At 42.5% G+C, this 133,033-nt stretch overlaps 3 protein-coding genes across 5 annotated transcripts; 2 read left to right on the forward strand and 1 right to left on the reverse strand.

The window, feature by feature from the left end:
- The first annotated feature begins 1,659 nt into the window (after nucleotides 1-1,659).
- F11r (F11 receptor) lies at nucleotides 1,660-20,210 on the forward strand. 2 transcript variants are annotated; one of them, XM_020174325.2, is made up of 11 exons: nucleotides 1,660-1,939; nucleotides 16,879-16,947; nucleotides 17,124-17,231; nucleotides 17,455-17,601; nucleotides 17,882-18,084; nucleotides 18,246-18,348; nucleotides 18,483-18,590; nucleotides 18,823-18,835; nucleotides 19,120-19,171; nucleotides 19,288-19,359; nucleotides 19,821-20,210. In XM_020174325.2, the coding sequence occupies exons 1-10, from the start codon at nucleotides 1,675-1,677 to the stop codon at nucleotides 19,321-19,323; spliced, it is 1,104 nt and encodes a 367-aa protein (XP_020029914.2). In that variant the 5' UTR covers nucleotides 1,660-1,674; the 3' UTR covers nucleotides 19,324-19,359; nucleotides 19,821-20,210. The 2 variants fall into 2 exon arrangements, with proteins under 2 accessions (XP_020029914.2, XP_020029913.2); XM_020174324.2 differs by having other exon boundaries at nucleotides 19,288-20,210.
- Nucleotides 20,211-47,082: 26,872 nt separating this feature from the next.
- On the forward strand, nucleotides 47,083-108,820 carry Itln1 (intelectin 1). Of its 2 annotated transcripts, none has more exons than XM_074048956.1 (8): nucleotides 47,083-47,236; nucleotides 56,777-56,888; nucleotides 67,441-67,638; nucleotides 102,718-102,965; nucleotides 103,487-103,645; nucleotides 104,059-104,179; nucleotides 105,027-105,130; nucleotides 108,545-108,820. In XM_074048956.1, the coding sequence occupies exons 3-8, from the start codon at nucleotides 67,536-67,538 to the stop codon at nucleotides 108,695-108,697; spliced, it is 888 nt and encodes a 295-aa protein (XP_073905057.1). In that variant the 5' UTR covers nucleotides 47,083-47,236; nucleotides 56,777-56,888; nucleotides 67,441-67,535; the 3' UTR covers nucleotides 108,698-108,820. The 2 variants fall into 2 exon arrangements, with proteins under 2 accessions (XP_073905057.1, XP_020029969.2); XM_020174380.2 differs by lacking the exons at nucleotides 47,083-47,236; nucleotides 56,777-56,888; nucleotides 67,441-67,638 and adding exons at nucleotides 91,428-91,524; nucleotides 91,699-91,762; nucleotides 93,054-93,152.
- Nucleotides 94,633-102,552, reverse strand: LOC141414019 (uncharacterized). The gene is made up of 3 exons (XM_074048897.1): nucleotides 102,508-102,552; nucleotides 96,908-97,426; nucleotides 94,633-95,776 (listed from the first exon to the last, which is right to left on the reverse strand). Exons 1-3 carry the CDS (start codon nucleotides 102,550-102,552, stop codon nucleotides 95,531-95,533), a joined length of 810 nt encoding a protein of 269 aa, XP_073904998.1. The 3' UTR covers nucleotides 94,633-95,530.
- Nucleotides 108,821-133,033: the final 24,213 nt, after the last annotated feature.

Genomic DNA, 133,033 nt, shown 5'->3' on the forward strand with positions numbered 1-133,033 from the left:
TTGAGCCACACCCCTAACCTTTTTTTGTTTTTGTTTTATTTTTCAGATAAAGTTTTTTTGCCCAGGGTAGGCTTTGTGCTGATGATCCTTATACTTACTGCCTCCCACATGGCTGGGATCACAGGCAGGAGCTTCCAGACTTAGTGACCTCTACCTCCCAAGTAGCTGGGATAACAAGCCTCAGTCACCCCAATAGTCCCTAGAGTTTCTTTAAGCCCCTCCGCAGGGTTTTACATCTTGAAGTTTTTGTTGACAACCACATCCTTTTCCAAGCTCTTCTCTTCCCTACTCTTTATCTAGCTTCTGTATGTGTTCCTCTCCCCAACACTTTAAATTCATTTGAAGGTAAAGAACAGACCTTTGTACTTGGCAGGCATCCAAATGTTTGTTTCAATTTAGTAATACAAAGTTTCTCTTTGTGTTATATATTGTTTTGTTTCCTGTATTCCTCTGGAAAGTAGGTTGTAAACTTTTCAGTAAGGGATTGTAGTTTGTATTTCTTTGTATTTCCCTATAGCACCCAGTAGGTGCTTGAAGAACATTGCTTTAAATTGGGTGAGACCAGAAGTGGAGACTTTTGGCTCCTGAGACATAGACAAAGGAATGATGTATGTAATCTAACGAAGGTAAGAGGCAAAATGTCAAAAACCAAAACGAAAAACAAACCATGCTTTTGTCTAACGTGTGGGCTTTTCACCTCAATAGGAAGTTTATTTCACAAGGCAACTTGGGTATACTTAGCATTGTTAAAGATTAAATCATTGTAAAATAAAGAACTACAAATAGTAAAGATGATGAACAGGGATTTCAATTTAAAATGATCTAACAATATAAATAGTAACAGAAAGAATGGGTGCCAACAATTTATAGAAAAAAGAGGCTTAGTTAGCAGCCAACCATTAGTCACAGTGAGAAGAAAAATAATTTTGTTATGTACGGCCCTGGCTCTGCTGACAGATCAAATATGTGTAAAGGGCATAGCCACACTCACCCAGAGATGTTTGTAGAGCAGGTGTACGTCAGTTTCTATTATCTGGGTGTGTTTTGTGTATGTCTATTTAAAGTTCTTAAGATAATGCAATTCTGCTTTTCCCCACTTGAACTTGAGCGCTGCCTTCTCTTTTGTTTCCTCTTTCCTTCTCTCCCGCAGCTCTATCAAAGTCTGTGAATGTTGTTAGTGAGATGAACATTGGAACCCGGTTTGGGATGGTGTCAAAGGCATCTTTCCACTTCTCTCCCAGGCTTCTCCCTCCATCTTCCCATATTAGTATGTATTTTTCACTTGTCGGAGATGGGACCAGAGTTTCTGCAGCATAAAGCAACTTACACTCAAACAAAACAATGAGAAAACCCCCAAACCAAGTCAGTCTATGTTGGGTCTCACAGTCCGACTACCCTTCCTTACCTTCTCGGAGGTAACGTTCTAGTTTCCAGCTTCAATTTAGAACCCAACCAGTCAGAATGTCCCTACTTCAGGAACACCACCCACTCAATTAAGGGGCCTTTACCTGCCGAAGGTGAGGAATTCCTTTCCTTACGCGACAGTCTCCTGGGCCAATCAGAGGTTCCTGGAGCAAGGAAAGGCGCCAATCCGACCCCGTGGAGTAACGGGCGGGGCTGCACCTGGCCACGGTGAATCTCTCGGATGAATGGCGGCCGTCTTCACCAATCAGAATGTGCAGGACTGGGGCGCCGGCCAATCGGACGTGGAAGGAGGAGTCGGGCGGGGCCCACCCTTCCAGCCTTCCACCCTTCCATCCTTTGACTGTTCCACCCTCCCACCCTGGCCGCTGGAGTTTAGTCTGGGCGCTGCGGGTCGCGAGGCTATCTGTTCTCGGGGCTTTTGGCCGTGGTTGTCCTGTCGGGATCCTAATCGTTATGGGGACACAGGAGAAAGGCGGGAGGAAACTGTTGTTTCTCTACACATCGGTGATCCTATGTAAGTTCCCAGAGTTTCTGGAGAAGTAAGTGGGTCGGGTCCGAGGTTGGAGGTAGGCGCTCTCACTCTCCTCGCTCGCGGGAGGGGAGGAGTTCGGAAACCTACTGGCCTCACCCTCCTAGTCCTCTTTCACCCCAGCGCTGGTTCGTCCCTCTGCTTTCTCCTCCCCCCAACTTTGGAGAGTGGCTGTTTCCCCTCCCCCACACAGGTGACTTGTGACTCTTCCCTTTACACTGGGAGCTTTCTTTACACTTACACTTAGTCCAAAAATAGCTGGGATGGCTGGTTCCACTCTTCCCAGTCCTCAACAACTGGTGAGAGCGAGGGCGCGAGGACTCTTCCCATATACATCTTCCCAACCATCCCCCTCTATAATGCACCTGGGAGAGGCCATTCTGCACCCTCGGACATCCGAGATCAAGAGAAGCTAGCCGGGACCTCTTGCCCCTTGACACTCTTGGCTCCTAAGGGCCCTTGGGGGAAACCTAATGGAGGGGTGAAAGTCTTCTTCTCCGGCTTTTGCAGGAGGGGTCTGAATCTTTGGGTTGCCAAGGTTTCTCTGGGAAAAGTGACTAAGTGCAAAGTCTGAAGAGGAATGAAACTGAAATCTGAAATTTCTTGGAACACAGCATTCAAAATTCCTTTCTCAATAACTACCTAGGAGTCCTTAATAAATGTTGTTGACTGAGTGGCTATTCCCTGGGGGAGGATGTGTCTGTTGGTTGGCTGGATTCTCCTGCCAGCCAAAGCTGTGCCCTCACCCTGGCCGGGCATGAGAGTTTTTGTTTCCTTTGTGAACTCCCTTTCCTGAGGAACAATGAGGCTTACTTGCTGGGGCTTGCCTGTGTCTCTAGGTGTGTTTATGTGAGACTGCGTGTGTAAGTTGGTTGGTTTATGCCTTTGTCAACCTGTGTCAGCACCTGTATATTTGTCTGTCTGATTTTTTTTCCTTTTAATTTTTTAAATTTGTGGTACTGCACATGCTATGTCTGATTCTTAAGTGTTCATGCACATACTTCTGTGGGTAGTTGTGTCAAAATGTGTTCTGTGTAAATCTCTGATTCCCTTACAGGTTTGTGTTTAGGAAGTGTAAAAGAAACAAACCATTACAATCAATATTGCTGTCTTACAAATGCAATTCATTTTGCTCAGATTTTGAAAGGTGGAAATATATTTTGTATCCTGGGTGTGTAGACCACTCCTTTGACTCTTAACACAAAAACACAAAACCCCTGGGGTGGACTGGACCACAGACAGTTCTAATTCTATTTTACAGATAAGGAAACAGGTCTAAAGAAGGGGGATGACTTTTCCAGACCGACAATAGGGTGGAATCTGGGAACCCAACCAAAATCTCCTGACTCACTTCTTTTTTCTATGTCTGAATCAGCTTCTCAGGCACCCCTCAGCAGAAGAGCTATTTGCTTCAGAATCTACTGTCTAAACTTTCCAACTGGGTTTTTTTTTTTTTTTCAATCTCACTTCTCCCTTTCATTCTACTTATCCATTTCCCTTTTTCTTCAGTTCCCGTCCTTTCCTACCCCGCACCTATTTCCCTTCTGCTTGGATCTTAGAAAATACTACTGACATCCACACTCATGTTTTCACTCTGTGTGGTACCCAGTACTAAAGACTGCCAGTTCTTGTACAGTTTCTGCTAAGTCTAGTGACAGTAATTGTCAGGCTTATAAGCTTCCTAGAGCTGCTTCCTTGCATCCCCTTCCCGCCTTTCTTTCTTTTCTCTCTCCCCTAGTTTCCTGTATTATTTGTGATAATACTACAATAAGCACATACTAGTTCTGAAAGAATTATGGGCGATAGCACTATTTTGAGCTTGAGGGTGTTTTAGGGAACCAAGTGACCATGATTTAGGGGGAGCCTGAGGTAATTTTGGATTAGCTTAGCAGGACAGTGGGTCTTGGGAAGCAACATATCTGGAGTATAGAAGGCTTCGCAACTTTTAAATCAAGATAGACTTGGGGGTTAGTAGGTAGACTTGATTTGGTTAGTGCAAATGAGGATAGAAAGGGAGCCAGGCCACCCCACCTGGGTTCTAGCTTTGCTCCCTTCTCTGCCTTGTGACTGTAGGCTAGTAGCTGCGTTTTCTAATCTATAAAACAGGAGTAATAATACTTGTCCTGAGGCTCAATGAGGGTAACAGCTACATTACTATCTGGAAGGTGTTATCCCCTTTGGATTTTGTGAGGATGAAAGAATGTTGTCCCCAGTAGAGTAGGTCAAAGGAAGCAGAGAGATTCCAAATAACAAGAGTCCAAAGTAGGGGCCTAACCAGGCTCATGTCTTTAGTCCCAGCTACTTGGGGATGAAGAGATCAGGAAGATTGCTGTTTGAAGCCAGCCTGGACAAATAGTTTTAGAGACCCTATCTTAAAAATACCCAACACAAAACAGAGCTGGTGGAGTGGTTCAAGTGGTAGAGCGCCTAACTAGCAAGCATGAGGCCCTGGGTTCAAACCTCAGTACAACCAAAAAAAAAAAAAAAAAAAAGTAGGGGCTCTTTCTTGGGTACCTAGTCTGAAGCATATATAGTTTGCCCATGTGCTCCTCTCCCTCCGGGGTTGTTCTTCCCAGTGGACTCTGCCTTCAGGAAGGAAGAATAAAGAGCAAGGTAGCATGGACAACAAAGCAAAGGGCTAACACCAGCCTGAGGAACGTAGTGGAGGGGGGGAGACAAACTGGGAAAACTGGGCTTGGGAAGAGTAAAACTGGTGACTCATAGTGAACCGAAACTTAGAACCTGCACTTGGGGGAAGTTCACCTGTCTCCCAGGCAGAAGAGGAATTTGTGCTTCTCACAGAGGCAGTGGCCAGTGGATGGAGTGTCTTTGGTGTAACCATAGAGGAGGAAGTGTAGCCCTGGTTAGAATGCTGTCTTCTTCTCTGCTCCTCTTTACTTGAGTTACTGGAACTCCTCAGTTCCAAAAGCCTCTGGGTCAGTCTTTGCCATGTTTCCTGCTGATGTTTCTGACTCAAGCCCATTTAGATACTTCTAACTTATTAATCAAGGGCTGACCACCTCAAAACTGTGGCTAGGTGAGTCACTAATAGCGAGTGGCAACAGCTGGGAAGGAGGAAATGAGTGGCAATGGGATTCTAGCAGGTTCCTCTGGGCTCTGGAATGCTTTCACCTCCCAACGTTTCTCTTTAGCTCCTTTGTGGTTAGGGTTTGCCTAGTTCTGGTTTGGGCTACAGCTGCTGTGATTTTTAAAATTGTTTATTTAGAATGGGATAGTTGACTGGATTTGAAATTCAAAATTGTATGAAAGAGGTGGAGCGGGAACAAAACAGGTCCCTGTTCTGGTCCCCGCCCCATAACCCTAAGTTGATTTGTCTTTCCAATGTTTTCTTATAGAGATACATGTGTATATAAATATATATTGCTTTTTTCTTACACAAAAAGAGGCACACCGTGCCTCTTGTTTATTTTACTTAGTGTATCCTGGAGGCTTTTCATGCTGGTGTTTTAGGGCTTGTGGCCTTGGCTGTTAGGATTCACCTTACCTACACACAGTCAGCTGGAGTTCTACAGACATAGAAATGGCTGACACTACCCCCCACCCGAAGATGGACTGAAAGGTGCATACTATGTGACAGATTAGGAAATAATGGAGCTGTTTTTCACATCTGTTAGCTTTGAGGCGTGACCGTAGGTATCTCTAAACTCAAACCTGCTTCCTCTTGAAAGGCTCAGGAAAAACCTGGATGACCACTGCAAATGTAATTGAGGAAGAAGTTTTTCAGTATTGTAGGAGGTCATGGGAAGCAGCGTGAATGGACGTGTATTGCGGTTTTCCGGTGTTCATCTGCCTGGGACTCCATGATAAGCAGGGTTTCTGTCTAAAGTCCAGCTTGTGTCATTCGTTTCACAGTGTGGGGGTGGGGTAGGAGGAAGCAGCTGGCTAGCAGGAAGTTGGATGCCAGGCCTGTGGAGTGAGTCCTGGGCAGGCAGGCGTGACCTTCCCTTGCAGTGGGGGAGCTGGGGGAGGGGGCAGAGCAGGAGAGAGGACAGGAGGTAGGGATGAGTGAAAGCACTCCTGTTTTACTCTGCTATTCCTACTTTCTGACACTGAGTGCAACCAAGATGGCTGCTTAGACCTAGCCCAGTCTGTAACTGCTCTCACACAGCCTTCTTGATCCCACATTCTGTATCTGTTCTACTGCATCATTCAGAAACAGTCTGCCAGCTGTGGATCTTCCCAGGTCCTGGGAAGGCCAGTGAACTATAGGAGTTGGTTCAGTCTATAGGTTAAGTGGGGGGAGGAAAGGGCAAGCCCAGACAAACAGAAGCCCTAGATCCAGGTTCTAATTGTATTGCAATGTCAAATTCATTTGTTAAGCCAACAAACATTGGCGCTTCCTGTGTTCTGAGCTAGAGATGTGGTGCCGGGACAGGCAATCAGCAAGGTGTGGTGAAGAAACCAATAGGGCTGGAGGTACTGTATTGGTAGCAGATGTATTAGGTAAACTGGGCACGTGCCCCTGGCGAATTTAGGAGTTTGTAACTCTCACTACTGAAGGGTCCTCTGAGGTCCATATGCCCAGATGGAAAATTGGGATGTATTCTTAACCAGAGAGACCACTGGTTCCTTCCTTTTCCTTCTTCTCTCTCTCCTTCTTTTTAAATACATCTAAACAAACTCATGGCAGAAAAGCAACTTAAGGAAAATCCAAATAATTAACAGGATCTATAGAGAAAACAAAGAGAGGAAGGAAATAGCCTTGCTGTTGTGGATTGGAGCCTTCATATCCAAGGCACAGGGCGGGGAATTTGATAGTCTTATTTCTCTGTTCCCACAGACTACAGAAAGAGTCGCTAAGTGGATGTGGAGCAGACTGCCAGGGGCCGTCACCAGAGCACACAGTGTTTTGAGAGCATAAAGAGGAAAAGAGTAACTTTTGTTCTGGATGTGCTTGCACATATCTGTAATCCCAGCACTCGGAAGGCTAAGGCAGGAGGGTCATGAGTTCCAGGCCAGCAGCCTGGGCCATATAGTAAGCCTCTGTCTCAAAAAATAAATTAAAAAGAAAATGCATATTAGATACCAACTTTATTTAATATGAGGGCTCTATGGATCACACCTACTGTTACTCTTTTTTTTTTTTTTTTTTTTTGGTTCTGGGGCTTGAACTCAGGGCTTTGTGCTTGCTAGGCAGGTGCTCTACTGCTTGAGCCATGCCTCCAGCCCCTACTGTTACATTTTTGGCAGTCACAGGCCCCTGCCCAGATTCAAAGGGAGGCAATGCAGGTGGGAAGAGATAAATTCATAGATAAACATGGTTCCTTCCCTCCCTCACCTTTTGTTGTTGTTGTTGTTATTGCAGTACTTGAGTTAGAATCCAGGGCCTCACACTTTTCTAGGTGAGCTATCGTCCCAGTTCAAGCATGACCACTTTGGAAAATATAATTTTCTGCTGCTTTATTATTATTCAGATACATAGTGATTTCCAGGAATTATATCAGTAGTATAGATTTATATAGTAGTCCCCCTTATCTTTGGTTTCACTTTCTGTGGCCAACCACAGTTTGAAAATATTAAATGGGAGCCGGGCACCGGTGGCTCACACCTGTAATCCTAGCTACTCAGGAGGCAGAGATCAGGATTAAAGCCAGCCTAGGCAAATAGTCTGGGAGACCCTTTCTCCAAAATACCCAATACAAAAAAGGACTAACAGAGTGGCCCAACTGGTAGAGCACCTGCTTAGTAAGTGTGAGGTTCTGAGTTCAAACCCCAGTACCATCAAAAAAAGAAATATTAAGTGAGAAATTTCAGAAATAAGCAATCCAGGATTAGGGATGTAAGAAGGAAACAATTCATAAGTTTTTTTAATAACTTTTTTTTTACCATATATTATAATTGTTCTATTTTATTATGAGTTATTGTTGTTAATCTACTGGTTTTTTTTTTTTTTGAGACAGTCTCACTTCCTAGGTCAGGCTGACCTCAAACTCATGATTCTCCTGCCTCAGCTTCTTGAGTGTTGGGATTATAGATGTGTGCCACTGCATCTGGCCGGTTGTTAATATTTTATTGTTTTTAATTTTCAAATTGAACTTTATCATAGGTATGCATAAGAAAAAAACATAGTCTAGTACTGTCCATGGTTTCAAAAATCAATGGAACATCTTGGAATGTCTCTCCCGAGGATAGACATGTCTCTTTTGAAAATGTGAGGATTGATTTAGCTGTTAATTGTTTTTTCACCTCACGCTTGTTAGACAGTCCTGTTTTGTGTTAAGTGTTTTTGAGATAGAGTCTCTCAAGTATTTGGCCCTTGCTGGCCTCCAACTGAGACCCTCCTGATCTCTGCTTCCCAAGAAGCTGTGATTATAGGTGTGGTATAGCTGTTTATTCTTTGTGATTATTTTGGCCATGTATTCTTTTCTTTTCCTTACTGTTTTCTCTTCCAAGTCTCTGCGGTTCCACCTACCAACTCTTGTTCTCAGCCAGTGTCTCCAGGCTACCTTTGCTCTGGTTTCTTCCTACCCTTTTTTCCTCCTTGAAATTTATCAGACTCATGTGGCTTTTTTCCTTCTTCTTCTTTTCTTTTGTGCTGCTTGGCAGGCACTCTACCACTCGAGGCACACCCTTTTTAGTTATTTTTCTGATAAGGTCTTTGCCCAGAGCCAACCTTGGACCTCCCTCATAGCTGGGGTTACAGTGCACCAACACAACAGGCTCAGGACTCATTCGTTGAGATGGGGAAAACTGCAATTTTCCATACCTCTGCCTCCTGAGGAACTGGGATTACAGATGTGAGCCACTGCACCTGGCCTCTCCAGGTCTTGATGGTATAGTAGTCTCATATTTCTTACTCATCTGTTACCTCATTTAGCCATTAAAGTTTATTTGAACATCACTTCCTGGTGTACCACACATTTGCTGTTATTACTACCATTTTTCTCCCTCTCTCTTTTTTATTTTTTGCAGTGCTGATAATGGAATAGGGCTTCTTGCAAGCAAGGCAAGTGTTCTGTCACTGGTCCCTACCCCTAGCTCCCAACCCAGTCCTTTTTGGTCACGGAGTTTGCCTCTCTTTTGTGGCTTTGTTCCTCTTATGATCTTCCCTATTTCCTTTCATTTTTATCCCTCTTTCCTACTTCCTTTTTCTCTGAATTAAAATAGTTCATTTACACTTGCTTATTATAGATACAAAGAACAAAGAAAAGAAAAACTGGCTGTGTTCTCATCTTTTAGATAATTCATACTATAAAATGTATGGCATCTATTTTTAGAGATTTCTTAATGTATATTCTTGGGTAATTAACTTTGGTGGGACTAGGGTTTGAACTCAGGGCTTTGAGCTTGCAAAGCAGGCCCTCTACCTGTTGAGCCATACTTGTAGTCCATTTTGCTCTGGTTATTTTTGGAGATGCAGTCTCATGAACTGTTTGCCCTGACTGGTCTTGAACAGTGATTCTCCTGATCTCAGCCTCCCAAGTAGCTAGGATTATAGGCATGAGTCACCAGCACTCAGCTATGTATTTATTTTTGGGACAGGGTCTTGTTATGTAGTCCAGGTTAGCCTCAAACTGTCAATCCTCCTGCCTCAGCCTCCTGAGTGCTGAGATTGTAGGCATGGCTATCTATGCCTGATGGAGTTGTTTTTATTACCGATAGAAATAGAATGTTTTACATTACATATTTTTACATTTTGGAGGCTTTTTGTTTTTCTTTTGGTAGTTGTTTTGCTTTTTGGTGATATTGGGAGTTGAACTCAGGGCACTTGCTAGGCAGGTACTCTACCAGCTGGGCCACATCATCAGCCCTTTTTGTTTTGGTTGTTTTTGGAATAGGGTCTTGTAGTCCTGGCTGGTCTGGACCACAAATCTCCTATGTATGCTTCCTGTGTAGCTGGGATGATGACAGACATGTACCACCATGCCCAGCTATTGGCTGAGATGGGGGTCTTGCTAATTTTTTGCCTGAGCTGGTCTTGAACTGTGATCCTCCTAATTTCCACCTCTGGAATAGCCTGGGTTTCAGGTGTGAACCACCTCGCCCAGCCTGGAGATGCTTTTTTATGTCAGTTCAAAGTGATCTACTTTGGCTTTTCTATATCTCCCAGATTTTGTATATATATAATTTTATATCTGCTACTTCATTTGTTTTTATTTTCAAGAGGAGTTAAGGCATGAATTTAGGGGATAACAGGGGAAAAGTTCTCATTTGTAGTTTTTTTTGGTAGTATTGGAGTTTGAACTCAGGACCTCACACTAGGCAGGTGCTCTACCACTTGAGCCACTCTGTCATCCCTTTTTTGTGTTAGGTATTTTTGAGATAGGGTCTCACGAACTATTTGCCTGGGCTGACTTTTGAATCTTGATCTTCCTAATCTCTGCTTTCTGAGTAACTAGGATTGCAAATTTAAACCACCAGCGTCTGGCTCATTTGTGTATTGAATCCCAAATTAATGAGCATGGTAAATTTTTATTGCTGACATTAGCTTTATCCTAAGTGACAAGTGACACTGTCCGACTTGTCCACCCAACCCCACCCAACTCCCACCCTTTCTCTTTTCATTGACATGGTACAACCAATCACAGGGTTTCTCCCACTTTTTTTGCTGGTATTTTAGACCTTGATTCGAAGAACTCCTGGTACTTCTTCCACCTTTGGTTCTGCAAACTTTTCTTGGAGGCGTGTAGGTGTCTGTGTGCACAACCAACCTTTTATCACTATGACACCTGCAGATGCACTGCAAGCCTAGGAGTAGCAATCAGTCCCGTTCACAGCCTAGCAGATGGGAATCACACATGTGCAGACAACTTAAATTTTGTTTTAAAACAAGTACATTTAAAAACATTTTTAAAAAATGATATAAAAACTGCCAGGTGCTTGTGGTTCATACCTGTAATCCTAGCTACTTGGGAAGCTGAGATCTGTAGGATCGCCATTCAGGGCCAGCCTAGACAAATAGTTCTGAGACTTCATCTCCAAAATAACCAGATCAGAATGGACTGGAGGCGTGATTTGAGTGGTAGAGTGCCTACTTTACAAGCACGAAGCCCTGAGTTCAAACAAACAAACAAAAAAAGATATAAAACTACATTTTAAAAAGGGCTAATTAATAGAGCCTTTATATTTTTTCCTGAGGACTGATTTTTTTTTTTTTTTGGTAATATGAGGTTTGAACTCAGGGCCTTGAACTTGCTAAGCAGGTGATAAAACTGAATGGTATTTCAAAATTTTTTTTGGTGGTACTAGGGTTTGAACTCAGGGCCTCACGCTTGCTAGGCAGGCACTCTTATCACCTGAGCCACTCTGCCAGTCCAAAACTGAATATTTTTTAAAGAGGTTATATTAATATTAAAATTTTAAAGAGATTGGGCTTTTCATCAGGTTTGTTTTTTTCTTCGTTTGGTCATGCCTCATCTATCAGTTTAAAAAACAGGGTTTAACTTTGTCGATAAACCTGAAAAAGTAGATGTTAAAGCAGGTGGTCTGCTATGACCTGATTTGTTAATGCTTTGCATCATTCGGTAAACGTCTGTGGAGTGCCACCATGTACCGGGAATTACACTATGGGCTGAGCATCGGAATAGTAAACACATGGTCTCTGCTCTCTGGGGGTTTGCTGTCGGGGAGACATACATGTTTACAGATGACGTCACCATAATGTGGGAAGCACTTTGACAGTGTTATGCATGGGATAATGAAAGCCTAAGAACGGGTAGGTCTTATGTTGGCCCCATGAGGACTGGGGTGTGGTAGGGCATTTCTTAGAAAATAATGTGGATGAATAGGTGCCAGCCAGATAAATAGAAGAAAAGGGAGTTCTACTACAGAAATACCATGGGCAAAGGCAGAGATTGTGAAATTGCAAGGTCTTTGCTGGGCAGTGCAAGTAGTTTTGATTGTGTAAGGCAAATTGCAACAGTAAAAGTGGGTGAGGAGGATGGTAAACTATCACAGGATCATATGGTGCTGGAACTTTCTTAGCTTGTTGGAAAATTTACCTTTTGTCATATAGGCTATGTGGAATCATCAAAACCTTGAAGGACAGGTCAGATTTGCATTTTTGGGAAGGCTGTAGTGTGGCGCAGACTCTGCAGTTTGATTCTCTACCACCATTTGGCCTTCAGCAAGTTTCTTAACTTCTGTGGGCCTCAGTTTCCCCATGTAGAAAATGGTTTGTAACTTGTTTCTCACTTTTTTGGTGGCACTAGAGTTTGAACTCAGAGCCTCACTTTTCCTAGGCAGGTGCCCTTACTGCTTGAGCCACTCTGCCAGCTCCCCTTGTAGAAAATGGGAGTGAGGACAATACTATCACCTACCTTTGAAAGTTGCTATAGGGATGAAATGACTGTACATGCTACGTGCTTACCAGGCCTGGCATATACTAAAGCCATATATTAACTGTTAGCTCTTCTTCTGGCATTGAGATGGAGGATGGATTTTCTGTTCATGGACCCAAAACTTTAGCAGGCCAAAAGTCTAATCTTTAACCTTGTGGGTTTTCTCATCGGGAACTTAAAAGAGTAAATGGGGTAGGTGCAGTGGTGTATTCCTGCTATCCCAGCACTTGGGAGGCTGAGAAAGGAAGATTGAGGGTTCAAAGCCAGCCTGGGCCATGTAGAGAGACCTTGTCTCAAAAAACAAAACAAAACAAAATAGATGAAACTAGCCTAGTGTTGGTGACTCGTGCCTGTAATCCTAGCTACTTGGGAGGCTGAGACTGGGAGGATCGAGGTTCAAGGCCAGCCTGTACAAAGGAGTGGCTCAAACAGCAGAGAGCCTGCTCTGTAAGAGCAAAGCCCTGAGTTCAAACTCTAGTCCCACCAAAAAAAAAAAAAAAAGAAAAAAGAAAGAAACTACACAACGGAGAGGATGAAATTTCTCTCTACTTTGTTTATTTTATTTATTTTTTTCTTCTTTTTCTCCCCCTCTGGTTTGGTTTAGCACATGCATTAGTAGGACATTTGTATGCTTTTGTGTAGTATGGCGAATATAGGTCTGAGGTTAAGTACAAAAGGGGAACTGTCACGAGGCCAGAGAAAATATAAATTGATGAGATATTGGCAGGGAAACTGTCCTGAGGGAGAGTCCCTTTCCCTGCTATTCCACCTGTGAAGGTTCTAGAGAAGAGAGCCTCCCTGAGGAGAAATAAGTAAGAAAGAAATAAGTAGTCACAATGGCAGGAGAGAGGTAGTTTGGTGGGCTGGAGTGTGATCACTTCTCAGGCACTATTTATTTCTTATTTAAATGTCTTGAAATGTTGACGTCAGAAACATACAGAAGTGTATACAGAGGGTCTATAGTTAGATGATAATACATTATAATACTTATTTGGTGCTTTCTGTTAGTCACACACTGTTCTAAGCACTTTGTATTACCTTGCTTAACCTCACTTTGATATAGTAACTGTTGTCATCCTCATTTTACAGGTGGACAAACTGGGTTTAAAGTGGCTTAGTGGCTTGCCTGGCTCACACAGTCTAGTAGTAACAGAGCTGGGATTTGAATGCAGGCAGTCTTGTTCCAGAGGCATGTTCTGGAATGAGAAGGGGAATGTGGACCTGTGGACCAGGGCAGCTGAGGTGTCCTGTGGTGGGTGAATAGGAGTGGCTGGTTGGCAAGGCTGGACTCAACTCCTGGGTGATTGACAGGGCTGGACTCAACTCCTGGGTGATTGACAGGGCTGGACTCAACTCCTGGGGCAATATACCCGCACAGTAGACTTTTGGGCATTGGCCCAAGTGGGCTACTGTAGACAGGAAGTCTTAACATCATGTGGACCTTGAGGTGAAGGTGCCTGTATTTGTAACAGAAGAGAAGTCCAGAGTAAGTTAGGTAATGAGGAGGAGAATATACCTGTAGCCAATGTGTTTGTTATATATGTGCTGTAATTCGTGAATGTGTTTTAGATCTGAAGATCTCAGAGGACTTAAAAAAGAACTTAGCCAAAGTCAGAAGTGATAGAGGAATAACCATAAAATTCATTCATTGTGATGGATGTGTGTGTTTCAGAAGCTAGTTTCTTGTTTAATTAGATGCTGCTCATTACTTGGGTGGTGTCGCAGGTTGGGTTCTTGGGAAGCTGACTCTGATATATCAATTATCACATAAGACATTTATTAGGGAGTGCTCTTAGGATCCACACCTGTGGGAAGGAGGGGACGAGAGCAAGATTGGGCAGAGGGAGAGTCTGAGTTATACTGTAGTCACATGAGGCCTCAGCCTACCCCACAGGGAACTTCAGAGCTGAAATGGCCTTTCAGATCTGCCCCAGGTTGGGGAGTTGGGAGATAGAGTTTTACACTTTGCCTTTTCTGTGTTGATCAACTCTTGGGCCCTGGTTGCACCTGGTAGAAGGCAGGTGCTGGGGCAAGACAGCATTCTGGCTGTCCTCAAAGAGGGCAGATAGACTAAATCTTCCTTTGGGAGCACCCTTAGCAGCTGGGGCAGTAAGTCCCTCATTGCAAAGGGAGATCTGATTCAAGCATCACAGTACATACCTCTAGATGCCAATTGCAAAACTGAAAATTGAAGACTCTTTGAAAACAAGGTTCCATTATTGAAGCAGGGAAGGTTGACTTGGGCAAAAAAAAAAAAAAAAAATTAAATTTTTTTTTTTTTTTTTTTTTTTTAGTGGGACTGGGGTTTGAATGCAGGGTTTAGTACTTGCAAAGCAAAGAGGTGTTCTATCACTTGAACCACACCTCCAGTCCATTTTGTTCTGGTTATTTTGGAGATTAGGGTAGGGTAGGGGTCTCATGAATTACTTGCTAGGGCTGGCTTTGAACCTCGATCCTCCCAATCTTGGCCTTCCAAAAGTAGCTAGGATTATAGGCGTGAACCACTGGGGCTCGGCTATCCAGCTATTATCAGCTTTCTTCATGAAAGTTGAGTAGGAGACTCACATCCTCGGGAAGGGTTTCCAATTTAATAAAGGGTATTTGGTTTAATGTCCACATCTGTTATTACATTTGAGTGTAAATTTGACATTAAAATGTAATGACAAGTTTATAGATACAAAGTAATATTAGAAATAATCTATAGATAAAATGAGCCTAACTTTTATACAGTTTACCTCCATTAAATCAATGGCAGAAATTGGGAGAATTATAGTTCAAGGCCATCTCAGGCAAAAAGTTGTTGAGACCCCATCTCAACCAATAGCTGAGGTGGTAGTGTGCGCCTGTCATTCCAGCTATGTGTGAAGTATAAATAGGAGAATTGCAGTCCAGGCAGGCACTGGGCAAAAAAATAAAAGCAAAATTAAAAATAACTAAAAGCAAAAAGGGGATATGGCTCAAGTCTTAGAGCACCTACCTAGCAAGTATGAGGCACTGAGTTCAAATCCCAGTGCTGCCAATAAATAAATAACAAAATAGGGGGACTGGTGTGGCATGGTGGCATATGCATTTGGGAGGCTGAAGCAAGAGAATTGAAAGTTTGAGGCCAACCTGGGGTACATTGTGAGACCCTGTCTCAAAAAAAAAAAAAAAGAAAGAAAAAAGAAAAAAAGAGTATAAGAGAAACCTGCATACTAGTTCAGCTCTACCATTTCCTTGGGCCAATCAACTTCTTAACATTTGAGATTAATTTTCTTTTTTATAAAATGAGAGGAAAATATATATCTGTACTAATTCACAGTGTTGTTATGTGAGATTTAAGTGAGTGTGTGTGTGTGTGTGTGTGTGTGTGTGTGTATGTGTATCAACAGAAATGCCAAGGGGGCTTGAGAGAAAAACTAAAGGACTTTTGGTGACCATATAGATCAAACCGCCTCACATTTCTGATGAGAAAAGGAAGTGTTAGGGACCAGAGACTATATTCAGTTACGTGAATGCTTAAATAAAGGAAAATGTATTTGAATTTAACAGATATGCTTGTATTGCACATCTTTATACATTTATCTAAGAAGACAGGGCTCTGACATAAAGCTATAAATAAAGCATACTTCATTAATTTGAGCTTTGAAAACATGAATGGGGGTAATTGTGTAAGTACAGGTTTATAGCCCTATCTTGTGATCTCAGAATCCTTTATGAGCTTTAACTTGGCAAGTTTGGGCCTGTCCTGTGCAGGTGTTTTTACCATCCTGTTATCCACTGTTGTGTCCCTCCCTACTTCCTCAACTCCTTATTTATTTAGCCTCTGGTATCTCATTCCTCTACCCCATCCCACACCCACCTTTTCTTCCTCTATTTGGAAGGGAAGAGATTCTTTTGTGTGTGTGTGTGTGTGTGTGTGTAGATTCCTTTTTTGTTATAAATTTTTTTTAGGATATATTCACTATGGGGTGGGATTCGTAGTGACAATTCCGATTAGACTTATATTTACAGTTTCTGCATGGTCTCTTCCCAAGAGATTGTGATGAGGTGATCTGAGCCCCATCTCAGAACCAGCTCTGTGATCTTAGGCACATTTCTTTATTCTCAGTTCCTTGTGTAAAATTAGGATAATAATACCTGGCCTGGTGATATGTCATGCTTATTTCAAGGATCAAATGATGTAATGTATCTGAAAACACTTTAAAAAGCACCAAATGTTCTATAAATGTCAAGTATTATTATTATCCTCATTACTGGGTCCTCCTTTTCCCTCCCCACCTTGCCTCCAACTTGTTGGAAACCTTCCAGGATTGGCTTGACAAGTGGCTGCAATCTTTGGTTGAGAAGCTTTCTCTGAACCATGACATGTCTTTCTGGAAGCTGCCCTTGGACTAGTAGAAATTTAATTAGATTTTGGGAGCCATAGAGGAAACCATTTAAAATGGAAGAAATGTTTTGTTTCCATGATAGAAGTGTATTGGCCTGTCTTTGTAACAAAACACATTGAAGATGTTTAAGATAGTGGCCAGAGGGTGTGAGAACCAAGCTGGGAGGAGCCTGAATCTCCTTACATCTTAGGATCACAGACCATCTGCTGGGTCTGTACCCTATTCTGATTGAGCCTTCTTTTCTTCTCCTCAGGCCCTCTGGTGCTGGGCAAGGGTACAGTGTACACTTCTGAATCTGTTGTCCGAGTTGCTGAGAATAAATGTGAGTGGGGTGGGGCTCTGGAGAGTGGGGAGGGTGGGGCAGGGTAGGTGTGAGGGGGAGAAGGTACCAGACCTCTAGGGGCAGGGAGCATGGAGAGCCCAGTGGTTTGGGGCTGGTTCCCACCTTCTCTGTTTTTTGAGGCTTCTTCCTTCCTGACACTGTGGTCCTGTCTGCAGCGATCAAATTGTCCTGCTCCTACTCTGGGTTCTCCTCTCCCCGTGTGGAATGGAAGTTTGTCCACGGTGACACCACCAGCCTGGTTTGCTATAACAACAAGATCACGGGTGAGTTGCGCCACCTTCTTTCTGATTGCTGAGGTTGTGAAGCAGTTGACTCAACCTGGATTCCAGGGCAGGGGCACACCCTTGCAGCTCAGCCCTCCGTAGCCTCCCCAGTTTCCTTTCTGGAGGAAGAAGAGGGCACCCCCTACCTTGAGCACCATTTTCATCAGTTTCGCTTAGCTCTCCAGTTCATCCCATCTCTGCCTCTGCTTCCTTCGCTTGGTAGCTTCCTATGAGAACCGAGTTACCTTCTCTCCAAGTGGCATCACCTTCGATTCTGTGACCCGGAAAGACACTGGGATGTATACTTGTATGGTCTCTGAAGAAGGTGGCAACAACTATGGGGAGGTCACCATCCAGCTCATCGTACTTGGTATGTACCACATGACTTCTGCGTGGGCCTCAAACTAGTTGCTTCCCTAAACCCATAGCAGACTGCCTAGCTTTAGAACTCCTTGATGGTAAAAATGCCCGTCAGGAGGGATATTTGGAGTCACTGCCACCAGAGAGGAGATGAGCCCTTGCTTAGGTGGAAATTAAGGGAATAACGGTGGGCGCTTAGAGTTTATTGGATTGGGTAGTCTGTTACCTACTTTCATAGAACCATCCTTGTCTGTGTGTTCAGTGTCTTCCTTCCATCTCTCCCTCCCTAGTGCCTCCATCTATGCCTACAGTCAACATCCCCTCCTCTGTCACCATTGGGAGCCGGGCAGTGCTGACCTGCTCAGAAGAAGATGGTTCCCCACCCTCTGAATACTACTGGTACAAAGATGGTGTACTGATGCCTACAGATCCCAAGAGCAGCCGTGCCTTCAGTAATTCTTCCTATACCCTGGATTCCAAGTCAGGGGAACTGGTATGGATGGGGTAGGGGTGAATGATTGAGGGGGGACACAGTTCTGGAATGGTAGGGAGGAAGAACAAACAGCAAAGTGAACTTAGAGTTAGGGTCAGGAGATATAAAAGGTAGGTACTTCGGTTTTTCTAGCAAGAAACCAATTTTTTTCTTCCTTCCAGGTCTTTGATTCTGTGACAGCCTCTGATACTGGAGAATACAGTTGTCAGGCAATGAATGGGTTTGGGTTACCCATGACATCAGCTGCTGTGCGCATGGAAGCTGGTAAGTAAGAATATGCAGGCACTTGAGCTCAGGGCTGGGTTGGGGATGGGAGTCTGCTTTTTATCTGGCCATTGGCTATTCTGTCAGTTCTACAATTGTGCAATTGTGCCTGACCTCTGGTTTGTGTCTCACAGTGGAACTGAATGTGGGGGGCATCGTGGCAGCTGTCATCGTAGCACTGCTTCTCCTTGGAGTCTTGATTTTTGGCATCTGGTTTGCCTATAGCCGAGGCTACTTTTACAGTAAGTATTTGCCCTCGGAGGTTCTCCTTTGTATTGTCCCCAGGGAGCATGGCTTGTGGGTGCCGTCTGAGTGAGGAGCCGTCTGTGCTCTGGGTGCTGGCATTCTTACTGGGGAGCACAGATCACTTGATCTAATTTATATCAAGTGCTACACACTAGTTCCCCCGCCTTCCAATGCCATGCCATGTTCTATCCTGCTGAAACTCATGGTTTTCTTGTTTCTCTTTTTCAGGAGCAAAGAAAGGGTGAGTGAGGTGCTGTCCTGAGGTTCTCCAAGGATCAGAACGTGAACATGTGTGGTTTGAAGCTGAGATGTGCCTTAGAAGTGGGGAGGAGGGTTGGGGGTAATGTCAGCCATCTTGGAGGGAGGACAACTGGATTTCTATTCACTCCTGTTCACCTGGGCTTGTCCTATCTCCCTCTGCCCACACCTCTCTACCTCAACTCTATGTGACTGCATAACATGGCGAGGAGAGGTTAATGAACACTTTTGGGGACTGAGTGTCTCCAACTTCTGGCTTGTCCACAGGACCTCGACAGCTAAGAAGGTGATTTATAGCCAACCTATTACTCGAAGTGAGGTGAGTATGCCGGCCCTAGAGTGGGGAGGTCTCTCAGCTAAAGTGAAGGGATTTATATTTGGGTCTTCATTAGCTAAAGAAGACTGTGGTGTTGACTGTGTATTTTATTTCCCCAGGGGGAGTTCAAACAGACCTCATCATTCCTGGTGTGACCTGGTCCAGCTCATCTCTGTGCTTGCCCTACTCAGGTGCTACCAGACTCCGGCCCCTGATGTTTGTAGTTTCACCGGATACCTTAATTGTCTTTTAGACCCCACAGGACCCCTCCACTTTTATCTTAGTTAGGATGTGATTTTAATAGCATCAGCAATGTGCACCTCCCTCTTTCCTTCCCTCCCTTCCTTGCCTACCACTACTGAGTGGCCTGAGACTTGTTTAAAATTTTCATTTCCCATTTCTACAAGAGATCAGGCAGGAGTCCTGTATGCCTGATGACTTCCCTTCTAGGTAGACAGCAAGAGTGGTAGGGCTCCCAGGAATCCGAAACCACTGCCTGGCCTATAGTGGCCTTTGAATAAGGATCTTGAGCCTGATAACTGGGCTTTCTCTTCCTGGAATGAGGACTGTTGCCGGCTGTTCTGGAGTGGGGACTGGAGAGAGGAGCTGCTAAAGTGTTTGATGGCGACATTGTCTCTTCCATGTCCCCAAGAAAAGTGCCACTGGGATCCTCCTGGTCTGTCTTCCTCCTGAATGCAAGCAGACTGCATAAGAAAGTGGGAAAGCTTTCAGGAAATGTGGAGAAAAAAGATTTAAAACCACTGATGAAAAGAAAGCTGGAACTGGTAGCCATCACCTTCCTTTAGCTGGAACAACTGGACAGACCGTCTTCAGATGTCTGTAGGGCTGTGGGATGCCTGTATTAGACTTGGCTCTTTGCTGAGCTGTGTGTGTGTGTGTGTGTGTGTGTGTGTGTGTGTGTATGTGTATGCTAAGAATTTGGGTGATGTGTTGGAGGGCTTCTTAGCTCTTCGGTGAGGTTGAGTTCCTGTGTGTTTTTATTACCTGAATGTTGCTGGAAATAAAAACTTGATTTGTCAAAGCTTCTTTTTGTGGGGAGTGGAGGAAATGAGGTCTTTGGAGGTTTCCGAACTTCTTTGTACAAACAGGAAAATACCTCAAAGGCCTACTTCCCAGTAACCTGGGGCTGCTCCCTAGGGCCCTGCCCCCCTTGCCTGATTCTTAACTCAAGGCAGAGCTTCTGGATTTCACATCCTTGTTGCAGCACCTCCTGGGGTACCCAGTGTGAAGCTGGTGCTGTGCTTGGGGTTTACTTGGCTCGTTCCACCAAGTGAAAGGAGAAAGTGCCCACCCCCCTGCCTGATGGGGTGCATTGCCCAGACTTTCTAAGGCTAGGAGAAACTGATGCCAAGGGGGATATCTCAGATCATTTGAAGAACTATTTTAAGAGTAGTTTAAAGTAGTAACTATTTATTCAGTTCAGGAGAAGATGTTTTGAGAGTGGAGCAGGAATAAGCAAGATAGGCCTGTCAATGCTTTTTTTCTCCCCATTTGGATCCTGGGCCCTTAATTTTGTTTCCTATTTACCACATTCCCCCAATCTATCTTTTATTTTGAGGCAGGGTCTTGTCATTGTGTAGCTCAGGTTGGCCTTAAACTCATGATTCTCCTGCCTCAGCCTCCCTAGTACTGGAATTACAGACATGTGCTACCACACTCAGTCCCAATCTGTTAATTAGTAAGAGGGCAAATAAAGGATTTGATTTTGCTTTTTTGCTTATTTCTTTCTTTGGAATATACTAAATGCCACTTTGCCATATTCTGTATTTTTATCTAGAAACCCCTAACTGAATTGATTTTTCTTTTTCTTTCTTTTTTTTTTTTAATTATATTATTGTTATAGTTTCCTTTTCTATCAAGAATCCCATGGGCTGGTGGAGTGGCTCAAGTGGTAGAGTGCCTACAGGTGGGAGGCCCTGAGTTCAATCCCCAGAACACACACACACACACACACACACACACACACACACTCAGAGTCCCAAAGGCCAGGTGCTGGTGACTCATGCCTGTAATCCTAGCTATTCAGGAGGCAGAGATCAGGAGGATCATGGTTCAAAGCCACCCCCAGCAAATAGCCAAACCCTATCTCAAAAAAACCCATCACAAAAAAGGGCTGGTGGAATGGCTCAAGATGTAGGCCCTGAGTTCAAGCCCCAATAAATAAATAAACAAACAAATAAATAATAAATATCCCAAAAGGAAGGGGAAAAAAGTGAAACTAGAGGAAATAAACTCTACTAAGATAATAAAAGAGAAGATTATGAAATAGTTCAGTAAGGATGACATTTTTAAAGTTGTTTCAGTTCTGTGTCATGGAGGACAGGGTGGGAGAGAGATGGATTAAAGGCCACAAGAATGGGTGATTCATGACTCTTGTGTGTTTGAGTTGAGTAGCTCCTCACTTGTGATGAGTATGAGTCAGTTAACAGCCTTGAAGTTGGGAAATACGGTGTCAGCTTTCATTTTAGGATATCAAAATTGATCCTTGTAATAAATGTTTATTTTTCACATTGAGTTTACTTAGATCCTGAAATTCTGCATATCCTTCCAGATATCCGTACAACTTTTTGTGTGTATTTTTTGAGGTAGGGTTGTGGTATATAGCTCAAGCTAGCTTCAAACTCCAGAATTCCTGCCTCAGCCTCCCAAGTGCTGGGATTATAGGAACGTGCCACTGTGAGCAGCTTTAATAGCTACCTTTTCTTTTTTTAGTGGTACTGGGTTTTGAAGTCAAGGCCTCGTACTTGCTAGGTAGGTACTTTTAACACTTGAGCTACACCTGCAGCCCTTGATAGCAGAACAGCACTGCCTGGTAAGTATGAGGCCCTGGGTTGAAACCCCAGTACTGAAGCATGTGTTCTGCCTTACAGGCCCAGAACCTGATTTGACCCATATCTGTTTCTTAATTGAATCTCCAGATTATCGCCAGGGGAAGGGATAATGGAAGAAAACGGACTTACTCTGAATGAAGGGACAGTATGTTCCATGGAGCATGGGGACAAAGTGGACAAATACAAATGAAGGAAAAAGCACAATTTACATCTTTTTTAAAAAGTTCCTCATTTCCCCATCGTAGCACTGTGAAAATTGATGTGAAATGGAGCTGGTTTTCTTATTAGACACTATTACCCTACCTCAGAGATAAGGAAAAGAGGCACAGAGATGCTAAGGAACGTTCCTGCCACCAGTAGGCAAGTGGTAGATCTGGGATTAAGAGAGCTGGGGAGGAGAGGTTGGATACCCTGTGTCCTGCTCACTGTCCCTGAGTGGAAAGGAGTGCAGGAAGAGAAGGAGCTGGGAACAGACTAAGCTTTTTCTAAGTTGGGTAAAAAGGGAGGTTGAGGGTTTAGAGGCCATTAAAAGTAATTTCCACTGGGCGCCAATGGTTGTGTCTGTAATTCCAGCAATTTGGTTTGGGAAGCAGAGATCCGGAGGACTGAGGTTCAAGGCCAGCCCAGACAATATCTCAAAAATGTCCAACTCAAAAAAGGATGAAGACAGTGTCATTTTAGCAAGTGTGAGGTCCTGAGTTCAAACCCCAGTACCACCCCCTCCAAAAAAAGTAATGTCTGCCTAGCATTTCCTTGGAAGTGACTAAATCTCACATGAGTCTGCCATCCTAGAAGGATCTATAAGCCAGATTACTAAATGTGAGGCTTTTGATAAAATGGAAGCCCAGGATGAAGGTGTAGCTAAGCAGCAGAGTCCTCTTAGGGCTCCCAGCACCACAAAAGAAGGAGAAATTGGAGGACCTATGAGTGCCATCTTCTGGAATAAAGAAGATATGTCAGTGCATTTTGGCCAGATGAAAATCAGAAGGCCTATATATGGGTGGCAAGGAGTTAGGAAGACTGACAATATCAGCTTGCAGAACAAGGATTCAAAAAGATCCCAGTAAGCAGGAATGACTCCATAGTATTGAATCTAAGATTCTGCCTTTGGGTTAAAAAACTCAAATCTGGTAGAAAGTAGGAGAGATGCAGACTATTCAGATAGACAATGCTGATAGCATTATATCCTGCATGGCTCTCATAGATGTCAATTGTTAAGAGGATTATAGACAAATTCAGAGGATGTCCACCAGGTGTGGTAGCTCAAGCCTGTAATCCTAGCTACTCCAAAGATTGGGAGGATCGAGGTGTGAGGTCAGGCAGGCAAAAAGTTATCAAAAGACCACCATCTCAACCAAGGGCTGCGCAGGGTGGCAAGCGCCTCCACAAGACCCTGAGTTCAACTTCAATACTGCCAAAAAAAAAAAAAATACACAAATCCAAAGGAAGTGATTTTGGTGGTGAAGGGACCTAAAGCTGCAAAATAGAAACTTGGAGAAGTCTAGAGAATTGATTGAGGCAAGACAAAGTCTAGATATTTGAAGGTATTGGATGGAGGGCCTTAGGAAGAAAAATTAGGGTCAATGGGGTGAAGAGAGTGATAATTCAGGTTTGAGGAGGGGAGAGTTCCAGTTTTGGGCTCTAGTTCCAGACCTCTATGATCTTAGCAAAGTTTTATCTCTCAGTCTCAGTTGTCTTATTTAGAAATAGTGATTGGGCTGGTGGAGTGGCTCAAGTGATAGAGCACCTGCCTAGCAAGCATGAGGCCCTGAATTCAGACCCCCGTACTGCCAAAAAATAAAAACGATAACACCTATGTAGTTTTGAGATGTAAATTAGGCAAGATCTGTAAATCACTGCAGTGCCTTGTATAGAGCTGTCTGGACTTTCCAGGCCAGGAGGTGACTTTCTGTAATGGGCCAAAGGAGCCATGTGGAGTAGCTCAAGTGGTAGAGCACCTGCCTGGCAACTGCAAGGCCCTGGGTTCAAATCCCAGTACCACACAAAAAAAGGGGGAAAAAAGACAAATTTTCAACTGGGCTGTACAAAAGTAGGTAATGGGTCGGCAAAAGGTGATTTAGCCATAATTGGTTTTCCCCCTTTTGAGGGGGAAGTACTGAGATTTGAACTCAGGACCTTGCTGAAAGCATGGTTCAAGCTTGCCTAGCAAGCAGGAGGCTATGAGCTCAAACATCAGTACTGAAAAAAAATATGCAGCTAACTCAGCTGCTTTTGCAGTCTGCTAATGCAGACTTTTAAGATTCCTTTGGAGGGTGGGAGATGTAGCTTAGTGGTAGAGAGCTTGCCTCCCAGGTAGGTGCAAGGCCCTGGGTTCAATCTCCAGCACTCTAAAGAAAACAACAAAAAACTTTCCTTTGGTCCAGGTCTGTAACATCCCTGGGGAGAAAGGAAGACACAGTGGGTGGAAGCAGCCAGAAAAGAATAGGTTTAACTATGAGAGCTGGCTGGAAAGGAGTGAATAGGTTTAACTATGAGAGCTGGCTGGAAAGGAAGCAATGGGAAGTGTTGTCAGAGGGTGGTGTAACCGCTGGGGAGACTGATACTGTTAGTGCACTTAAATTCAGTTTCTCTTTCTAGTTAATTCTTGGAGCAAATGATGTGGAAATAACCATGCAATAACTCTTTCCTTCTTTCCTGTATTTGGGCTTGTATTCAGGGCCTCAATGCTTGCTAACCAGGCTCACTACCACTTGAGCTACTCTACCAGCTCAGTAAATGGTGAATAAGTAAATATCTAGTCTCAAACTCTGAATGGGACAAAAATAAAAAGTATACACATGCATCTCTTTTGTCACTTCTCTTTTAGATATTAAGTGAGTTATAGTATTTAATAGTTCTTTGACTTTTCTTCAATGAGTAATAATGTGGTCTTGGAATTCAGAGTGCCTGGTTTGGTAGTTTTTTTTCTTTTTTTGGCACTGGGGTTTGAACTCAAGGCCTTACACTTGCGAGGCAGGCGCTTTTACCACCTGAGCCACTTCACCAGCCCTTGGTAATTCTTTGACCAAAGAGAATGCTCACAAAAGTTATAAGAAGACAGGGCTTACATCTGTAATCTCAGCTACTTGGGAGGTAGAGATCAGGAGGATCTTGGTTTGTAGCCAGCCTAGGGACAAAAAATGTTAGCAAGTCCTCACCTCATCCAACAAGCTGGGCACGATGACTTGAGCTTTTGATCCCAGCTACTTGGCAGCCATAAGTAGGAGGATTGAGGTCTGAGGCCAGTCCTGGGCAAAAATGTGAGACCCTATCCAAAAATTAACTAAAATTTAAAAAAAGGCTGTAGTGTGACTTAAGTGGAGGAGCCCGTGCCTAACAAGTTCAAGGCCCTGAGTTCAAACTCCTGTACTGGAAAAAAAAATTACAATACCTTTGTCAAAATGTTGCAGGCTCAGACGAGACTGAGAGGGCACCAAAGCTTTCGGGAAGCAATCTGGAAGCGACTCAGTGAACTCATGTCCAGAGGCTGAGGCCCGAGAACAAAGGGGGCTTTCCTTGTATATCATTTAGAGCAGGTTGCAGAAATGGGGGTGGGTGCAGCTTGTCCTATACATAATCACATGTCATTTCATTGGCCACTCTAACCTCTGGGTCAAGGTGACCCTTCTTTTGTCTCCAGATAACATTCCTTGTTTCACTGTAGCACTCATTAATCTCTCTTCCCCCTCCCTGCCTTCCTGCCACATTCCCTCTTTTGATACTTAGACCCACTTCTGGGTCAAAGACATCATCTTGATAAAGACTGGAGTAGCAGGGGGATTAGGCAGGGTAACATCAGGCATGCTCTTAGGATAAGGAACACTGTCCCTATTAAGGTCATGAACCCACCTAGGGTTGAGAACTAGCTCCCAAATAGATCTTTGGGGCTCCATCCCTTCTATGTCTGCACAGGGACATGAGTGAGCTTTTTCATCTTGTCATTAATCTATAAACAGCAACTATTCAGATTGAGATTATTTCAGGCTATTGTAGGGAAGTTAGCACTACAGTAACAACGGGTGAGGTTGGGGCTCTGTGTAATTGGGTAGTGTCATTGTAAAACTTTTGTCCCAAGCAGACCAAGTCCCCTATCGGGTGGAGAATTGGCCTTTTGGATGAGAGCTACAGTAATTCCAAATAATAGAGGTTTTTAGGAGCCAAATGCTCTCCCTGTGGCTAGGGAAGTGGTTTCCTTGATGGGCTCTTGTGGGTTTAGCTCTTTTTCCTCCCATGGCCAATGGTCTCATATTTTTTCCTCCACAAACATAACACAAAGTTACCTTCAGAGTTTGTGTTATGGACTCAGGTAGTGAGAGAAACAGGTTTTTGGTTGTAACTGAGATGGGAAACTCACTTTGTATCTCGTAAAAAGAGTGAAAGACACCTAAAAAATTAGCTAGCATTTGTTGCCCTTAACGCAGAGAAACTAAAGCAGATACCTTAAAAGCAACTGAGGCCAATAGGAAAAGGGGACCAGGAACTAGAGAAAAGGTTAGATCAAAAAGAATTAACCTAGAAGGTCACACACATGCACAGCAAATTAATGTGAGTCAACTCCCTGTATAGCTATCCTTATCTCAACCAGCAAAAACCCTTGTTCCTTCCTATTATGGCTTATACTCTCTCTTCAACAAAATTAGAAATAAGGGCAAAATAGTTTCTGCTGGGTATTGAGGGGGTGGGGGGGAGAGGGAGGGGGTGGAGTGGGTGGTAAGGGAGGGGGTGGGGGCAGGGGGGAGAAATGACCCAAGCCTTGTATGCACATATGAATAATAAAAGAAAAAAAAATAACAGACAAGAAAAAAAAAAAAAGAGTGAAAGACCTGGTATGAGGAGCTCTCATGGGTGATCATGATGAGATGAAAATGTGGCAAAGTACAGGAGTCTGTTCCCTTTCCATAGATTAAAATGCCAAACTTTTCCCCAACTTCCCAGCCTGTTTCATTGAGGTTGAAAATAGTGAAATTTATAGGGTTACAGGCACTAAGACTGCAGTCGGGGGTTGTTTCCCTTTTTTGTGAGGTATGGACCTCCCCTTCAAGCCAAGTTGCCCACCTTTTATAACCCCAGTAAGGGCAGTAGAGTTGTTCATAGTATGCACAACCGGATGTCCCACTGTCATCTTTTGGGCATATGTACTTGTCATTTAACCTGTAGATCCTTCCACATGGTAGCCCCCCATGGTTGCCCTTCCAGAGTGACTAGAACAGGGCTGATGTCTCATCGTCTGTGGTTTACTATGTCTCTGGGAGCACGGTCCTGTCAGGGAAAGACGCTGGTGTTTTTTTTTTTTTGTATGGTGAGGCTGGGTCAGGAATGCACTCCCACTTGATGGAAGCTGGTTTCACTCGGCTGTGGTGGATCCAAGGAATGATCTCTGTTACCTTAACTGTGGTGGGGATGGACAAAACAACAACAAAAGGGCCCCTTTTGGTGGGGCTTTAGCAGCTGTACGTTCCATTCCTTTACCCAAACAGCATCCCCTGGTTTATGAGTGTGTGGGAGTTGTCAAGTTAACGGGGAGTCTTTCTTTTACCTAGTCATTGATTTTTGAGAGTCAACAGAGGGCCTGTATCTGTTGTCTCAGGGTGAGGTCACCTGTTTTTTTAAGGTCCCCTTGCAGGCCCTTGACTAAAGGGGGTGGGTGCCCAAAAAGGATTTCAAAAGGGGAGAGACCCATCTGCTTGGTGGAGCTTGACCTAATCCTGAGCAAGACTATGGACAGTAACTGATCCCATTGTAGGTGGGTCTCCTGGCATAGTTTTTTGATTGTAATTTTTAGAGTCCTGTTTATATGTTTTATTTTTCCTGAACTCTGGGGGTGGTAGGCTGTGTGTAGCTTTTAAGTTATTTTTAATCTCTTAGCAATCAATGGTACCATCTCAGTGGCACATTGTCTGACCCAATAAACACAGATATTCCAAATCCAGGGATGATTTTCTTTAACAGGCACCTGGCCACTTCTTGGGCTTTCTCAGTCTGAGTGGGGATGGCTTTTATCCATCCTGAGAAGATATATACCAGCAAATATCAGGGATTGTTTCTGACATACAGATAGTACCTTTCATACTGTCTTACTTATGTTGGAGAGATTGGGGACATAAAAAATACTGGGCCAAAGTGGTCTCTAGAGATGTCTGCCCTGAGTGAGTTCCTTCATGGAACTGCTTGACAAACGTGGGAGCCAGTGACTCAAGTGTGGCAATGTGGCCATCAGTAAACTTCCACCATTTGTCTGGTAAAAATTTCCTCCTTCAGTCTTAAACCAAGCCTGTTCTTATGAAGTATACCATGGGTCCCATTTAGATAAGGGACACAGGAACAAGGCAGCTGCCAGTGAGGCTGAGGTCTGTCCTCCTGTGAGGGCTGTTCACTTGGCTTGCCTATCAGCCTTTCAATTTCCCAGAATAGCTGTTGTGTTCTGGTGCCCTCAGCAGTGCATGACCACTACTCTCTTAGGGGCCCATACAGCTTTTAGCAATTTTAAAATTTTTTGTCCATATTTAACACTTTTCCCCCCCAGGTTAGAAGTCTGGACTGGCAGTGGTCATGTTTTTAATGACAGCATCCAGAGTCACTACTGCATATCCAGCAAAATGTGTGTCTTTTTGGACAAAGCTGCTGCCATCCATGAAATACTCAATGTCCAGGTAACTAATGAGCTGGTTGGTCAAGCTGGCTGACTGGAGAACACCTCATCCATAATCTCTAAACAGTCATGCTCCAGTGGGTCTGAATTAATCCATAATAGGGTGGCTGGGTTTAGAGTCTTAATGTCTAGCCAGACACTCAGATTTTCACTTAACATGTTTTAATATTTGACTATTCAGGAGTTTGTTAACCAATAATTTTCTTTATATTTCATGAGAGTCAAAATAGAGTGGGGAACTCCAACTGAGTTTTTGTCCCAAAGTAAGTTTGACTGCTTCAGCCACCAAGATGGCTGTAGCTGCCTGGGTGCACAGGCAGGGTAGCCAGCCTTAAGAAATTGCATCAAGTTGTTCTGGTAAATAGGCCACCAGGCAGTGCCAGGAACCTAGCAGCTGGGTCAAAACTCCTACAGCTCCCAGTCTCTCATGGAAGAAGGGCTTTATCATATCTGGCAGGCCCAGAGCAGGGGCGTTTGTGAGTGCCCTCTTAAATTTTTTTAAAGGCTTTTTTCCCCCTCCCCATACCATGGTTTCCTGTTCTCTCCCCTCTTTGTGGCTTCATAAAGGGGTTTTGCTAAGAGAGAGTAATTGGGGATCCAGCTGTGGCGGAAACCTGAAGCTCCTAGAAATTCTCTAATCTGTACAGTGTCACATAACCGGGAGTGAGGTAGGTGGGGCGGGGACTCCTCGGGGCACCCCATTAATATGGGCTTTTCTGGCTGTTTACATTTTCCCCTGTACTTGGAAGCTGCTGCCACCCTGGCTACCATAAGCTTACGGGCTTTCTCTAGGTGGGGCTTTAGCCACATGGGCTGACTGAGGACTGCATCCTGCCAGCCGTTAATATAAGTAAACATCTGGGTGTTTCAGGCTCCCCTACAACCACTGCAGAAAGCTCTGTTGACTATGACCTTATCTAATGACCCCTCTGAGGGCCATCCTACACCTAAAGTAGGCCAGTCTATTTCACAGAATGTCCTAAGCTTGTCAGAAGTCAGTTTGACCCTGTAATCTCCATTAAATCCCCTCTTAAAGTTCTGGGGGGGGTATTCTTACTCTGACTTCCTCCCATTCCTCCTGTTTGCCAGACTTCTAGACAGAGACAAAGACAGAAGGGATGAGGGCTGTGGAGAGGAGGTAAGAGATCCTCTTTTCCGGCACACAGAGAAAAACAAATAACACCACTTGCTTTGTCCATCTCCAGCCACTCCCCTCGTGGGGATTTGGCCGTAATGAGTTTGTATAAGCCCCAGACTGGAGGCCCTGTTAGGGCTTACCCTAGACCATATGAGTTCCCCATGGACCCATGGATCAGGACTCCACACTTGCTTCATAACCAGGCTACGTCTCAGGCTCGCACTTTTACACACTCACACAGCACAGTACTTCCACCCTGCTCCCTGAACCTGAAAGACATGGTTTCACTCCTCAAAAGGGTGGTTACTAGGGTGCCTTTTGGGAGCTGATCAGATTCCCCTTCTGCTTCCTGAGGCAGGCCTGAATTTGAACCCGGTTCTTACCATTCTGATGAGTGGGGCTCCCAGGTTGGTTCCTGAGCCTTTCCAGTTTCCTTTGTGCAACTGGAACTTGCCTTATCAGCTTGCTGGAGAGAGGCTCCCTCTCCTGGAACAACATGTTCCCATGGTAGGGGTGGCCCTCCCAGTAGGCTGGGGATGCTAAGCTGATGACAAGGAGGTGAAAACGCCACCTTCCAAATCCCAGGCAGGCCCCAGAAATGTTGCAGGAGGGCTCAGACAGAGACTGAGAGGGCACCAAAGCTTTCAGGAAGCAAGTTTATTAAGCAAACTAGCAGTGACTCAGTGGACTGGTGTCCAAAGGCTGAGCCCTGAGAACAAAGGGGCTTTCACATGTCATATCATTGGCTGCTCTAACCTCTGCGTTAAGATGACCCTTCTCTGGTCTCCAGGTAACATTTCTTGTTTTACTATAGCACTCATTAATCTCTTCCCCCACCCCCTTCCTGCCAAAACAAAACATTTTGATTGTAAGGTCACCCTAGATTCAATGTCTCCATGCTTGGGGGATAACATCAAAACACCCTAACAATAGTATGATTAAAGATTATAGCTGTAGTCCTAGTTATTCTGGAGGCAGAAATCAAGAGGATCACTGGTTCAAAGTCAGCCAGGCAAATACTTTGTGAAACCCTACCTCACAAATACCCCATATGAAAAAGGGCTGGTGGAGTGACTTAGGTGGTAGAGCACCTGCTTAGCAAGCATTAATCCCTGAGTTCAAACCCCAGTACCACCAAAAAAACTTTCTTATCCAGAAACAAACTTCTTCCATGCTAGCCTATTTGATATAAATACTCTGGGGGTGTAGACTGCACATTGAGCGCTTAGCTTCTACTCTCTGTATGTCATGGGTGTTTTCTTTTCCCTTTCTGTTTCTCCCTGCTTAATTCTTCTTTGCTAAATAAATCTTAACTTGTGAGTGTCTTTTGTGAATCACTTGGAAATTTTTTCTATGGTTCTATTCAAGCGCATTGGGTGTGGGGGAGGGGAAAAGTGGGGAATTGAGTGGAGGATCCTCTTATTGGGATACAACTCACCCTACACCCTTTTCCTGTGACCCCACCACACCCAGCTAAGTACTGAATTTTTAAATGCTGGCACTGAAGGAGTTAATGAGGAGCCGTCTCATACTATGCTGAATTGGTATATTGGTTATTTCCAGCTGAAATCCTTGAAGAACTGTAACTTCTGAAAGCATTTTGGCCCATGGAGTCTTCTGGGAGGGATGTCCTTCACATACCAAGGCTGAAAATAGCTTTGTTCACCAGAGACTGGAAATTGGGGCTGCAGAGGACCTAAATAAATGAACTCTTTGAAGTATTCCTTCAATATATCTCCTAGTAACATTCCTAGAATTTGCTCTCCTGCTCCAGATATCCATTTATCTTGTCATTTCTTCACAAATTTATTGGTCTTTGTCTAAAAGGTATATAAGCATCACACTTTGCTCATTTCTTCAGACTTTACTCTCTTCTAAAGATCCCCATGTACATGTAAATTGAATAAACTTTGTGCTTTTCTCTTTCTAATTAACTCTTACATTACTTAGGTTCCTAAATCCAGCCAGATAAATGGTGGCTCACACCTGTAAGTCTAGCTTCTCAGGAGGTGGAGATCAGGAGGATTGTAGTTCTAAGCCAGCCTCTGCAAATAGTTTTTGAGACTCTATCTTGAAAAAAAAAAAAAAATCACAAAAAAGGGCTGGTGGAGTAGCTCAAGCATGATGCTCTGAGTTCAAACCCTAGTGCTGCCAAAAAAAAAAAAAAAAAAGACCCACAAAAGAACTAAGAAGGGGGTTTGGCAGTGTATCTCAATAGTACCACTCTTGCCTAGCATTTGTGAAGCTCTGAGATTGATTCTCATCTTGGGACACGAAGGTGTAGGGCAGAGTGGATTTCTCCCTCCCCTGCTGTACCATAAACATTTTGTTCTTGGTGTGTGGACAGTGGAATCTGTGGAGCAGACTGCAGGGACAAGAACAGAATGAAGTTGCCTCATCTACGTGTTCCAGGGACGGTAAGGGAATGGGCTTCTGAGTTTAGGGCTGCTGTACTTGTAAGCACAGCTCATGGTTTAAGGTGTTGAGGTACCACCTGAAACCTCTGCCAGAGAGACATCCATTGAGGCAAAAAAAAGGGCTAATGCTGAGAACAAGGTTCCATCATCTCCTGTGCAGGAAGCCTGTCAAGGATAGAGCAAGGCAGCTCCCAGCCTGAACCATTTCTCCTCATCCTTGTCCACCAATGTCTTGGTGGTTAATATAAAGTATGAATATTTATTTCAGGCCCTGGATCCCCATCCATTTTAAAAAACAAAATCTGAGTTGTACCCTCTCCACCAATTCTTTGACAACATTTTCAAGAGGATTGAGACTTCTAATTCTATTTGTATCTAGACCACCAGAAACCAGTATTTATGTCTTTTTTGGGGAGAGGGAGGGTTATCACATGGAACACAGGGTAAAATCCTTAAAGCTATCCAGGATGTGAAGGGATAAACAAATTTAGGTGAAAAACAGTGTTATATTTTCCCTTAGTTGTTCCATAGAAGGTGGTGCTTTGGAGGATGGGAGCTTGAAGCCATATTTATGCTTTATGTACTAACAGTGAATACTGAGTACTCACTTTGTGCTAGGCATTGTTCTAACTCATTTAATCCTCTTGAGCCACAGGTAGGTCCTGTTACTCTATGTTTATTTTATTCATTTATTTATTTTTGGCCTCACGCTTGCTAAGCAGGCGCTCTAACACTTGCACCACTCTGCCAGCTGTTCATTTGTTTTTAAAATTTATTTTAGTCTCTATTCTTATTTTTGAGGTGCTGGGCATCAAGCCTGGGGGCTTGGGTATGCTGGGCAAGTGCTCCATCATTGAGATAAATCCCCAGCCCTAGTCTCCATTTTCAGATAAGGAACTGATGCACAAAGGTAAGTGTCCACATGACATTTTAAATCTCTAAACCAGAATGCCAACCCAGATAGAGAGGCCCTGGAGCCAAAATCCTAAAGACTGCTCACTACACTGCCTCTGAAGCAGGAATCTTCTTGTGAGACTAGGGTTTGCTGCACTGGTTAGGTCGCAGCTCTTTTTAGCTCAGCGGCAGAGAGTTACAGATTCATGCTGAATTCTTTGTCTCATGAAAGTGAAGAGTGCAGTCCATGGACAACAGATGGTGAACGTATAGGCAAGAAGTTTATTAAGAGGAAGGACAAGGCCCTTACGTAACACAGGCAGGGGTCCCAAAGGACTTGTCAGTAAAGTGATTGGGTCTAGGGGTTTTAACCTATCTGCTCCTGGGTATTGCCCAATCTCTATGCTAATTATGTGTGCAGAAAGCAGCATTCTGGTTGGCTGTGTCCACAACATTCTGATTGGTTGCACCTTTCAAACCCTGGGGGTTCGAAATTCCTACTAGTCCTCCTAGTGTCCTCATTCTGGTCTGGCAGTCTTTGCAGGAGCCGCTAGGGTAATCAACAGGTTTGATTGATAATGTCTTATTATATAACATGAGGCAGTCTGTGCACGTACTTATGCTGATTCTCAGGTTTTTAATTGTATGTATGAGATGTGCCAACATCCATAAGGTTTTAGGTAGAGGGCTTTATGAGAGGTCAAATTGAAGACACTTTCCCTTTACTGGGCATGCTTCATTTTCTGGTCTGAACTGGCCAAGAGACTCCCTTATTTTGTGGGGGAACTTACAACTTCAGAGGAATTTACAATTGAAAGGAACTTATAGACAGGTGCTGGTGGCTCATGCCTGTAATCCTAGCTACTCAGGAGGCAGGGATCAGGAGGATCGCAATTTGAGACCAGCCCAGGCAAATGGTCTGAAAGGCCCTATCTTAAAAAAAAAAAATCCATCACATAAAAGGGCCAGTGGAAAGGCTCAAGGTGAAGGCCCTGAGTTCAAACCCCAGTACCACAAAAAAAAAAAAAAAAAAAAGAAAGAAAGAAAATGAAAAGGATCTTATAACTGAGGAGCTGCCCAAGGGTAGTACTGGGTAGGGACAAGGAGGAATTCAGCATGGTTTGGGGGGGTTGACCTTTTGCTGAGGAGGGTGGAGTCTCATGGTGGGTTTTTTCTTTCCCTGTTGCTACCCTGCCTCACTGAGCTTTGTTAGATAAGTGTGTTGAGAATCACCCAGCTTCTCATACAAAATCATCTCCCTAACTGGATGTATTGGTGGGAGCAGTGGAGTCAGTGATCAGAAGACTTTCAAATTCTTTATACCCACTGGGAAGAATCCATGGTAGGACATGTGGGTGTAAAGGGAGTTTATTAAAAGTTAGGGAAGAGAAATATAAAGGGAAACCCAGGTGGAAGCTAGAAGTAGAGAGCATGTTTCTGTTCTTCAGGTGCTTTTAAAACCTATGATAACCTATGGGAAGGGGAGAAGGAGATTCCCAGCCAATAATCAATGACTGGGGAGGGGCATGGGTGGTTCCCAGCCAGGTGAGGGTGTCTGGGCCAACCCCTGGCAACCTACATGAGCCCCAGACTTTTCCTACTTCTAGCTTGCCTCAAGCCCACTGGAACACTTCATTCATTTTTTTTATGGGATGAAGGGTTGCCTGATTCTAGAATCAAAAATAAAACATTGGTTTAAAGACTTAAGATCTTTAAATTCAATTGTAATTTTGTCCTTTGACATACTATGTCAGTTATTCAATAAATATGAATTCTCAAAAAAAAAAAAAAAGGGGAGGGAATGGAGAAGGGACAGCAGGATAGGAACTAAGCAGTGGTGCAGGTGCTGAGAACCTCTAGCCCTCAGTAGTAGAACAGAGTCAAGTTCCCTGTGTTCTGTAGGTTGACCTCTAATATTTCAAAGTCTCAATGTGCAGAAGTACTAAACAACAGATGAAACTGAAATGGAGTTCGTAAAAGAGAGAAGTCCAGTGTCTGACAAACTGAGGCCAATTCTCCTGTCTTTCTATCAGGAATTTACATACCCACGCTTTGTCTTTTTTTTTTTTTTTTTTGGTTGGGGGAGGGAGGTTTGGCATTACAGGCATATACCACCACACCTGGCGTGAGCTACTGTTGTTCGATGAGCCCTTTTGAAACAGGAATAAGGACCATTATAGTGACAAGAGATGATAGATTCTCAGGCCTTTAATCCATTACCCTATTACCCACCAAGAGTCTTTCTCCTTCCTTGTCAACAATACCATCCTCTGCAAGGGATGTGCCTCAAGTGGTAGAGTGCCTGCCTGGCAAGCGTAAGGTCCTGAGTTCAAACCCTAGTACTGTCCAAAAACAAAGTAAACTAAAAATACCATCCTCATGTCTATCAAAATGACTAAACCTCAGACCATTCTAACAACCCAAGAAAATGCCTGATCTTTTATCTGTTGGCGGGCAGCCTGAATCTCCCAAAATCAGTACTGCCCTCTTTTCCTTAAAACTATCACTTGAGAGTTTGTGCTCTATATCTATTCCTCCCTGCCTCCCTTCCTTCCTTCCTTCCTTCCTTCCTTCTTTTCTTCAGTACTGGGGTTTGAACCCCAGGTCTCAGGAATGCTAGGCAAGCACTCTCCCTCTTGAGCACACCCCCAGGCCCTCAGTTTTTATTTTCTATAATCACTGGGAGGAAAACTTCCTTTATGTTCTATATTACTTTTACTCTGATGATGCTTACTTAGTTGGAATGTCTAATTATTTACAATTTAATCAAATTTGGAATGTGGCACAGGCAGCAACCCAAAGGAAAGTTGTTATGATACAGATTTGTTTTTCATTTAGAGAAGAGGCAGGAAATTTAGTAGATAAGTAAAAGCACAAAGACACAGCTGTGCAAAGGTACTTTTCCTGCAACTAGATGTGTTACCACCAGGTGGAGCTAGGCCATTCTGGAGTGGCACTTGGAAGCAGTGATGTTAGGTTACCAGCAGGAGCTGCTGGAGATAATTGTTAAATTTGAGGGGTTAAAAATAACCTCACCTATCTGATTGGCAGGAGCTCAAAAGCTTGATGATACACTTGTCGTTACTGTATTGCCATGGCTGTTTTGAAACAAGCTCTCTCATATATTGTTGGAAGGAATACAAAAAGATACAACAAAGATTGGGAAGCAATTTGGCAGTATCTTAGCAAAACTACATTCGCATTCAACAATTGAGCTGGCGGTTCCATACATATTCACAAAGGTATTTGGTTGCAGCATCATTTATAATTCCAACATATTAGAAGCCATCTAAAAATGCTCAAACATAGGAAATTGACTCAATAAACTATGGTATGTTCCCACAGTGAAATACCATACAACTGTAAAAAAAAAAAATAACAAGGGAAATTTCTAAAAACTGATTTGAATCTGGGTGCTGGTGGCTCCTACCTGTAATCTTAGCTACTTCACAAGGCAGCGATCAGGAGGATCACAGTTCAAAGCCAGCCCAGACAATAGTTCCTGAGACCCTATTTTGAAAAAACCATCATAAAGAATGGGCCGAATGGTAAGAATGCCTGCTTTACAAGCATGAGGCCTTGAGTTCAAACCCCAGTGCCACCAAGGGAAAAAAGAAAGAAAGAAAGAAAGAAATGATTTGAAGTATTTCTTTTTTTTTTTTGGTGGGATTGGAGTTTGAACTCAGGACCTCCTGCTTGCTAGACAGGTACTTACCATTTAAGCTACACCCACAGCCTATTAATATTTGAACATTTAAAAACATCAACAAGGAACTGGACATGGTGGTACACACTTGTTAACCTAGACCTCAGGAAACAGAGGCAGAATTTTTACCAGGGACCCTGTTCAGAGGTCCTGAATTTTGGGATCATGATGTGAGAAATATGCTTACCTGTCCAAACTCAAAGAATGGACTCAGACACGTGGAGTACAGTGAAAGTGAGCTAGCAAACATCCCGGAAGCAGTTACAAGAAGCATTATATTATCTAGTGCTCAAGTCTCTCCCTCTACATCACATCTCCATGTTTTAAAAGAAGAAACAGCATCCATCCTGGCCACCCAGATCTATTGTGTAATGAAAGGGGTGGCTAGACAAAATGACTATGTGTATTTCCACAGTTCAGAAAGTATAAACACTACAGATAACCACCATTTTGAGTCTTTACTCTGATTTCCTGCATGGGGAGCAGGAAATGTCCCCCCCTTTTATCATGCTACATTAAAATGAATGCTTGCTAAAACTTATACCTTGTGAGAATCCTTGTTGTGGAGAGACCTTGAAATACTTTTCATGCGTGAATCCCCAAGGGCCTGTGATTGCAGGGGAACTGATGGAACTGTTTCATTCCTCATGACAAACCCATGCAGACCCTGTGGGATGATCAAATCCATTAATCAAATGCTTATTTCTTTGTGGTGAGAATGATTTTATCTTTTTTTTTCTTGTGGTACTGGGGCTTAAACTTGGGCCTACACTTTGAGCCACTCCACCAGCCCTTTTTGAGTTAGGTATTTTTGAGCTGGATCTCCAGAACTATTTTCCCCGGGCTGGCTTCAAACCTTGATCCTCCTGATCTCTGCCTCCTGAGTAGCTAGGATTACAGGCATGACCCACTGACACCTGGCTGATTTTATCTTTTATCTATTTATTTTTGGGGTCTTGACATGTAGTGCAGGGTGGTCTCAAACTCCTGATCCTCCTGCCTTACCTTTTTAAAAAAATGTATTTATTGGCAGTATTAGGGTTTGAACTCAGGGCTTCATGCTTGGTAGGCAGGTACTCTACCACTTGAGCCACTCTGCCAGTCCTTTTTTGTGATGGGTTTTTTCAATATAGGGTCTTAAGAACAATTTGCCAGGGCTGGCTTCAGACAGCCAGTCTCCTGACCTCTGCCTCCCAAGTAGCTAGGATTACAGGTGTGAACCACCAATGCCCAGCATCACCTGTCTGAATGCTGGGATTATAGGCATGTGTCACCAGGACTGGCTGTCACAAGTGATTTTTATCTTTAAAAAAAGACATATGTTGCTTGAGGTATTGTTCAGTGATAAAGCACTTGCCTACCATGTTCAAGGCCCAGTTTGATCCCCAGCACACAAGCAAGCACAAAAAACAAACAAAAAACAACTATTTAGCGGGGGCTGAGGTAGTTGGCAGTCAGCATCAGAGTGGACACAGGTTTAGTTGCCCTGACATTTTTACAATCTAGGAAATATACTTATGCAAAATAATATAAAATTAGGTACAGGACCTTGGAAGGACTGTGAAACTTAAGCTTCTTTAACATCAACATGACTCTACTCTGCCCGTTTTTAAGAGATAATTTTCATTAAATATCAATAATGAAAACCAGGACTGTAAAATAGTTACTCTGTGTGTGGGTGTACGATTGAGAGGGTGGAGGGTGAATGAAGGAGATTAAGGTGACGGTATAAGGTAGATGGACTTCATACACCTATATGAAACAGAACTAAAACCTCTTGCAATTGCTTTACTGGGGTGGGCACTGGAATGTCGAGAAACACTGAAGCAATGCAAAGATAGCTACCTCTGATAAGAGAGCCAGAGAAAAACAACATGCATAGCTGGCCAACTCCAATGACCTTCCCACTAATGTCCAGTACTAGCCCCCCATCCTCCTTCCCAACCATCTTACCTAATGCCCATTCCCCTCCAACCTCCCTTTTCCTGCCACAGGATGTTTAAAATCCTCAGCCTGTAAGAAAGGTATACTCTCACCCCTAGCCAGCAGGAAGTAGCCAGAAGACAGACAACACCCCCTTGCCATCTATATCTATCTGTCTATCTATCTATCTATCTATCTATCTATACCTGTGTATATACATATCCCCCAAAGAGCCTGGAATGCTGGAATGTTGAGGAACACTGAAACAATGCAAACATAGCTACCTCTGATAGTGGGGAGGGGGTTGAGGAGAGATGATGGGGGCAATGTAAATAATGTACAATATAAGTCTAATTGGAATTGTCACTATGAATCCCCCCATATAATGAATATATCCTAATAAAAATTTATTTAAAAAAGAGATAGTTTTCAGAAAAAGGTTGAATTTTATACAGATATAAAAGTGTACCTAGACATTTTACTCAGAAGAAAATCAGGCAGATGTTATAATCTGCTCAATGAGAAAGAAAGCAAAACCAAAACAAAAATTATATGGAGAGGGAAAGAATGGTGAAAGGAATGGTAGAGAGTTAAAAATTGGATTTTTTTGGTGGGGGGTGTGGTGGGGGTGGGGGAACTAATAGGACTTACATTAGCCACAGAATTTGGGTGTGTCAATTCCGGCTTAAAATACTTCAGAGAAGGAAAGACTAGAAAGGATGTAGCTTATGCACTGAAACTGAATTCTTTTCTACACCAGTGTGGGACCATTTCCCCCTGAGGGGTGTGTGTGTGTGTGTGTGTGTGTGTGTGTGTGTGTGTGTGTGTGTGTGTGTAGAGGCTATGCTGTCTTGGGGACCTGGGAGTGGCACATATTCCAGCTGCCTGCATTCCCAAAATCAGTGGATGCAACTCTGGGCTCACTTCACCTGGGCTAGTGGCCTCAGGCTGGAGACTGTGTCTCCTAAGTTGCTTCCACTGGCACCAAGCTGGCCACAAGGGGAACTGCTGTAGCCAGAAACCTGTGGTGTCATCCCTGGGCACCAGTCAGGTATGAAAAAACACAGAAAATGGGGTATAGCCAAGCCCCTTACTACTTTGGATATGGCAAAAAGGGACATCTAATGCTTGTTTGTCCTCTTGGTCTCTTTTTCATGCAGCAGACCTAATATTGGAAGGGATTTAAGTTGCAGGTGTTAGGGTGAACAAAAGAAAGTCATGTTGGAATTGAACCCCCTTGCCCTTGTAGGTGGCTTATTGAAAACTTTCCACCTGGTCCTAAAGAAAATAGACATCCACTTTAAGCCATGACCCACCTGTAAGCCATTGTCTTGGGATGGTCAGAAGGTCATTGAGGATTATCCAGGGCTTCTCCACCCACCTCCTTTATCTACTCCCAGTCTGTAAGCAGTGGTGGGCTCCAGCTCTCTCACTGAGGAACCCCTCTGCAGGACCACTTCTCCACAATAAACCCCATGCTGGCCTAAGTAAGAGCTGTCTCCTGCCTATCCATTCCATCCCATTCTTTCATTCTAACAGCAGGCCTTGCTGATTCTAAGGTGGGTCTCCCATCTCTATGCAAAAAGAAGTTCTGGCTGGTGGCCTTTATGATACCGGGAGAACAGGAGGGCACAATGTGTGTCTTTGCCAGTCTGGCCTTTGTGTCCCTTCACCCTGCCCTCACTCTCACCTGCCTGCAGTAGAGAAGAGCCCCAGCTAGACCGGTTCTGCTTGTGTGATGAAGAATCAGAGGCCTTAACTGGAAAGGCAGGGAGGTGAAGTACCTCCCGGGAGTGGGGACCGGGAAGCATCCCTGGGATTCAGGATGCTGGCCAGTTTTCTGTGGGTGGGGGAGCAGAATGGAAGAAAATAAAGGAAAATAAAGGAGAGTAGAGAGGGGATTATAAAAAGTTTCCTCTTTCAATGTCCTTTAGGAGGCAATATAAAGAGGAACTTTCCCTCCGGGAGCCAGTGGTCCTCGCCTGTAATCCTAGCCCCTTGGGAGGTTGAGATGGGGAGGATTTCAGGTCAAGGCTAGCCTGGGCAAATAGTTCCTGAGACCTCATCTCCAAAATAACCACAGTAAAGTGGATGGGGGCCACAATTCAAGGGGTTTTGTGTTTTGCAAACACAAAAGCAAGTTCAAATTCCAGTCTCACCAAAAAAAAAAAAAAAAAAAAAGGAATTTTTCCCTCTAATTATTTTGTGCCCATTTGGATTGTGATTTTCTACAAAGTTGTCCAGGGTCTTTAACCTCACCAGCTTTTGAGTTTTCACAGCTACAAAATTTCGACAAACAGGATCCCTAACACTGCTTAAGAATTTTGTCCCTCCTCCTTTCAACTTGTATGTAGAAGTCCTAATTTGAAACACCTTCAAATGTGACTGCATTTGGAGATAGGGCCTTCAAAATGATTGAATCTAAGTGAGATCATTAATCCAGTGTGACATGTCCATATAAAATAAGGAGGTTAAGTCACAAATATAGACCATGGCCCAGCTATCGGAGGGCACAACAAGAAGGTGCCTGTCCATAAGCCAAAGAGAGGCCTTGGAAGAAACCACAGCTGCCTGCACTTTGATCTTGGACTCCGACCTCCTGAAGTGTGAGAAATACATTTCTGTTGTGTGACTCAGTCTGTTGTATTTTGTTACAGCAGCCCTAGCACGCTTTTAACTGAGTATGCTTTTCATTTGTACAGGAAAAAATAGCCCTGCTATTACTGCAGGTTTTCATCCACTCTTGACAGTTTCATCCAGAACGCAATCAAACTTTACTTGTCATCTCTGGTCCCCTTTGGAGTTCTGAATCCTGCTCTGGAGTCATATCCTCCTGGGTCCCATGCCTTTCTGTAAGGCTTTTTATTTTCCTGTCAAAATCTCCTGCATTTTGCATTCCTGCTAGTTGGTCTCACGCAGTTGAGGGCTTTGTGGCAGTTTGGCTTTTGAATCATTCTTGTGTTAGATGTCCCAGACGGAGGTCCTATTTATCTTTAGTCAAGGGTTGGAGGCATGGCTCAAGTGGTAGAGCACCTGCCTAGCGAGTGTGAGGCCCTGAGTTCAAACCCCAGTCCCACCAAACAAGCAAACAAAAATGCCCCAGACCTAAACAAAAACCAAGCAATAACACCTCTCTATCACTAAGGCAGAAAGCTTATGGAAAAAAGGAGAGACTGCAAATGGTCACAACCCTTTTTGGAGCATGCTATGGTAGCATATTTCAATGGCCATAAAATTGTTCACACTCCAATATTCAGTAATCCCTCTCATGGGAATAAGCCCTAAGGAAATAATTAAACAAAACCAAAAGGTCATATACATATACAAGTAAAAGATGTTCATTGTAGCATGACTTGTGAGAGTGAAAAGCTGGAAAGAAACCAAATTCTCAACAATAAGCAAACTGTAAAGTTAGAGCACATAGGGCAATGGAATATTATGCAGCTATTAAAAGAGATAATTATGAGGAACCTGTAGAAACATGAAAAATGTTTATGACTTTTGGACCTATAGCTAATAATTAAAAAGAGAATACAAGACGAGCATAGTGGTACACACCTGTAATCCCAGCACTCAGGAAGCTGATGCACGAGGAACCCAAATTCTAGGTCAGCCTAAGCTGCACAGCTAATTTCAGGTCAGCCTGGGGTACAGAATGAGCAGCCCTACCCTGCTCTCCCCACCTCAAAAAACCAAAATGGCATCCATTTCATGGTTATATCTATGTGGAAAATGTCATATAGGCAAAAAAAAAAAAAAAAAGAGAGAGGAAAAGAAATAATTATCTTATTTTTGGCCAAGAATAAATGTCTGCTTGCTTCTGCGCTCAATTGGTATACAGTCTTGTCACTGGCTCTACAATTCTGAGAGGGAAAAAGGACCTAGTTTGGGGGCAAAAACTGATAGTAGGGTTATCAGGGTTTTTCTTGTTTTTTGAGACAGGGTTATTCTATGTACCCCAGCCTGGTATTACAGGTGTGTACCTGCTGCTCACCATCCTGTTAACTTTTCTCTCTCACTTCTTATAAATTCCCCCACTACCAATTGGTCAAGGAAGCAGATTTGAGCTTGTAACTCCTGATCTCTTTGCTGGTTGACTGCACAATAAAGCTTTTCACAAAAATCTAGTGTCAAAGAGTAACACTGGCCACTCCTTTGGGATTTACCCTTTGCAGTTACTTACCCTCCCTTTGACCAGCATTCTGATTTTGTTGGGGGCAGGGGTGCTGGAGATGGAACCCAGGGCTTCATGCTGGGCAAGTGCTCTACTACTGAGCTACACCCCCAGCTTCCAGCACTCTAAATTCTAAAGAAAATTACACCTAAATGTTTAAGATGTTAATTGCTAAATAATCTTTCCTTAGACTTCTAGGACTCAAAACATCCGGTGACCTTCAGATAAAATCAGAATGTATAATGCCCCTCCATATACTTCAGTTCTGTGTATTAAGTAACACAAAGTCTGTAAATCCTGTGATGTTTAGTTTGCAGAAAAGTGTTTGTTTAAGGAATTACAGGAATTAACTCCAGAAGGTCGAGGTCAATTGCTATAAGCCAGCCAGGAGGGGAAAAAAAGAGAAAAAAAAAGACACTTGCCCCAGAAGACTTCAGACCCTGCCCAGCATTGTGGTTCTTGCCCCCTGCACCTCCTCTCCCTCTCTAGCTAAGCTCTTTTTCTTACCTGAGTTCTCTAAGATGGTCTTTTGTAAAAGAAATAAATAAAATTTATATATATATACATATATATATACATACACTAGCATAATTTTATTGTAAAGCAGAGTTTCATTGTGATATTTATATACATGCATATAATCTAACATGGTATTTTTTAGGTGATGATAGCGTCCCCCACCTTCTCTGGGCCTTGGATAAATTTGAGTTTCTTCTTGCCCACTCGTGTCTCCTGTCTCCTGAGGATTGGCTCCTAAGAAAGCAAGCAGATGTCCGTGGGGGTAGACCACCATGATACTGGTCTCTGGGTGTTGGGCGGTGAGCCCTTTCTCCATTACAATGGCACAGGTGATCTGATAACCTACACAACAGCTAAGTGACAAAGTGTAGGAAGTGTACACAGCCTGGATGCTTCGGGTCCCTGTGGAAGGAGCAGGATGATATGAGATTTCATCATGCTACTCAGAACTGTATGGAACTCAAAACTCATGAATTGATCATTCCTGGAAAGTTTCACTTAATATTTTTGGACTGTGGTTAACCATAGTAACTGAAACTTCAGAAAGTGAAACCAAGGATGGGGGCAAGGGTTACTGTGTACTTCCTGTGTCCATGGCAGAGAAATGAGAAAATGTCCAACAGGTGGCTTTGAATTCAAGTTATTTATTTACTTAGTTTGAATTTAGGTTATTTTAAACACCATCTTCAGCTGATGTTATAGGAGCTTTGGGCCCCAGGCCTAAACTCCTGGGTTCCAGAGGTCAGGTCCAGCCACTCGCCCCAATAGGTCAAATAAAGAAGGAACTGTGGCGGTCAGAGAAAGGAGATTCAATCGACAAGGCATGGGCACACCATGGAAGGAGGCAAGGTAGCAGTTCAATCTGTCTTCATCGTATGGACATTTGTTTTAGGTTTAAATTTAAAATTTTTTTTGAGGTACTGGGGTTTGATCTCAGGGCCTCACACTTGCCAGGTAGGCACTCTACCACTTGGATCCTCTGCCAACCTGTTTTAGGTTCAAATAGGAGGAAGAAACGGTGACAGGGAAGAGATATGCGTAATTATTCAAAAGTCCCAGTAGCAGCTGTGTTCTGGTGGTCATAGGTGGTGGCCACAGGTGGTCTGGTAGCTCATGGTCTCAGGGCTGGTCAGGTGGCCCTTGTTACAGTAAGTCTCTGCTGCCTGGCAGGGGTAGCTTTGTCTCCTGTCATAGGATGTTTATCCATCAGTCCAGTCCTTCCAGGACTCCAACAGGGCTGCAAAGCTACTGCAGGAGAGAATGGCTCAGAGCAGAGGACACAGGCACAAAGTGGAGGCTAGGATGTCCAACTTTTATCCAGTTTTTGAGGCAGACTAGCCTTAGGGAACATTCTGGACTTTTTTTTTTTTTTTAGGCAGCACTGGGGTTTGAACTCAGGGCCTCACATTTGCTAGGCAGACACTCTGGCACTTGAGGTACTCTGCCAGCCCAGTTCTGGACTCTTAAAACATAAATGACATAATACTGTATTTCATGTTGAACACACTTCTCTTTTCTCTGAGCCTCTTTTCAATTGCAAATGTGTGTAGGTTATTCACACCCTGGGATGGGGACAACTCAAACCACTCCCACCTCAGCTCAGAGACCACCCATCCCCCCGCCCCACTCATTGATTATTGGTGGTTAGGTTAGTGTAGGTTTTAAAAACATCTGGAAAGAGAAAGACTGCTTCTGGCTTCCACCTGGCCCACCGTGGCCTTTTGTAACACCTTTCCTTAATCCTGGATAAACGCCATCACCTCTCTTACTACACCCACGTGTGCTGCCTGGATACTTCCCATGGGACACCAGGAATTTGGAAATCCGATCAAACTGCCCCACTGACAGCACTTTCACTTCATTCCTGGGCCCAAGTAAGGAGTCAGTGCTTTTTAGCAAAAGTAGCTTTTAAGTACCTGTTACACTGGGAGAAAAAAGGACACTGTGGGGGTGGCTGAAGATGAGATAGCAAGGTGACTAAGGGTAAGATTTATTATGTAGATTTAACTCAGTACTTCTCAGTTGATAAGAGTCTAGTGATTTAGTCATCCTTCTGTTCCAGGAGCAGAGACACTAACACAAGTAGAGATTTCCTTCTTGGATGTAAATTTTCCTTACAAAAGGGTAATTTCTATTCTGTTTTCAGAGCAATTTCTCCAAATAACCAGGTCAAAACATCCTGTCAAAAGACAAAATCCCAACCAGCTGGGGGTGTTGCTCAGTGGTAGAGGTCACACTGAGCATTTGCAAGGCCCTGGGTTCCGGCCAGGGCCTGTGGAATCTATAACTGATTTTTTTTGTAATTTAATCTTTATTTATTTATTTTTTTGCTCTGGGTTGAAAAGCCTTTAATTGGCTTTTGTTTGCAACTCATGAATTATGGTAGCGTCCACTCTACAAAACAGAATGAGAGCTGCTAGGCTTTGTGAGGAGGTAATAAGGAAACAATGAAAAAAAAAACCCCAAAAAACAACAAAAAAGAAAAAACCTGACTGGTAACACCAGGTTACTTTGTTTGCAGGGATTAAAGCAGAGGGTACTTCCTTTTGATGCTGACTCAGGTAACTGGAATCTCCTAATTGCAGGAAAAACTGGTCTGTTTTGCAATCTATCTGCTTCCTTAAGTTTCAGTTTGATTATGAAGTATTTACTATAACTCTTTTTTTTTTTAATCTAGTTTGTTGGGGCCAGTGGTGCTCAGTCCAAAGCAATGGTCTCCCATAATTTTGGTTTAATAAATCCTTATGTCAAAGAGGCATATTCTAGTATCCAGTCCCCTTCTCTTCCTTCTCCTCCTCCTTTCACTGGGGATCAAACCCACGGAGTCATGAGTGCTAGGCAAATGCTTTATCACCAAGGCATATCTATTTTCCTTAAGAAGTGAAATCTTGCTGTGTTGCTCATGTGGGATCCAAACAAGGTTGTTATGCCTTACCTCTTGAGCAGCTGGAAACCACAGAACTTGAGATCCACATATGAAAAGAATTTCAAGGAGTCTCACAAAATGGAGAGTTGCACAAGGTGGAAGTTTTAGTAAGGATTTATTTTAGTATAACAGGATAAAAGTAGGGAGCAATGAAAAAAAAAAGAAGGGTGAAACATTTCCTTCCCCCCCCCCCCCCCCCCCCCGCAGCAAATGAGAGTAAAGACTCAAAGTGTTGCCTCTTATTGTGGTCTTTATACGTTCTAAGCTGGGGGAACACATGTGGTCATGCTGTCTAGCAACCCTTAATCATTAAACAATGGTTCTGAGTAGCCAAGACGTTGCTATTTATTATTCTAAAACACAGAGATGTGATCTTTTTTCTAGTACTAGTGGGGCTTAAACTCAGGTCCTCAGGCTTGTGAGGCTCCCTACCAGTTGAGCCACTCAACCAGCCTTTTTTTTGTATTGGGTATTTTCAAGATAGGGTCTCATAAACTATTTGCCTGGGCTGGCTTGACCTGTGATCTCCTGATCTCTGATTCCTGAGTAGTTTAGGATTTCAGGCGTGAGTCACCAGCACCTGGCTCTAATTGGAGTTTTGAAGTTTGTTAAGGCAGCATAATTTAATCAGCTCAACCTCATCAAATCACGTGGTTTATGTCCTTACCTTGCCCCTAAACCTCAGTTTTGCTTCCCTGCCTCATTTGAACTTGCCTGTATGTGCTGTTGCTTCTGCCTTCCCTGGGTAAACTTTTGCCTGGTATAGCTTGGCGCTGGGACCTCACAGCTCTGGTGGCTGGTGAACCTACTAGGTTGGTGTTGGGCACTCCCTGGGACGTGTCACAGAGATCAGAGAGAACTTGCAACCAGGTAATTAAAGGTTCTTGTGGCCAAGTAGGCAAAGGGAGTTGCCTATGGCTTTTAATTTGGAGAGTGATTTCAATCTGGAGGCGTTTGAAAAATAACTTGCTGATGAGAACAGGATCTATGGCAGAGGGGTGAGGTTGAAGAGAGATCAGTTAGGGAAGTGGTAGTCCAGTTGTTTACCGCAAAGGTGGTAGTAATTAGATTTCCATAAAGCTTTACAGCTGAACTTTCACTTACACCATTGCCTATTAATCCTCATAATCCTATAAGATAAGCATTGTTCTCTCTTTCCAGCTTGAAAAGCAAGTCTTAGAGAGCCTGGTGATTTGTAATGACTAAGAGACAAGCCAGTATTTTGGTTTCATTCATCGATCCATTCAAGCAATCTTACGTGATTTAATTCATACCCTCTTTTTAAATCCTGCTAGACTAATGCCTATAAACCTTTGCATCATATACCACATATAAAAGGTTTATTTTTGCCTGGTATTTCTGGGAGTGGTGCTCCTTGGTGTAGCCAATAAAAAATGCTCTCTGGTTGTGAGTGTTTTGTCTAAAGTCTTTTGTCAAGATGATAAGAACTGAATTTAGAAAATATATAGAAGGATCCATGTAAGTTATGTTCAAATATTGTTTTTCTTTTTCTTTTTTCTGGTGGTGCTGAGGCTTGAACTTAGGGTCTAGTTGTGCTCTACTACTAAGCTGCATCCTCAGCCCCTCAAATAAAATTTTAACTGATGTAAAAATTTAAATGGTTGTGAAAACACAGTTTTGGGTTATGTGTCAGTATAAAAAAATTTATTACCATCAGCATCCCTGGGACACCTGTAATCTATTTATGCCATACTAGGGTGCTATGATACATGAGTTTGGAAGCTTTGGGCTAGGCCCCATACTGTGAACTAAGAATACAAACATGGAATCAGAATCCCTACGCACCGAAATTCAGTTGTTTTTTGCGGTACTTGGGTTTGAACTCAGGGCCTCACACTTGCTAGGTAGGTGCTCTTACCACTTGAGCAACTCTGTCAGCCTTTAAAATTTTTTTTGTGATGAGTTTTTTTCAAGGTAGGGCTCACAAACTATTTGGCTGGGGCTGTCTTTGAACCATGATCCTCCATGATCTCTGCCTCCTGAGTAGCCAGGATTACAGGTGTGAGCCACCGGGAGATCCAGCACAGAATTCAGTCTTACAGGCAAAATACCATCAAACTATTGTACAACAGAGTTCAATACATCTGGTGATAGAAGTGTATTTGGGGTGCCCTAATTTAGTGTATGGGGATGGGAATTTGGCTCTATTAACCACTGGGTTTGTTTTTTGTATTTTTTTTTTGACATCTTGGGCTCTTGCTGACCCTGGACAGGAGACAAGATTGCCCCTCCCAGGGCTAATCAATTCCTAGAGATAGCAAACAACTTGCCTGGCAGCATACCTTTCATCTGTCATCTGGAGTCCATACCCCAAACACCTCCTCTATTGGAATTACATTGTGGGCCACTATCCACCTACTCTAGTCACCCAGGGCCAGATACCAGATTGGGGATAGCCCCTATGCCCCAAAGCCTACTGAAATGGTTCCAACTAGCCAATCCTAAACGTGTTCACCCTGCTGTGCCTGTTCCTTCCTGTGGAAACCACAACAAAGACTCCAGCCCACGTTTCCTCCTGGCTCTCTCTGCCTCCTGGTGCTTCCCCATGTTACAGGAGTCCTGGGCCAGAGGCCTCACTCTGGGGATCTTTACAGATCAGTTTTAACCACCTATGCTTCTAGAGTTCAGCTGAGAGAGAGAGAGAGGTGGTGAAGCAGCAAAGGAGTTCATCTTTGGTTGCTTAGACTGGAAGGAGAGGTGGTCTAGAAAAATATCTTCCCCTTTCAGACAATTGCTTCAAGATTATATAACGAAAAGATGAAAGTGGGGAGCGAAGAGGTATGCACGCACATAGCCAGCTTAGTCAGGGGTCCTGACTTTGGTTGGGTCTTCCTGGCATCCTTCTGGCACAGGGCTTTGGCGTTGGGGAGGGGCTTCCCTTTCCAGTATGTGAAGGATCATTGCCTGCAGGAAAAATAGGATGGAGAAATAACTTGATGACCCAGGTTAGAGGAAGAAACTGGAGTTAGTCAATACAATGACTGGGTCTTCCTTTAAATCCCCCAGTTTTTATTGATTGATTGATTATACCCCAGGCTGGAATGGAACTCCTGTGCCACCATACCCTGCTGGAACGCCCCTATTGTAAAAGAGTCCCTGTTATATAAATATGGCCTATCCACCCCTCCCCTCCTTGGCAGAGCACATCCCTTCCTCTTGGGAACCATGAATATAACAATATCTTTTCTATGGAAGTTATCTCCTGATCTACTAGTCTTTCTGTACCTTAATCATAACAAAAACCTGTATTTTATTTTTTATTTATTTATTTATTTTTTTCATTTTTCTTTTATTATTCATATGTGCATACAAGGCTTGGTTCATTTCTCCCCCCTGCCCCCACCCCCTCCCTTACCACCCACTCCACCCCCTCCCGCTCCCCCCCCTCAATACCCAGCAGAAACTATTTTGCCCTTATCTCTAATTTTAAAAACCTGTATTTTAAAGGAGGAGCTAGCTAGTGTTTCCCTTTGGCTTCTCTAGTAGTAGACACTGAGAAAGAGTTTGGAGTATGATGTATATCTGTGAAGGGAAGGAAGGGCAGAGATAGCAGGGAATGGAGAGAGAAAGGTTTAAGACTAAGTGAAATTTAGAAGGCAGAATCCTTTCGGGAAAAATTAACATTCTTGACAAAATGTTTAAATGGTCTTCCAATGAACTTCAGGGGATTAAGGATTATTTTGGGAAAATGTTTCCCAACTCTCCAGAGGTCTGTCAGTTAAGAATCTAGTGACTTTTAATTTTTTTTTGGTGGTACTGGGGGTTGAACTCAGGGCGTTCTGCAGTGCTCCATCACTGAATCACTCTGCCAGGCTTTTGTGCATTTGGTGTTTTTCAAATAAGGTCTCGCTTTATACCTGGGCCAAGATCTTCCTATTTGTGTTTCCACATGGGAGAAGGGATTTCATGAACTTTTTGCCTGGTTTGGGCTTAAACTGTGATCCTCCCGATTTCTGCCTCTCAAGAAGCTAGGATAACAGGCCTGAGCTACCACACCTGGCCTAAGAATTTAGCAACATAATTATTACTCTTTGTGGTACTGGGGGCTAAACTTTAATTTTTCCTTGTTTAGTTTTTGTGGTGCTGGGGATCGAACCCAGGTCCTTGAGCATGCTAAGCAAGTGTTCTACCATTGACCTGCTTCCTTAGCCCTCTTTGGCTCTTTTAAAACTATTTAAGTGTTCTCTTTTCTTCTAAAATATTCCTACAGAAGAGGAATCTTTGAAATGGTTACCCAGGGCCTTACACGCCAGTTTTCTTTTTCTTTTTGGTGTGGGGATTGAACCCAGGGCCTCATGTGCAATCACTGAGCTAAATCCCCAGCCCTTTATATCAATTTTAATAAAACTTTGACATGTGCTTAATAACTAAAATGTTTGGGCTTGAGGTGTAGCACGGTGATAGAGCATGTGCTTAGCATGAATGAGGCCCTGGGTTTGATCCCTCGCATCCACCAACCAACCAACCAGCAAGAAGTCTACACTGAATTGTCTAAAAAGTGTTAAACATTGTCATGGTACCAGTTGGAGCTTATGGTATGCCAGCATTGTTTTTACCTGCCTCGTGTTTGTGCTTTGCATTTGATGTGGTCAGTAGTACTGCTATCTCTTTCTCTCTCTGAAGTATGGAGAGATCAAGTAAGTTATCCAGGGCCACTCAAGTGACAAGGGGTTAGCGCCAGAGCTCACTGTATTACCCTCCACCCCAACCCTACCCCAGAATCTGCTTCCAGAGCTGCCTGTCCTAACCAGTGGCTGTACTGACTACCTCTTGCTTCAGGGCTCTGAGCCTTGGTCTGTGTGTTTGCTCAGCCTTCAGTCATGATCTTGGGGTTTCTTTACTCCTTACCCCATAGAGTAGTGGTGCTTTATACCCTGAGGTTCTGGGCCTTCAGGAGTCATTGTCCAAGGAGAAATACATGAAGGATTTTTGGTGAGAAGAATCTTACAGTGTGGAGAACAAATATAAACTGTATATAAACCTACCCCCCCTTTTCAAATTTTTATTTTACTTTTTTGGTGGGATGGGATTTGAACTCGGGGCTTTATGCTTGCAAAGTAGGTGCTCTACTACTTGAGCCACTCCTCCAGCACTTTACCCCCTACCCCAATTCCAATTTTGGTGAGGATCTGGCATTAATCAGCAAACACAAGGATCAATAAGTAATTCCTGGAAACAGGAACTTTTTTGATAACAAAGAATAGCCTAGGACCCTGGAGAACCTCTCGTCTCAGTGTCTTGTCTGTTTCCCTTCCTCTTTCTCCTAAACCTAGGGACCACTGGGTACACGAAGGCTCATTAGGCCGTCTTCATTCAGATGCCACATTATCTGGGGAGTAGGCAATAGGGGCAGAGAGTACATTCCACAACTCCAAAGAAGTTAACTACATAGGTAGTGTTTGTACAGCACACAAGTGTTACTTGTAAACTGTCCCATTTGATGTGCATGATATCCCTGGGAGAGTTGTTGATATCCTCACTTGGAAGTTGAAGAATGGGAACTTCCCCAAAGGGAGGTAAGGGTTTGCTTTTCTAACCATGCTGCAGTACTGTCTCCGTCCACTTCTTGCTTCTCTGCCTTTATTCCTGGGTCTATCCTTGCCATGTGGCCACTCAGAGGGCCTCTTAGTCTGGGTCTTCCTTTGCTTGTTAGCCTAGGAGCAAGTGTTTTAGCTGCTCTTGATGCTGGATCAAGGCCCTCTGCTAGGTGCCTGCAGGCTCTGCTGTGCTCTGGGTTAGGGTGGGTTTTAAAGATCTTTGGCAGAGAACATTCTCTTCCAAATTGGAGTGAAAATTGAAAATGTGCCTCCCAAATGCACTAAGATGTTTCTTTCATAAGAGTAACAAGGATTCCTGGGAAAACATCAATGACACACTCTGTCCCTGGGTTCCCTAGTATATCTTTGCAGATTACTCTTGCATATTCCTCACTAACCCCCGTCTCTCTACCTAAGAGGAGAGAATAATGATACCTACAGAGGTGAAATGACCACTCTGGGTTCCTGTAATCAGCTAGATGAATATTTTTCCCAAGGCATCTCTTCTCAGTCCAACCCAGTCCAAGGGAAATGCACAAAAATTAGAGGTAGAATGAATTTTCATGATGATTCTTGTTCTGAAGGTAATGGAATGGATTCTAGTTATTGAATTTTCAGAGCAAAATTAATAATATAACAATTAGGATTTCCCAGTTTTGTCACAGATATGCAAATCAATCAATAATATTGAGGTGGTATTGGAGCATATTTAATCATAAATTTGCTAAATAAAAACTTATGTGCATGTTTTAATAATTTTTACTTATTTTTCATGCAGTTGCTATCGCTTCAGTTTTAAAAATTGTTTTATATTGCAGAACTACATGGAATTTTGAGCCCTATTAAAATTTTTGTTTTATTACCAGAGGACTACCTAGAAATTTAGACTGACCTCATCATGATAATTTACAGTCAAGGGAAGGCATGGATTTTGCAAACTTAAGGGACCAATGATTGCAGGTGATTCCTGGAAACAGGGCATTTGTTTTGTTTTGTTTTTGAAACAGGGTCTCACTATGCAGCGCAGGCTGGCCCTAAACTCTCGATCCTCCTACCTCAGCCTTCCAAGTGCTGGATTATAGGTGTGTGCTACCACACTAGGTTTGAAAAAGGGCCTTTGTTACACACAGCCAGTGGTGGTTTCCCTAGACTTTATTGTTGTCTGGCCCTTCCCTCTTCCTCCCAACTCCATAGGTTATTTGACACAAAAGACATTTCCAGGAGGGCTTGCTTTGGCTTTCCTTTGATTCCACACTATTTGTGGAGCAGACGTTAGGAAGTGGATGGTGAGGCCAACACTTACAAAGAAGTAGACATGACCTAATGTTTTCTCAGTGTTTTATAGTGCATGGCCATGAGTTATCTCCATTTGAACCTTATGACAGCCCTGTGAGGTCAGTTCCTTATTGGAGGTCAACAATTCCTTATTCACAACTCTAAAATTCAAAAAAGAGCAGTACCATATTCAACTGTGAGTACGGCCTTAGATTCTGCTGGAGATATTAGGCTAGCTATGGTATGCTTGACCTATTTCTTTTGAAAAATCCTTAAATTTTTGACTTCTAAAATGGTGCTGGGTTTTGGATAAAGAACTATAGACTTAAATTATTATTGTTGTTTTAGCCATGAGGAAACCAAGGTGTCTAAGGGGACAGCCTCCTGCGTGTACGGCTCTTTCTTGGGCAGGTTGGGAATATGAGTGTAGCAGGTGGTGGAGAGGTTCCCAGGGCCTCTGTGTGCTATGCACAGGCTGTACCACTGGGCTCCACCCCCGGGGTGAGTTACCCAGACCTGAGAGGGTAACTTTCATTCTCCCTCCCTCCCTCTTTCTGTCCAGCTCTAAAATAGCCTCTGGAGACCTAAGTAGCTATACTTTAGGCACTTACCTCCTCGTATCTCCTCCCATCTGACTTCCAGCAGGTATTTACAGCCAGCATCTGTAGGTGTGGGACAGTTGGAAAGCTTCCAATGGAATAGATATTTAGGAAAAAAGAATGTAAGATTTATTTTTATACTCAAAGGAGTCCCAAGTGGAACAATTCACCTTGGCAAGTAGAGAATTAACTTAGCAGAGATCAAATTCATTTTATTTGTTTATTTATTCATTCATTCATTTAGGTTTCTTGAGACAGAGTCTTGCTATGTCTGGAATTCTTAATCCTTCTGCTTCAGTCTCCTGACTGCTGGGATTATAGGTGTGCACCACCATGCTGTGCTCCTCAGATTCTTTTTTTTTTTGGTAGGACTGCCTACCAAAAAAAAAGCATGGTTTCATGCTTACAAAGCATAAGTCACATCTCCCAGATGCATTCTTGCAACAAACTTATACTGAGATTCCACTGCAGGTCAGGTCATATGCTAGATCCCAGGAGGAGGCAAGTGGATGGGAAAACGGGAATAACACCGATGTTGTAATCTTGTTTTCAAGATTAGGAGTTGGCCGACTATGGCCCACGCCTGTTTTGCATGGCCAGTGAGCTAAAATGGTTTTACATATTCAAAGACCGTTAAAAATAAGCAAGCAAAAAGCAAACAAGGATATGCAGCTTAAGGTATTTAAACATGAAAAATTACAAATTCCAGAATTTACAAAGAAATGTACTAAGTGGGGAATAAACACTTGTAGATATGTAGTGTGGTCACCAAAGGCTGCAGTGCAGGTAAATCACTCCCAGTGGTGCAGTTCCTTCAGCTGCCCACTGGGTTGCCCAGCAGTGGGGTGCCCAGGAAGTAGAGCTGGGTGGGTTCTGAAGTCTTGGGACAGAGGAGTCCTGGAGACGCATAGAAAACACACTCGGCAGCCAGCTTGAGACGTGAATTGGGGAGGGTTTCTGCTCCTTCCTGGGGTCAAAGCAGTCAGGATGCTAAGTGAGGCACATCCTGTGGCCCGTTCTGTGTCTCTGTGGCTGTGAGAAGTAACAACTGGGTCCCTTCCCAGCCACTCTCACTCTTGTGGCCTTGCTCTCAGGATTCCAGAGGGAGCTGATGGCACTGCTGTGTCAGGCACATCCCCCTCTAGTCACCACCCTTATTCCATTCCTCAGAATAGGCAGGATGATGATATTTTCCATGATTATTGGTTCTATTATTTATTTCAGCTCACCTATTAAAAGACAAATTTGCATATACCATTTCCTTTGATCCCCAAGAGTAGGAAGATGAAGAAAGGGAGGATTAGAATGTCAAGTGTGTACCCAAGAAAGCTCTCTATTGGGGTTGTCTGGATCTCTAATGTGGGCTCCCCTCCCCCCAACTCTGTCAGACTTTTGGAATAATTTTTAGGCTTTTTAATCAATGTACAGGGCCTTTCAATTACTAACTTCCATTAATTTCCTGGCTGGACTTTATTTTTTTAACACCCTTTCTTCCAGCATTACAAAATATGTTCTGGGCATGGCACACGACTGACCTATGGTTTTCAGTAGGCTGTACTGTGCTCTGTTACCACTTTATGCCATCTTGTGTGTTTTCTTCCCTTTCTGGAGTGATCTCTCCCCTTTCCTTCATGTCTTGTCGAGAATTCCTTTTCATCCTATCAGTGTCAACCTTCTCTGAATTACTTCTGATCCCTTCTCCAGCAAGTTGCCAGTTTCTATTTCCTCCTTGTGGAACTCTCCTTACCCAGTCTCCACTGGTTCCCTCTTTATGTGCTTCTGTTATAGTCACTGATGAATAGAAACTTGAGATTCTTATATCCCACGTGGATGCATCCAGCAGGATGTAGGTGTTGTGAGGGTGATAATAAAAGTTTATTAAAAGTTAGGGAAAAAAGTTACAAAAGGCTATGATGGTCAGGTGTGAGGCGGAAGCAGAGAGAGAGAGAGAGAGAGAGAGTGTTTTCTGTATCTAGGTGCTTTAAAACCTGTGCTAACCTATGGGAGAGGAAAAACCTGGCCATACTTTGATCACCAATGATCAATGAATGGGGAGGGGTTTGGGTGGTTCCTGGGCTAGGGTGGTGGATTGAGCTGTCTCTAGGTTGAGGTGTGAACAATCTGTGTACATTTGCAATTGAAAGGAGCCTCAGAAGCTATTAAAAATGTTTGCAATTCAAAGATTCAGAGAGTGAGAAAAAAAATGTTCAATCTAAATTATAATATTAAGTCCTAAGAGTCCAGGTCTCTCCCTGTCTTAGCCTACTTCACTTCCTCCCTCTAGAATGTAATCTCTTGAAGGAATGTGTCAAATGGTCTTACATGTGCACCGTGTAAAGTTAGTTGAAAGTGAGATTCCATGTTCAGCCTATACTAATTGTTGGATCAATCTCTCTCTTTCTCCTTCTTATTCTTGTTTTTTTGAGATAGGGTTTGGCTATCTAGCACAGACTGGCCTGAAACTCATTATCTTCCTTCCCCAGCCTCTTGAGTGCTGGGACCAGAGGCATGCACACCTCTGCAAGGCTGGATCAGATATGTTAGCAGAAAGAATCCCTGACCTCTTGGGACTTCAGAACATAGTGATGATAATACACAAGTGCATGGAAGCAATACTAGGGATTTCTCTGTAGCTGTCTTTAGCTCAAGCTAGCAAAAACTGTATGTCTTTCTTATTATCTCATGTTTTCCCTTCAACGAAATTGGAGAAGAGGGCAGAACAGGTTCTTCCTGGAAGCGAGGAGGATGGGGGAGGGGGAGGTCGGGGGCAGGGGGAGAGGTACCCCAATGTTTACACATATGAATAAATGTATAAACAATTAAAAAAAATAAAAACAAAGCTGTTAATGACGGAGTAAAAAAAAAAGAACATAGTGATGAGCGATGCAGTGGGCAGGGGTTGAGAGCTGATGACTGAGAAAGATGGTCTCAATGGCGCCAGACCTGTTAATGAGAATTATTCTCACCTTTTCAAACAGTGATCCATTCTCCTGAGATGTGCTGGGAGAACAAAGTCTGTGCCTCTTTCTTTTCTTCCTGGCCTAGAAGTTGCAAAGAAATAAAAAAAAGAAAACTTGCCATAGACAGCTGGTGAGTAATGAACCAAACCTGTATTCTCTCCTTAAAACTACCGTTTAGCTGAACAGAGCCCACTCGTGGAAATCAGAAGGAATGCATCCAACAGAGTCTGTTTGGGCTCCAGCTTCTACCCAGGGAGGTTTCCAGTGAAATGACGAAGTGTTCATGTTTTATCACATGATCTGAACACAGGGAAAATGCAGCATTCCTGGTGTTACTTTGGGTGACAGCGAGAACTGTGATGGCCTAAGACTTTCTGCCACTTGTAAGCTAATGAGTTGGTCTGCCACAAGTTCATGGGTGCTGGAAGAAAGCATGAGATTCCTGAGGTGGAGACACAGAACTTGATTAGTCCCAGAAATAGCAGAAACCAGAGTGTCAGTGTTTCCTTGTGCTGGGCCAGGTGACATCTGCACGTGGTGGGTCTGTCTGATAAACTTGGATAGTAGAGAAACAATAAGCCTTTTGTAGAGCCAGACAGTTTAGTACAGAGACAGCGAAATCAAGATAAGAAAAGGTGCTAACTTCTCTGATTCCTTGTCCCACAGGATGGCACAGAAATGAGAGGCTGGATGACAACGCCATCTGGGTGCTCTGTTGCCAAGGAGCCAATCTAGGCTGCAGCTAAGCAGTTTCACAGGCTGTGGCCGAACCCTAAGTAGGGAGGTAGGGATGGAGTGAGGCCAAAAGCCTCAGACCTCATCAGAATCTGGAGGCAATGAGAACTGTTACGACAGCGGTCAGCCTCCATGAAAGTCAGGGAGGTGGATGAGAAATGACCTTGCAGCAGCACCTCACAGACCCCCTGTGTTTCCGTGTTCTGGGCTATCCCAGGCTTTCTGACAAGGCTGGGATCAGTTGTGCTTAATCTTGTCTGTGTGGCCCATACAGAACTGCAAGGTTATTGGGGTGCCACGGTGGAGCTAACTTCCGGCATGGTTGTGGAGAGAAGAGAGGCTCTGAGTTTAGGGAGTTGGCGTCAATGGGCAGGAGCCATTTCTCTGAGATGTTCATGAGTCACATCCTGATGCAGACTCAGATGTGGATGCCTATTGATTTCTGGCCCCTCCTGGCCAGAGGGAGGCACTATCTAGAGGGAGATGCCTTCTGTCTCTTCTCTAAGGATCTTTGGAAAGGTAGTATAGAACAAAGAGAGTCAGTTCCTCTGCTTATAGAAGTGCAGAAACATGAGACCTTTGTGGAAAATTATCTTTCAAACAAGGGTGTGTGCGTGGGAGCCTTCAGAATATACTTTATTTTTGTTTGTTTTTTGAGACCTATGTAGCCCAGAGTGGCCTTGAACCTAAGATCCTTCTGCTTTGGCCTTCTAAATGCTGGGATTACAGGCATGTATGACCATGTTGGGCTTTGGAGTATACTTTTGACTTCCCAGTGCAATTCTGGGCTGGTTGAGTGACTCAAGTGGTAAAGCACATGTCTAGCAAGGGTGAGACCCTGAGTTCAAATCCCACTACTACCCTCCCCCCCAAATGTTGCCCCAGTGTTATTCTGGTTATGGATCTGAGATGGACCATGAGTCCACAGATGGGGAGGCTCTAGGCTGGTTCTCTCTACAGATGGTCTGTATTCCGGACCAACAATGGTGTCATCTACCAAACCTTCTGTGACATGACCTCTGGGGGTGGTGGCTGGACCCTGGTGGTCAGTGTGCACAAGAACAACATGTGTGGGAAGTGCATAGTGGGTGCTCTCTGGTCCAATCAGCAGGGTGACAGAGCAGATTACCCAGAGGGGGATGGCAACTGGGCCAACTACAACACTTTTTTTGTGGCTGCAGAGGCCGCCACAAACAGCGACTGCAAGGTTGGTACCATTCAAACCAACTTGGGAAAGAGTGAGGACTTGCGTGTGGCTGGCCACAAGCATGCAGGAGGAAGTGTTAGAAGGAGGGTTGTAGAGATAGGGCAGAAGAAGAGAGAGCAGCTTACATGTCTTGAATCTCACCTTTCTCCCAACAAAGGAGGGACCTGGGTGGTGGTGGGAAACCATCATCTGCTGGAAGTGGGGGTGTCTGAGGATGGCTGGCTATCTCCCCTCCTGGAACCCAGAGCTGGCAGCTCAGCTGAAGGCTGCATGAATGTGTCTGTCACTCCATGGGATGTCTGGCTTGGTCACGGTGTGTCAATTGCTTTGAGTCTTTTGAGTCCCAACTACTCCAGACTTATGTGGGCATTCTCATGTGCCAACAGCAGCCTCCTGTAGCATCAGAGGAGTGGCTCCCTGTTGAAGTGCCACACTGTCACTGACTTATTCTGACAACTGGGACATAATCCATTTGGCCTCTACCAGGACACAGGGCTACTAGCTGGGGGCACTTAAGAGCTTGGGATCAGGCACAAATCTGGTCTGTGGTACCATGTCACTACATGTTAACAGCAGGGAGCAGTTACCAGCCCTAGGACTGAAGGGTAAGGGAAGAGAGCAGTTACCGGAGTTCCAGGAGAGAGTAGGTATAGAAGAATTCTGCCAGAACTTACTCTTTGGTTGAGGGATGTAGTCAAATCAAGGTGATCCAGCATAAGGGAGGTGGGGAATAATTATTTTTATTATCCTTCTACCCTCAAATCTAGCATTGGTGCCTCTCCCTGGATGCACCCAGTTAGAAATCAGAGCATATGATGTGATCTTTTTTTTTTTTGCCCTGGTGGTATTGGGATTTAACTCAGGGCCTCACGTTTGCCAGGCAGGTGCCCTACCACTTGAGCCAAGTCCAGGCCTAGTGCCACAGGATAATGCATTCCATAAATGTCAGCCTCCTAAGCAACAAAGCAGGGTGGAGATTGGATCTGGAAGGAAAATGAAAAATATCTAGCATGGTTCACTTCTTTTGTCCATAAGCACTGTTTTTTTTTTTTTTTTTTTGTGGTACTGTGGTTTGAACTCGGGGCCTACACCTTGAGCCACTCCACCAGCCCTTCTTTTGTGGTGGGTTTTTTCAAGGTATGGTCTTGCAAACTATTTACCCACGCTGGCTTTGAACCTCAATCTTCTTGATCTCTGCCTCCTGAAAAGCTAGAATTACAGGGTGTGAATACAGGCGTGAACCACCGGTGCCTGGTGCACCTATTTTTTTTTTCCTTTGCCCAGATGAAAAATTTATGAGTCTAATCCACAGGACATACAATCATCCCATTAGCTTTCATATCATTGTGAGAGATATCAATTTAGTCACATCAGAAACCCAATACATTAGGCACTATCAGTGGTCATCACATGAGGTAGCAGGGAAAAGGAATAGGGGAAAAATTAATGAACATAACCTAATTGCTATAGCTGTTGCTTTGTAACTGGTTAGGACTTACTAATTAAGCACTCATTCTGTGCTTTCATTTTCCTCTAGCATCTTGATTGGACAGGGCTCTTTAACCCAATTCTTTCTTTTTTCCTTTTCTGAGATGGGGTCTTCCTATGCTACCCAGACTGGCCTTAAACACCTGCCTCAGTCTTCTGAGTAGCTGGGATTATAGGCACACACCATTCCACCAGCAAACCCAATTATTTATTCCTGCTGGATCTGTGTTTCTACTTTTATTGGATTGTTGCACTTTTTTTTTTAATTGGTCAGAACTATTGGTCAAGGGTTCAAGACATAGTCCTAATCTCCATTGTGTAGCAGCAATGAATTTTCCCCTGGGAAACCAAGCTCAATCTGCCCAGCCTGTACAGTGAGCCCTTCTTTGCCTATTGGTGCATTAGTATGAGGGACCCAGAAGTGCCAGGGAGTTGTCTCAATTCTAAATTGAAAGAGCCATGATTGCATTCCCTAATGGAAGCATTCCTCAGAACTCACTAACCACTTAGGACACCTGCACGCCTATTGAATCCAAAGTTGTGGGCATGAGAAACAAACATTTCCTCGGTGTATTGTTTGGTGTAATTGTGATAGGAGCTACTTCACTTCTGCTCCCTTAATTCCCAGGCCTGTATATTCATGCTACTTGGGAGGTGTTGGGGGTGTAAAAAATGTTTGTTCCATGTATTGTACATATCTGGCAGGACAGTACTATCACCTTGAAAGGATAAAAGTGAGCAGCCAATTCTAACTTTTTTTCCCCATGGAGTTGGAAATTGAGCCAGGGCTTCGCACATGCTAGGCGAGTATTCTGCCACTGAACTACATCTTAGCCCCGGCCTACCATCTGTCAAGTCATTTGTTGAGAGTGGGGCCTGTGGCAAGATGATGGATTCCATAAAATGTGGCCCTAGTTGGAGGCAATGTTGGGTGGGATACCATTGTTAGCAGTGAAAATTCCAATTGATGACATGGGGACAAAGAATTTTCTCAGCAACACAAAACTTTACTTCTGACCAGAAGGGTACTAGCATGCACGTGGGCAAAACCAGCAAAAAGGGGGGCAGGCACTCCATACCACCTTGTATTTCTGACATGATGAAGCTGCCTCTTGACTTGGATTGGTCCAGATGAAAAGTTCACAATCTTCTTGACTAGCTGAAATTCTATCCCTACTTGGGGAAAGTGTTAAGATACACCATGGAGTGGGCAATTTTTGCGGGCAAAGGGAGCTCAGCAGGAATCCAGACAAAGAAGCTGGAAATACAGGCAATTAAAATGGCAACACACACTTGGATAGAAAAGACTATTTTCTCACAGCTCCCTCCCTTTACTTCATATTCTTTTCTTCAAACTCTTTTAACGTCAATTGACTATTGAATTCAGCTGGTGTGACACAGGTGTTTGTTTAGCTAGAGCAGCTTCTATGAGCCGAACTGTCAATCCTCATATACAGGGAATAATACCTCATCAGTTAAGGTGAGGGCTCTGGCTACAACAAAGAGGGATGTTAGAACTGAGACCATTACTCCCTTCCATTTTCCAAACCACTGTTCCAAACCAGGGACATTTATTCCTGAATCTTTTGGTCATTTGACAAGGCTGTCAAGCCCTGGAGAGCCTTGTGTATAGTTCCATCTGGGGATGCATTGTTAGGGGTGTTTCACCTCTAATTAGGGCACATGCCCCCCCCTTCTCTGCTAGAATCATGTCAAGAGCCATTCAGTTTTCCCATGCTATTTTACTAGTGGGGCCTAACTGTTCTGCAATTCCCTTCATTGCATCTAGAGTGTAGTTAACAAACCTCTGTTGATTATAATAGATGTAATTAACCCAGTCTACATTTTTATTGATAGTAGACCACCAAAACAATGCTAATTCAAAGCCTGCAGCTATTTGATTTCTTTCTTTGAATTCATTGGGAACTCCTTGTGGGACCCCAGTGGATCTATATAAATGTGAGTCACATGACCCTCTAGGGGAAGTAAGATTTCATTTCTGTTTTCTTTTAGTCAGAGAGGATTTTGGGTCTCGAAATGCCAACGTGAAAGGAATAGTCAGTTGGACTAAAGTACAAGATCTACTCCTTTTGACCGGAAGAACCTCAAGTAAATGTCCATCACAATACCACCAGAGGTCTGCCCTGGCAACAGCTAGAGTGGTTTTATTGGGTACCTCTACAAAGGATCAGCCTTCACTGCATCCTTACACATTCCACAGAAACTCCAATTTCTCCTCCCACCTGGAGAGGTACAAGGTGTAGTTAGAGTTTTGAAGTGGCGGCAGGGGGTTCTGACTGACCGAGGTGGTCTTAGCCTTTCAGGGTCATTAATTGAGGGGAACAGTAGTGACAAGGTCCTGTAAGACCTATTGCCCCAGACTGTCCTTTCTTGGAAGAGGGCAATCATACGTGCCATTCCAGCAGTGTCTGTGGTCCATCCCAGGGGAAAGGGGATGACATGGGGTTCTGGTCTCCCCACTGCACATGTGTAGCAATCAATTTTGTTTAGAGTGTGGATGAAATATTTGATCCATTACAACCAGGCATTTATTTCCCCTTAATGCCTGGTTGTTGTCTCGATGGCTATAGTCTGCTTTAACTCTTTGACTTTCACTATAGTTACTCCTGTCTGATTAGGGTGGAGTTTGGGAGACGGTGTTGGGAGCTGAACATCAGGGAGTGTTGTGGTAAGAGATTTTTGGAAGCAATTCTAAAAGAAACATACCTATTGGGTTTTTATATGCATTGTGAACTCCTAACCCATATTTTCTGAAGATAGATGGCTCGGTGGTCACAGAGGAAGGGCCATTGGTAATCAGTATTAGGGGGTTATGTTGAAGGTGCTGACAGTAGAAGGGACATGACCCTATGGATTTGCATTTTTGGCAATACATATTTCCAAAAAGGATGAATTGTATAGCCAGAATACCAAGAAGCTGCTTGTGCAGCATTCCCTTTTGGGTCTGTTGTCCACCCCACAGCACTCCATGCATTAACATGGAGGATTGTTATATTGGCTAGTGCAATTTATCTACATTAACAAAGAGGTGAAAGGGTTTCTCCAGAGAGGGTAAAGCTAACACAGGGGTGGTGACCAGAGACTGTTTGAGGTTTTCTATTATCAGAATTTCTTCTGGTTTGCAGACTAAGGGATCAGGCTTCTCTCCCAGCAGTTTGGAATATGTTTTAGTTTTAAGAGTATAGGATTCTATCCAAAGCTTACAATACCTCATCAATCCTAAGAATTTTCAAAGCTCCCTCTTAGTTATAGAGACATGCTAGTAATCCCCTCTGTCCTCTCAGGGCTCAGTCTACATTTCCCTTCACTGATCAGGTGTCCCAGATATCTTTCTTCTTCTTCTACAAACTGCAATTTAGTTTTTGAGACCCTTAGTCCTTGGTGGCCCAGGAAATTTAGAAGACCGACTGTGGTATCAGTCACCTCTTTTTCAGTGAGTCCAGACAACAGAAGATCATCCACATATTGTAATAAACTTATCTGGTGTTGGGGGGAGGACAAATTCTTCCAGTACACATTCCAAAATTTGGCCGAACAAGTTGGGAGAATCTGTGAAACACTGTGGAAGGCCTGTCCATTGATGTTGTTTCCTGACAGATTGGGGGTCCTCCCACCCAAAGGCAAAGATGTCCCTGCTATCCTCTGCTAGAGGGCAGGCCCAGAATGCATCCTTCAAATGTACCACACTAAACCACTGGTGATCGGGAGGGATCCTGCTGAGGAGTGTATAGGGGTTTGGGACCACAGGGTGTTTGCTGTGAACTGTTTGTTTGATAGCCCCGGGAGCCTGTACTAGCCAATAAGATCCATCCAATTTTCTCACTGGTAGGATAGAAGTGTTAATGGGGGACATGCAACGTTCTAGAAGGCCATCCTTTAATAATCCTTCAATTATAGGTTTCAGACCTAACTTCTCCTCTAGGGGAATGGGGAATTGACTTCTCTGTTCTTTTACATTGTTTTTTTTTTTTTAAATCAATATGGATCGGGGAAATTTGTAACCCCCCACTATTTCCATCCTTAGTCCAGACCTGGGGAAGAAGTTGGCTCTCAATTTTCGAAGTCATCAAATTGAAAGAAATCTCAGAATTCTCTTTAGACACTTTTATTCCTATGCCCAATTCAGACATTAAATTCCTTCCCAAAAGGTTGGTTCTAGCCTCAGGAATGAAAAGGAGGCTGATCCATGTTACCCTATCTTGGAAATCACTCTTTTTGAGTGCACTCAAAAAGAGGAACATTGAATTCTTCTCTCTTTACTCTGGAAATTGAGAGCTGTTCTGAAGAGACAAGACAGAACTGGAGGGCCATAGTGAGGGATGATCTGGCTAGCCCAGAGTCCACCAAAAATGTGACCTCTTTTTCTTTGGGTTATTTTAAATTTATCAAGGGTTCTCCATAGGACCCATCCATATAAAAGAACCCCCGCCGCCCTGTTCTTCCTCAAAGGTCATACAGGGAATTATCTTCTCTTCCTTTTTCTCTTCAGGACATTTTTTACTCTTATGATCATATAGTCAATGATCTAAGATACTAGTAAATCTAATCCATTCATTAAAAATACATCATAATAAAGTTGAGTTTGTTCCAGGAATGCAAGAAGTCAATCAATGTATCAGATCCCACTAACAGAATGAAAGAGTGGGAGAAAGAAGATCGTATAGCTGTGTAAAGAATCTGCTAAAAATGGCATAATAGTTCATGCCTGCAATCCCAGCATTGAGATGCCGAGGCGGGAGGAACAGACATTCAGGGCTGGCCTGGGCTATGTCGTGAGGCTCTGTCTCACACACACAAACAACAGACAAAAACCATATGTCACGGAGAAACTGAAAACTTCAGATGTTGGCAACTAGGTAAAGGCGGCTGATAACACCACTTTAGTCCACAGGTTTTTTTTTTTTTTTTTCCTATAGTGAAAGTAATAATAAAGTTTATTAGGAAAGGAATTTAGTATAACAGGATAAAAGTGTGGAGAAATGGGGAAAAAAGGAGAAATACTTCCTGTTTCTCACACAGGAAATGGAGTAAAGACTCAAGTAGGTTTTTATAGCAATAATATTTTATTTCATTTTGCTCTTCACTCTCTACAAATTGCTTTTACATAGGTGATCTCATTTGATCCTCACTATAATTCTATGGTGGAGGTGTCATTTTGTTTTTATTTAATTATGTTTTGAGATGGTGTCTTGCTATGTTGCCTAGGCTGGCCTTGAACTCCTGGCTTGAGTGATCCTTCTGCTTCAGCCTCCCTAATAGTTGGAACTGCAGACATGAACCACCATGCCCAACTCTAGCCAATATTTTACTGGAGAACTTAGTGAAAGAAGGCAAGAAAAAGAAAAGATATGATTATGAATGTAGAAAATCCAAAAGACTATCATCTTTAGAATTAGTAAATGAATTTAGGAAGGTCAAAGGTCAACACTCAAATATCAATACACACTAGAAACTAGAACAACTAGAAGAAAAAAGAAGCCCCACAATTTATAATATCATCAAAATAATTAACTACAAGGATAAACTTAATGAAAGATGAATAATACTTCTAGAAAAAAATCTATAAAACACTGTTTGGGAAATTAAAGAGGAAATAAATAAATGGAAGAAAGTATCCCTTTTTATAGATTTGACATTTTAATATTGTAATGATGTTAATTCTCCTAATTTGTCCATGGATTTGGTGCCACCCTAATCAAAATTGAAGCAGATTATTAAAATTCTAGCTAATTCTAAAATTTATATTTAAATGCAAAAGTCAAGAACAGTAAAGTCACTCTTGAAGAAGAAAACAAATTTAGAGAACTTACACTAATAAATATCAAGGCTTGTTTTAATTAGGCTTCCTCCAAAAGTCAAAGTTTGACTGACTGTAATGATTCATGCCTGTGGTATTACAGCATTTGGGAGTTAGGAGGATCACAAGTTCAAGGCTAGCCTGAACTACATAGCAAGCCCCTGTCTCAAAACAGAGAAGATCAAAAACAAAACACAAACAAAACAAACAAAAGTGAATGTTCAGGCAAGGCATTCATGCATAAATATTTTTGTGGGCAGTGGCCCCAGAAAATATTATGACAAAATACAAAAGTGGAATAGTGCAAGGAAGAAAGCAAATAAAATAGCCTTAGTTTTTGGTAATATGGACAATGTCAGTGTTGCTGAATCTGTAGATATTTACAAACTTCCTTACCAATGTACTTTAGCCATGCATGGTGGCACACACCTGTAATCCCAACACTGGGGAGGCTGAAGCAGGAGGATCACAAAGTTGGAGTTGGCCTGGGCTACACAGTAAGTACCCTATCACACACACACAAAAAAGTAGTCTATCTAGTTTGTGTGTCAGACTCTATGGCTAGACAAATGCATCCTAATCTGTAAATAAAATATTTTTGAAGCCTGTTGCTGACAGTAAGGGAGTTAGTCTTTCGTTAGATATGCTTTTATGCTCCTGAATATGTTTTTATCAGTACTCAGATATTTTCATATGTACAGTGTTGTGTTATCTGAATACAGTCCACCTGAATATTTACAGTGGACTTCAAGGAGGCAATGAGCTGTCTTTCTTTCTTTCTTTCTTTTTTTTTTTTTTTAGCAGCTTTGTGTACTTTATAAACTTGGAAAATAAGGCAGCTCTGAGCTACCCTGGAAGATTTTTGGGCTAGTCATGTCTTACTTCTATCATCTCAAAGTCCCCTTTTACTTTTGTGTTCTGGTCACTTCTTATGTTACTGGACTACATAACAAAAACTCTGTCTCAAAACAAAGATGAAAACAAAATCAAAACAAACAAGAGTGAAAGTTCAGACCAGACATTCATATATAAATAATTTTGGGAGGAGGTGGCCCCAGGAAATGTTATGAGGAAGCAGAATCTTTTGGCGCCATCAAGTGGCAGTCTGGTGTATGTCAGATGTGCAGCACACCATGGGATGGGTGGATTAATCTCAAGGCTTCCGAACTTCTGAGGCTTGATGTAGAAGGGCAGTGTGATGCTGCAAGAGTACAGATGCAAAAAACTAAACATAAGCACCTATGTTACCAATTCCAGATGTCTGGAGTATGGTCAGCAAGCCTATTTCCAGTTTTTGAAAAACATAGTTTAAACTGTTTTCATTAGCTAATGCGTGAATGTAGTAAAATATTCCAAAGGTATAAAAAAAGAGATAAATAGAGAGCCCTGCCCCAGAGGTGATCATTCTTATACCCTTTTCTTTCTTTTTTGCAGGACTGGGGTTTGAACTCAGGGCTTCGCGCTTGCAAAGGAGATGCTTACTGCTTGAGCCATACCTCTAATCCATTTTGCTCTTTGTTATTTTGGAGATGGGCTGGCCAGGAACTGTGATCCTCCTGATCTCAGCCTCCCAAGTAGCTAGGATTACAGATGTGAGTCATCAGCACTCGGCTCCACAACTACTTCTTTATGGTAGGAATATCCTTTGTATTTCACTCAATCCTAATATTTCTCACAGTATTTGATTTTGGGGTAGTAATGAGTCAGAGCTTGAGGTCAAGGTATGTATGAAACAAGGCAAGGTAATCCTTCACCTGTGATCACCCAGGTGGAGGGAGGACGGCCAATGAATTTTTCTTCTATAACAATTTCATAATGTATGTTTTGGTAAGCAACAGACTTTTTTTTGTGTGTATGGTATTGGGATTTGAACTCAGGGCCTCATGCCTGCTAGGCAGGTACTCTATCACTTGAGCTATGCCCCCAGCCCAAGCAACAGATTTTGTCATGACAACATTAGGAGATACTTTCAAGGCTTGTATAAAAGAATATCAGGGTAATATAAGAATCTGATTCTAACCGGTGGGGCAGAATGAATGAGTCTGATGTTAGCACATAGGGACCAAATCAAAGAGGGGATGGAAGAAGGAATTAAAAAAAATTTTTTTTATTATGATATATTATACAGAAGGTAATTCATAATGACAATTCTGATTAGGTTTATAGTGTACATTAGTTTCATTGCCCCCATCACCTCTCTCAACACCTTCCTCCTGAGAAGGAATTTTTAAAAAATTTTTATTTTATTCATATGTACATACAATGTTTGGGTCATTTCTCCCCCCTTCCCCCACTCCCTCCCTTACCCTCACGCCCCCTCCCTCTCCCCTCCACCCCCTCGCTACCCAGCAGAAATTATTTTGCCCTTATCTCTAGTTTTGTTGAAGAGAGAGTATAAGCAATAATAGGAAGGAACAAGGGTTTTTGCTGGTTGAGATAAGGATAGCTATACAGGGAGTTGACTCACATTGATTTCCTGTCATGTGTATTACCTTCTAGGTTAATTCTTCTTGATCTACGCTTTTCTCTAGTTCCTGGTCCCCTTCTCCTATTGGCCTCAGTTGCTTTTATGGTATCTGCTTAGTTTCTCTGCGTTAAGGGTAACAAATGCTAGCTAATTTTTTAGGTGTCTTACCTATCCTCACCCCTTCCTTGTGTGCTCTCGCTTTATCACGTGATCAAAGTCCAATCCCCTTGTTGTGTTTGCCCTTGATCTAATGTCTGCATATGAAGGAGAACATATGATTTTTGGTCTTTTGGGCCAGGCTAACCTCACTCAGAATGATGTTCTCCAATTCCATCCATTTACCAGCGAATGATAACATTTTGTTCTTCTTCATGTCTGCATAAAATTCCATTGTGTATAGATACCACATTTTCTTAATCCATTCGTCAGTGGTGGGGCATCTTGGCTGTTTCCATAACTTGGCTATTGTGAATAGTGCTGCATTAACATGGGTGTGCAGGTGCCTCTGGAGTAACCTGTGTCACAGTCTTTTGGGTATATCCCCAAGACTGGTATTGCTGAATCATATGATAGATCAATGTTTAGCTTTTTAAGTAGCCTCCAAATTTTTTTCCAGAGTGGTTGTACTAGTTTACATTCCCACCAGCAGTGGAAGAGGGTTCTGAGCAGGAATTTCTTGTGTGTCATTGAAACAGCTGGGAATGAATTGGAATTTCAGACAGACTAATGCTGTCTTCCAGGGAGAACTGGTGTTTGTTCCTGGCAGGTGCTCAGAGGTGCTAGTACTTAGAGATCACCTTAATTCAATTTTAATAATTAAGATGATCCAGAGATAGGTTTCTATTGCTTCACGGGCCATTATGGATTTTACACATTTTAAAAGTCTCTAACTCTCCTTTAAGTTGCATCAGTCCTTAAAACACGGCACTAAAAACCCTCTTAAAACAGTACTCTTAAAAACACTGTACTATATGCTGGGTGCCAGTGGCTCACGCCTATAATTCTCAGGAGGCAGAGTTCAGGAGGATTGCAGTTCCAAGCCAGCCCAGGCGAATAGTTCACAGGGACCCCAACTTGAAAAACCCTTCACAAAAAATTGGACTGGTGGAGTGGCTCAAGGTGAAGGCCCTGAGTTCAAGTCCCAGTACTGCAAAAACAAAAACAGAAACAAAACAAAAAATCCCCTACCTCACTATAACCCCAAATTCTAAAATTCAATTTTAAACATAATTTTCAATTATTTATAAAAAAATTTTGAGGAATTCCAAGATGGCGGCTAGAGGTAGGAAGCAGAAAGCGACCCTCCTATAGTGAAATCTTGGAGAGACGCTGGAGACACACTTTGCAGGCATAATCACCGAGAAAAGGCATAACTTTGACCCCTCCACATCTCCAGCTGGCGCAGAGAATCTCCACTTCACGTTAAACGGAGAAATGAGGAGGGCCCCCGGGGCCGCCAGTGGCCGGCGCCCATACGGCTTGGGAAGACGCGGACCAGGTGAGCTTCACGGTACCGTGGTAGCCCCACAGACAAGCCTGGCCAGAGCAGCATAGCCCCCTGGACAGCCTGACCTCCACCCGGGAAAAAAAGAGAAACTGAGTACTAAGCAATAAGAACAGTTAAGACACGCTGGAAAGAGGGTGGGGCGCCCTGAGCGCTGAAGATTGGGGGAAGGGAATCCTTCCCGGGACTGTAAATAAACAAGCTGTGTGGGCTGGAGAGGCTCTGGCGGGAGGGAGCGGGACGCGCCCAGCAACCAGGAGCGGGACGCTGAAGCTTGTGAGAGGAGGGAAGACCCACTTCCCACGTGAACTGTAAATAAACACGCAGGCCTGACAACGCGGGGCAGTGTCACCTTTCCCAGTGCTTGGAAAGGGGAAAGCCTGTAGCAGAGGCCCCCGCACAGGAGAACTCTGAGCAAACAAAGCCTGTGGGACCAGGTGAGTGCTAGCTCACCCCAGAGATCTGCATAAATAACTCCGCCAGCTACAGGCTGAGAGCAGCAGCCAGGCAAGCCACAGTTGTAGATACCACTCTCAGAACTGCCTCCAGATGCTTTTTTTTCTTTTTCTCCCTACCTTTGATGAGAGAACAACCGAATTACACCTGCAAGCTGAAAAACTTACTGAAACTGTATTGCATTGGAACTGGGGACACTTGGTGGGGCTTTTTTTTTTCTCTTCTGTGTGTGTGTGAGTGTAGTTTTGTTCTACTTTATGCATCCCCTTTGATGAGACAACTACAGAACAACATCTGAGGCACCAAATCCAGGACTGGAGATTGAGACGGACATCCAAATTATTAAGACTGAAATTGCATTGCATATAAACTTGGAAGTTTTTTGGCTTTTTTTTTTTTTTAATTTTCTATTTTCCATTTTATTTTAATTCATTTTTATATATAGATATTACTTTCATATACTTATTTTTTATTTTTTTTATCTTTGATTTTCAATCCTCTCTCTTTCTCTCTATTGTCTGTTCAGCTTACTGTCGATTAGTACGCTAACACTCCCTGTTTATACCTTTGAAACTCTCTTGTCTGATACCTTGTTCTGCTTTCTCCCTCTTGTCTGTATATTTGTTTTCCCCTTTTCTTTAACTTCTTGCTTTCCATCTCAGCTCACTCTTCCATTCTCAATATTACCATTGTTATTATTACAAGCTAGAAAATACTTAATTACACACAGTACAGGGACAGTAACAACACCAAGGACAATGACAGGAAGACAGAAAAAACAAGGAAACCAGTTTCCCCACAGCAAAAAATTAGTACAGGAACCAGAGGGGAATGAAGAGAACAGAAACTCAGATCCAGACTCCAACAAAATGAAGATAAACTATGCCAAAGGACCCAATGAAGCCCACAAGAATAATTTAAAAGAAGACATACTACAAGTACTCAATGAGAATTTTATAGAGATGATACTGGATAGGGTCAACCAAAATGTACAGGAGACACTCAAGAAATTCCAAGACAATAAAAATAGAGAATTTGAAAAAGCAAAAGAAGAAATAAAGGAAACCATAGAAGCACTGTATAAACACCAAAGTGAAAGAGAGAACACAATGAATAAATGGATAAATGAACTCAGGACAAAAATAGACAACAATAAAGAAGAAAACTGCCAGGATATGGAAAACCTCAGAAAAAAGAACGAAACAGAACTGCAAAACAAAACGGAAGGCCAATCCAGCAGAACAGAACAAACAGAAGACAGAATCTCAGAACTTGAAGATGAAATGGTAATTAAAGGAAAAACTGAAGAACTATTAATTAAACAACTCAAGACCTGTGAAAAGAAAATGCAAGAACTCACTGACTCCATCAAAAGACCAAACTTGAGAATCATGGGCATCGAAGAAGGAGAAGAGGTGCAAGCGAAGGGAATGCGTAATATATTCAACAAAATAATAACGGAAAATTTCCCAAATCTAGAGAAAGATATTCCCATACAAATGCAAGAGGCCTCCAGGACACCAAACAGACCAGATCAAAATAGAACTACTCCACGACAAATCATCATTAAAACAACAAGTTCAGAAACTAAGGAAAGAATATTGAAGGCTGTAAGAGAGAAAAAACAAGTAACATACAAAGGTAAACCCATCAAAATAACAGCAGACTTCTCAACAGAAACATTAAAAGCAAGAAGAGCGTGGGGTGAGATCTTCCGGGCACTGAATGAAAATAACTTCAACCCCAGGATACTCTACCCAGCAAAGCTATCATTCAAAATAGATGGAGCAATAAAAGTCTTCCATGATAAGCAGAAACTAAAACAATATGTGACCACAAAGCCACCATTACAAAAGATTTTGCAAGGGATCCTGCACACAGAAAGTGACACCCAACTTAACCATGAAAAAGGCAGGCAGCACCAAACCACAGGATAAGAAAAAGCAAGACAGTAGAGAGTAACATCAAGTTAGGTACACACAATCAAACCTTCAAACAACTAAGATAACTAAATGGCAGGAATCACCACATACCTATCAGTACTAACGCTTAATGTTAATGGACTTAATTCACCCATCGAAAGACACCGTTTGACAAAATGGATTAAAAAAGAAGATCCAACAATTTGTTGCTTACAGGAGACTCATCTCACCGACAGAAATAAGCATATGCTTAGGATGAAAGGCCGGAAGAAGATTTACCAAGCCAATGACCCCCGAAAACAAGCAGGAGTAGCAATACTTATCTCTGACAAAGTAGACTTCAAACCTACATTGATCAAACGAGATAAAGAAGGACATTCCATACTAATAAAAGGGGAAATAGACCAAAAGGAAATAATAATCATCAATCTGTACGCACCCAATGTCAACGCACCCAATTTCATCAAACATACCCTGAAAGACCTAAAAGCATATATAAACGCCAACACAGTGGTTGTGGGAGACTTTAACACTCCATTATCATCAATAGATAGGTCATCCAAACAAAAACTCAATAAAGAAATCCAAGATCTAAAATATGCAATAGATCAAGTGGACCTAGTAGATGTCTACAGAACATTTCATCCAACCTCTACACAATATACATTCTTCTCAGCAGCCCATGGAACCTTCTCCAAAATAGATCATATCCTAGGGCACAAAGCAAGCCTCAGCAAATATAAGAAAATAGAAATAATACCATGCATACTATCTGACCACAATGCAGTAAAAGTAGAACTCAACAACAAAAGTAAAGACAAAAAACATGCAAACAGCTGGAAACTAAATAACTCATTACTTAATGAAGAATGGATCATCGATGCAATAAAAGAGGAAATTAAAAAGTTCCTAGAAGTCAATGAAAATGAAAACACAACCTACTGGAACCTATGGGACACAGCTAAGGCAGTCTTGAGAGGAAAGTTTATAGCCATGAGTGCATATATTAAAAAGATTGAGAGATCCCAAATCAATGACCTAATGATACATCTCAAACTCCTAGAAAAACAAGAACAAGCAAATCCCAAAACAAATAGAAGGAGAGAAATAATAAAAATAAGAGCTGAAATCAACGAAATAGAAACCAAAAAAACCATACAAAGAATTAATGAAACAAAAAGTTGTTTCTTTGAAAAAATAAACAAGATCGATAGACCCCTGGCAAACCTGACTAAAATGAGGAGAGAAAAAACCCAAATTAGTAGAATTAGGAATGCAAAAGGGGAGATAACAACAAACACCATGGAAGTCCAGGAAATCATCAGAGACTACTTTGAGAACCTATATTCAAATAAATTTGAAAATCTAAAAGAAATGGACAGATTTCTAGATACATATGATCATCCAAAACTGAACCAAGAGGAAATTAATCACCTGAATAGACCTATAACACAAAATGAAATTGAAGCAGCAATCAAGAGTCTCCCCAAAAAGAAAAGTCCAGGACCTGATGGATTCTCTGCTGAATTCTATCAGACCTTTAAAGAAGAACTGATACCAACCCTCCTTAAACTGTTCCATGAAATAGAAAGGGAAGGAAAACTGCCAAACACATTTTATGAAGCCAGTATTACACTTATCCCAAAACCAGGCAAAGACACCTCCAAAAAAGGAGAACTATAGGCCAATCTCCTTAATGAACATTGATGCAAAAATCCTCAACAAAATAATGGCAAATCGAATTCAGCAACACATCAAAAAGATTATTCACCACGACCAGGTAGGCTTCATCCCAGGGATGCAGGGGTGGTTCAACATACGAAAATCAATAAACGTAATAAACCACATTAACAGAAGCAAAGACAAAAACCACTTGATCATCTCAATAGATGCAGAAAAAGCCTTTGATAAGATCCAACATCATTTCATGATAAAAGCTCTAAGAAAACTAGGAATAGAAGGAAAGTTCCTCAACATTATAAAAGCTATATATGACAAACCTACAGCCAGCATTATACTTAACGGAGAAAAATTAAAACCGTTCCCTCTAAAATCAGGAACCAGACAAGGATGCCCACTATCTCCACTCCTATTCAACATAGTACTGGAATTCCTAGCCAGAGCAATTAGGCAAGAAGAAGGAATAAAAGGAATACAAATAGGTAAAGAAACTGTCAAAATATCCCTATTTGCAGACGACATGATCCTATACCTTAAAGACCCAAAAAACTCTACTCAGAAGCTTCTAGACATCATCAATAGCTATAGCAAGGTAGCAGGATATAAAATCAACATAGAAAAATCATTAGCATTTCTATACACTAACAATGAGCAAACGGAAAAAGAATGTATGAAAACAATTCCATTTACAATAGCCTCAAACAAAATCAAATACCTAGGTGTAAACCTAACAAAAGATGTGAAAGACCTCTACAAGGAAAACTATACACTTCTGAAGAAAGAGATTGAGGAAGACTATAGAAAGTGGAGAGATCTCCCATGCTCATGGATTGGTAGAATCAACATAGTAAAAATGTTGATACTCCCCAAAGTAATCTACATGTTTAATGCAATTCCCATCAAAATTCCAATGACATTCATTAAAGAGATTGAAAAATCTACTGTGAAATTTATATGGAAACACAAGAGGCCACGAATAGCCAAGGCAATACTCAGTCAAAAGAACAATGCAGGAGGTATCACAATACCTGACTTCAAACTATATTACAAAGCAATAACAATAAAAACAGCATGGTACTGGCACAAAAACAGACATGAAGACCAGTGGAACAGAATAGAGGATCCAGATATGAAGCCACACAACTATGAGCAACTTATCTTTGACAAAGGAGCTAAAAATATATGATGGAGAAATAGCAGCCTCTTCAACAAAAACTGCTGGGAAAACTGGTTAGCAGTCTGCAAAAAACTGAAACTAGATCCATGTATATCACCCTATACCAAGATTAACTCAAAATGGATCAAGGATCTTAATATCAGACCCCAAACTCTTAAGTTGATACAAGAAAGAGTAGGAAATACTCTGGAGTTAGTAGGTATAGGTGAGAACTTTCTCAATGAAACCCCAGCAGCACAGCAACTAAGAGATAGCATAGACAAATGGGACCTCATAAAACTAAAAAGCTTCTGTACATCAAAAGAAATGGTCTCTAAACTGAAGAGAACACCCACAGAGTGGGAGAAAATATTTGCCAATTATACATCAGACAAAGGACTGATAACCAGAATATACAGGGAACTTAAAAAACTAAATTCTCCCAAAACTAATGAACCAATAAAGAAATGGGCATGTGAACTAAACAGAACTTTCTCAAAAGAAGAAATTCAAATGGCCAGAAAACACATGAAAAAATGCTCACCATCTCTAGCAATAAAGGAAATGCAAATTAAAACCACACTAAGATTCCACCTCACCCCTGTTAGAATAGCCATCATCAGCAACACCACCAACAACAGGTGTTGGCGAGGATGCGGGGAAAAAGGAACCTTCTTACACTGTTGGTGGGAATGTAGACTAGTACAACCACTCTGGAAAAAAATTTGGAGGCTACTTAAAAAGCTGGACATCGATCTACCATTTGATCCAGCAATACCACTCTTGGGGATATACCCAAAAGACTGTTACTCCAGAGGCACCTGCACATCCATGTTTATTGCGGCACTATTCACAATAGCCAAGTTATGGAAACAGCCAAGATGCCCCACCACTGACGAATGGATTAAGAAAATGTGGTATCTATACACAATGGAATTTTATGCAGCCATGAAGAAGAACAAAATGTTATCATTCGCTGGTAAATGGATGGAATTGGAGAACATCATTCTGAGTGAGGTTAGCCTGGCCCAAAAGACCAAAAATCGTATGTTCTCCCTCATATGTGGACATTAGATCAAGGGCAAACACAACAAGGGGATTGGACTTTGAGCACATGATAAAAGCGAGAGCACACAAGGAAGGGGTGAGGATAGGTAAGACACCTAAAAAACTAGCTAGCATTTGTTGCCCTTAATGCAGAGAAACTAAAGCAGATACCTTAAAGCAACTGAGGCCAATAGGAGAAGGGGACCAGGAACTAGAGAAAAGGTTAGATCAAAAAGAATTAACCTAGAAGGTAACACCCACGCACAGGAAATCAATGTGAGTCAATGCCCTGTATAGCTATCCTTATCTCAACCAGCAAAACCCCTTGTTCCTTCCTATTATTGCTTATACTCTCTCTACAACAAAATTAGAAATAAGGGCAAAATAGTTTCTGCTGGGTATTGAGGGGGGGGAGAGGGAGGGGGTGGAGTGGGTGGTAAGGGAGGGGGTGGGGGCAGGGGGGAGAAATGACCCAAGCCTTGTATGCACATATAAATAATAAAAGAAAAATGAAAAAAAAAATTTCTTCTTCTCTTTTATTGCTTTGAACATATTAAATACAAAAGTCTGTGTTTGATAACACTGTTACCTGGATGGTTTTTATTTTTAGTTTTATTTATTTATTTTTTTTGGCAGGACTGGTGTTTGAACTCAGGGCTTTGTTCTTGCAAGCAAGTGCTCCACCCTTTGAGCCACACCTCCAGTCCATTTTTGCTTTGATTATTTTGGAGGGGGGTGGTCTCCTGACTAGGGCCTGCCTAGGAGCTCTAGGCCCTGAATTCAATCCCCCAGTACCGTCAAAACAAACAAACAAACAAAAATCCCAAAAAACAACTCTGCAAAATCCTGACATATCTTGGATGAAAAAGTTGAAAAGATGGTCATATCACATTGACTGGTCACATCCCCATGCTGTATCCTCACAAGCACATATGGCTGGGTGGCAAATGTGGAAAGAATCAAGAAAGCTCAAGGCCTAAGGGGCCACTCAACAGTGGGTTACATGGCAGCAAAGAAAACCTGGTGATAAATCCTGATTACTCCATTGTAGAGACCTTATGGCAAAAGACAGAGGCTGACAAGAATGCCAAGTCTGAAGGGTCTGACCATCTTGCTTTATGAAACTGATTCCTGTCTTCTGGCTTGTCTGGAAGATTCGCAGACACATGCTAACAGGATCTATGGGACGATCAAACTTGGCTTAAATGTTGATGAGGATGACTCCAGTGCTGCTGTAACTAAAGAAATGCCTTACCCCTTGGCTGGCCACTGGTGGCTCATGCCTAACAACTTGGGAGATAGTGATCAGGAGGATTGCAGTTTGAGGTCAGCCTGGGCAAATAGTTCACAGGATCCTATCTCACAAAAAAGGGCTGGCAGAGTGGCTCAAGGAGTAGCGCGCCTGCCTAGCAAGTGTGAAGCTCTGAGTTCAAACCCCAGTACTGCCAAAAAAAAAAAAAAAAGAAAGAAATACTGCCCCTCAAAGGAGATGATGATCTAGAAGAAGCAGATAAAGTTTCACCAGAAGAATGAGTTGTACAGGTGTTCAATATTTTACCTTCATTCCCTCTCATAGTGTCTTTTCCAGGAATTTTTTTTTTTGGTTCTTAATTTTGTTAGTATTTAAAAAATCTATTTGGCATGATAATAAACTGCTTAAGAGAAAGATAAGATTTCTTTCTACTTTTAAGTGATACTGTGATACTTTAGGCCTAAGACAGAGCTAGTAATGCTTTTTCTAGTTTTACATTGGTTTGTTTTAACAGGTTGAGATAATGTTTGGTGTAAAATGTAATGTAATCTGTTGACTTTGTAGTCTAAATTGTTTAGCTATAAAGCCATGTGTTTTGTCAATGAAATCTTTCGTCTTTGAAATGGCCTTATTATGGGGTAGGCAGGTAGAAAGGGAATGATAATAATACAAAACCAGGGAACAGGTGTATCACTGTATCCGGGTACATTTTATCAAACATCCTGCTCTACTGTTGTCCTGAAGTAATGGTTGACTGTGTTTGAAGCCACTTCTTGGTATAGTGGCCAATGGTCCCTAGCAACAACCCCAACAAGGACTTTCCCAACTCTAGAGGTTAGCTAGAGGTCTCGTCTACATCTCATTATAGCTGTGATTTCATGCATGCACCTCTCCTCAAATTGCCATCTTGGTTCTAAGGATACCTTATCAGGTAAGCCACTGCCCATTCTCTGTTCTTGGAAATGCTCTTCCATTTCTTGGAAAACACTGCAGTTATGCACATATCATTAGTATATTCTTTAAATCCTATCCAGAAGGATACTAAGACTGGGGGTTAGGGCGCTGACTTCTCCGTAGGTCTGCCCCTGAATTCTTTCTTCAGCGAGACCAAGGACTTGTCCTCCATCTCCCCTTCATTTGTATCTTGATGCATAAAAGAAAAATGTTTGTTCAAATGGCTTGTTTCATCTTGCAGGATCCACTTTTAAAATTTTCCACCTTCTGTACGTCTGCAGCACGAGTCCTCTAGCTGAAACAACTTGAGGGGAGGAACTCTCCACAGAGCTTGTTTTACAAAGAAAAGTATTGTTTAGAGGAACAAAAGTATAAACTTCCCTAGGTGCATCGTCAAGCCATTTAAAAAGTTTCTCAGCAATGTGTAGGAATAGAAATATTGTGCCCAAGCCACATTCTGCTTTAAAAGATGTTGAATGCAGATGAGTTTCTTTTAAAAAACAACAACAAAATATCATGGACTGAATAGCTTATAAACAGATTTTCACAGTTCTGGAGGCTGGGCTGTCTTAAGATCAAGTCATTGGCAGATTTGGGGTTTGGTGAGGGCTGCTTCTGTTACAAACCAGCTGGGGTTCTTTTGCTCTACCCAGACAGAAATCTTGTGTAGGTGAGGAGAAGCTCCTTCAGTTATTCTGGGTCCTTCCAGTTGTTAGCGAGCAGTGCAGGGCATAACAATAGGCAGCAGCAATTGCTGGAATATTGAGAAACACTGGTACAATGCAAACATGGTTATCTCTGATAAGAGTCAGAGAAAAGCGACACATGTGGCTGGCTGCCTAGCCCCAATGACCTTCCCGATAATGTCCAACACCTTCCCCCACTCTCCCTTCGCAGTCATTTTTCTAATACCCATCCCCCTCCAACCTCCCTTTTCCCACCACAGGATGCTTAAAAACCCCAGCCTGTAAGAGAGGTGTGCTCTTGCCCCTCTCAGTGTTACTCTGATGGCCAGGGTCCCTCTTTCCTCTCCCTAATAAAGAGCTGCTGCTTGTAGAGGTCACAGATTCTTTCTCAGTCTCTCTCTCTGTGTCTGTCTCTCTCTCTCTCTCTCTCTCTCTCTCTCCATTTTCCTGTCATTTGCTGCTGAAACCTGGAGAGAGTTTCCCTTCTTGGGCTCCTGAGATTCTGACATTCTGTGGCAATCCTTATAGGATCAATGGTGCACCCCACAGGGTCTCTGATCCAGGGCTTATACAGTTTCACTAGGGCTAAGAGGTGTCTAAGCTCCCAAGGGGGACACAGCTGGTGCCCATCTCCATCCCCAAACTGCCCGACCTCTCTCCAAAACTCTCTTTGTCTCCCTTCTTTCCCGCCTCACTGTCTTCTATATGACTCTATTACTATTATACTTTCTGCTAAGCCTCCACATCATACTGACAGATCTTTTGGGCATAGGATTAGGGGATCTGCCCCTTCTGAGTGGACTCGAGCCCAAAAGTTATTGTTAGTTGGCTTTTTCTATCTAATAGCTACACTGCTCTGGGGCCTGACCTTTTGGTCATGCATAAGCCCCTAACTTTCCATTCCTCTGCGACCTCCTTCGCCAATTCGCTCTGCAGGCTCAATACCGGCTCCAGTTTCTACAGAGATGGGTAAGACCTGGCCTCTCTGTCTGGCACTCCCTGGCGACTCGGTATCAGGCTCCTGCCATTCTTGCCTTTGCTGTTCCTGTCTCTTCCCCTCCCTATTTCCCTCCAGCATTTGGCCCAGTAAGTCTGGCCCCTGGCTATGTACGTTAGAGATGTTGGTCTACTGCCCCAGGTTCATTTTTTCCAGTTTTGTAAGCTTTCTCTGGGAGATGCACTAGAGAAAACTTCCTCCGCTCTAAGTTTCCCTCATTCTCACCCCTGGGCTGTCTCTTACATAACCTCACAAAATTAGCATAAAGGGTGATTTAAAACAAACAAACCTCACTTGTTTTTCCACACAAATTTGGCCATAATATAGACTAGATAACTCTCCAAAATGGCCAGAATTTGGCACTTTTGATCCCAATATTCTCTGAGATCTTGATAATTTTATTGTGAGAAATGCAAATGGTAAAAGCCCCTTATCTTCAGGCTTCCTGTTATCTCAAGTCCCAACCTTCCTTTGTTGAAACTGCAGCCCCCCTCCAACTGGAAGACTCTTTCTTCCCCCTAGAAAACCCTTCCTTAATTGAGGCCCCTTCCCTTCCTTTGTCTCCTCCTCACACCTAATCTGAACCCATGCTCCCACACTCCTACAGCTACCCACATCTACACACCCCCCTCCAACCCCTGTTCTCCCCTACAAGACTTGGCAGGAGTAGAAGGAACAGTCAGAGTCCATGTCCCTTTTTCTATGTTAGATATCTCCCAAATTGATTGGGCTCCTTTCAGACAATCCAACAAGATACCTTAAGGAATTCTTTCATCTTACTTGCGCCCATGCCCTCACATGGGGTGACATTATAACATTATTAATGACACCCTCACAGAGGATGAAAAGGACAGAGTATGGAAGGCAGCGGAACAATATGCTGACCAACTACCTCCCAATAGCCACCCCTCACTGCTGAGGCAGTATCTAAGACTGAGCCTCAATGGAGCTATCAGGATGGCGACCCAGGATCAAAGTCCCAATATCATATGATTTCCTGCCTACTGGCAGGCCTGGACAAAAATAGCTGTAAACAAGTCAACTATGATAAGATCAAAGAAATCACACAAAATCCAGATGAAAACCCTGCCCTCTTTCTTAATCGCCTCATGGAGGCAATGATTAAATACACTAATTTAAACTCCACCTCCCAACAGGGCCGTATTTTCTTACATTTCCACTTTATCAGTCAGTCAGCTCCAGACATTTGAAGAAAGCTCCAAAAACTTGAAGAGGGCTTCCAGACCCCCCAACAAATCTTAATAAACACAGCCTTTAAGGTTTTTAACAGTAGGGATGAGGAAGCCAAACAATTAAGGGACAAAAATACCTGCACAAAATACCACATGCTGGCCTCATCCTCCAAAACCGAAACCAGACACCCCATACCGCCCCAAAGCAGTCTTCTGAGGCCTGCTTCCAAAGCAGAAACAAGGGACACTGGGGAAAATCTTGCCTTAATTCACATCCACCAATAAGGCCTTGCCCACAACATGGACAATGGGGACACTGCAGGATGGACTATCCACAGGAAAAACAGCTTTTTCCTTGCATATAGCCTCAAATTCCTGGTAGCCTCCCAACTAAGGATCCAATACGAATGTTTCCACTAGGAGATGACAAGACCCAGATCATAAAGCCCTTGCCACTGGTGAGTCCATTGATCCATGGGTAACTGGGATGGTATTGGGAAAACATATTTCTTTCTTCCTTGATACTGGGGCATCCAGATCAGTTTTAACCAAATATTCAGGTCCCCTTAAAAAGGCCTCCTTCCCTGTTGTTGAGTAGATGGCATATCAAACACAACCAGCATAACACCCCTACCACACTCTAAATTCCTTCCCCCAAGACAAAAAGGGACATCCTTTCTTTCCTAGGACTAACTGGATATTTTAGAATCTGGATTCCTAATAAACCCAGCACAGGGTTTATTGCTCAGGTAGGAGCCCTATGGAGGGTGTCCCCGGCAAGAGAGCTAGAGCCCACTGTCACACACAGGCTTGGGATAGATACAGGGGCTAATGAAAAAAGTACCAGAAAGGTCACTAAGGAATACTGTTGCTGGGCAACCAAGAAAGATAAGTTGTAGCTAGGTTACTGTCTGGCCAACTGTCCTTGACACTCATCCAGGGAGATGAAGGTTAGCAACTGTCCCTTTGTTAGTCTTTGGCTTGGGTGGGGAGTTTCCAGTAAGCCACCTGCAAAGGGGGAGGGAGTCTGCTCCTAACATGGCTGTCCTTATTGTTAACCCCAACATACCTGCCTTTTGATAGGTAGACAGAAAAAGGACAATAAAATTTCATTTAGCTACTTCTCATCCTCTCCTCCCAGGGTAACTTCACTACAGCCATGTCAGACAGACTTCTGTAATGGGAGACTCCTCCTCAATGGCATGCTAGTCTTTAATATCCCAGGACTCCACCCAAATCCCTTCTCCAAAAGTGACTACAAACCATTATTCACACCTCACTCCTGGCTTTTCCTCTATCCACCAACCCACTGAATTATCATGGAATCCTCCACACCCACTAGTGCTTCTTTCCCTCTCTTACAACCCCTTTTAATGGCCTCCCTCTCTATCTCCTTTCACTCATATGAAAGAGAACAAAATGCAGACGGCTAGAACCCCTCCTCTCTTTCGAATTAATGGGATGCCTCTCCCCCTCTGCAGGAATCTTCTTTCTGTGCAGGTCCCTCGCACACATGTCTACCTACTAACTGGATGGGAGTTTATACCCTTGTTTTTCCAATTCCTCCTGTCTCCTATACTATTGACTCAGAAATCATTTCTGTCCCTGTTGTCAGCTTTATACACACAAAAAGAGATATTGGCCTCCCCCCACCACCCAGTAGTGACACTGGGCCCACTACTAGGCCCAGGATTATGGGTATAAATCAGCCAGTTCTTAAAACTATCCGCAGCTGTAAAAGAAAGCCTTAATGATATTGCCTTACAGATTTCTGCAATCCAGGATCAGATAGACTCGTTAGCAGCACTGGTCCTACAAAATAGGAGGGGATTAGATCTCACAGCTGAAAAAGGCAGGCTATGCCTCTTCTTAGGGGAGGATTGTTGTTTCTTTACCAATAAATCTGGGATAGTTAAAGATGGAGTAAAAAAACCTTAAAGATAAGGCAAAACAGCTTACTGATATCCTTTCCTCCTTGTACCCATGGCTCATTACATTGGTGGTTCCTCTCATCCTTGTTTGTCTGGCTTTAATGTTTCTACCATGTCTTATTTATATCCTCCAAAGATTTTTGCAGGAGTGTATTAGTGCCATTTCTTGGGCTACTACAGGGGAGCAATTTAAAGCCATCATGCTTCTAAAAATTCTCCAGGCTCAACAACTCCTACATTGTCCCTGGCCAGCAGGAAGTAGCAGAAGACTGGTGACACCCCTTATCAAACACACACACACACACACACACACACATAATTAAAAAGCCTGGAATGCTGGAATATTGAGAAACACTGGAACAATGCAAACATGGCTATCTCTGATAAAAGAGTCAGAGAAAAACAACACGTATGGCCAGCTGTCCAGCCCCAATGACCTTCCTGATAATGTCTAGCACCTTCCCCTATTCCCCCTTCGCAGTCATTTTTCTAATGCCCATCCCCCTCCAACCTCCCTCTTCCCACCACAGGATGCTTAAAATCCCCAGCCTGTAAGAGAGGCGTGCTCCTGCTCCCATCAGAGGGTTACTCTGATGGCCGAGGGTCCCTCTCAGGCCTCCTCTCCCTAATAAAGACCTGCTGGTTGTAGAGGTTGCAGATTCTTTCTTGGTCTCTCTTTCTCCCTTGCTTCTTCATTTTCCTTTCAGCAGTCAGCCCTGGGCCTTTGGCAGCTAGGGTAGGGGCACGGAGTTTGGGCCTCAAGGCTGAGGCCTAAGGCCCTGGCAGCTAAGGTTGGCCACACAGGGTTTGGGGCCTTCAGTATTACAGCTGTTGTGGTGGGAGGGGTCTCAGCCAGCTGATCCCCACAAGTTGCCATCAGTTTTACTTTCTCTGTCATAAGTCGCTGCCTGCTCCTACTGCTCTGGTCAGTTTTATCCTGGTTTCTCAGCTTACTGGCCTTGCTGTGGCCCTGCTGCCAGGGCAGCTTCTTTACTGTCACTGCTACTTGTTTTTTTCAGCAAAAGTGGCCAACACCGCTAGAAAGAGCCAAGCACTGGTGGCTCGCATCTGTAATCCTAGCTACTCAGGAGGCAGAGATCCAAGCCAGCCTGGGCAAATGGTTTGAGAGATCATATCTCAAAAAACTGCATCACAAAAAAAAAAAAAAGATAAAAAGAAAAGGGCTGTGGAGTGGCTCAAGGTGTAGGCCCTGTGTTCAAAGTCCATACCACAAAACAAAATAAAACGAAACAAAAAAAGGAGAGCAGTCTGTTTAGTAGCCAGAAGGGGGAGGGGACAAGGGTGTCTGGTTAAATTATATTCTAGATGTTGGGGAAAAAGCAACAAAACAGGCAACAGTTTCTTTCTTCCTGGAGATCATGGTCTAGTACTGAAAAATACAGAATACAAATGAAGTAAATGGAATGGCAAGCTTTGGTAAGTGGTATAGAGAAAAAGAGACTTAGATGCGGTAAGAGTGGTGGTTGGCAACTTTGAATATAACACTGAGAGGGTCTGAGCTACAAAGTTATCTGGGGTACAATGTATCAGGCAAAAGGAACAGCAAATGCAAAGCCCTCAAAATGGGAGCATATTTGCTTGTGTATCTGAAGCTGAATGAGTGAGGAAGGGAGCAGATGTAGATGATGTCAGAAAGGTAATATGGGGTCAGATTGTGTAGGGTTTTGTGTGTCTTCTGGGCAAGACTGGAAGCCCTTGGAGAGGTTTGAGTGCAGAGTAGCATGAGTTAGCAAGATTGCTTTGGCTGTTGTGTTGAGGATGTATTGGAGTTGGCTAAGCAGAGAGCAGTGAGGGACAAGTGTAATAGGCAGTTGATGCTAGTGACACTATGGTGAGAGCAATGGAGGTGTGAGGGACTGAGTTATTTTGAAGGTAGGGTTGACGGAGTGCATATGGGGTGCCAATGAAAGAGAGGCATCAAAGGGTCCTTTTACTTACCAACTTGCTGTTCTTCAAGTGATATGTGATCACATATAACCCCCAAGTTCTTATATAGCCTTCTTTTATGTGAGATAACCTTATTTCCTCCTGCCTTATTTTTGATTTTTCAATTTTAGTATTTATTTACTTATTGGAGGTGCTGGGGATTGAACACAGGGCCTCATGCAGCCTAAGCCAGTGCTCTTCTTCTACTGCACCCTCTTCTTCTTCTTTTTCTTTCTTTCTTTTTTTTTTTTTTTGTGGTACTGGGGTTTGAAGTCAGGGTCTCATGCTTGCTAGGCAGGTGCTCTGCCACTTGAGCCACTCTGCCAGTCCTTCAGCCTTCTTGATTTTTATTATTTTTATTTTTTGGCAGTACTGGGGCTTGAACTCAGAGCCTACACCTTGAACCATTCTACCAGCCCTTTTTTTATGAAGTGTTATTTTGAGACATGGTCTCGTGAAGTATTTGTCCAGGCTGGCTTCAAACTGTGATCCTCCTGAACTCTGCCTCTTGAGTATCTAGGATTACAGGCATGAGCCACTGGTGCCCAGAGCCTTCTTGATTTTTTTTTAAAAAAAGCAGTTTCCATACCAAAGTAGAGTTCATTTGTGTCTTGGAATCTATTATAGCAATAAATTTTTTTTCGTAGAGAGAAAGGCCTATGTTTCTGTTGCAGTGTCTTCCTCCTTCCCTCTCTCCCTTTCCTTCTCTCTGTCCTCTCTTTCTTTTTTTGTCAGTACTGGGGTTTGAACTCAGGACTTCACACTTGCAAGGCAGGCACTCTACCACTTGACCCATTCTGCTAGCCCACACTTAGGATGAGTAAAGATCAGTTCATTCACTGAATGAAGTGCATTCAATATCAGAAATAATATTTGTGATACTGGCATTTGAGCTCAGGGCCTCATGCTTGCTAGGCAGGTGCTCTACCATTTAAGCCACTCCGACAGCAGAAGTATAAATTTTATCTTAATATTGAATCAGACCCAGTTATAATTCTCTTCCCTCTTGTTAATATATTTGGAACTACGAGGAAGTATTGACTCAATCTCAATAAATATAGAATCTTTTTTTTTAAATTGTACATTATATATTATCATGTTAACACATATATCAAAATATTGAAGAACATTGTCGTAATACAATGATAAACAGCCAGTTAAATGGTATAGTTTTAACATAAGTAAAAAGTGAATCCTTTCAAAATTTTAATGCCAAAATAAACATTATTTGTTTCAAAAGTGGCTTTAGAAGGCCTTAAAAAGTTGGTAAATATTTAAAGAAAATGTCCACTAAAATGCAAGATAGATCAATATTCAGTATATAATGAACAGAACCAATTATGATATTTGTACTTTTGGTTTTATAAATATAGAATCTTATAAACCCTTTCCTAAGAACTGCTGTGAAAGACCTGTAAACAATGGAGCGGACATGCCATCGCCCTAAGACAACATGGCATGTTAACAGCAATTCTAGGAGGAGATCATCCATTCTACTGATAAGAATTCCAGAGGGGTGTAACAGTTATGTTCAAGGAACTAAGGAATGACACTGGAACAGGAGTGATGGAGCAGGTACTGAGACATCAGAGGAAGTGTGTACTGATTCAGGGATTTCAAAATACAGTCTGGGGACCAGTACCACTCTAGAATGAGTTTTTATTGGAGTTCTTCATAAAAAAATATACAGCAACATCATATTATGCAATACCGAACTCTTTCCTTGTGTGATGGGAAAGGACAATATTCATTTTCTTCTCTACTGTTCAACATAATACTGAAGGTAACCACAGTGCAGTAACACAGGAGAAAAGAAACAAAGGCATGGAGAGTGACAAGAAAGAAAGAATAGTTATTATTTTTCAGATGATACAATTGTTATGCAGAAAATTCAAAATAATGTACAGATAAATGATCATGATGGATAAGAGAGAAGTGTGTGAAAAATAATTTGTATTTCTGTATGCAAAAAATTGAACAGAAGATGAAATTTGAAAAGGTAGCATTTATAATATCACCAAAAATGTTAAATACTTCTGAGTGCTGGTGGATCACGCCTGTAATCCTAGCTATTCAGGAAGCAGAGATCAGGAAGACTGCAATTTGAAGCCAGCCCAGGCAAACAGTTCTCAAGACCCTATCTCGAAAAAAAACTTCATAAAAAAGGGCTGGTGGTGTGGCTTAAGATGTAGACCCTGAGGTCAAGCCCCAGTACTGAAAAAAAAAAAAAAAGTTAAGTACTGAATAATCTCAGGAGGCTGAGACAGGAAGGTTGTGAGATCAAGGCCAATCTGAGCTAACAGAGAGTTAGTGCTGCAAGTCAGATACACAAAATCTTTACAGAAAAGTGGTAAGGTGTCTTTATGAGGAAGCAATAAAAATCCAAATAAACACAAAATATGCCACATTCATTATTTTAAAGATCTCAATTATTTCCAAAATAGTCTATAGAACAGAATCAATGTAATTGAAATAAAAATCCCAGGGGTTTGTGTGTGTCATGTGTGTGTAATTCATTTATTTCAAAAGTTTTAATAAATCCTTACTAAAAATTATAAAAAGTTTTATGTAGAGGCTAAAGATAACCAAGATATTTTTGAAGAATAGGTGAGAGACCTTGCAGTACTGGATGTTGAGACATTTTATAAATTATGGGATTTTTGACTGGAGGAGTGACTCAAGTTGTAGAGCGCCTGCCTAGCAAGTATGAGGCCCAGAGTTTAAATCCCAGTACCACCAAAAACCAAAATAATTTTGATCATGTGGTATGGGCACAAGGATCTGATTGCAATAAGAACTGGGCTAATGATTACAAGGGTGGAGCTTGTAATCTGGAGGGAGCATGTGGGAAGCTCCTGTGATGCTGACAAGGTTTTATTTCTTGACTAGGATGATAATTACACAGGTATTTACCTTTTTGTAATTCATTAAACTCTGTATTTATGTCATGTCATTTTCCATATGTGCGTTAAAAAAATTTACAGTAAAGCCTTCTTTTTTTGAAACAGTAAAGCATAACCAAGTCACTTAGAGGTGCAGATGGCTGGGAATGAGGTGATCCAGGAGGGAGGGGCTTTCTTCCCAGTGCACACACATACGGTCCATTTTCTCCCTGAGGTACATTTTGAATTATTTGGACATGGACTGGCTGTTGATGATGAATCTAGGAAAGTGCTCTACCACTTGAGCTAAGCCCCCAAACCTTGAGGATGAATCTAAGTCCACTAAAGGCAACATTCCATCAAAAGCAGTTTTATGTATTTTTTATCCTCCTCTTCCTCCTCCTCCTTTTTGTGATGTTGGGGATCAAATCTAGAACCTTGTGCATACTAAGGAAGTGCTGTAGTTCTTTTATGTTATTTTTTTGTTCTCGTTTCTTGCCTTTAAAAAATTATTATCATATATTAGTTGTACAGAGGGGTTTTATTGCGGCATTTCTATATATGCTTACATTGTACCTGGGTTGGATTCACCCCCTTCATTCACCTCCTCATCTTCTCTCCTCCACTTAAAACAATTTCAACAGATTCCATTGTTCTATTTTTATATAAGTATAGAAAGTACATCGATCATATTCACCTTTCATCACCCTCTGTGTTCACCCTCCCCCTCTAACTAGTACTCAACCCCACCAACAGGAACTGTTCTACATTCCTATCTTTCATTTTTTAAGAAAAAAGTATATTGATACCTATGTGAGATCATACTGTCCTTTATTATTTTTTTTGTGTGTGACTGGGGTTTGAACTCAGGACTTTGCACTTACAAAGCAGGCGCTCTACAGCTTGAGCATAATTCTAGTCCATTTTGCTCTGGTTATTTTATTTATTTATTTTTATTTTTATTTTATTCATATGTGCATACAATGTTTGGGTCATTTCTCCCTCCTTCCCCACCCTCTCCCTTAGCCCCCTGCCCCCTCCCTCTCCCCCTCTACCCCCTCACTATCCGGCAGAAACTATTTTGCCCTTATTTCTAATTTTGTTGAAGAGAGAGCATAAGCAATAATAAGAAGGGCCAAGGGTTTTTGCCAGTTGAGATAAGAATAGCTATACAGGGAGTTGACTCGCATTGATTTCCTGTGCATGTGTGTTACCTTCTAGGTTAATTCTTTTTGATCTAACCTTTTCTCTAGTTCCTGGTCCCCTTCTCCTATTGGTCTCAGTTGCTTTAAGTATCTGCTTTAGTTTCTTTACGTTGAGGGCAACAAATGCTATCTAGTTTTTTAGGTGTCTTACCTATCCTCACACCTCTCTTGTGTGCTCTCGCTTTTATCATGTGCTCAAAGTCCAATCCCCTTGTTGTGTTTGCCCTTGATCTAATGTCCACATGTGAGGGAGAACATATGAGTTTTGGTCTTTTGGGCCAGGCTAACCTCACTCAGAATGATGTTCTCCAATTCCATCCATTTACCAGCGAATGATAACATTTTGTTCTTCTTCATGGCTGCATAAAATTCCATTGTGTATAGATACCACATTTTCTTAATCCATTTGTCAGTGGTGGGGCATCTTGGCTGTTTCCATAACTTGGCTATTGTGAATAGTGCTGCAATAACATGGGTGTGCAGGTGCCTCTGGAGTAACCTGTGTCACAGTCTTTTGGGTATATCCCCAAGAGTGGTATTGCTGGATCAAATGGTAGATCAATGTTTAGCTTTTTAAGTAGCCTCCAAATTTTTTTCCAGAGTGGTTGTACTAGTTTACATTCCCACCAGCAGTGGAAGAGGGTTCCTTTTTCCCCCGAATCCTTGCCAACAACTGTTGTTAGTGGTGTTGCATTCTAACGGGTGAGGTGGAATCTTAGTGTGGTTTTAATTTGCATTTCCTTTATTGCTAGGGATGGTGAGCATTTTTTCATGTGTTTTTTGACCATTTGAATTTCTTCTTTTGAGAAAGTTCTGTTTAGTTCACTTGCCCATTTCTTTATTGGTTCATTAATTTTGGGAGAGTTTAGTTTTTTAAGTTCCCTATCTATTCTGGTTATCAGTCCTTTGTCTGATGTGTAGCTGGTGAATATTTTCTCCCACTCTGTGGGTGGTCTCTTTAGTTTAGAGACTATTTCTTTTATTGTTGCTCTGGTTATTTTGGATATGGGGTCTCGAGAACCATTTGTCCGGGCTGGCCTTGAACCATGATCCTCTCTATCTCAGCTCCCAAGTAGCTAAGATTATAGGCATGAGTCACTGGCACCCAACTTAACTTAATCTTAAAGACCAGAGCAAAATGGACCAGAAGTGTGGCTCAAATAATAGGGCGCCTACTTTGCAAGTGTGAAACCCTGAGTTCAAACCCCAATCCTACCAAAAAAATTCTTAAATAAATAAAATGAAGTAATTAGGATGGACACTAATCCAATATATTTATAAGAGGGTGTTTGGACATAAAAGAAGACACACGGGATGTGTGTACATGGGGAAAAGATCATGTGAAGACAGGGAGAAGGTGGCTATCTCCCAGCCAAGCAGAGGCCTCAGAAGGAGCTAGTCCTGCGGACATGCTTATGTTGGATTTCTAGTCTCCAAGAAACTCAAGAAAATAAATTCGCATTGTTTACTCCACCTAATCTGTGATATTTTCTTATGGAGGCTCTATTGAACCAGCACAGTGTGGGCCCACTTCTGGCCAATGAGATAAGGAAAAGCATTCTGGGGTTCTCTGGGAACACTTGCTCTTTCCTGAAAAAGAAGCACAGGAAGAGATGATCTCCTCTCCCTTGTCTTGTAAATAATGCCTAAAACAGCAGTAACCATCTCAAAGTCAGTCATAGGATGAAGGTGGAGAGACTGAAAGAGCCTAAGGTCTTAAAGTCATAGTGAAGCTGCTGAGTCAATGAAGCCCAGAGCCTATTCCCTTCCTAGATTTCTTATTTCAGGAGGTGATCTATTTACTTATGTAGCTGAATACGTGCAATAACTGATCTAGACCTAAACTAAACAAGTATCAAAGAACCAAAACCAAAACCAACACCAGCCCTGGTTAGTCTCATCTATTTTCTTTTTTGAAAGTACACAGATCAGTGAATCCCTATCCTGGGAACAATGCTAGTAGTCATCCTTTGATATTTGTTCTTTAAAGCCTGCTAATTCTACAAACCAACACTGCATAAAGAACTTTTCCTGTAACAGCCAGAAGTCTCACCTCCACTGGGCATGGTGCCAGGGGAGGGTTGGGCTGGAAGGCTAGGCTGTGCCCCACTGGAGTTCCTCCATAAAGAGATCAGAGCCTCACTCAACATCAGGAGCCTCTGCAGAGAAAGTTCTCAGACCCTACTCAGCTGGAAGCTCTCAGCTCCTGGCCTGGTGTGGAGAGAAGAGGATGCTATCTGTGAGTTAGGGTAACCCTGGTTTCATCTCAGGTCTGGTTTAGGTTTCAGAGATGTGGGAGTTTAAAAAAAAAGGTAAGGGGGCTCTGAGTCTTTGTAGGACTAGGTAGGAGTCAGGAGGGGGATACAGAGAGAATGGTGGTCAAGACAGTGACCTTCATTTTGCTTTTCTTTAGATTACAATGACCCAATTTAGCTTCCTGCTGTTTCTCATTGTGGCCACCAGAAGGTGCAGTGCAGGTGAGTTGTGCCCATAGCCTGTTCTCTCAGGTCATTTATAGGGTTCAAAGAAAACAGAATTAGGCTGGGCTGCTCTGGGATTCTGATTTCCCCTGGGACAGAGAGGATATCTTTGGGATGCAGAGGCTTCCTTGCATGTAGGATGAGAGCTGATTTCTAGTATGTTGAGGGATTTGGCTTGTCGCAGTGAGAGTGTGGCTAAGGCATGGCATGGGTCCAGGCTCTGTTGCCTCTGCATGGCCCTGAGGGGACTCCAGTAAGAACTGTGTCCTGTTCCCACTCCTATGGCCTTTGGACTTCCATGGCAACTGCATGCCTGCTTTATATCCAGAGAATGTTCATAGTCTTCCTCTTTACAAGAAGAACTTAATGGCATTTTACAGTCTGCATTCTCTTTATTGTTATTTATTTTTAAAGAGAAAAACATATTATCTTATGTGACTTTCACAAAGACAGTCACTATTAGCTTCATTTTAGGCATAAGGAAACTGAGGCTCAGATAGGGTAAGTGAAATCCAAGGACACTTGTAAGCATTGAGCTGCTTACACATGAATACCTCTGACCTTGAAGCTTGTGATCGTTTCCATTCCTCTAGACTTTCAGAGTAGTTTGCAGGGTTGTGATTGGCTTACAAGGTTCTTCATTCTCTGCCTCTGTGAATCTCCTGATCAGAGTCTCAGTATTGACTATGTTTTAGCCACATTGAGCTAAATAGAATTTACCTCTGTTTAGCTAAACTCCTATAATGCCTGGACTTTGCTTCATTCTTTCCTCCAGGCCTCTGGACATCTTGTTCTTCCTGCTTTGAATTCTTTTTTTCCTCTTAATGACAGATCATGTTTATTCTCTCAGAATAAGCTAAGGTGTCACCTGGACTAGAAGGCCTCTGTGACTAAGACATCCTACTTCAGATACCTCTTAACCCCCAGTCAGGCTTCTCTGTTCTCAATTCTCACCTCGCAGTCCTTTTGTTCTCCTGGGTTTAATCATTCCTTCGTCTCTATGCAGTTTTCTGTTGACTGGTCAGCAACTCCCTCTCGAGATAAGTTCTAGGGGAAATATTTGATTTCTCTGAATGCCCAGAGCCTGTGCCCAGTGCGAGGGAGGGAGGCATGTGTAAGCCTGTGCTGGATGCTGGGCGCAGTGGATGAGGTTCTGGGTTCCCACAGGGCCTTTCAACCCAGGCAGCGAGGCTCTGTCACAGTGGGGACATGAGTTTGGGATTAGTGACAAGGAGAGGCTGGGTTTTGTGTCAAACCAGCAACAAGGATAAAACTGCATGTTTTCCAGCTGGGGCCAATATGGATTTAGAGAAAGAGACCAAGTTTTTGTCTCCATCTCTGCCCAGAAGCTGCAAGGAAGTCAAACAGAAGTACCAGAGTGCATGTGGTGAGTGATGGAGCAGTTAAAGGGCCTGGCCAGGCCATCATGCTTCAGGTCTCTGAGAGTTTTTTTTTTAGTTAGGAAATATGGTAAGTGTATACACACTACATATTGAGTAAAATTTGCCATTTTAACCAAAACAATTTTCTTTTGAGTGTTAGGACCCGGAATCCTATTCCCCCGAGAGACAGAGAGCCAGGCGTGAATGCAATCAACAAAGCAGAGTTTATTGGACTGGCTAGCCAGGGTCGAGCTCCCACACGGACACGCAGGACCGGTTAGGAAAGCAAGACCCTGAGCCTCTTAGGGGGAAATCTTATATAGACTGCAGTGGCGTGCATATTTTTGTTATCAACATTAGACAAGCAGGCAGAGCACATCCTGCACGTACTTTACATCTTGCTCGTACCTCACATCTTGCTCGTATCTCACATCTTGCTCGTATCTCACATCTTGCATTCCTCACATTCTATATGCCCTAACTGAGCCCTGCCTCATTGCTTATCTTATCTACATGGGATGTTTGGTACTGGTTTCTCCAACAAGGGGGTTGGGGCCCGCTGAGACCTCATATTCCTTTCATTCCCCCCTTTCTTATGGCCTAAATTGAGGAATCATCCTCGAGAGGATGAAGAGCCTGATATTGTTGGCGGAGGACCAGAAGTTGGATAGTATTAATTTGACTTTTGACAAAAGTCATAAGTCGGTTTAGAATCCAGGGTCCTATGGTAACAAGCAGTAGGATGATTATTATTGGCCCTGCCAGTGCAGATAAAAGGGTAGCCAACCATGGGGACTGGTTAAACCAAGACTCGAACCAGCTTTTCCCTGTCTCTTTTTTTTGTTTTTTTTGTTTTAGGCTCTTTTGGAGTTTAGACATGGAGTCACGAACAACTTCGGTATGGTCAGCGTAAAAACAACATTTTTTTCCTAGAGCAACGCATAGTCCCCCTTTTTGGAGGAACAACAAGTCCAGACCTCGTCGGTTTTGAAGTACTACCTCAGACAGGGAAGTGAGGGATTTTTTTAGGTGGCTAATGGAGGTTTTTATTTTTTTTATATCTTTATCTATGGCTGCGCGCAGCGAAGACATCTCTTTATGTTGAGTAGCCAGGGAGGCTATGCCGGTCCCTGCCCCAGCCACCCCTAGGCTAAGTAGGGTAGCAATGGTTAGTGTAGAAATAGGCTCTCTCTTTTTTTTTTTACTTGTTTTTATATTTTAGTATGAATATAGACTTTTCTCCGAATGATAGAGGATGCGGGGCAGCACAACCACTATAACACAGAATTTTTTAGAGCTGTTAAACACCTTAGTTGATAGGCATGGGGTGAGTCCGGACCGCGAGCATAGCCACCACCCATTGTCTTTTGGAATTATCCATTTAATAGCATTTCCCCAGGTAGAACTGGCGTTAATAACAGTATATAAGTCCCGTCTGTTTTTTGGCACTTTTTCTAAGCAGGTTTTTTGGCCGTTTATCTGCTGTATGGTCAGACCTCTCTTACGGTCTCCCCAGGAACATTGACTAGGGTTTTCCTCAGATGAGGTATCGTGAGTGGTGTTTAGCCCTATTGCCTCATAGAATGGGGGCCTCACATCATAACATAACCAACAGGAGTTAGTCATGTTAGGGTTGGTGTGGTTTAACGTCAGGAAGGCAGCACCCACTAGCTCCCAGAGGGGGTCTTTAGATGCGGTCATGAGACTGGGCCTCACCAGGGGAGGGCTGGTTTTTGATGGTCTTGGAGTTGTAACATTAGCCCGAGCTATGGTTGAGGGAAGGTGGTGAGTTGTGGAAGGTTGGGGAGATGGCTTTACATTGGGCGGCCTAAGTACCTTATTGGGGCCTACTGCTGTGGACGGTGGCCCTATGGGCTCAATTTTTAATCTGACCACTATGGTCGAGCCAGCATGTCTACCATATTTATAAAATACAAGTCCCCATACCTTACCTTGTATCCACCCAGGGGTGTCCTTCTTGCCAGTTTTAGTGAAAGTGACCTTGATTTTATCTAGATCCGTGGGCTGGCATTTATGGGTGGGTATTGGAATTCTGTGTCCCCTTAATATCCCATTTACAAAGGCAAATTTGACTAGGTCTGATTTTGATATCCCCCATTTTTATTTACTATCATTGGATGTGACACATGCCCATGACCTACAGAAGGAGTATTGTATCCCCCCACATTCCTGGTTTTTTTTGTGGCCGGGGCAGGCATAAAATCCATAACGTCGGGCTGACTCCGGGGCAGTAGACTTGTAGGCAGGATTGATGTCTCTGAAGCAGAACTGAAGCTCCGGCCACCAAGTTTCTATGGGGGCAGTGCGAGTAGTCTCGTTGAGGGTGGTATGAGTCTCCCCATCGGTGAGTATCCAGGTTTGCTTATAGGGCTGGTGAGGGTTGGTTTCTGCGAGGCTCCCGCTCTGGGCATTGAGCAAGATCAGAGCGATCAGCCACCCCATCCGTGGCTGTTCCTGAAGGCTCTGCATGTTTCCGGGGCCACAAAAGCTTTAGCTTTAATGGGTTGTCTGGGTGTCGCCGTACAGTCCACTCCTTGACCCCTTTTTGTTTTTGATGATTGGCTCGACGCACGTGGGAGTGGTGGATCCAAGGTCCGATGCCATCAACCTTGAGGGCGGTAGGGGTAGTAAACAGTACAACATAAGGTCCTTTCCATCTAGGCTCTAGGGTTTTGGACTGATGCCTTTTAACCCATACCATGTCACCCGGGACTATGCCATGTTCCGGAGCCGGGTCCCTCTTAACAGCGTGGTATGCTTGAATTAAGGGCCAAATCCGTTGTTGCACTTTAGCTAAAGCCTGCAACATGGTCAGGTAATTTGGGGCCAGATCACCTAGTTTTGGGCTTAAGGTCCTCTGAATGATGGGGGGTGGAGCCCCATACAGGATCTCAAAGGGAGTTAGCCCATGGACATAGGGGGAGTTTCGGACTCGGAAGATGGCCAAGGGAAGGAGCGTCACCCAATTACCGCCAGTCTCTAGGGCCAATTTGGCTAAAGTCTCCTTTAGTGTCTTATTTATCCTTTTTACTTGCCCTGAGCTCTGGGGGTTATATTCACAATGTAGCTTCCAATTGGCCCCCATAGTCTGGGCTAGTCCCTGTAGGACCTTATTAACAAAAGCCGGACCGTTATCTGACCCAATTGCCTCGGGCACCCCATATCTGGGTATGATTTTCTCTAGCAAAGCCTTTGCCACTACCTGACTCGTCTCCTTCTTTGTAGGAAAAGCCTCCACCCAGCCTGAAAAGGTATCTATGAATACCAGCAAATATTTGTACCCAAACTTTTTCGGTTTTACCTCAGTAAAATCCACTTCCCAACTTCTTTCCGGAGCCCTCCCCCGTTCCCGAGTACCTGTATGGTGCCCCTCCCTTCGTCCTGGTTTTATGATTGTGCAGCTGGCACAATCTTTTACAATTTGGCGGACTGCTATGGTCTGGTTTGGAAATCGGAGCTGCGCAGATGTCAACAAGTCTAGTAATTTTTTCCGCCCCAAATGGGTGGACTTATGTAAGTTAGCCAACAGGAATCGTCCGAGTTTTTTAGGCAGAATTAACTTGCCTTCCAAGTCGCTTTTTTATCCGTCTTTCCCTTCTCTAAAGGGGGAGTGGGCTCTCATCCAAGTGAAATCCTCTGTGGAGTATTCTGGTCGGGGGGGTAGCGGAGGGAGCTCTGGGACCGGCACGTCTATCGCCGCAACCGTGGAAGGTTGCCCTGTCTCCATGGGAGGACTCACCATTGCTACTCTCTTTGCTTTTTGATCTGCTCTGTTGTTACCGACAGCTTCCGGCGTCTTGGCAGACTGGTGGCCTGGGACATACATCACTGCCACTGCCTTTGGTTTTTCCACTGCCATTAATAGACGCTGGACTTCGGCTAGGTTTTTTAGATGTTTTCCTTTTGCTGTGTGGAATCCTCTTTCGCGATAGATGGCCCCGTGGACATGGATGGTACCGAAAGCATAGCGGCTATCGGTGTAGATATTGACTCGCTTTCCTTTTGCCCTCTCCAGGGCCTCTGCCAAGGCAATTAATTTCGCTTTTTGGGCTGATGTTTCGGGTGGGAGGGCGCTGCTCCATACCGTATTTCCTTCTTGGTCGACTACAGCTGCCCCTGCCCTTCGGGCTCCATTTTGGAAAAAACTGCTTCCATCCGTGTACCAGTTTAATTTGCAGCCGGACAGGGGGGTATCCTTTAGGTCAGCCCGTACCTGTGTAACTTCGGAGAGGAATTCTTTGCAGTTATGGACAGGTGTCTGCAGTTTCGGGTTAGGCAACAAGGTGGCAGGGTTCAGGATTACGGGATTTGTGAATGTGATCCGAGGGGAATCCAACAAGAGCCCCTGGTAGTGGGTGAGCCTGGCATTCGTCATCCATTTCCCAGGGGGTTGTTTAAGGATTCCCTCCACCGGGTGAGGGGCCGTTACCCAGAGGGCCTGTCCAAAGGTTAGTTTATCGGCTTTTCTCACCAGCACGGCAATGGCCGCTATGATGCGGAGGCAGGGGGGCCATCCTGCCGCTACTGTGTCTAATTTTTTGGAAAAGTATGTCACTGGTCTCTTCCAGGGACCTAGCTGTTGGGTCAAGACTCCTTTGGCTACCCCCTTTTTTTCATTTACAAACAGAGTGAATGGTCTTGTAGGATCTGGCAAGGCTAAGGCAGGGGCCTGCAAAAGAGCGTCTTTTAGCTGATCAAAGGCCTGTTGTTCTCTCTCTCCCCAACTCCAATCTGGAGCTTCTTTGGTGGCCTCATATAGGGGTCTGGCTATTTCCGCAAATCCTGGAATCCAGAGTCTACAGAACCCCGCGGAGCCCAGGAATTCTCTCACCCCCCTAGTGGATGTCGGGGATGGGATAGCCAGAATAGTCTGTTTCATGGCATCAGTCAGCCACCTTGCCCCATCTGCAATCCGATAACCCAAATACGTCACTGACCTTTTACAGATGTGAGTTTTTTTGGCACTTGCCCGATACCCCAGCTCACCTAATTCCGTTAGCAGGTGTTTAGTAGCCTTGATGTACTCCTCTCGGGTTTTTGCCGCTAACAGTAAGTCATCAACATACTGTAATAGAGTGACTCGTGGGTGGCTCCGACGAAAAGGTTCCAGGTCCTGGCTCAGGGCCTCATTAAACAGGGTGGGAGAGTTTTTAAATCCTTGCGGCAGTCTGGTCCAAGTGAGCTGTCCGGATTGGCCCCCATCTTTTTGCCATTCGAAAGCAAATAGCGGCTGACTAATTTCTGACAATGGAATGCTGAAGAAAGCATCTTTCAAATCAAGGGTTGTATACCATACTTGCGAGGGGGGTAGGTGGCTGAGCAAGGTATAGGGATTTGGAACGGTGGGATGAATGTCCTCCGTCCGCTCGTTTACCTTTCGTAGGTCTTGTACAGGCCTATAGTCCCCGCTTCCCGGCTTTCGGACGGGGAGCAGAGGAGTATTCCAGGCAGACTGACAAGGTCGCAGTACTCCTTCCTTTATTAGCCTGTGGATATGAGGGGCTATGCCTCTTTGGGCCTCCTCAGGCATAGGATACTGTTTCACCCGAATGGGGAGAGCAGAAGCCTTCAATTGTATAACTACGGGCGGGAGGTGTTTGGCGAGGCCGGTTCCCGCAGTCTCCGCCCAGGCCGTGGGAAATCTTTTTACCCAATGAGTCATGTCCCCTCCTGGTTCCTGTTGACTCTCAAACAGACGATGCTCGTCAGCCAATGATAGGGACAAGACATGAATCGGGCTCCCTTCTCGATCAGTCACAATTATTTTATCTGGTTTAAAATGGATATGGGCCCCTATTTTGGTGAGTAGGTCCCGTCCGAGCAGGGGAGCGGGGCTCTCAGGGACGACCAAGAAGGAGTGTGTGACCTGGTGTTTTCCTAAGTTTACCTTTTTTTTGGTAGTCCATGTACATAACTGCGTACCGGTGGCCCCCTGAACAACACTTGTTCGTGCCTTGTTCAAAGGTCCATGTGTCTTGTTTAAAACCGAATATTGGGCGCCGGTATCCACCATGAACCCCATCGGCTTCCCCTCCACATGCATTGTTACCCAGGACTCGGGGAGGGGGTCTGAGCCCCGTCTCCTTTAGTCCTCTTTTCCGGCTAGTAGGACTCTGGCCTGCTCTACTGCTCGTTTCCTTTCCCTGTTTTCCCCCGGTCTCCTTCCAAACCCTCTTCTTTCCTTTAACTTAGGACATTCTCTCTTCCAATGCCCCGTTTCCTTACAGTAAAAACAGTGTTCCTTATCCGGGGTCCTGGCGTGGCCCCCTCCTCTGGGTTGGTCCCGGACACCCGCTAGGAAAATACGAGCCATTTCTCTCTGTTGCTTTCGGTTTTCCTTAGCCTGGAACTCCCGGTCCTCCTTTCTCAATTTCTCCTGGGCTTCCCTGTCTTTCTTTCTCTGTCTTTCCTCCCTTTTTTTTGGAGTTTCCCTAGCGGTAAAGACCTTTTCTGCTACCTGTAGCATTTCCCTTATAGTCATCTCTCCTAAGTTTTCCTGTTTATTGAGTTTTCTCCTAATGTCTGGGGCTGCCTGATTAATGAATGAGAGTACCACAGCAGACCGGTGGAGGTCCGCCTCAGGGTCAATCGGGGTGTACTGACGGTATGCCTCATAGAGGCGCTCTAAGAAACCGGCTGGGCTTTCGTTTTCCCCTTGAATGACTGCTTTTACTTTTGCAAAATTGGTGGGCCTTCTAGCGGCCGCTCGGAGACCGGCCATCAGAGTCTGGCGGTAGATCCGAAGACGCTCCCTACCTTCTGCGGTCCCGAAATCCCAATCAGGCCGGCGTAGGGGAAAAGCCTCGTCTATGGCCGGTTGGAGAGTTGTGGGTCTCCCATTATCCCCCAAGACATTCTTCCTCGCTTCGTTGAGGATGCGCTCTCGTTCCTCCGTCGTAAAAAGAGTATTGAGCAGCTGATGACAGTCATCCCAAGTGGGGCGGTGTGTATGCATGATGGACTCCAGGAGATCTATGAGACACTTGGGGTCTTCAGAAAAGGGCGGGTTCTGCGTCCTCCAGTTATATAGATCACTGGAGGAGAAGGGCCAGTACTGAAACTGTTGCCCTCCTCCCGGTCCCCCTTGGCCCACCATCCGGACTGGAAGTGTAGGGACAGTTTCCTCCCCCTGTGTTGATGAGGGGGGCCCGTCTTCCCCCTCCCTTTCCCGGATCCCTCGGGGGCGAAGTCTTTGACCCATTCCTCCTCCTGCTGCCAGTCCTGTTGAGGAGGATGAGGAAATTTCCTCCTCCGGGGCACTGGCTTGGCCAGGGGGAGTCACGTATGGAGGCGGCTGATCTTCCTCTGCCCCTGCGAGGGATGGGTAAAGGGGGGAACTCTCTGGTAAGACCGGAGATGGTGAAGGAGATGCCCTAATTTGAGGACCGGTCAAGGTGGGAAGAGGAAGTTTTTTCTCCTCCTTTATGACCAAGGCGGGCGTGACTGGGGTTTTAGCCCCGGGGGCCGAACTGGAGGGGTGGGTCAGAAAAACTGTTAACCAAGGGGGAGGGTTCCTCACCAGATCCTCCCAAACCAAAATGTAAGAAACTTGGTCTGGATGGCCTCGATTGTCTGGCTGAAAAATGACTGCTTTAACCTTAGTGATCAGGTCTAGGGAGAGGGAACCTTGAATGGGCCACCCGACTCCAAAGGTGGGCCACTCTGCAGAACAAAAGGTGTCGAACTTACCTTTCTTGATGACCAGACCCGCATTTAAGGCCCTTTCTTTAACTTCTGGAAAGTGAGAAAGGATCAGAGACTTTGGGGTTGTTTGTCCCTGTCCCATTGTGGAAGGAGACTCAAACACCAAGAGAGATAGAACAAAAAGGGTAAAGGCAACAATAATTCCACACACACACAACACTCTCCAGCACTCGCTCGGACCGGTCCTTCTCTCACACTGGTGCGCACCCCATTTAACCTCCTCACCGTCCAACTGGGATATCAGGCCGAAAGGCGTCCACTTGACGGGTGGTCGGTCGACTAGCTCAATTAGTTCTTCACCTGGCGCCAGGGTTTCTAAAATGCTCGAGCCCAAATGAGAGGAAAGCCTCTCCCAATAGGACCCTGTGGTCCTCCTTGCGAGATTCCCAGAATGAATCTCCCTGGGGATTGGCCGAATCCCCGCCGCGGCCCAAATGGAACACTCAAGTTCCTCCAAATGAGGGTCTGGGATCCCCTCCCAACGCCTAGGACTTGGGATCGCCCCTGCTTTCTCGCAGGCAGGTTCTGTCTCTCGAGAAAATGAAATCTCGGTGGAACCTCCAAATGTTAGGACCCGGAATCCTATTCCCCCGAGAGACAGAGAGCCAGGCGTGAATGCAATCAACAAAGCAGAGTTTATTGGACTGGCTAGCCAGGGTCGAGCTCCCACACGGACACGCAGGACCGGTTAGGAAAGCAAGACCCTGAGCCTCTTAGGGGGAAATCTTATATAGACTGCAGTGGCGTGCATATTTTTGTTATCAACATTAGACAAGCAGGCAGAGCACATCCTGCACGTACTTTACATCTTGCTCGTACCTCACATCTTGCTCGTATCTCACATCTTGCATTCCTCACATTCTATATGCCCTAACTGAGCCCTGCCTCATTGCTTATCTTATCTACATGGGATGTTTGGTACTGGTTTCTCCAACAAGGGGGTTGGGGCCCGCTGAGACCTCATATTCCTTTCATGAGACAGTGTTTTATTAGGCTGGTCTTGAAATTGTAATCCCCCTGCCTCAGTCTGAGTGCTGGGATTATAGGTGTCAGCCACCATGCCTGACTGGATTTTAACCACTTTTAAGTGTACATTTCAGTGGCATGAATTACTTTCACAGTGTTGTGTATCCATCACCACCATCCATCTCCAGAAATTGTTCAGTACCCCAAATAGAAACTGCATAGTTGTGAAGCAACTTCCCCCGAGTCCCTGGTGACTGCTCTCTTACTTTCGGTCTCCACGAATTTGCCTTTCCTAGTTACTGCTTATAACTAGAATCATAAGGTATTTGCCCTTTTGTGTCTACATTATTTCACTGAGGGGAATGATTTCAAGGTTATATACATGGTAGTATGGATAACACTTTCCCTTTTATCCATTGTGTAATATGAATGATGCAAAATACATGAAATATGTGTTACATATACTGTATGTATACATAAACAACATCTGTTTATTCATTCATCTGTTGAGAAAGATTTGGGTTGTTCCTATCTTTTGAGTTTTGTGGGACAAGCTTCAATGAACATTGGTATACAAATATCTGAGTTCCTGTTTCCAATTCTTTTGAGTGGGAATGGAATTGCTGGGTCATATGATCGTTCTTTGTTTAACTTTATGAGATACGTCACTGCGAGTTTGGTTAATTCTATGTTCTGCCTCATTCGCAGGGGCATGGGCTTCTGATCTCAAGGAGATTCCAGTCCCCCAGAGACACAGAAATAGCCTTAGAAGAGGAGGCTTTAGGCCATGTTTCTCATTCCTAGAGCTGTTCTGGTTATGGGTCTGAGATGGACCATTAGCCCACGGAGAGGGAGGCTCAGAGCTGGTTCTCTCCACAGATGGCCTGTATTTCCTCCGCACCAACAATGGTGCCATCTACCAGACCTTCTGTGACATGACCTCTGGGGGTGGTGGCTGGACTCTGGTGGCCAGTGTGCACGAGAACAACATGTATGGGAAGTGCACAGTGGGTGATCGCTGGTCCAGTCAGCAGGGCAACAGAGCAGATTACCCAGAGGGGGATGGCAACTGGGCCAACTACAACACCTTTGGGTCTGCAGAGGCCGCCACAAGTGATGACTATAAGGTTAGTGCCACTCTCTACCAACTTGGGAAAGGATGAGGACTTGAGTGTGGCTGGGCCACAAGCATGTAGGAGGGAAGGTTGGAAGGAGGGTTGTAGAGACAGGGCAGAAGAAGAGAGAGCTACTAACATGTCTTGAATTTCACCTTCCTCCCAACAAGGAGGGACCTGGGTGGTGGTGGGAAACCATCATCTGCTGGAGTGGGAGAGTCTAAGCTTGGCTGGCCATCTCCCCTCCTGGAACCCAGAGCTGTCAGCTCAGCTGAGGGTCTTTTTCCTCATGGTTACCTTTGGTCTTAGTCCCAAGGTAACTTGTTAGGACCAGGCCAGATTCATATGTACATGGCAGAACAACAGACAAAACAGCAGGACAGTCTTATTTCTATTGTGAGAGGGAACTACTAGTTTCTTGAATGCAAATCTAAATTTGCACCATATCCATAGAGATAGGAGGAGGACAAGGGTAAAGTAGCCTAGGGTGTTGGAGAAGCCCAGCAAAAGGCTCAATGTTTGTTGGTTTCTAGAACCCTGGCTACTTTGACATCCAAGCCCAGGACCTGAGCATCTGGCATGTCCCCAACAAGAGTCCCATGCAGAACTGGAGGAACAGCTCCCTGCTGAGGTACCGCACCTTCAATGGCTTCTTGGAGCATGTAGGACATAATCTGTTTGGCCTCTACCAGGTACACAGGGGTGCTGGCTGGGGCTGTTTTTCATGGGTGTAGAGAGCAGGTGCTTGAGGTTGGACAGGAATCATCTTTCTGTGGGCTTGTCTTCCATGTCCCCCCTAACCATAATTTACTGATGGTTTCTGTGCCGCTTCTCTGAGGAATTCTGTGACAAGGAAGGCAAGAGAGATAGGAGGTGGGGGAGAGGAGGAAGAAGAGGGTGAAAGGGAAGAAGAGAGGGAAGAAAGAAAGGGAGCTGCAAGTGGCCTAGAGTGTTGGAGAAGCACAACACAAGGGAAAGATTCTTTTTTAACTAGTTTGAAATAATCTCAGTTAGTGAGAAAACTTTTTTCCCTCTATGAATGGTAGCATTCTTGTCAGAGATGAAGCTATAGTCCTTAGTCAATAAATTCTTTTGTTCCTTGTAGAAATATCCAGTGAAATATGGAGAAGGAAAGTGTTGGACTGACAATGGCCCTGCAATACCTGTGGTTTATGATTTTGGGGATGCCCAGAAAACAGCATCTTATTACTCACCCAATGGCCAGAGTGAGTCTTTAATGCTCTTCTGATTCTTTGTAGAAAAGATGATAAATTCGGTTATGATAGGGAGAAGTTATTTATACTTACTACAGCCTGATCCTCTTCTATGAATGTTGCATGTGTTGTCTCATTTAATTTGCATGATTACCCATGATGTCACCAATCCCATTTTACAGATGAGGAAACAAATGTACTGATGGTTTGAGAATTTGCCTCAGATCATTGGATATAGATAGAAGAACCAGCATTTGGACTGGGGAAATTTGGCTTCAGACTCTTCTTCTAGCAACAGCATTGCATTATCATCCCCTCAATAACCTGTTAGGACCAGACCAGATTCATGTGTGCAGGGCTGAACAACAGACACAATGGGGGAAAGTTATATTTCTATGTGAGGGGTAATTATTAGTTTGTTTAATATAAATCTGAATTTGGCAGCATATCCTTCACAGAGGCTGAGCCTGAGCTTTACAATTCAAAGCTTTTATTATTTACATTTGGGATGTAACTCTTTTATTTTAAAGGGACTAAGAAAGGTGAAAACAAGATCAGAGTGAAAGTACTTGCTAATTGCTGCAACAAGCTGCTTGTTCAGTGGTGATCTTCCAGTATTATTGAATTTCTTCATACAAGTGTGTAGAAGATCAGGGGCTCTCTGAGGACAAGCTTTTGGGCTTTTGGGTTGGAAAAATAACCAGATCTGGAGCTGGGATGGTCCAGCCATTGGTCACAGTGGTGCTGGGCTCCACCAACATTGAACTTGAGATGGAGCCTGGCATAGACAATCTCTGGGCTATAAGGAAATTATTTCTAGCATCTTCCTTGAATGCTGTTTTCTGCCTCTTGTTTTCAGAGGAATTCACTGCAGGATTTGTCCAGTTCAGAGTATTTAATAACGAGAGAGCAGCCAATGCCTTATGTGCTGGAGTAAGAGTCACTGGATGTAACACTGAGACGGTGAGGCTTTTTTGGGACAAAAGGGACCTCTGAGTAAAGTGAAGTTTGTTATTCTGTATGTGTTGAGTGTGGTAATACTGTAGTGTGAGTGTGTGTGTGTGTGTGTGTGTGTGTGTGTGTGTGAGTATCATCTTGCTTTTTGTTGGGTCTCAGGGACTAGGCTATGGGACATTGTGCCAAGGTATAGGCATCTTGTACTGTTGAGGAACAAAATATAGGATGGAGACTTCAAATGCACCATTGTTGTATGCTCAGCCTTTGGGAGGCGCCTGGAGTTAGGGAGAGGCTGGTGTTCGGGAATGTTCTCTAGAAGCCTTTTGGTGTGCAGATGCCTTGAGAAATAGCAGACATTGTTATTCTCCACCTGAGGTTTAGTTTTCAGAGTAAAACTTGGCCTTCCCAGCCCTGTTCAGGACTTGCGTAGATGCACACTGTGTTGAGGGGTTGCTGAGAGTCCCTGACATCTTCTGCTAGACCTCACTTAGGCCATCCCTCTCCCTACCATAGGCACTTTCTCTGGCCAAAGGTTACCATGTAGACTGACTGACAGGGCAGGTGTACTTGGTTCTCACCTGCAGAAGCCTTGATGTTTCCCTAAGCCAGGGCAAAGGCAGGATGAGGATGGAGCCCTTGGGCTGCCCAGAATGAGAGCTGTCAAGAATAAGCATGTTCTCTAGGGACCCCATCCTCCCCAAAGTAACATTCTGAGAAAAGGGTTCTCAGTTGCTGGCAGGGGACCTTGAAGAGCTCATTTTTCTTTCATTCCTCAGCCACCAGCTTATCCTTTTCCCAGTCAAGATAAGGCAGCTTTATTGTCAAGGAGGACCCTGGAATTGTGATGGAATATGATGACAATAGGGTACTGAAAGGCAGGTATCTTTGTGACAACCTGTCTCCCAAGTCACCTTCCAGCCATGGCCCAAAGGATGTGTATTATAGTGTGCATTTGTGCATTACTTAGTACAGCTTGCAGCAAGCACCTACACGGTAGTGGTACAGGAGACATGAAGTTGGTGTCTGTCTTGCTCAGCATATAGCAAGACAGACATTCACACCAAGATGTAATTATTATCTGATACATCTGAATAATTGAAATATTAACTAGGGGGTTGGGAGAATAGTTCAGTGGAAGAGCACTTGCCTATTATGTAAGAGGCCCTGAGTTTGATCCCCAGCACCACAAACAAAACAAAACAAAGTAGAAAGAGTAAATTTATTCAATGTATACTTATGCATGTATGGAATTACCACAATGCAACCCCCTTGTATTATTAGTATATGATAATTCAAAAATAAAATTTAAAAATTTAAACAAAACAAAACAAAAAAGCACTAAAACTTAACTAAGGGGTACATGAGTACCTAAATCTGCTAAGGGAGTTGGGACAGTGACTCCAGAAAAGGCAAATTCTGAAGTGAGCCTTAAGAGATGGATAGAAGATTATGAGGTATCTGTGCAATTTAGGTTGAGTGACTAGTATGTTCAAAATCATTAATGTTTCAGAGAGCATGTGGTGATGAGGAAGGAGCAGCTGTGTTTCAGTTTCTGTAGAGGCAGGAGCTGGAGCTGGAAAAGGAAGACTTTCACATCGTGTCAATGATTTGGGACTATGCTATAAGTGATGGGAGCCATTGAAGCATTTTAAAGGGAAAATTGGCTGGATCATCTTCATGTTTTACAAAGCTCACACTGGTCACAAACTGGTGACAAATTCTACTGGAGAGAGATTAAGCAAGGAATCTAGTATTTAGGTAAATTCAACGGTTCAGATGAAGGCCTGGAGTAGGACAGTGCCCATGGCAATGACCTGGAATGGGGGGTAATGAATTCCAAAGATTTTAAATTTATAACGTTTAATATAGAGGTTAGGAAGAGAAGAAGTTTAGAATAACCTTATGGTTTTCATTTGGTGAAAGAATGCTATTTAGTCAGGTGTCTGGATGATGAACAGTTTGGGGTCAATGAGGGATTTAGTTTTACTCTGCAGCTTAACAGTGCTTCGGTCAGTGTCAGATTGTGTTTGTATGCCAGTGGTCCCATGAAACTATAACGATTAGTAATGCTATAGTCATGTTAGCTTGTATAAGTATACCCTCTGATGTTCATGCATCGACAAAATTGCCCAGTGATGCATTTCTCAGAATCTATCCCCGTTGTTCAGTGATGCGTGGCTGCAATTAACTCTGTGTTTGTCATGTGGAGCTTGAGGTGCCTGAGTAGAGATCTAGATGACAGTTAGATTTTGAAGTTCTTAGCCCAAGAAATATCTGGAAATAGAGATTTGTGGCCATTAGTAAGTTGTTAGTAACTGAAGCAAAAGAGGGGCACACAATCCAAGTTTACTTCTTTTATTATATTCCCTTAGCTTCCTTCCCCTCTCCTTCCTTTTACAAACAGTGTTTGGTGGGTTTCATTATGCTGTCTTCATATATGTATATGTAATGTACTTTGATCCACTTCACCTTCCTTTCCTCTGTACCCTCTCTCCCTTCCCTCCCCTTCCTACTGATCCTCCCTAGACAATCTCCCTTTTACATTCAAGTCCTATTATTATTATTATCATCATCATTTTAGGTGATGATGAGTGGAAATACATGATATTTGGCTTTTCGAGCTTGGGTTATCTTGCTCAACATGGTGGCCTCCAGTTCCATCCTTTTTCCTACAAGTGACATAATTTCATTCTTCTTATGGCTGAAGAATACTCATGGCATGTATTTACCTCATTTTCTTTATTCATTTTCTGGTTGTTGAGCACCTAGGCTGAGTCCATAGCTTGGCTACTGTGAATAGTGCTGCTATAAACATGGGTTGTTGTGTAGATATCTCTCTGGAAGAGAGATTTTTTATGGGAGGAATATATCAACACCATCAATAGAGAGTCTGGTGAGGACCAAAGTCTCTAGTGAATTTGGGCATTAAGATGCCTCTGGGCTCAACAACTGGATTATCTTTCCATTGCTGTGACAAATACCTGAGAGAATCAACTTAAAAGAGGAAGAATTTTTTTGTCTAATGGTTTCAGAGATTTCCATTCATGCTCAGTTGACTTCATTGCTTTTAGGCCCATTGCAAGGTAGAACCATCATGGGGGAAGGGGATGGTAAGGGGACAGGGCAAGTATCCTTCAAGACAAGTTCCCAATGACCTTCTTCCTCCAACCAGGCCCCATCTTCCCAGTTCCACCACCTCCCAACAGTCTACTTAAGTTTTGAATCCATCAATGGGTTAGCCATTGATGAAGGCAGAGCCCTCATGATCCAGTCACTTCCCCAAAACCCTACCTCTGAACACCATTTGCACTGGGGACTAAGTCTTCAATAAACAAGTCTTTTGGGAGGATACTTCATATCCAAACCACAATATCAGCAGATCTTTCACTACCGCTTCTTGTTCTTCTTCTTGTTTCCCAGAACTGCATTGGTGGAGGAGGATACTTCCCAGAGGGCAATCCTAAGCAGTGTGGAGACTTCTCTTCTTTTGACTGGGATGGCTATGGAACTCATACTGGCTGGAGCAGTAGCCGGGAGTTAATCGAGGCAGCTGTACTTCTGTTCTATCGCTGAGAGATTCATGATATGGATCCAGCCCTCTTCTTCTAACTATGGGGTCCCAAGGATGAAGAACAACTCACCTATAACTAGAGTATTAATGGTAGAGGAAAGGAGAATAAATCCTGTTCATTCAAAGCTTCTTGTTTTTATTATCACGCAGAAATGAAGCACTGTGGGAGATTTCAAAAGAATGTCTACTGTTTTGGTTGAGTCTACTTACACCACTTTTGTACTTGGAAAGTTAAGGCTTCAGAATCCTGAGAGAGGAATATGCCCACCCCTAGCCTTCTTTCTAGAGGCCCCTTAAAAAAGCTAGAGGACTAAAGGGCAGGAGGGAGGCATTTATCCCACCCCTTATGAATTCACACATATGAACTGATCAATTTATATCCTCAACCTGGAGAATCTGAAGGAGAAAAGAATCTTTTTTTTGGGGGGTGCACCAAAGAAGAAAAAGTCATTCAATATCCATATCTGGTACATTCCAGGTTCTCATCTTCAGGAGTTTGTTCAAGAGGAGCCAAATGACCAAATCATCCTCATTGGGTTTGACAGGATAGGGACGACAATAGTCTGACCCATGACTAAATGTTAGACATTTCTTGTTTTCCTTTAGAATGTAAATATGATTATACCAAGCTCTTCCAATTCTCCCTTGCTCCAAGAGTCAATTGCTTCCCACAAGCTAGAGGATGAAGTTCAAAATTCTTAGGCCTTGTGGAAATTAGAAGAAGGACTAGGAAACAGAAGGAGGAGAAGGTGAAGAAGGAGGCAGGAATGGAAAGGGGAAGAGAGGATCTTTTTTTGTTTATTTGTTTTGAGGCAGGATCTCACTATGTAGTCCAGTCTGGCCTGATACTCTCCTGTTCTACCTCCCTAGTTCTAGGATTACAGGCATGTAGCACCATGCCTGGCTGAGAGGGTTATCTTGTTTAAACTAGAGTTATTTGGTACTTGGTTAGAAAAGTGACAGTTTTCTCTTTATAGTCTTCCTTTGTCTATTTCTTTCTCCCTCCTCAATAACTTACTTTTTAAATACCTGGTTTTTTTCTTGACTTTTTCTTATCTCTTTTCCTCATTCTCTATCCCAAGACATAGATGTCTCTGCACTTCATTTCTCTCAGCTGCTCTTCTTCCAACTAGAAAAGGTAATAGAAAATCTGAATGAGCTTTTATGCTTGGTTGGTGTGTACCTGTACATGACACACTTCCTGTGTGCTAGGCACTGCTAGCCTACCAGTGGTAGGACAGACATTTTTCTCTTTCATGTGTTCCTTTATGCATTCCAACAATATTTATTGATCCTTTACCAGTTCCTGGATAAGTCCTGGGGATACAATGATAGAAAAGACAGAAGAACTCAATTCTACAGCGGCAGGTGGTGGAACCCACAGGCCATGCTGGTGCAAGGTGACAAGTTTTCAGATAAGGCCATCCTGGGGAACTGTGGGAGCACAGAGGAACACAGTCCCCTCCAGGAATGTTAGGACATCTTTGAGAAGGTGACTTTATCTTAACTCCTCTTCCTTCAACCCTGAGTGAGCACAGGAATCTCTGAGCTGGGAAAGTTTTTACCTGTCATTGTTCTCATTGTGCCTCATATCTGCAAAGCAAAATGCTGAAGGTCCAACCTCTGCAGTTAGATGAAATTAATCCAAATCCAGGCTCCTTAAGTTCACCTGACCCTTGAAAAATTTTCATAAATCTTCATATATCAGAGTTTCAGTTGCCTTATCTGTAAATATAGATAGCAGTAGTAAAGTTCTTACATGTGCTTTACAGAAAAAATTCAATGAAATAAGATGTATTATCCCTTAAGAGAGTACCTGGCTATTTTAACCACTTGATACACACTAGTCAGTATTATATTTTATTCTTAAGGGTTTAAAAATCTATTTCAATTTTAATCACTAAGGAAGAAGAAATTTGGGGCATTTTTGCTAAAGGATCATTATATCATACATTGTAAACTCCAAGGCAGGTATAAGAAAGTTAAGACACAGACTCATCGAGTACAGTGGGTGAGGGGGCAGTTAGGGGTATGGCAGGGGCAGACATATATGTAAAAAATTATTAAAATGCTGTGACTGCACTTTGTTTTTGCTTGTAAAGAAAACTAACAGGGTTGGCAGAATGACTCAAGTGGTAGAGCACCTGCTTAGCAAGCGTGAGACCCTGAGTTTGAACCCCAGTGCCACATACACACCCACACAAACTTTATATATAAATAAAACCGTTTTCCTTCTGTACTCAACACCAATGTCAATGCTTCTGTGACCAGATGTGTGGGGTTTTCCCACCATGCTAATCAATTCTCTGACACCAAGTAGGTGTCCTTTAACCCAATCATAATCTGACATTAATTGGGTTAAGGGCTCCATCCTAAAAGTTGGAATATTAATGGGAGCTGGATCCCCACTTCATATGCCAATTGCAAGTAGTAGGTCTTCAGATTACCCACCATCTTTGTCTGACTTGGCTACAAATGATAGGTTCCTATGACATCCTTTTTATGTTCAGAAAATTGCTAGAGTGGTTTATAGAACTTGGGAAAATAGGTTACTATTGCCAGTTTATTACAAAGGTTATTATAAAGGTTATAGACAAGCAACCAGATTCAGAAGGGTATTGAGTACAGGAAGTTTTTTCTCTGCGGAGTTGGGTGCTGCACCCTCCTGGTATATAAATGTGAAATGTAAAAGAGGCTCTCTGAGCTTCTTTCTTTTGGGACTTTTAAGGAGGCTTTCTCATGTAGGAATGATTGATTTGAACTCATTTCAAGCTTCTTTTCTCTCCCAGAAGGATGGGGAGGGCATGTTGTTGAAGGTTCTAGACATCTAATTATAGCTTTGGTTTTTTTGGTGAATGTTCCTCCCTCATCAAGGAGTCCAGTAGGAATCACCTGATTTGAACAAAAGGCACTCTCATCAACCAAGAAATTACAAGGGATGTAGGAATTCTGTGTCAGAGACTAGGATCAAAGACTAAATGTAAGAACAAAAGAATCTTCTAGAATCCTTATTTAGAATTATTTTAGGGGCTCTGTGATAGGAAGTACGGATCAGAGGCTGACTTTATTTTTCTTTTTTCACAGATTTCTACATAATTTAAGAGATTAATGCATTAAAACATTATTGATATGTTTTTGAGCACACAATGTACAGATATAATTCTGTGGCATCAACAACTGAACCTGGTAGGGACAGAGATATAAAGAATCAGAGTTTTTATATGTTACTGAAGACAAGCTAGTATAAAATCAAAGTAGAAAAAAAATCAAATTAGAATATTGTAATTTTATGATGTAAAATATAATCCTCTTGATAGGCACAAAAATAGCTAGAGAATATACTTAAAGAAAATGAGAGAGGAATTAAATATTTTACTACAAAAAATGAAGTAAACACGAACAGAATAGTAATGTAGGAGATGAAGAACCAAAAATCTATGCAGAAAACAAATAATGAAATAACAGAAGCAAGTCTCCCCTTCCAGTAATTACTTTAAATGTAAATGGATTAAATTCTCCAATCAAAAGAATTAGAGCCAAGTGCCAGTGGCTCATGCCTGAAATCCTAGATACTTGGGAGGCAGAGATCAGGAGGATCACAGTTTGAAGCCAGCCCAGACAAATAGTTTGAGAGACAATATCGAAAAAACCCAACCCAAAACAGGACTGCACAGTGGCTCTAGTGATAGAGCACCTGCATAGTAAACATGACCCCAGTACCACCACCACCACCACTACCAAAATGCAGTTTGGATGAAAAGAAATGATGAAACCACATGCTGTCTACAAGAGACTCACTTTAGGTCCAAAGACACAAATAAGTCGAGAGTGAAAGAATGGAAAAAATATTCCATGTAAATAGTAACCCAGAGAAAGCAGGGCAAGGGAGCCTATACTAATATCAACTAAAAAGATTTTAAGTTAAATTGATGAAGAAGAATAGTATATATTAAAATAAAATCCAATACAGGAAACAGGTAATACAATGATAAACATGTACTCATCTAATAAGAAATCATTAAAACATATGAAGCAAAGATTAACAGAATTGAAGAGAGAAATAGATAGTTCTATAATAATAGTTGGAGACTTACAGAAACAATCATGCAGAAGATAAGACAGGGATAGATGACTCAAACAACACAATAAACTAAGTGTATCTAACATACATGGGCTGGTGGAATGGCTCAAGCTGTAAGAGTGCCTACCTAGCAAGCATGAGGTCCTGAGTTTAAACCCCAGTACTGCAAAAAAAAAAAAAAAATCCTTGCTAACATTCATACAGCACAATATACTCACATATTTTTCTCAGGTGTATCTGGAATGGACCATACATTAGGCCATAACTTAAATCTCAGTAGTTTTTTTTTTTTTTTTTTTGGCAGTATTGGGGTTTGAATTTAGGGCCTCATCCTTGCTAGGCAGGTACCACGTGATCCATTCTGACAGCACAAATCTTAGTAGTTTTTAAAAGGCAAATATCATACATAGTATCTTCTCTGATCACAATAAGATGAAGTTAGAAATCAATACAGAAGGAAAACTGAAATAGTCACAAACTTGTGGAAATTAAGCAATCCACTCTTAACCAATGGATCAAAGAAGAACTCATGAGGGAAATTAAAAAAAATGCTTGTAGACAAATAAAAATGAAAACATGACATTTCAAAATTTATGGGATATAGCAAAAGAAGTACTAAGGGGAACATTTACAATTATAAATGCTTACGTTAAATAAGAAGAAAGATCTCAAACCAACAACAACCAAATTGACAATTTAAGGAACTAGGAAAAGAACAAACGAAACCTAAAGCTATCAGAAAGGAGAAAATAATAAAGATTAGAGCAGAGATAGATGAATTAGAGAGCAGAAAAATAATAGAGAAGATAATCAACGTCTTTTTCAAAAAGTTGAAGAGAAGGGGACAATGTATGAGATTAGTTTTACTCCCAAACAAAGCCAGTTAAAGACAATACATGAAAAGAAATTTTCAGATCAATATCCCTCATGAATACTGATGCAAAAATCTTCAAGAAAAGAACAGCAAACCAAATTCTGCAGCATATTAAAATGAATTTTTACCATGACCAAGTGGGATTTATTCCTGGGAATGCAAGAATGGCTTAGAATATGAAAATTGATCAACATAGTACACCACATTTGTAGAATGAAGGATAACCATATAGTTGTCTCAACTGATGCAGAAAATATTTGATAAAAGTCAATACTCTTTCATGATAAGAACATTCAACGAACTAGGAATGGAAGAAAATACCATATGAAAAAAACCAAAGGAAACATCATAACGTCAAAGCATGAAGTTTTTCATCTATAATCAGAAAAAAGACAAGGTTGCACTTTTGCTAATTCTATTCAACATGTTACTAGAAGTTCTAGCCAGAGCAATTAGGTAAGAAAATGAAATAAAAGCCATCCAAATTGGAAAAGAAGAAGTAAAATTATTTCTGTTTGCAAATGATATGATCTTATGTGTAGAAAACTTTCAAGATTTCACTAAATATTGTTAACACTAATATGCAATTTCAGCAAAGTAGCAGGGTGCAGAGTTAGCACACAAAAATCATTGCATTTCTATACACTAACAATGAACAGTATGGAAAGTAAAATAAGAAAACAACTTCATTTACAATAGCATCAAAGCTAATAACATACTTAGGAACTAACTTAGCCAAGGGAAGTAAGAGACTTATACAATGAGGACTGTAGTGCCAGGATCGCAGAGGTCCTTGACCCAAAAGGGCTCAGGGCAGGAATGAACAAGACAGGACACACAGAGGGTCTCACTCGCTCAGGAAGGGAATGACAAAACACATATTGAGAGGGCCAGAAGGCTGATGACCAACTGGCAAAATTTTATTTTTTTCAGCAAGCTTTATACAAAAGAGGAAGAGACTTAAACATCAAAACACTTTGACTTAGTTACAACCTTTCTGGTTTTGCCATCCTGTATTTTTTACCGTCAGTGTCCTTGACTAAGTATAAATTTCTTTTCAGTCAAGGGAAACCATTTAGCGTTCCTTCCCACCGTGACAGAGGCATGGTGCACCTGCAGATTCTGACCTTGTCGGAATGCTGCTAAGCCACAGTGACTTTGTCAGACTGTGGCTTTTGGTTCCCAACACTGGAGGTGTGGCTCAAGCAGTAGAGTGCATGCTTTGTAAGCAAGAAGCAATGAGTTCAAATTCCAGTATCATAAAAAAAAGACTTGTACAATGAAAACAAAACATTTCTGAAAGAGATGAAGGAAGACATAAATAAATGGAAAGATATTCTATGTTCATGGATTGGAAGAGTTAATATTATTAAGATTTCATCATTACCCAAAGTGATTTAGAGATTCAACGTAATCCCTATTCATAGTCCAATGATGATTTTTGAAGAAATAAACTCATCCTAAACTTTATACGAATCTTAGGAGACTCCAAATAGCCAATGCCATGGAAAAAGAACAAGGAAAAAGAACAAGGCTAGAGGACTCACACATCCTAATTTCAAAACATGCTCACAAACCTACAGTAATTAAAATAATGTGGTGCTGGCATAAAGTCAGATATATGGACTAATGGAATAGAACAGAGAGTTCAGGAATAGCCCTCATTCACCTGATCAAATGATTTTTGACAAGGTTACTAGGACAATTCAATGGAGGAAATGACAGGTTTTTCAACAAATGCAGGTATCCACCTAAGAATGAGCAAAAGAGTGGTGTCTGATCTGTACCAATACCATACATAAAAACTAATTTAAAATGATGCCTGACCTGCACATGCATGTTTATTGCGGCACTATTCACAATACCCAAGTTATGGAAACAGCCATGATGCCCCACCACTGACGAATGGATTAAGAAAATGTGGTATCTATACACAATGGAATTTTATGCAGCCATGAAGCAGAACGAAATGTTATCATTCGCTGGTAAATGGATGGAATTGGAGAACATCATTCTGAGTGAGGTTAGCCTGGCCCAAAAGACCAAAAATCGTATGTTCTCCCTCATATGTGGACATTAGATCAAGGGCAAACACAACAAGGGGATTGGACTTTGAGCACATGATAAAAGCGAGAGCACACAAGGGAGGGGTGAGGATAGGTAAGACACCTAAAAAATTAGTTAGCATTTGTTGCCCTTAATGCAGAGAAACTAAAGCAGATACCTTAAAATCAACTAGGGCCAATAGGAAAAGGGGACCAGGAACTAGAGAAAAGGTTAGATCAAAAAGAATTAACCTAGAAGGTAACACACATGCCCAGGAAATTAATGTGAGTCAACTCCCTGTATAGCTATCCTTATCTCAACCAGCAAAAACCTTTGTTCCTTCCTATTATGGCTTATATTCTCTCTTCAACAAAATTAGAAATAAGGGCAAAATAGTTTCTGCTGGGTATTGAGGGGGTGGGGGGGAGAGGGAGGGGGCAGAGTGGGAGGTAAGGGAGGGGGTGGGGGCAGGGGGGAGAAATGACCCAAGCCTTGTATGCACATATGAATAAAAAAAAAATGATGCCTCACCTAAATGTAAGATATAAAACTATAAAGTTCTTAGATTAAACAGGTCAAAGACTTCATAGCTCTGAATTTGGCAATGATCTCTTGGATCATTGTCAATGGCATTGACAATGAAAGAAAAAAAATGGTCAAATGGCCTTCATGGAAATAAGAAATTTTGTGCATCTAAAGACACTATCAGCTGGGCACCAGTGGCTCACACCTGTAATCCTAGCTATTCAGGGGACAGAGATCAGAAGGATCATGGTTCGAAGCCAGCCCAGACAAATAGTTTGAGACTTATCTTAAAAAAAACCCAGCACAAAAAAGGTCTGGTGGAGTGGCACAAGGTGTAGGCCCTGAGTTCAAACCCCAATACTGAAAAAAAAAAAAGACACTATCAATGAAGTAAAATAAAATAACAAATTGTAAGAGCAAAATATTTTCAAATAGTAAATTTGACAAATGATTAATATCTATAATATATAAAGAACTCCTGAAACTCAACAATAAGACCCCAAACCATACAATTTGAAAATGGACATAAGACTTGAGTAAACATTTCTCTAAAGAAGATATGCAAATAACCAGTAACTATATGAAAATATGTTCACCATCACTAATGATTAGGGAAATACAAATCAAAACTACAATGAGTTATTACCTCATACCCATTAGGATGGTTGCTATTAAAAATTCCCCAGAAAATGACAGGTATTAGCCAGGATGTGGAAAAATTGGGATGCTTATGCATTGTTGGAGGGAGAATAAAATAGTGTAGCCACTGTCTAGGAGTTCAGATGTTCCTAAAAAAAAAATTAAACACAGAATTCCATGTAATCCAACAATTCCACTTCTGGGTCCATATCCAAAAAACATTGAAAGCAGCAACTTGAAAAGATATTTGTTCACCTATGTTCATAACAGCAGAATTCCTAATAACTAAAATGTGGAAGCAACCTAACTGTTCACTGATAGACACTTAAACAAAATATGGTATATTCATACAATGAAATATTAGTTAGCCTTAAAAAGAAGTGGAATTCTGATACAAGATATAGCATGGATGAATCTTGAGACCATTAAGCTAAGTGAAATAAAACACTAAGAAAATGTCAAGTACTGTATGATTCCACTTTCTGAGGTATTTGTAGTCAAATTTATAGACACACAAAGAGAGTGGTTGCCCAGGATGGAGGTGGGGGTGGGGTGGGTTTATTATGTAATGGATACAGAGTTTCAGTTTTGCAAGATAGAGTTCTGGAGATGGATAGTGGTGGTGATGGTGGTGATGGTTGCACAATATATCCTACTTCGTACCACTGAACTGTACCCTTAAAATGGTTAAGATGGTAAATTGTATGTTATGTGTATTTTGCCACAATAAAGTGTTTTTTTTCAGTACTGGAGTTTGAACTCAAGGTCTTGTGCTTGCTATGCAAGTGCTCTCCCACTTGAGCCATGTCCTCAGCCCCTTGTGCTTTTGTTATTTTTTGGATAGGGTTTTGTTCTTTTTCCCTACACTGGCCTCAGTCTGAGATCTTCATGCCTATGCCTCCTTCATAGTTGGGATTACAGGCATGAACCATGATGCTCGGTCCTAAAGTTCACCTGCACTGAGAATAAAGGTGTGTCCAATACCACCAGGTTCAGATTCCTCTTTTTTAGAGTCCTTGTCACATCTCAAGAGCTTGGAATGTTCTCAAACTTAAGCATGCATCAGATTAATCTGGAGTATTTATTAAAATTCATTCCTGGAGCCCACCCAGTGAGATTTTGCTTCAGAAGGAATAGGGTAGGATTTAGGAGTATGCATTTTGGGCCAGTTTTCAGGTAATGCTGATGCTCCCAGTCTGGTAACCACGCTGTGAGAACCATTGTCTTAAAATTTCTTTAGTTAAGGTCCTATCTTGGTTTGTCACGACCGCTATAACAAAGAACCACTAACCGTGTAGTTTAAAAACAAAACTTACTGTTTCATAGTTCTGGAAGTCTGCGATGGAGGAATCAGCACGCTTGATTCCATCCGAGGGCAATGGGGAGAATCCACTCCCTGCCATTTGCCTAACTTCTGGTGGTTTTCTGGCAATCTTTGTCATTCCTTGGTTTGTATCACCTATTTCTGCTTTCATGGTTACATGGTATGTCTGTTTTGATGTGTGAATTTCCTCTTTTTACAAAGATATTAGTCATATTGAATTAAGGCCCATGTTAATGACATCATTTTAGCTTTTCAATCTGCAAAGATCTTATTTCCAAATAAGAATATCTCATATTCTGAGGTAGCGGGGATTGGGACTTCATTATCTTTTGGGGGGCATAGTTCAACTCATAATAGGTTTCATTTTGGTCTTTCACTTGTCTAAAGGTTGTCCACCACTCAGAGACCCTGACTGTGACCTCTGCTGCATTGAACTACTAACTGAAAGAATGACTGTTTCTAAGAAAGGGACTCATGGGCCCTGATGCCTTTTCTGGCCATGAAGAAAAACAGTAGAACACAGAATCTGGTTATTATCATAGAAAAAACAAAATCAAGATGCAGAAAGTCATAGTCCTAATGACCACCTTAATTTGCCTTCCTCTCTTCTAAGCATGAAACTCCAAAGGCAAAGTGTTGAGAGACTCCATCATCAACCAAGAACAGGCTCTGACATCTCCTTCAACAGGGGTGGAGACGCTCTTTCTTAAGAGCTTTTTTACTTCCTTCCACAAGCTGTCTAGAATTGGCTCTTAAATGTGAAGCTTGTTTTGTAAACTTTCTGGAGAGTACTGCTGAGTCTTTTATGAGGAAAGCCAAGTGGTATCCTCCTCTGCTCACATACTTTCCCAGTGAAGATGGCGTCTCTGGCTTTCTCAGGGCTGAGCACAGAATTCTAGAACTTACCAAAAACTTTATTGACTTCCAAGGGTGGCAATATAAAGTCATCAACTTTGAAAATTTTGCCAATTGAAGATTAAAAGTAAAATCTAGCATCTCTTCTCAGTATCATTTTCTAACAAAGATGATATTTTAACAACAAACTAGAAAAGACATTATCACAGACTAAGTATGCTCTTTCGCTTGAATCTATCTGGTTTCATAGGAAACTCACATTGTTGTTTTTATATTTGTTTATGTTGTTGCCAGTGACTGGAATGTATCATGTCCTGCTGCAATGGTTAGATAGTAGTTTGGGAACCTTCAATACGGTACACATTTGTCTGGTGATTTTTTTTTTCACGTGCTTATTTCTTTATTTTTATTTTTTTTCCTTTTTCTTTTATTATTCATATGTGCATACAAGGCTTGGTTCATTTCTCCCCCCTGCCCCCACCCCCTCCCTTACCACCCACTCCGCCCCCTCCCTCTCCCCCCCTCAATACCCAGCAGAAACTATTTTGCCCTTATTTCTAATTTTGTTGTAGAGAGAGTATAAGCAATAACAGGAAGGAACAAGGGTTTTTGCTGGTTGAGATAAGGATAGCTATACAGGGCATTGACTCACATTAATTTCCTGTGCGTGGGTGTTACCTTCTAGGTTAATTCTTTTTGATCTCACCTTTTCTCTAGTTCCTGTTCCCCTTTTCCTATTGGCGTCAGTTGCATTTAAGGTATTTGCTTTAGTTTCTCTGCATTAAGGGCAACAAATGCTAGCTAGTTTTTTAGGTGTCTTACCTATCCTCACCCCTCCCTTGTGTGCTCTCGTTTTTATCATGTGCTCATAGTCCAATCCCATTGTTGTGTTTGCCCTTGATCTAATGTCCACATATGAGGGAGAACATACGATTTTTGGTCTTTAGGGCCAGGCTAACCTCACTCAGAATGATGTTCTCCAATTCCATCCATTTACCAGCGAATGATAACATTTCGTTCTTCTTCATGGCTGCATAAAATTCCATTGTGTATAGATACCACATTTTCTTAATCCATTCGTCAGTGCTGGGGCATCTTGGCTGTTTCCATAACTTGGCTATTGTGAATAGTGCCGCAATAAACATGGATGTGCAGGTGCCTCTGGAGTAACAGTCTTTTGGGTATATCCCCAAGAGTGGTATTGCTGGATCAAATGGTAGATCGATGTCCAGCTTTTTAAGTAGCCTCCAAATTTTTCTCCAGAGTGGTTGTACTAGTTTACATTCCCACCAACAGTGTAAGAGGGTTCCTTTTTCCCCCGCATCCTCGCCAACACCTGTTGGTGGTGGTGTTGCTGATGATGGCTATTCTAACAGGGGTGAAGGTGGAATCTTAGCGTGGTTTTAATTTGCATTTCCTTTATTGCTAGAGATGGTGAGCATTTTTTCATGTGTTTTCTGGCCATTTGAATTTCTTCTTTTGAGAAAGTTCTGTTTAGTTCACTTGCCCATTTCTTTATTGGTTCATTAGTTTTGGGAGAATTTAGTTTTTAAAGTCCCCTATATATTCTGGTTATCAGTCCTTTGTCTGATGTATAGTTGGCAAATATTTTCTCCCACTCTGTGGGTGTTCTCTTCAGTTCTTTGAGGAAAATTACCTCCCTTTCCCAATGGTGGAGTCAACCAATTCCTTCTTTGTGTTTTCAGATCTCGGGGAGTAAGCTTTTGTTATATAATGGATTGTATTGCATTTCGATATTTTCTTTCATTTCTTCTTTTGTGGCGCAAGGAGGAGACACAGGTCCTTGTGAATGTTAGAAGGTGCTCTGCCACTACGCTACATCTCTGGTCCTGAGAAATTCATTCAATTGTGTTTTACAGCAATTCCTAGGACAAAGTTGGTGATCTCCTGTTTGATAAAGTAATGCTTTCAACTTGAAAGCATCAAGGAAATAAATTACACATATGTCCAGATGAATTAACACAAGAAAAGAAAGTATTCAAGTATGAAGGAATAAGAATTTTTTTAAAAAAGACAATTGCTGGATTAGAGCAGACTATAATCTGGGCTGGCCACTATGAGATTATGGCTACAAAACCAGCTTCCAGAACTCCAGGACGATGCTAATTTTAATACTGAGTTGGTAGCATATTTGTTGGGGAAAAAAATATCACAAATTTTAAAATAAGGGATGGATATGATGAACATTTTTTATTTTAAAAGTTCAGTTTTTAAAAAATTTTTTTCTTTTATTCATATGTGCATACAATGTTTGGGTCATTTCTCCCCCCTTCCTAATTTTAGCACAGAGTACATGTCTGAATATCTATAGTAAGATACTGATTCAGAGTTCATATTTTTCAAAAACTCTAAAAAAGTTATTATCCCTCAAACACTGGTATTTTGAAACTTAAGAGTGCAGAATATGAGCCCATGGCAAACCTATCTCGCAACCATGACACCTCCCTGCCAGGGCCAGGTTTCAGGACTTTTAGCAGACTGATTCAGCAATTGCACAGTTTTTTTTGCTGGCAGTTACTGAATATGCTTTGGCCACATTTCCTCAGTTGTCAAATACTAGAATCAATATTTAGCAGAGGGTGAAGCCACAAGGCACCCTCAAAGGATGAACATCTGGTTATTAACTCTAAATGTAATTTTAAAATTTATTTCAAAACCTTTTTGAAATCAGATTTTATGAGTTTAATATATAATGTAGGAACAATATTTCTCAGCTGCTAGATTGCTTCTGTGTCACTATGTCATCTATATTGCTGATGGCTGAGGTAGATGGATGGAAAGATTTTTATAGTGCGTGTTCTTTTCTTTTTTTTTTTTTTTGACCTAATTTTAATTTCGTTGCCTAAGATCTTGTTTCCAAATAAGGTCATGTTGTGCAGTACTAGGTGGTAGAAATTCAGCATTTCTTTGCAATACTGGGGATTGAAACAAGGGCCTGTGCACTACCACTTGAGCTATGCCCAGTACACCTTTCTCCCCCTTTTGTGAGGTAGAGTCTTGATAATTTTGCATGGGCTGCCTCGGACTCATGGTCCTCCTGCCTCCATCTCTCAAGAAGCTGGGATTACAGACATGTACCACCACACCCAGCCTCAGCATTTATTTTTTATGGAGCAATTCAACCCATACTTTAACTTTTTTTTTCTTTTTTTTATTATTTTATTATTCATATGTGCATACAAGGCTTGGGTCATTTCTCCCCCCTGCCCCCACCCCCTCCCTTACCACCCCATACTTTAACTTTTAAAGGACCTGATTTAGGCTGGGTGAGATGGCTCATGCAGTAATCTCTGCTACTTGGAAGATGGAGATCAGGAGGATTGCTGTTTGAGGTCAGCAAGGGTAAAAATTGAGCAAGATCCCATCTCAACTAATAAGCTGGGTGTGGTGGCATGCACCTGTTCATTCTAGCTATGTGGGAGGCATAAATAGGAGGATAGCAAACCGAGTCTGGCCCTGGCAAAAATTTGAGACCCTATTCAAAAAAATAACTAAAGCAAAAAAAAGGGCTGGAAGTGTGGCTCAAGTGGTAGAGCACCTGCCTAGCAAGTGTGAGGCCTTGAGTTCAAATCCCAGTACTATCACCACCATAAAAAAAAAAACACGTCTTTTCAGACAATTCACCACAGCATTATACAAAAATATAATTTCATTTTTCAACATTGACTTCAGGTTTAGAAACCTTAATAAATCCACTTATTCACCTACTGATTTTTCTGCAGACTCTCTTGATTTGTCTTCCTGTACAACCAAGTTATCTTTTTTCTAATCCTTTGATGTATCCTTTAGTGTATGTTCTTATTGCAGGCTATCTGTCAGTGAAATTTCTCATACATTTACTTGTTGAAGACACCGATTCAGTTACTCTTTTCAATGCTATTTGCAAAACAGACTCCCCTTTTCTCCTCTAAGGGCATCTCTTTTGTCATATGTTACCAGATATGTTGACACAGAGTTGCTGTTGTCCCCCTGATGTCTTCCCTTAGCACTCAATGCACTGGGTACAGTTCACACTTCTGAAATCCTGCAGGCAATTGCTTGAACATGGTTCGCTGCTACCTCTCACAGGATGCTATTGTTCTATCCTCTTCTTCCCTACCTATATACTATCACCAAGTCAATTGCTATAATTTAGATCTGAAGTCTCTCAAAAGCTTATGTGAAGACTTGATTGCCAGCCTGTTCAGAGATGGTGGAACCTTTAGGAGGAGGGGTCTAGTGGGAGGAAGATAGGTCATTGGGCCATAGCCTTGAAAAGGCATTTGGAGCTGACTGCTTGCTCTCTCTTTCTTTGCTTCCTGGCCACCGTGATGTGAGCAGCTTTGCTCCACTACACATTCTTCACATGATGTTCGGCTCATCACAGGCCCAAAGCAATGGGGCCAGCTGACCATGGACTGAAACCTTGAAACTCTGAACCAAAACAAGTCTTTTTTCCTTATAAATTATCTCAGGTATTTTGTCACAGTGACAGAAAGTTGGCTAACGCATCAATGCTACCTATTCTATGTATTTACTGGGACCAGGAAGAGGAATATGTTGATGGGTGCCCTGCCTCTGTCAAAGGCTTTACCCTCAATGTTTCTGTTTACATTTCTTTTTTAAAATAAAAAAAATGTTTAATTAGTATTTTTTCATTCTACAGGGGGGATTCATAGTGACAATTCTGATTAGACTCATATTGTACATTATTTACATTGCCCCAATTGTCTCTCCCTCTCAACCCCCTCCCCACCCCACTTCAAGCAATTGCAAGAGGTTTCTTAGTTTTGTTTCATATAGGTATATGAAGAAGGGGCAATTGAGTCACAGTGAACAACATTAATGATTACCTGAAATGTTTCATGATGAGGTGATGTCAGTGGTCATTTCTTTTTTATTTTTTTCATTAATTTTTTATTAGGATATGTTTGTTGTACGGGGGGATTCACTGTGATAATTCTGAATAGGCTTATTTTGTACATTGGTTAGATCATCCCCACTGTCTCTCTCCCTCAACCCTCTTCCTGCCCCACTTAAAGTTATTGCAAGAGGTTTCTTCGTTCTATTTCATGCAAGTATATGAAGTAATGGTCATTTCTTTTTTTATTTTTATTTTTATTATTGTGCTGAGTGGGGTACATTGTGGCATTTACAAAAGTTCTTACGATGTATCAAATATATCATACTTGAATTCACCCCCTCCACCATTCTCCTTCATTCCTAGAACAGTTTCAACATGTCTCATTTTTCCACTTACATACATGTGTACACCGTATTGCACCATATTCACCCTCCTACACAATTTCCCCACCTCCTCCCCCTCCCACTGGTAACATCCTCCCCACCCCCAGACAGGACCTTTTCCACACTCCTGTTCTCCGATTTTATAAAAAAAAAAGAGAGAGAGACATTTTTGTTTATTTAAGATAGCTATACAGGGAGTTTCTTTGTGACATTTCCGTGTATATGTGTATTATAACCTGAATTGGCTCATATCTATTTTTCTTTTTTCTACCTTAGTCCCCTTCTTATGGTGATTTCGACAGGTTGAAAATTCTGTATTTGTTCTTGTATAGTAGTGGTCATTTCTTTGTGGTTGGAAAAAGCAGCTGAGATACATGATAGCTAGCTCTGCCACCTCCTTCCCAACACCCTCCCTTCCTTCCTTTCATAATGCAATAGACACTTATAACCCGTGACACAATTTAAGAACTACCTACACCTACCCCAGTGCTCCTCTCATCACTCCACTTCTTGCTTCCCCATCAGGTGCTGCCATGACCTCAATTTGTGCTTTTTGTTCTGTTGTTTAAATTACTGTTAGCATATGGGTGTGGTGGTTCACACGTGTAATCCTAGCATTCAAGAGGCTGAGATCAGAGGATTGAGAGTTCAGGGCCAGTATGGCCTACACAGCAGGCCCTTATCTCAAAAAAATTTATTTCAATCTATCACATACATGAATAATGACATAGCATAATTTCTTTGGTTTTGAATTATATAAAATGTTATTATATGTTATCTTCTGGGGCATACTTTTTTCCTGTGACATTAAGCAATTACTATTCTTCTAATGCTGTTGCATATTAATTCATTAATTTTCTAATTTGAGACAGGATATGTAGCCCAGGATGACCTCAAACTTGCTGTATATTTCAGGCTGGCCTCAAATTTGTGATGCTCCTATCTCATCCTCTCAAGTGCTGGGATTATAGGCATATGCCATCACGCTTGGCTCATCATGCATTATTATTCAATTCTATTGCTATTTCATTGTATGAATATACCACAATTTATTTTCCTATGATTCAATTATCAGACATTTGTTTGAATTCCTGTGGTTTTTTGTGTTTGTTTGTTTGGGTCTGTGGTTGGAACACAGGGCTGTATGCTTGCAAAGCAGGTGCTTTACTGCTAAAACCACACCTCCAGTCCATTTTGTTTTGGTTATTTTTGAAGTGGTTATTTTTATAGTTTGAAGTCTCTCAAATTATTATCCTGGGCGTGCCTTGAGCTGCCCAATCTCAGCCTTCAAAGCAGCCAGTATTACAGGCATAAGCCACTAGTGCCTGGCTCCAGTTTTTGTTTTTAAATTAAGAATAATGCTGGTATTAACATTTTATGTATTTCTAGGTACATATGTGCTAGAATTTCTTTTGGGTATATTGATGGATCATTAGATTTATGAATATTTGACTTTGAAGATAATTTATTTCCAAAACTTTATAATAATTTATACTTCCATCAGCAAGTATATAAGTGATCCAATTAATTCATATCTTCTCAAATACTTGGCATTATCATTCTTAATTATTTTTTCAATTAAATGCTCTTGATTTGCATGTCCTCATTCTTAGTGAGATTGAATATCTCTTCCTGTGATTATTGGGTATTGGGTATATATGTTTCTTTTTCTGTGAAATCCTCACTGATATCTCTGCAATTTTTTTATTAGTTGTTTATCTTTTCTTTATCTTCTTATTTGTTGATTACTAGAAATTCTTTATAAATTAGTATTACTTGTCATTAATCTTTTATTTTCTATGTGTTTTATCACTGAGTATCTTTTATTTTTACTATAGTGATGGTATCTTTTGAGAGGTAGAAGTTCTCAATGTTAAAGATTTTTTTTTAGATTTCTCTTTTGTGAGTAGCACAGGGTTAGGAAGTAAGAATGATGTTATAGTTTGTATTAGTTGCTGGTATTTTCTATGCAGAGAATCTTTTGCTGAAAAATAGCTGGCCTTTACTGTGAAAAATTTTAGCAAGGCCCTGGGTTTGATCTCTAGTACTGTAAGAACAAAACAAAGCACCTCTTCCACCATAAAGAAACCACCTCTGAGTCTAGTCAAAGGAAATGGGCTGGTGGAGTGGCTCAAGTGGTAGAGCACCTGCCTAGCAACTGTGAGGCCTGAGTTCAAACCCCAGTGCCTCCCTCCCCCAATTTTTTTTTTTTTATTATCAGAGAGGTTTAGTCTAAGTTCTTTGTGATTTTGATGATTCAGAGAAATTATTAGATAAAACTATTTGTAATGAATATGCCAAGAGCTATGGGTGTGGCTCTAGCAAGTGGAGACCTTGAGTTCAAACTCTTGCACTGCCAAAAAAAGTAATATGAATATGACAAATGCATTTGAAAAGATTTTGGAATCATAGGAAAGTTGAGAAGGAGGGTGAAAGAATGACAATCCCTCCCTATCAGATTATCTTGAAATTTTAAGGGAGCAGGAGGAACGAATGAAATTTAGAATGGAGAAAAAGGGTAGATGTGAAAGTCAGAGGTGGTATCTTTCAGACTCAAAGATCAGAATAAGAGTAAAACTTCTAGGGCTCAAGACTAAAAGTTGCCTTTGGTGTAGACTGGGAAAGAGTCCCAGAATTAAAACACACAGCAAGCGAAGTATGTGCTGTGTTTGTAAATTTGAGTGCATGGGTTGGAATTGGGTTGATGTTGCTTAGATATTCTGTCTAGGCTCTAACTTTCTGCCATAGTGCATCTAACTGTGCATGTGCAGGGTTGCTCCAGTTGGAATGGAAGGCAGGAATGAAGCACTGGTGAAGAGATGGAGCAAGGGGAGGTCAACTCAGTCCCCAAGGGCCTGGGCATCACCAGAAGAAAGCACACGTGTGCTAACCAACAATGTCAGAGGCACCCAGGGAGAGAGGGTGTGCCAGAAGACCACAGAGAACCCCACAGGAAAGTCACGTAGGGAGGGGGGATGCGGCAAGGAGGGGGGATGCGGCAAGGATAGGGGAAGAAAAAGGGGAACTCTTGGAGGAACAGGAAGTCATATCTAGCATGTTCATCTTCTGAGGTCTTGTGCAACCCCAGGGTGCATTTAACAGCACACAGAATCAAGGAATCTGTCAGCACTGTTATGGATTCTACATGGCAGATCAGTAGAAGCATGGAACAGAATAAAATCCTTCAGAATGAAGTTTTGCCATGTAAAAACATTCTCATTTAAGGGTTGAAGTTGTGGCTCAAGTGGCAGAGCACCTGCTTTGCAAGCACAAAGCCCTGAGATCAAATCATAGTCCCAAAGAAAACAAAAATTTTTTTGGGGGGTATTTTGTTTAGTTTTATTTATTTTTTTCTTTTATTATTCATATGTGCATACAAGGCTTGGGTCATTTCCCGCCCCCCCCCCACCCCCTCCCTTACCACCCACTCTGCCCCCTCCCTCTCCCCCACCACCCCCTCAATACCCAGCAGAAACTATTTTGCCCTTATTTCTAATTTTGTTGTAGAGAGAGTATAAGCCATAATAGGAAGGAACAAGGGTTTTTGCTGGTTGAGATAAGGATAGCTATACAGGGCATTGACTCACATTGATTTCCTGTGCGTGGGCGTTACCTTCTAGGTTAATTCTTTTTGATCTAACCTTTTCTCTAGTTCCTGGTCCCCTTTTCCTATTGGCCTCAGTTGCTTTTAAGGTATCTGCTTTAGTTTCTCTGCATTAAGGGCAACAAATGCTAGCTAGTTTTTTAGGTGTCTTACCTATCCTCACTCCTCCCTTGTGTGCTCTTGCTTTTATCATGTGCTTATAGTCCAATCCCATTGTTGGAAAACAAAATTTTCATTTAAGGTTAAATGTGAATGTCCATCTCATTAAAGTGATGACTTAATGTGATTATTTTATCTGATCATGATACTAAACTTTGGTCATACACACTTTTTTATTATTACAAATTTTTTACTAGGTTTTTAGTGGTACTGGTATAGCATAATGGAAAAAAATTAAAGGGGAGATTAGCTTACACAAATTACCTTATTGTTAAAACCTTAATTTTGTTCTTTAAAATTTACAAACTAGGTGGCAGGACACCTAGAAAACATCATTATCATAATTATTATTTTGCCATACATTTCAGTATATTTATATGTCAGACCTAAAAACCTCAGAATGTAATTTGTTATTAAATCAGATTCTGGTTAATACAATATAAAAATGCAAATGTACAAGGCAAATTTATATTTAATTATCTTTAAATCATATAAGGAAATTCACTGATGCATTTCCCTTGCAAGTTGGAAAAATTCTTTCAATGTGCTTTTTGTGTGGAGACATCTTACAGTCAATAAGTAGTGATTGATCCTCTTTGTGTGTGTGTGTGTGTGTGTGTGTGTGATGGATGGGACTGGGGTGTGAACTCAAGGCTTTGAGCTCACAAAGCAGGTGCTCTACCTTTTAAGAACACCTCCAGTCCATTTTTCTCCAGTTATTTTGGAAATGCAGTCTTGTGAACTATTTGCTTGGGCTGGCTTGGAACCATGATCCTCTTGATTTCAGCCTCCCAAGTAGCTAGGATTACAGGTGTGAGCCACCAGCTCCTGGCTTGATCCTATTTTTACTTTTTTTTTTGGCTATCCTAAGGGAGACAGCCTCAGGCTTCAGTTTTCTGCCTTTTCAGAGCTGTTTACTCACACTGAAGCTGGAAGCAGCAGATTCCTCATGTTGAAATTCTGAGATGAACTATGTGGTGAATTGCACTCTTCTGCCTTTCCTTCAGGGTCATTGACTCAGATGCAGGCCCACTAGGTTATCTGACATCCCATGTCTTTTTTTTTTTTTGGCAATAGGATTTGAACTCAGGGCTTTGCTCTTGCTAGGCAAGTGCTGTATCGCTTGAGCCATGCCTCCAGCCCTCATGTATTGTTTTAAGAGAATTCATCTTTATGAGAATACTGCATCTCTCACCTTTAACCTGAGCCTGAAAGTCACCACAGCCAATGAATAAATAGCTGGCTAACTCTCTTGTGACAAGTGGAAGACCAAGGGATGTACATATACACAGAAGGAGAAGTAATTTTTTAGCTCTCTTGAGAAACAGACAGAAAAGAATAGTTGTGTTTGTTAAAAACTTAGTCACAGTGCTGAGGTTTGGATGTGGCTTGAGTGTGGTCCCCAAGGGTCATGTGTCAGAAGCTTGATCCCTAGTATGCTGAGAGGTAGCAGCACCTTTAAGGTATGAGACCTAGTTATTAGTTCTTAGGTCATTGAGGGAGCTACCCTCAGAAGGGAATAAAGTAGCTCTCATGAGACACCTGAGTAGTTCTAAGAGTGGCTTCCCATTTGGGGATGTGGTTACTTGTTCTCATAGTAACTTCCACCATTGTGAGGCCATCCTACTATGTAAGGTCATCACCAGAGCCAAGCCATTGCTGGTACTGGTGTAGCATAATGGAAAAAATTAAAGGGAAGATTGGCTTACATAAATCACCTTATCCTTAAAACCTCAATTTTGTTCTTTAAAATTCACAAACTAGGTGGCAGGACACCTAGAAAACATCATTATAATAATAATAATTATTGTTATTTTGCCAAACATTCCAGTATGTTTATATGTCAAACATAAAAACCTCAGAATGTAATTTGTTATTAAATCAGATTCTGGTTAATACAATATAAAATGCAACTGTACAAGGCAAATTTATATTTAATTATCTTCAAATCATATAAGGAAATTCACTGATGCATTTCCCTTGCAAGTTAGGAAAACTCTTTGAATTTGCTTTTGAACCTCCAGCACCTCTTTTCTTTATAATGTTACCTGCCTCAGGTATTTCATTATAACAACAGAAAATGAACTAATATGGTTTCATTCAAACAGGAATATAGATATATTCATATGGGTAGAAATAAAGGCAATGATTTCTCATTTAGTGTTTAGCATTATGGCAATTATCTGTTGAATTCTTGAAATATTGATTGAACATACCTATAAAACCAGACCAGTTGGGCCCTCTGTGAAGGGTTCATCTTTGACTACTTTTATAATGTCTTCTTTCCAGGTATAGAGTTAAAAGCTTAACCTTGTCCAAAGAGAGGCCTGGTCTTTGCCCTTGACTCCTGGGAGGTAGTCTCTAAGTCTTTGAATGTCCTGATTTAGCCATGCCAGACAGTCTATGCTAGCAGTATGATTTTTGGTGCGGACTTTGGGCCATGTAGCATCATCTCAACCTCTGAAGGAACCAGAGACTAAGGTCAGCCATGTGCATGGTGAGCTCATATGTGTGTGACCAAGTATAAAACTCTAGACACTAAAGCTTGGAAGCTTTCTGCTTGGCAATACTTCATGTGTATTGTCACACCTAATTTCTAGGAGAAGCAGGTGCTGTCTGCACAATTCCACCAGAGAGAACAGCCAGAAGCTCTGAGCGTTGACTCTTGGTTTGGCAGCCTCCTGTACCCGGCCTTATGTTCCTCTTCCTATGGTTCATTTTCATCTGTATTTTTTGCTTCAGTAAACCCTAACCAGCTATAGATAGCATTCAGGGAATTCTACGAGTTTTTCTAATGAATTAACAAAACCGAAGGTGGACTTGGGGACCCCAAACTTACAAATCATCTCAGAGGTGAGTGGTCTTCGGGACTTGTGAACTTTGCAGTTGGCTTCAGAAGTGGGATTTGCTAGAATGACCTTGGCTCACTGTAACATGGTGAAAGCATGGTTTAGGAAAAGGAAGGATGAGAGGGAGGGGTTGGGGAACCTGTGATTCCTAGATGGCTGATGACCTTCAAATGCTCCTGTTTGAGTCCCCTGTCCCTGATATCCAAAGACCTAGGGAATATATATGGGAAATAGAACTATAGTAGTCTCTGAATTTATGTGGACTTTGTAGGGTATTGGATTTTTATGATAAAGGGGCTAAATTGCATGGAAGTACCCCAAGAACTTTGCGGGGAAAGGTATAAACACCACGAGGCAGGGACTTTTGGGGATGAGCTTGCTGTTACAGCTCAGCAGGAATTGAAGTACCTTCTCTAGAGAATTCATTCTTTGAGTACTTAGTGATCTATTGACCAATATGAAGGACCAGGCTCTAGAAACACTAAGCTAATGGGAACATCAATTTTATGATGAAGTGTTCAGTGCTAGATAGGGAAGTATGTAGAAAAAACAGTAGTAGAGCTTAAGGAACACAGACAGACAGACACAGGTGGTACTGCTGCTCCCAGTTCAGTTTCTGGAGGATGGCAGGTCATCCACAGGCTTGATGGGAGGATGAAGGTAGTGGTGGGGCCAGATTGTTGAAGCAGATTTTCACTGTTTACCTCCAATGGTTGGACCTTGTCCTCCATCGGTCATGACAGAAATTTACCCTTTTTGCATTATGTTTTGAGCACCACTTCTCAAAGTCAAGGATATTGTTAGATCAATTCTGAGGAAACTCCCAAGGGTTGAGGGCTACCTCTTGGGAGGAGATAAAATAGAAAAGAGATGATAATCATTAGATTAACTGGAAAAGCTATTCAGGCCTATTTTTTTTTTAAACTTACTTTAGTCTATTTGGACTGTAGAAAGAAAATATTATAATTTGGGTAGCAAATAAACAATGTAAGTTTATTTCTCATAGTTCTGAAGGTTGGAAGTCTGAGGTCAGGGTGTCATGATGGGCAGGTTCTGGTGAGGGCTCTCTTCTGGGATGCAGACTTCTTGCCGTGTCCTTACCTGCTGGAAGGAATGAGCAAGCAAGCTTTCTGGGACTTTTCAAAAAAAATTTTTTTTTTAAATAAGGGCATTAATCTTAGTCAAGAGAGCATTGTCTTCCCAAAGACCCACTTTGTAATCCTAATACCATCACATTGGTGATTAGATTTCAAGGTATGAATTTTGGGTGGACATAAACGTTCATCAAATGTTCGTACCAAAGTTTCATATGCTTATTCTCTGGGGTAGCTGTTAATTGATCCTGAGAACTATTTTGAGAAGAAAGGGAGTCAAGTATTGCTGATCTCAAAGACTCAGAGAGTAACTTGGTTGGCATCGCACAGGTTGTAGGTTGCTGAACTGAAGCTCAAGTCTAAGACTTTGACTTCAAATCCAGTGTTCTGTCAAGAACACCACTGCTGCTTCCATTGGCAGCCAAAGGTCTCAGTCTGCCTTGTTCTTGCCCTGCTTCAGACAGTGTGACTGGAGATGGATCAAAGCATAGAGAAAGAGAAGGGTGGACTTGGAGGGAACTGAAAATATTTATTGCCAAGGGAAAAGCAGAAGAAGGAGGAGTGGACCCTGGAGTGTGACCTTGAAGCAAAGTGTTCTGGGAGAGGTGAGATGCCACTGTTTTCATCCTTCTATGGGAGTCCAAAGAGATCTGAAGCAGCCTGGTCTTTCTGGAAGGTGACAACCAGGGAGAGGGGGAGCAAAAATGAGTCTATGTCCTTTTTGTGTGAAGGAAGAGAGGAAGGGAGGGAATATAGAAGCACAGATAGGAAACTTGGAGCAAAACAAATTCTTATGCAAAAATATACTTTGCATGTGCTTAAACTTTGCTATCAACTTGCATAGAATTCCCAATTTGTTAGATTTTTCTAGTACCCCAAATGTTGGGTCTCTTAGAAGTCACTCAACACTATTCTCTTCTTCAACACTATTATGCATTTATCCAGGGCTCTGCTTCTGAGCCTATACCCTCCCAAACCCTCTTCCTTTCACCTCCCCAGTGTATGTTGGTTCAGGACAGACTGTGATGATGGCTGTTTGGT

The sequence above is a fragment of the Castor canadensis genome, chromosome 11, assembly GCF_047511655.1.
Source record: "Castor canadensis chromosome 11, mCasCan1.hap1v2, whole genome shotgun sequence".
Taxonomy (NCBI): domain Eukaryota; kingdom Metazoa; phylum Chordata; class Mammalia; order Rodentia; family Castoridae; genus Castor; species Castor canadensis.

Coding starts and splice junctions, on each gene's coding strand:
- Itln1 (XM_020174380.2), top strand. Junction 93,153..102,717: donor GAAGTACCAGAGTGCATGTG/GTGAGTGATGGA, acceptor TTCTCTCCACAG/ATGGCCTGTATTTCCTCCGC. Junction 102,966..103,486: donor CCACAAGTGATGACTATAAG/GTTAGTGCCACT, acceptor GTTGGTTTCTAG/AACCCTGGCTACTTTGACAT.
- F11r (XM_020174324.2), top strand. CDS start 1,675: ATGTGCAGGACTGGGGCGCCGGCCAATCGGACGTGGAAGGAGGAGTCG. Junction 1,940..16,878: donor CTACACATCGGTGATCCTAT/GTAAGTTCCCAG, acceptor TCTTCTCCTCAG/GCCCTCTGGTGCTGGGCAAG. Junction 18,349..18,482: donor TGCTGTGCGCATGGAAGCTG/GTAAGTAAGAAT, acceptor TGTGTCTCACAG/TGGAACTGAATGTGGGGGGC.
- LOC141414019 (XM_074048897.1), bottom strand. CDS start 102,552: ATGCCCCTGCGAATGAGGCAGAACATAGAATTAACCAAACTCGCA. Junction 97,427..102,507: donor TAGAATTAACCAAACTCGCA/GTGACGTATCTC, acceptor CCGAAACTGCAG/ACACCTGTCCATAACTGCAA. Junction 95,777..96,907: donor AAGCAAAGAGAGTAGCAATG/GTGAGTCCTCCC, acceptor ACCGCCCTCAAG/GTTGATGGCATCGGACCTTG.